Here is a 144179-nt window from a genome sequence, read left to right as displayed (position 1 = left end):
TTACTAGCGCTGCCTTACATATGGTTCGAGAATGCGGGCAACTGCAGCCCGGTTGCTAGCGGCAATGACAACCCGGTTGCTAGGGGCAACTGCAGCCCGGTTGCTAGGGGCAACGGCACAGGATGACGAGTGTAGATTAAAGCATCTGGCTGCCACTCGATGGGGTTGCGAAGATTGTCGTCGCACTCAAACCTGGTTTGCTGTGGCTCGGCGGGGCTCACGAAGTTTAAAGCATCTGGCTTCAACTCGGCGGGGTTGCGCGAAGGTTGTCGTCGCACTCAAATCTGGTTTTGCTGTGGCTCGGCGGGGCCACGAAAATTTTTCCGGGGAGAGCGATGTGTGAATAATGTGTACCGTGATGGCCATGAATGGTGCAGTATCTCCAGACGGAATGGAGAAGGAGTTAGATGACCGTGTGCAATCGCTCTTCGGCATAATAGAGTTTCCTGAAGAAATGCAGGAGCAGATAATGATGGCTGTGAAGGGAGCAGCAGATGAGTCTGAAGCTGTTGAGCGATTGAAATGCCTGTTGGAGTCGCAGCAGCAGGTATTGGAGAAACAACAGCAGGACTCGCAGCAGGCATTTCAGAAACAACAGCAGGTATGGGAGAAACGACAAGAGGTCGTGGTGCAGGAAGGGCAGGAGCTGTTGGCCCGTTACAGAGAGGCGGCAGCGGACCATTCCTTGAACTCTCTGGGGGCGCCCTTGTTGTCTCAGAGTGCCCGGGGAGGTGGTAAGAGCTGTTGTAAACTGAGTCCTAAGACTATTGTTGATTTTTCTTGTAAAAATTCCCCTGCCGGTGTGGTTGTTAAAAAGGGGGCGGAGTCAAAACATCGTGGAGGATAGAAAATAAAAAAAAATTACTGGTGGTGGGTTGATACCTCCTAAAAATTACAATGTGACCGTTGATAACGGGGTAGCTCCAGTAGAAGGGGGTGACGTCAAAGTGGGAGGTGACCTGTTAGTCCACAACACCATGGGGAGTGACACAGACCCCGTAGCTGACGGTGACACTACAAAAGTAGAAGGAGAGGTCAGTCAGGAGGGGCTAGACGAGGTGAGAAAGTCCCCATCTCGTAGACGGCGCAAGGGCCACAAAAAGGTTGCTCCTGTAGACTTGGCTGATCGTGAAAATAAGGAAAATGTAGTACTGTGTGCCTTTGTTTCAAGGGTGGATCCTCCTTCCGAGGCAGAAGAGGAGGTGACGTTGCCAGTAGCAACCTCCGGTACGGTACCGAGTCAGAAGGATCTGACAGCCCTGAAATAGGAGGTGGCCAGTCGTGACCAAGAGCTGGAGCCTATCAGCCAGCAGTGTCAGAGTGACGTGCAGCAACTATGTGGAAACCTGGAGATCGTGTCCTCAGACCAGCAGAACCTGGAGTCTGAAAGGCAGAAAATAAACCAGGTTGTGAGGAACTTGCAGTGAGAACTGGAGGAAAACAGCAAGGAAGTCAACAATTAGAAGGAAAAGTTCCAGAGAAAAAAAGAAGAGGTTTTTCAGTTGGGGCTTGACAAAGCGGAGTTTGAAGATGAGCTGTGCGAGTTGAATGATAGGTTCTCCCTGGTACACGTAGAGCTGATACAAGGGAAGCAAAAGCTGGATGAGGGACTACACCAGAGGGATAGAGAGCTGTCTGCCTTAAAAGAGCCGCTGCAGGTTGAAGTTTCCGGACGTGACCAAAACCTAAAACGACTGGACGAACAGTTCAACCGGGAGCTATGTGACTCCAAGAAGGAATATGGTGAACTCATGAGGGAACTGCAACAAATCAAGAGAGACTATGAGGATCTCCTCAGGGTTAAAGGAAAACTAGGGGATGTTAAGGTGGATGCTGAGCACATGCGCCAAGTGGTTGAGACCACTCTGCAGGACACCCGTAATGAAAATGGTGATCTCCGCAGAAGGACCTTAGGTCTGGAAGCTCAGGTGAAGGAGCTGCAGACGTTCTGTGTTAATCTCCAGAGGGCAGAGACGTGCCTTAAGGAAAGTCTCAGCAAGATGGAGGCTGAGCAGAAGCAGATGGAGGAGTCTATCGGAGAAGCCGCAGACCAGGGCCAGGAGTTGGCCACTGGTGATGGGAGGTATGAAGCAGATACCTCCTCGAGTGATGCGAGCTCGGATGATTCGGTGGATGTAGGAGCCGAGATCAAGGAGCTCAAGGAGTCGCTACAAACCCATTGGAAGCAAGAGGAGCTTCAGAGACGAGCCACTGAGAGGCGAGTGGCGGAGCTAGAGGAAGAAGTTTCCGGGCTCAAAAGTCGCCTGACAAAGTATCACTCAGTGAACGAGGCCTTCTTGGAGAAGGAAAAGGGTGAACACGTTGCACTCACTCCCTTATACCAAGAGAGGGTGGACCTGAGGAGAGCTAAGAGAGTGTTAACCACAGATAAATATGAGATGGAAGTGGTCAAGACGGAAATTCAGGAAGTTGTAGCTGTGAGTCAGCTCAGGGAAAGCATACAGGGTGAAGAAGCTGGAGGTCAGTTGTCCCTGAAACCTGAGCTGGTTGATCGTCTGGAAACCACTGGTGAGACCGAAACGTCTCGGTACAAGTGCCTCGTAGATGTACCCGAGGATTTGAGGGAAGAATGCACCAGTGAGTCCGTGCATGAGGAGTTTAAGAAGGCCGTGGGAGCCTGTAAGGTGTACTTGACCTCAGAAGCTAAACAGCTGGTGGTCCTGTCCACGACTGAAGTCACAGTGAAAAGGGTGGCTATCCTAAGTGACATGCACTAGCGATGTATTCGCACGAAGCGGTTTCTCCGGTTGAAGACGGAACAAGCCTGTTCCGTTTTCTGGTGAGGAAGCTCGTTGGGAGAAATGGTCGAGCCATGCAGATGATGGTCAAGAAGTCTGGTGTGGTGAAAGTAAGCAGTCCACGTGATCGTCAGGACTGGATACCAGACGAAGACGGCATGATATCATTCTCCGCTGTAGGAACAGAAGAAAGCCTGGGATATATGCACATGCTGTTGGAGTACCGAGTGACCTACCTGTGAGAGGTAGAACAGTTGAATCTCGCTAGACTGCGAGTGGATAGACAGCATCATCTGAGTAGCAGAAGATGGCAGCCGTCTAGAAATTATGAGACCAGACAGAGAAAGGGCCCCCTAAATAACAGAAGAGATATAGCTGGAGTTAGGGACCTTTCAAGATGTCCTGAGAGTAGTGGGCGTGGGTTTAGAGGTAGTGAGACCTCCAGTAACTCAGGTTTAAGAAGCCCATACAAACGACCCAATAGAGGACGGGACAGTACGGAGTCGAACCGGACCTTAGATACCAGGGCATGTGAGTCACACCGCTGTACGACTGACCGCTGGGAGCGGGGGAGATCTCATAAGATTATGACTGACCGCTGGGAGCGGGGGAGACCTGATAAGGTTACGACTGACCGCTGGGAGCGGGGGAGACCAGACAAGGTTACAACTGACCGCTGGGAGCGGGGGAGCTCTGACAAGGTTATGACCCGGAAAGGTGACCTGACGAAGTCAGTGACAGTGACAAATGGTAGGTCCCTAAGGAATGGGCTAATGTCGTTGACTAATGTTCCAGGGGCTGAGTAGCACAATTGTAAAGTACATGGTCTCTATGTGAACTGGGGGTTATAATGTCATTGTGTATATTATGTGTTCAACCCCACAAGTTTGAACAGAGCTGGGGGTTATAGTGATTGTGTATATTATGTGTTCAACCCCACAAGTTTGAACAGAGGGGGGGATATGTAATGCAGCGACTTGCTGGCATTACAGTAATGGTCCAGGATGTGTTTTACCTGACCATGTACCTTCCCCCTCAGGTGACTGGTCACATGACTGTGACATAGCACAGGTCCTGCGCGCACAGAATGTCTGTCTGATCACATGACTGTGACATCAGCAAGGTCTTGTCTGTGTGTGTGTGTGTGCACGGGATGGATATATAAACCCTGCTTGATGGGAGACAGGTGTGTTCGGTGTGTTGGGCGTGAGGCCTGTTCCCCGTGTGTGTGGGACACCGTGATACAGTGAAGCCTGGCAGCCTGAAAGGTCGAGGCTGGATCTTGTGTAGATGCCAGTGGCCTTGGAAGGCAGCGGCTTGGTGAAGTGTCCGGAAAGGCGCAGACTGGATTTGTGTGAGTGAAACATTCCAGTAGCCTTAGACGGGACGACGGCTAGAGACCCCCACCTGGGAAAGCCTTAAAGCCACAGTGGTGGCGGATTAAATGGACTGCAGCAGCTAAAACCCGGCAAAGGTAATACACTTTGTTATATGGACACTTGTATGGACATTGCTAAAGTATTACCTTGCTGAAGGCTGTAACCTGGGCCAAGTGGGCCGGTCTGCCACTTGGGCTCGTGGACATTATGTGTGTGAACAGCGGTTTATGATAATAATAAACGGCTGCATTGTGAAATACCGGAAGGACATTGCACGTGTGCTTAATTTACTCGGTGCAGCGAGTATCCCCCATTATGATGACTAGCGCTGCCTTACAATAGTAAGAGAAAAACTTCGGCACTCCAGTTCAGATACAAGAGAAATAGTTTATTTGTGTAACTAGAAGCCCCTCTGCGGCAAAAATTCATACGTATATTTATGTCAAAACTTGGTTAACATAGACCTTTGTGATCATAAACCACTTCGTTATCAATAACCTTTGTGATCATAAACCGACGTTTCGACCTATTTTGGTCTTTATCAAGGTTTGTTCTAAAAGAGAAAAACAGGGGCATCAAAATCCAAGAGATTCAACATCACAACACAAATATATGGGGCTGTCAAAGTGAAAACAGACTTTTAGTGTAATATTGTATATACAACAAGAATGGCTACGTGTAGAAATTCAATTAATTCATGTGGAAAAGAAGACATCTATAGTAGCATTATTGTGACATACAAATTAAAGTGAGAAAAAATAAACATAAAAATAGGAAGGATTTATAATAAATGTAAAACTCACTGGATGAAGGTTTGAGTTGAAATGTGGTTACACATCAGATGCAGACAGGGAATAAGACTCTATGTGCAAAAGAAAAAAGCCATATAGAGAGGACCTAGATTTCACAAGTTTATATAAATAATCTCTGGTAGTAGCCAATAGTGTGTGAGCTATGGAACTCATATACATATCTGCTCATTGGGGAGAATGCCCTCAAGGTAAGTGCCGGCAATGGGGGTTTGTGCGGGGTAACGGGACATATCTGCCTGTTTATATAGCCGATATCTGTGTGTTAATTGTTTAACCTGCGTTTGATCCAGGGCGCCGGTCATGCGCAATGCGTGAAATCCGTGATTGGGTGACCAGTGACATCCGGACGCGCGCCTCCCGCCTGCGGCCGGAACGTGCATCAGTGTGTCCGAGACTTCCGGTCATGCGCAATAGCTGAACTGCATGTTTGAACTGCATCCAACATCCGGGTACGTACTTCCTGTGTGCTGTTACAATGTAAATCAGTGCGTTGAACGCAAAAGGACTTCCGGGCATTCGCAATGAATGGAACGCATGGCTGGACCGCATAGGACATCCAGGTGCGCACCATCCGTTCGACACTGGGGCGTGCATCAGAACGCATTGGGTCTCTGAACATGTGCACTCACGTATACTAAACATATCCAAACACGCAAAAGGGGGTACTACCAGTATGCCCCAACTATAAAAATAGATGGGGGTATCAAAGTGAGTCATTTAAGAAAAGCTCCCCAAACAAAGGAAGAGAAGAGGAAGAAAACCTGCAGCCCCACAAATCGGACAATCTCGGACATTTTAGCCTTTACCAGCACTTTTTTTCTCCATTTCCCATTCAGAGTCCCAACTGAGATTCCAGGTGATCGATCATATTCCACCCAACAGAAGAGGGGGTAATCGGATACTGAGACTTAAAGAACGCGAATCGTATTGGATCCATACATTACAAACTCTGACACCAAAGGGGCTAAATCGAGAGTATGAACTACAACATTAATTCATGATTGGCCATTCTAATATATATTACATCATACTAATGGTGTAAACAGTGAGAGAGCTGAATTTGTCCCTATTTTTTACATATTTAAATCACCTAGTGATAATCCAGTATACTCTAAGAGCGGCTACTCTAACATATATCATATCATACTAATGGTGTAAACAGTTAAAGAGTTGAATTTGTCCCTATTTTTTACATGTTTGATCATCTAGTGAGAGTCTTATACATCCCTTTTCAAACAGTGTTGTGATTGTCCGTATATTGAAGTAGACTCTATTATATCCTGATTGTTTTCCTTTTCTATCTTTCATAGGTCACCAATTAATACCTGTGTACATTGTGTTCCAAATTATTATGCAAATAATATTTTCTCAGATTTTCCCAAATTACCTATATGAATTGCAGTCATTGTAATTTTCCAGTCAAATAACTATTAGAGTACAATTGAAAGGTTTTTGTACAAATTGCCTATGATAACATTATATTTTTAAAAAAATAAAACACTCAAACTGCACTCAAAATGCATGTTCCAAATTATTATGCACAGCAGAGTTTTCAACCTTTTCATTTTAATAAAGAACAAAAAAATGGTAATTTTTTAAATTATAAGCATTAGCAGGTTATTACAAACTGAAATCAAACAGTTTTCAACTCAAAACTTTATTCTAGGTGATGTTACATTTGCACATAGGACCCCTTGTTCGAAAGGAGCTTCTGAACTCTCTCATTCATTGAATTTGTCAGGTTTTGGATGGTTTCTGCTTCAATTGTTTTGCATGAGGACAGAATACCCTCCCAGAGCTGTTGCTTAGATGTGAACTGCCTCCCGCCATCATAGACACTCCTTTTGATGATGCTCCAGAGGTTCTCAATGGGGTTGAGGTCAGGGGAGCATGGGTGCCACACCATAAGTTTGTCCCCTTTTATGCCCACAGCAGCCAGAGATGCAGATGTGTTATGTGCAGCATGAGACGGGGCATTATCATGCATGAAAATGATCTTGCTGCGGAATGCACGGTTCTTCTTCTTGAACCATGGCAGGAAGTGCTGTTTGAGAAACTCAACATACATTATGGAGTTCATCTTTACCCCTTCAGGGATCCTAAAAGGGCTGACAATCTCTCTCCCCATGATTCCAGCCCAAAACATTACTCCACCTCCTCCTTGCTGGCGCCGTTGCCATGTTTGCATGGGGTGTCCATCAACCAGCCATCCACTCAATCCATCTGGACCATCGAGATCATTTCATGCATGATAATGCCCCGTCTCATGCTGCACATAACACATCTGCATCTCTGGCTGCTGTGGGCATAAAAGGGGACAAACTTATGGTGTGGCCCCCATGCTCCCCTGACCTCAACCCCATTGAGAACCTGTGGAGCATCATCAAAAGGAGTGTCTATGATGGCGGGAGGCAGTTCACATCTAAGCAACAGCTCTGGGAGGGTATTCTATCCTCATGCAAAACAATTGAAGCAGAAACCATCCAAAACCTGACAAATTCAATGAATGAGAGAGTTCAGAAGCTCCTTTCGAACAAGGGGTCCTATGTGCAAATGTTACATCACCTAGAATAAAGTTTTGAGTTGAAAACTGTTTGATTTCAGTTTGTAATAACCTGCTAATGCTTATAATTTCAAAAATGACCATTTTTTTGTTCTTTATTAAAATGAAAAGGTTGAAAACTCTGCTGTGCATAATAATTTGGAACATGCATTTTGAGTGCAGTTTGAGTTTTTTATTTTTAAAAAATATACTGTTATCATAGGCAGGTTGTACAAAAACCTTTCAATTGTACTCTAATAGTTATTTGACTGGAAAATTACAGTGACTGCAATTCATATAGGTAATTTGGGAAAATCTGAGAAAATATTATTTGTATAGTAATTTGGAACACAGTGTATATAATTACAGTGATTTTGTGGGGCTGCAGGTTTTCTTCTTCTTCTCCTCCTTTGTTTGGGGAACTTTTCTTGAGTGACTCACTTTGATACCCCCATCTATTTTTATATTTGGGGCTTACTGGTAGTACCCCCTTTTGCGTGTTTGGATATGTTCAGTATACGTGAGTGCACATGTTCAGAGACCCAATGCGTTCTGATGCACGCCCCAGTGTCGAACGGATGGTGCGCACTTGGATGTCCTATGCGGTCCAGCCATGCGTTCCATTCATTGCGCATGCCCGGAAGTCCTTTTGCGTTCAACGCACTGATTTCATAGAATCATAGAATCATAGAATGGTAGAGTTGGAAGGGACCTCCTGGGTCATCTGGTCCAACCCCCTGCTCAAAGCAGGATTCACTAGATCATCTCAGACAGATGTCTGTCCAGCCTCTGTTTGAAGACGTCCATTGAAGGGGAACTCACCACCTCTCGTGGCAGCCTGTTCCACTCATTAATCACCCTAACTGTCAAAAAGTTTTTTCTAATATCTAATCTGTGTCTCCTCCCATTTAGTTTCATCCCATTGCTTCTAGTCTTTCCTTGTGCAAATGAGAATAAAGATGATCCTTCTACAATGTGACAGCCCTTGACATATTTGTAGACATTGTAACATTGTTACAATGTAACATTGTTACATTGTAACAGCACACAGGAAGTACATACACGGATGTTGCATGCGGTTCAAACATGCGGTTCAGCTATTGCGCATGACCGGAAGTCTCGGACACACTGATGCACGTTCCGGCCGCAGGCGGGAGGCGCGCGTCCGGATGTCACTGGTCACCCAATCACGGATTTCACGCATTGCGCATGACCAGCGCCCTTGATCAAACGCAGGTTAAACAATTAACACACAGATATCGGCTATATAATCAGACAGATATGTCCCGTTACCCCGCACAAACCCCCATTGCCGGCACTTACCCTGAGGGCATTCTCCCCAATGAGCAGGTATGTATATGAGTTCCATAGCTCGCACACTATTGGCTACTACCAGAGATTATTTATATAAACTTGTGAAATCTAGGTCCTCTCTATATGGCTTTTTTCTTTTGCACATAGAGTCTTATTCCCTGTCAGCATCTGATGTGTAACCATATTTCAACTCAAACCTTCATCCAGTGAGTTTTACATTTATTATAAATCCTTCCTATTTTTATGTTTATTTTTTCTCACTTTAATTTGTATGTCACAATAATGCTACTATAGATGTCTTCTTTTCCACATGAATTAATTGAATTTCTACACGTAGCCATTCTTGTTGTATATACAATATTACACTAAAAGTCTGTTTTCACTTTGACAGCCCCATATATTTGTGTTGTGATGTTGAATCTCTTGGATTTTGATGCCCCTGTTTTTCTCTTTTAGAACAAACCTTGATAAAGACCAAAATAGGTCGAAACGTCGGTTTATGATCACAAAGGTTATTGATAACGAAGTGGTTTATGATCACAAAGGTCTATGTTAACCAAGTTTTGACATAAATATACGTATGAATTTTTGCCGCAGAGGGGCTTCTAGTTACACAAATAAACTATTTCTCTTGTATCTGAACTGGAGTGCCGAAGTTTTTCTCTTACTATATATCAGAATTAGAAGCTAGCCACATAGAACAGGAATCCTGGGCTGGGAAAAGCTTATAATCACTGCGCATGTTCAGCCAACCATCCCAGACAGCAGTGGTGGCCTGACTCCTTGGCAATGAGCAATGATCTAAAAAAAAAACAACTAAGAAAGTAGCCATAGGAAGAGAATGGAAGTAAATAGAAATAGCAAAACTTCATTTTTACTGTCTACCATTCTTTTACGATATTTTAACATGAGAATATCCCTTTAAGTGTGGTCATCAGATTCTTTCTTGGTTTCAGACAGCTTTTTCTGAACATGACAATGTAGAAATAGCTTCTCGGACAGCCTTGCTTTTAGCTTTGTCTGTTATGCACAATGCAATAGACAAACAATTGAGAACTTCATGAAAAGTTGCCAAAATAATTTTGGTCTGCGGTCCTCGAGGAAATAAGAGTTTTGGAATATGGGAAGAACAAATTTCATGCAGATAGTATCTGATATCAAAGTGGAAACTTGGATCGTATTGTAAGAAACCTTTGACAGATACTACTGCCTTAATGGAAAAATATTAAGATTTGAGAGTCCTCAGTGGTTGATACCTGTTAATGGCTAACTGAAAAGATGGTAACAAATTGCAAGCTTTCCAGACTACTCAGGCCTCTTCATCAGGCATAGATGAATCTGAGGACTCTCAAATCTTAATATTTTTCTATCTACTGGCTAACACGGTACAAAGATATATTTTTTTCCTGTACTGCCTTAATGAACATTAACTTTAATGTAAAGGGGTTTCCACTATGTGACCAGATGTATACAGTGTGCGGAGCCAGCACAGCACAGCTACATACAATGCATACTGGCTGTTCTCAGGTGTGCAGCTCCGATCCCACTCACTTCAATAGGAGCTGAGCTGTAATACGCAGGAACGGCCAACACACAGGGTACGGAGACATGTTTTTCCAGCTTTGTGTCCTTCCAGCCACATCAGAAGCTGCAAACAGGCTTAGGATTCCGCCGATCTGATAATGATGACCTAGCTGAAAGATAGATCATCAGTATATAAGTCCCCTGTAATACAGATTTTAGGTTGTATTTCAAAATTAATTTACAAGTTTCAGTTCTTGGGTGTGTGTAATTTTATATATTTAGAATAATTATAGATTTTATTTTTTCATTTTCTTGTAAATCTGAGTGTTCTTGCCCTATAATATATAATTGATTTAGGATTTAATACATTTTGTAGATGTGCTATAATGATTTCTAGCTTAGGACCCTTGTGTTGAATCATGCCCTTTAAGTTATATTTTTGCACAATGCATAAAAAAAAGACCCAATGTGCCTCTTGTGAAGCTGACAGACACTTAATAATACGTGACACAGTTCGGGGGGGGAGGGGAGACGTGATATAAGAAGCCTGTGTTTGATATGTAGCCCATAATAACTGGAACTTGTTGACAATGCTGTGACACTTGTCAATTACCAGCTGGCAGAAAATGCAGATGACATGCATAATTCATCAAAACTGTACCCTTTGTTGTCACGCTGTCTGATTTAGATTCACAGTGTAATCGAGTGTGTTTTTCTTTTTTTTCAAATAAGGAGACATATTTTAATTAAACCACAGACTTTTCTCAATGTCAAGTTTAAACTTAGATGTTCAATTTAATGCAATTGCTCAGCTCGCACTGTCGGCTTCATCTATATGCAGATTTATCGGGCCTGCTTTAAATGTATAGAAGAAGTATAATATTTACTGCCCTTTAGATCGCAAGTGTTTAAAGCAGGATTCTCATTTATATAGAAAAACTAAAACAACCTGGTGGTCCAAAATTAGGAGAATGGAACATAAAGAAAAACTGGGGACGTATAGAAAAGGTGGAGAATGCAATAATAAAAATGGACCCTCTATAATCTGCCATCCAGTACAAAACTATTTGTTTTCCCCTTCGTACCCTATTCAATAACCAGGGGGGCAAGTTCCCCGAAGCATTTAGCATCTATTTCTTCTAGGCTATGTAGGTCTTTGCTGAAAGGTTTCATCAAGGTAGAATTTAAAGGGGTTGTCTGAGACTCTTTAGTAGTGTTGAGCCACCCCCGTAGTGTTCGAGTTCGGTTCGGTTCGTCGAACACCCGTGTGTTCGCCGAACTGTTCGTCGAACTGTTCGTCGAACACCTTCGAACACCGTTAAAACCAATGGCAGGCAAACAAAAACACATAGAAACACATAGAAAACACCTTCAAAGGTGTCCAAAAGCTGACAAACTGCTCAGAAGACACAACTAACACATGGAAAAGTGACAAGTACATATAGTCATGCGAAAAGAAAAGAGGTGGAGGAGTAAAAGGAGGGGGAGACACAGATATAGGCATGTCATGCCCTTCTAAAATCCAAAAAGTGAGAAGCCGACACGTTCAGTCCGCTCCTGCCCGTGCCACCTCCGTGTCGCCGGGTTTGTGCCAGAGCCGCGGTGAACCCTGACGGCCAGCCCCCCTCTTCCAATACTGGTGCCTGTCCGCTGGTGGGTCGAGCGAGCCCCCCTGTGGTGGAGGCAGCTCTAAGCTTTTTAATTTAAATTGTCTCTCTAATTTGAATAAATACACTTTAAATCCATTTACAAGGATCTATTGGAGGGCAAGTCTCATGCCAGCAGCCGCGTAATTCCAGCTCCAGTAGCGTCCACTAAAGCTGCTGCAGTTAAAAAGCTTTTATAAGGATGGAGCTCGGCTGTCCACCGCAAGGCATCCTACTGCCAGTCCGAGCCCCTATGCCTTGGGGTGCCTCCTGATGCTCTTCACTGAGTATCCCGTGGTCCCGAAGCATTTCCTTTGAAAAAATGAAGTGTCCAAACTACAGGTGGTGTAGCTTGCTTAACAGCCGGGATAATCCGCTGACTAGCAGACCCTGCTACTAGGCACAAAGTATTTCCTGGGCTAGATGCAGTTAAAAATTTGTAATTAGATACTCTCGTTGGATGCTGAGAAAGCATTCCATAGAGTCTCCTGGCACGCCATATATGATTCTCTTAAAAAGCTTGGGGTAGGGGTCTAGGGGACCCTTTTATAGCCAAAATCACGGCCCTGTATCGCAATACGTCACCTAGGCTGAAGATAAATGGAACTGTAGCACCCTGAGGGCTCGGTTGCTACAGAGGTATTGCACCTCACCCAGAGGTGTGATATCTCACTCTCAGGTAAGGATGTAGTGTGGATCAGGACCCGACACCTGCATGCATTACACCACATTGCCGTGGGGCAGGGCGACCAATATGCCCCTGAGATGGGCACGACAGTCCCTGTCCCTGGCTGGAGTGGGGGGAGGGAACACTGAGGAAGGGGAACCCTGTAGTGCAGGAGCAGGGAGGAAGCAGTTCCTGGGTGCATTGAGAAGGGAGTATAAAAGGTGGGCACCATCTTAGTTCAGTGCAGAGAAGTCTGAGCAGAAGTGGCAGGGAGCAGGGGCTCTGCATGAGCTCTGCTCCGGAGGCGGGCCTAGTAACAGAGGCCCAGGCCTGGAAGAGGGAGAAGGAAGGAAGAGGAGCGGAGAAGGCTTCAGGAACGAGGAACGAAGGGATCTCAGGGGTGCGGACGGGCGAGTCGCCACCGCACGCCCGAATCCACCTGCGTGGAGGGGTCAGGCCAAATGGGGAGACCGGTCCCCGAAACTAGTGGAGGCAGGAAACGACCCTCAGCTAGAAACAGGAGGCTGTGACATTTTATGTGGCGCAGCCCCTCGCTACACCCGCTAGGAAGGCACCACATAGGGTCAGGGAAACTGGCACCAAGTTTACCAAGAGGAGGCCCGAGGCAGCCGGACAGAAGGGTTGGTAAGAAAGGCCAGACAAAGGACACACAAAGGGGGTCCTGTGAAGCACTCCAAAGTTATCTGGGAGTTGTCTGAGCCCCTCACCTGGTGAGCACAGTACGACGTGGGCAGCCGTTACCTGCAGACGTGGTCTGGATAATAAGAACTGTGAGTAAAGGCCCTGGACTGCATCACTGACTCCGTGTCATTACTGCTGCTGCCCTGCACCATCACCCCCATCCTCCGCATACACTGCCCTGAGGCTATACTCCTCCCGTGGGGAGTTATGCTACGCTCTGCTGCACCCACAACACCAGCCTCAGCGGTCTGCCCTGGAGCGGCGGTTCACTCTGACCGCAATCCACGGGTGGCGTAGTCGGACATTTAAACATCAAAACCACATAAATAGTTCCACCACTGGTTTGACCGCCCTGAGCCACGGAACCGGGTTGCCGCCACGGAGACTACATCCACCAGCATCCACCAAAAAGGGTCCGGCTCCGGGTGTCCCAAGGCCCAGGGGGCGCGTCAGAACATTTTCATCACCTTTCACAATCACCAATGGGACAAGGCAGGGATGTTCTCTGTCCCCTCTCTTATACATCATAGTGACGGAGCACCTGCTCTCATCAATTCGCCATAACCCCAATATTAGGTGGATTGAGGTGGGAGGCACCGAGTACAAGTGCTCTCTATTTGCTGATGATGTCCTAGTATATATCACTCAATCACATATATCCATCCATGCTGTTATGGCTGAAATAGATCACTTTGTTACATGGTCAAATTTTAAAATCAATGCAGCGAAGTCTGAGGCCCTCGATGTCTCCCTCCCCAAATCCATATAGGATTCCATCCAGTCCAACTTTCCCTTTGCCTGGCCCTCACAGGGTATCAAATACTTAGGAATTCCTATTCATAGAGACCTCTCCCATCTATGTTATCTTAATTTTGGGCCCTTTATTGAACAACTCCATACAGACCACGGTTGGCAAGTTAGAACTGTAAGATTCACTACGTGAACCACTGGTGTTTTGTGGAAAAGCACATGTACACTGTGTTCCAAATTATTATGCAAAAAGTGTTTAGGAGTGATAAGGGAAGAATTTGTTTGTTTGTCAGTTAAACTCATTGATGGTGATGTGTGTCAGGGCTCTTTATATCACTGTAAGCAATTGCAGACACCTGTGCTAATTAGTTTGGCAGGTGTGTCCAATGAAAGGCAAGACTACTTAAGAAGGCTGTCTCACATTATTAAGCAGCCTACATTTTCTGCCAAAATGGGAAAGAAAAAGGATGTGTCGGCTGCTGAGAAGCAACAAATTGTGGAGTGTTTAGGTCAAGGCATGACTACAATCAACATTGTGCGATGATCAGGATGAAGTGTCTTGGCAATCAAGAAGTATGTAGCTGATTCACAGTACACACGTGTGCGTGCTGATAAGGGCAAATTGAGGACTCTTTCCTACAGGCAATTACGTCAGGTTGAAACAGCAGCGGCAAAAAAGCCTTGTCATAGCAGCAGACAAGTTTTTGAAGCTGCTTGTGCCTCCAACGTCCCCCGAACAACAAGATGCAGGGTCCTTCAGAGGTTTGCAGCTGTGGATACGCCATCCTGTCGACCTCCTCTATCCACTTCACACAAGCAGAAACGGCTCCAGTGGGCCAAACATTACATGAAGACTGATTTCAAAACTGTTTTGTTCACGGATGAGTGCCGTGCAGCGCTCGATGGTCCAGATGGATGGAGTGGAGGATGGCTGGTTGATGGACACCCCACGCAAACACGGCTACAGCGCCAACAAGGAGGAGGTGGAGTAATGTTTTGGGCTGGAATCATGGGGAGAGAGATTGTCGGCCCCTTTAGGATCCCTGAAGGCGCTAAAGATGAACTCCATAATGTATGTGGATTTTCTCAAACAGCATTTCCTGCCATGGTTCAAGAAGAAGAACCGTGTATTTCACAGCAAGATCATTTTTCTGCATGATAATGCACCATCTCATGCTGCACATAAAACATCTGCATCTCTGGCTGATATGGGCATAAAAGGGGACAAACTTATGGTGTGACCCCCATGCTCCCCTGACCTCTACCCCATTCAGAACCTTTGGAGCATCATTAAAAGGAGTGTCTATGATGGCGGGAGGCAGTTCACATCTAAGCAACAGCTCTGGGAGGGTATTCTGTCCTCATGCAAAACAATTGAAGCAGAAACCATCCAAAACCTGACAAATTCAATGGACGAGAGAGTTCAGAAGCTCCTTTCGAACAAGGGGTCCTATGTGAAAATGTAACATCACCTAGAATAAAGTTTTGAGTTGAAAACTGTTTGATTTCAGTTTCTAACAACCTGCTAATGCTTATAATTTCAAAAATGACCATTTTTTTGGTCTTTATTAAAATGAAAAGGTTGATCGAAAAGTTTGGGGGATCTAAGAGTGTGGCAACCCAGTAGTCATGATTACTTCGAATTCTGACAATATGAGGGTCATGCTGCAGGTAGTGCAGCAAGAAGGCACTTATGTGTCTTGCGCATCTCGGAGCCCCAAAATTATTTTCCGGGCTAGATGCAGCTAAAAATTATTATTAATTTTAAATCTGGTGAAGCTTTAGTATAGATGGCCTAATAGGATCAGTGCTGCACACTGCTACAAAGCCCAAATTATTTTCCAGTCAAGATACAGATAAACATGATTAGTAATTTTAAATCTGGTGGAGCTTATTATAGATGGCCTAATAGAATCAGTGCTGCACACTGCTACAAAGCCCAAATTATTTTCCAGCCAAGATACAGATAAACATGATTAGTAATTTGAAAGCTTAAAACGGTTGGTAGGGTGATTTTAACCAATCATCAAGCTTTTACTCTCCCCAGGATGACACAGGGGTAGAAAAGTCGTTTCGGATCCATGATTTGTTCATCTTTATGAACGTGAGTCTGTCTACATTATCAGTGGAGAGCCGCGTGCGCTTATCTGTCAGCACACCACCAGCAGCGCTGAACACACGTTCAGACAGAACGCTGGCTGCGGGGCATGACAAGATCTCCAAGGCGTAAGTGGCTAGCTCCGGCCATTTATCCAGATTGGAAGCCCAAAAAGAGCAAGGGTCCAGTGACACAGTCGTGGCTTCAATGTTTACTTGGAGATACTCCTGTACCATCGTCTCTAGGCGTTGACTATGTGTCAGACTTCTTGTCTCCTGTGGCCTTGCAAAGGATGGGCTAAAAAAGTGGTGAAATGATTCCGCAAAATTGATGTTACCAGCAGATACTGTGGTTCTGTTACGGTTTGAGTGCTGAACACTTGACGGTCCCACGGTTGGCAAGTTGGAACTGTGAGATTCACTACGTGCACCACTGGTATTTTGTGGAAAAGCACATGTAAGATTCTGCAACAGTCTCTGCTGATACTCCTGCATGCGTGCATCCCTTTCTATGGCAGGAATAATTTCTGCAAATTTACTTTTGGACCGGGGATCTAACAGTGTGGCAACCCAGTAGTCAGGATTATTTCTAATTCTCACAATTCGAGGGTCATGTTGCAGGTAGTGCAGCAAGAAGGCACTCATGTGTGTTGCGCATCCAGGAGCACCAAGTCCCTGTTGTGTTGGTGGCGAGGTAACAATCAGGCTTCCTTCCTCTGTCCTCTCCCCCCAACCTCGCACAACAGAAATGTGATCAAGGTCTCCCTCATCTGATGAGTCTTCCATCAGTTCGTCCTCCACTTCTTCCTGGGCTCCTGCACCTTCCTCACTAGTTTGGCTGCTACCATGCGCCCTGGTAAAACCATCTCCCCCACCCTCACATGCCTGCCGCCTTGGTGCTGCCGACCGTCTGGACCTTGCAGATGTTAGCCCTTCCGCATACAACTCCTCCTCCTCTACTTCCTCCACCTCCTCTTGTGCCACCACCTGACTCCGAATTCTGTTTAACATGTGCTCCAGCATGTAAATCACCGGAATAGTCATGCTGATAATGGCGGCATCGTCAGCACTAAACATCTTCGTCGCCATTTCAAAACTGTGCAGAAGGGTGCATAGGTCCCTGATCTGAGACCACTCCTCCAGTGTGATTTGCCCCACCTCTGGATCTCGTTGGCCCAGGCTATACGTCAGAACGTATTGCACCAGGGCTTGTCGGTGCTGCCACAGTCGCTGCAACATGTGCAGAGTTGAATTCCACTGGGTAGGCACATCGCATTTTAGCCGGTGAAGTGGCAGGCCCAACGACTTCTGTAGAGATGTAAGTCGCTGAGCTGCGGGATGCGAACGGCGAAAGTGAGCACACAGCGACCGTGCCCTCTGCAGAAGGCCATCTAGTCTGGGATAGTGGGCTAAAAATTGCTGGACAACCAGGTTCAACACGTGAGCCATACAAGGCACGTGTGTGACATTGCCCCGGCGAAGGGCCGCACCCAGGTTTGCAGCATTGTCGCACACGGCCTTCCCTGGTTTCAGGTCCAGTGGAGACAACCATTCATGAAATTGGTTCTCCAGAGCTGACCACAACTCCTCAGCTGTGTGACTCACATTTCCCAGACATTTCAATGTAAAAACCGCCTGATGACGTTGAGCCCTACTGCCAGCATAGTAAGGAGGTGTGCAGGATCCCTTCTGCGCAGTTAGAAAGCTTGTGGCATGACCAGACAGGCTTTGGGTGCAGGTGGAAGACCGAGAGGAGGTTGAGGAGGCAGAAGCAGTGGAGGAACTTTGACATAAAGAGGATTGACGCACAACTCGTGGGGACGGCAAGACTTGGACAGCAGCCCCTTGTCCTGCTGTCACCATAGTTACCCAGTGCCCAGTCAGCGACATGTAACGCCCCTGTCCATGCCTACTCGTCCAAGTGTCTGTGGTGAAATGCACCCTGTCACACACAGAGTTTCTCAAAGAAGCGGTGATGTTGTGTGCGACATGCTGGTGGAGCGCAGGCACACCTTTCTTTGAGAAGTAGTGCCGACTGGGCATCTGGTACTGGGGCACTGCGACGGACATAAGGTCTCGAAAATCCTCTGTGTCCACCAGGCGGAAAGGCAGCATTTCTGTAGCCAAGAACTTGCAGATGGTGAAATTCAACCTCTTAGCTTTCTCATGGCTAGGAGGAAATGGTCTTTTACTTGTCCACATCTGAGGGACCGAGGGCTGGCTATTGTGCTTAGACGGGGTTGATAAGGGTGTCCCCGGCAAACTGCCGGTCTGTGAGGAAGATGCAGGCGGACATGTTAGGTTGCCTTGATCCAAAGGTGGTGCTATCGATGTCGGACAGCGCTCAACACCAGCTGGTGTTACCACCTCCAAAGAAAATGATGACCTGCCAATCACGCTGGCTGTTGCGGGTAAAGAGGTGGCAGGTCTGCGCCCCAAAACAGGTGTGACTGCTGTCCCCCCAGTCACAGAGGATGAAGAGGCCGCGGATGCACAAGATATGGCAGACGGTGGTTGGCCCGGCCGGCTAGGCCGCATTGTAGCACACTGAGCTTCCCACTGCAACTTATGCTTCATGTCCATGTGCCGATTCATGCATGAAGTACTCAAACTATGTATTTTTTGGCCTCTACTTAGCTTTTGCTGACAAATGTTACAGATAACACGAGTTGGGTCATCTTTATCGATCTGAAAAAATGCCCAGGCTATGCAAGGCTTAGCACCCATGCGACCTGAAGAGCCACCACGACTTGTGGTGAGAGGCAGAGTTGTGTTTGAGGATGCAGTTGTTGACGTGCTTCCAGTACTATGTCTCTGTCCAGGAAGGCGCAACCTGACCTCGTCGTCACTAGCATCTTCCTCCACCTCCTCTGCTGACCTCATCTCTTGGCTGACTGTGGGTTGACAGTAAGTGGGATCTCCAACCTCATCATCATCACCCTGTGCGTTATCACACCCGTCGTCCTCAGAGCCAACCTGTTCCTGCCCTGACAAAAAACTAAAGTTGTCGCTCCAATCAGGTATTTGAGTCTTATCATCGTCTTCCTCATTGTCTCCACCAACAGGAGTTACAGTTTGGGAATGAGGGTCTACATTATGGTCAGAACCTTCTGCGTCTGGTCCTGGATCCGACTCATAAAGATTCTGGGCATCAGTGCAGATCATTTCCTCATCTGGATTCACAGAAGCGCTGGAGTCGACCTCTGATTCCCAGGCTATAGTATGAGTAAACAGCTCTGCAGACTCAACCATCTGTTCTACCTCATACTCAGACGGGCAGCTGGAGATTTGGGAGCTGTGAGGAAGCAAGTGCGATTGGGGTGACACCTTTGAGGACTGGAGTATTTGTGATGTTGAAGTTGATGTGGAGGAGAGCCCACTTAAAGGAGCACTTGATATCCGTTGAAGCACCTGCTGTTTTTGTGCCTCATCTGGAATTTGTAGCGATTGGCGTGGCCGTAAGAAAGGGATCTTATCACATTGTCCGCTAAAAGAAGTAGACATTTTAGTTTGGCTGGAAGATGGTCTTTCTTCTGCAGATGTTACTGTTGCTTTAACACCTACCCCACGGACACAACCTTTTTTCCCCTTCCCAACACGCCTATTCCCCTTTCCACCAGCAGCAGGCCTTTTTCCACTCATTTTGGTGGTTAACTAATTAACAACTCTGGAGTTGTTTGCACAAAAAAACAATGGATGGGAACCGAGCAGAGCTGAGTGGCCAAACTGTGGTATTAGGCCAAAACTATTGGCTGGGTTAGATGCAGAAAAAAATTATATTCAATTTGCAACCTGATGGAGGTCAGTATAGATGGACTAATAGAGAAAGTCCCACACACTGCTAGAAGGCCAAATATTTTTTCAGAGCTAGATGCAGAAAAAAATATATTCAGTTTGCAACCTGATGGAGGTCTGTATAGATGGATTAATAGAACAAGTCCCACACACAGCTAGAAGCCCAATATTTTTTCAGAGGTAGATGCAGAAAAAAATATATTCAGTTTGCAACCTGATGGAGGTCAGTATAGATGGACTAATACAACAAGTCCCACACACAGCTAGAAGCCCAATATTTTTTCAGAGGTAGATGCAGAAAAAAATATATTCAGTTTGCAACCTGATGGAGGTCTGTATAGATGGATTAATAGAACAAGTCCCACACACAGCTAGAAGCCCAATATTTTTTCAGAGGTAGATGCAGAAAAAAATATATTCAGTTTGCAACCTGATGGAGGTCAGTATAGATGGACTAATACAACAAGTCCCACACACAGCTAGAAGCCCAATATTTTTTCAGAGGTAGATGCAGAAAAAAATATATTCAGTTTGCAACCTGATGGAGGTCTGTATAGATGGATTAATAGAACAAGTCCCACACACAGCTAGAAGCCCAATATTTTTTCAGAGGTAGATGCAGAAAAAATATATTCAGTTTGCAACCTGATGGAGGTCTGTATAGATGGATTAATAGAACAAGTCCCACACACAGCTAGAAGCCCAATATTTTTTCAGAGGTAGATGCATAAAAAAATATATTCAGTTTGCAACCTGATGGAGGTCTGTATAGATGGACTAATACAACAAGTCCCACACACAGCTAGAATCCCAATATTTTTTCAGAGGTAGATGCAGAAAAAAATATATTCAGTTTGCAACCTGATGGAGGTCAGTATAGATGGACTAATACAACAAGTCCGACACACAGCTAGAAGCCCAATATTTTTTCAGAGGTAGATGCAGAAAAAAATATATTCAGTTTGCAACCTGATGGAGGTCTGTATAGATGGATTAATAGAACAAGTCCCACACACAGCTAGAAGCCCAATATTTTTTCAGAGGTAGATGAAGAAAAAAATATATGCAGTTTGCAACCTGATGGAGGTCAGTATAGATGGACTAATACAACAAGTCCCACACACAGCTAGAAGCCCAATATTTTTTCAGAGCTAGATGCAGAAAAAAATTATATTCAATTTGCAACCTGATGGAGGTCAGTATAGATGGACTAATAGAATGATGCTATGCCCAAAAGATTTTACTTCACTAGGTGCAGTAAAAAAATTGGTATTCTATACACAGGTGGTATATCTTGCAACACAGATAGGCTACTCCACTGACTAACACACTCTGCAATAGGCCAAAAAGGATTAGCTTTGCTAGATTCAGCCAAATGCTGTGAAAAAAACTTGCACAGCACTGGCACAGCACTGGCACAGACCTGCCTGGCAAAAACTGATAGGAACTGATGTAACCTAGTCCTGAAAAGGACTCCAATTACAATTAGTCTTTACTCCCACAATCTATCTATTTAAGAGCACAGACCTGCCTGATAAAAGTCGTAGGAAATGCTGTAACCTAGTCCTTAAAAGGACTGCAATCACAACTATTCCCTACACCCAAGCTATCTGTAGATTTGTGCGAAAATTGGCTTGAAATTAACAAGGTATAGCGCACACAGCAACAGCGGTGCCGTCTAACACGCAGCTGCAGCAGTGAGAAAATGGTGGCGACGGGGAAAATGGCTTGGTCTTATAGGGCAAGGACATGTGACATACACTGCCAATGACACATGCCCTTGCTTGTGTGAAAAAAAGCACTTCGCTCCGTGTGTGCGCTGCTGATAGGCTGACAGATTGCACCTCCCCACTGTAAATGCGGGAAAGAGAAAAAAAAAATGGAGATCTTCATTGTTCCTGCAGAGATCCATCCCCTGCCCCTCCCCCCGCCCCGCTGTACACTCAAACTGCGTATTAACATTAATTTTCATCATTACTGAGAAAAAATCCAGTTATAATTTTGGTGCACGAACAGTTATCGAACATAACCTCGAACAGCCGAATTTTTCTCAAATTGTTCGTGTTCGCCGAACGGCTCGAACACCGCCCAAAACAGCTCGAATTTGAGATTGGCGAACAGTTCGAGTAGAACAACGCTCATCTCTACTCTTTAGGATAGGTCATCAATCTCTGATTAGTGGGGTTACGCATCTCCGCCGATCAGCTGTTCCCGGAGTCGGCTGACACTGCTTAGTTACGGAGCTGCACAGATCTGTTGACTGTATCGGGGCCGTGGCTGGGTACGGCACATCCATCCTTTACTCAAATCAATAGTGGTCCGCTGTGTAGTACCTGGTCGCAGCCACTATTCCATTGACTGAGCTGTGCTGTGCAGCTCTGTAACTGACAAAGGCCAAGATAAAAAGATAACATGCAAATACTCTACAGTAAATAAATAAATAGCATTAGTGCATGAAAATAATATAGGGTGCTTAGTTCACATAATTCTGATAAAAAAAATTTAAAAGCAATCCCACCACGTCACGGTGACCCTAACCTCTACAGTTTAAAACCTTACCATTTGTCAAATGACGCACATGATTTTTTAATTAAAATGATGTTAACGAAGCACCCTATATTATTCTCATGCACTATTGCTATTTATTTACTGCAGGGTATTTGCTTATTATGTTTTTATCTTGGGTATTGTCTGTTTCTTAGTGGCCAGTGTGAACATCCGCCAACATGCTGCATGCATACTAACTTATATTCCAGTTCATCTCTTTAGGTTTTGTTTAGTTTTTTTTTGCACTTTGTGCAAATAAGAGTGTAGCCACCCTTTTCTTTGAGCAGGACATTACATTCATGTAGTTCCCCATGCCTGGGTGTCCATTAGCTGGGTTTCAGTCCTTCTCAGCCCTTATTCACATTATGTCACTTGACATATAGTAAGGGTTTAACACTAGAGGTAAAGACCATCCCGAATAGGGTCACCGTGACGTAGTGGGATGGCTTTTACTTTTTTTTAACAAAATTATGTTAACTGAGCACCCTATATTATTTTCATGCACTATTGCTGTTTATTTATTTACTGCAGGGTATTTGATTATTATGTTTTCATCTTGAGTTTTGTCTGTTTAGTGGCCAGTGTGAACATGCCCACAAACTTATATAACAGTTTATCTCTTTAAGTTTTTGTTTTAGCTCTGTAACTGAGCAGTGCCGGCCGACACCGGGAACAGCGGATCGACGGAGGTGCCGGATATCGCACCCCCCACTGATCAGAGATTGATGACCTATCCTATGGATAGGCCATCAATGTTAAAGTCCTGGACAACCCCTTTATGAAGTTTGGCCACTTTTGCAATTTGAATGTTACAAAATGTTTTGGTGCCTTACGGAGAGGAGAAATTTATGATTCACGCCGCCGAGCAATGGTAAGGACAGAATGATTGCCAATACGATCGCTTTGCCCCAATATACAGTACATGTTACCTGTTCATAAGAGGGCAATCTGCTGCCGATAATGATGGTTTTTAAGCATGCATTAAAAATATCAAATCATCCAACAAACAAGTGCTTTTCTCAATTGTCAAGTGATTACTGGCACGATTCATAGAAACGTTCATATGCCAATTATATGGCTCACGCAAAAGGACCATTACAGTGTCCAAGACTTTCTTACAGGGACATATTCATGGTCAATGATGGACTCTTCCAGTAATGAACTTTATCAGGAGAGATCAGCACAGGAAGGTGTCAGGACTGGAGCAGTGTATAACTAATATGCAGGAAGCTGCCGGCTCTGCCAGGAATTGGGGAAGACCTTTAATGATTTGAATCATGATTTGGACACAGTGTGGCTATGACAAGGCTGAAAGGTCTGAGATCATGCAGGAAATGCTGTAATGGCGCACGGGATTAGAGAAGCTAGTAAACCCACCCTGTGTATAACAGTTAATAATAATTAATGTGATGTAAGTCTGGGTGCACACTAATTCTGCGCTTTTCTATATAGTCACTGAAAAAGAAACATATCGTGCTATAAATGTTTTTTTACAATAGGTCCCATTGGTGGACGAATGCCTTGACATCCATCCTGACCGTGGCCACTGTCAGTAGCATATACTCAGGAGGTATGCACCCAAAACTGGCCAAATACCTAGTTTGGGCTCAGCCTAATTTGGAGGGAAAGGGGAATGGGTGTGCTTATCATTAGAGAGTTGTCTAGTCCCATCAAAATCAGTGGGTTTGGTCAACTTAAATCTAATTTTACTAATCTGTAAAATGGAGAGCCCATTTCTATGGGTCTTTCTATGGGACCTTCACAAGCTTTAGTCCTTTTTAAAGCAGTATTAACAAAAATAGTACAGAAGGGCAATACCATCCCTAACTGACAAGTGGTGGGGCTGGAGAGGGTAACCAACACCAGGACAAATGGGTGAGACATGACTATATGAATAATAATAATAAGCATGAGGGGCATCTTAAAGGTGGTTTTGGAAAGCCCCTGTCCCGGAGCAGCAGCTTGTTTAAAAAACCCAACAATTTTGATTTACTCACCCTCCTCAGGTTCAGCGTTGAGTTTCCACCGCTGCTCCCACTGTCTGTTTTTATCTGTAGCTTTGATGTCATGTTGACAGCGATGCAGTTAAAACTGAGCTCAGTGGCGCTAAGCAGCTCATGCCGTCAACTTGAGCTCAGTTATTGGCTGCAGGCAGCAATGTGATATCAGCGCTGCAGACAATAAGAGACACAGAGAGCAGTGGCGGAGACTCAGCGATGGATCTGGGGATGATGAGTAAAGAAATTGTAACCAGGGAACAGGGGCTTTCCAAAACTGGAGAACCCCTTTAAATCTTGCTATATAGCTCTCTTTGCTGTATGTATGCACTGACTTGGGCAACTGTATTCAACAAAGGCCCATATACACATTTAGATGAGCGCTCCTGTGTTTTGTATGAGAAAGCCACTGTCAGACTCCTATGGCAGCAGCTCATCTTCCAAAGAACAAAAGGAGCAGCAGCTAAAAGTCATCAGGACGGTCCTTCTCTCTATCATGTTCATCTGTTGGTGGAGAGTCAGGAGCCAGCCTCCATACACACTAGATTGTCGGTCAATCCCGCACATTTACTCTAATGTGTATGGGGACTATAAGGGGTTTAAAAAACTGACTTCACAAACTATAAAGCTTGTTTTGTGACTTTTCAGCTCACTGGTTAGCCTCTGCATAGCCATGTTCGCACAACAATCTTCACTACACTGTATTACAGGTTCTCTGAGGTGTAATATTCCCATGAATGAAGGTGTTTGAAGATTGAGGTAGAAATTACTTCAGCTTCCCTGTTACATCTGCCTGACATAAGACTGTGCATTGTAATTCAAGTGTTTCTTTTAGATGTTGCCCTTAGGACTGAGCTTCCAAGGCCATTTAGTATTGATTTAGTAGTTAGGTAGATTTACTACAGGATATATTTCAGTTGAGATACTATTTCTAAGATAAGAGAGTTTAAAGAAAATCTTTAATGAAACTAGAGCCGCCTCACAAAGATCTGGAATTTTTGTTAGCACGTAGCCCATCTGCAGGTTCCCATAGATAAGACCTGTGTAAGGAGCCCCGGTGAGGTAGTAGTGGGTGGGCTGTAGCCCCCTCTCGCTCTGGCACCCTACAGAAAATTTGTGTCCTCCCTCTGATATGTGGCTGTGTATGTGGGACTCTCAAACCATCCGATCGCGGCTGTCTCCAGGCACTTCTCTTCTGGGACCAGGGCAGCAATAAATTCAGAAGACACGAGATTCTCAACCATAACTTGGACTTTACTTGGGGAAGAGGAATATGTACAATATTTACAGGCAGATATAATGGATAAGGCCCGACAGGTTATTATCTCCCTCACAGGCGCTGGCAACATCTTCAGCCCTGGCTCCCTCTTTAGGTGAAGCATCTCTGTGACTCTAATCTCTAGCCCAAGAGACTCTTCTGCAATACCGGCAGTGTTCCGGATCCAATATCTCCCCCACGTCTTAGCCTGGAGTCCTATTTATCTGCTACCTGCAGACTAGAAGTGCCCCGGGTTCTCAATACCTCCGTTGAGCTTCTCCGGCCGGCTAACAGGACTCTTGCGCAGGGAGATCTTTACACTGATGATCCCACTATCTGAGGGTATGGAGGGTATCTGAGGGTATCTGAGGGTATGGATATTCAATTGCATTTGTGTTTCTCAGACGCATAGGCGGATTATAATGAGGGCAATCTGGGCTACCGCCAGGGGCCCGACCCTCCAGGGGGCCCATGGTCAGATTGCCCTCATTATAATATGTGCGCCGGCGCCAATGCGGCACACACCGGCAGGCAGAGGTGGGGGGGCCCCCGGACCGCTCCCCAAGCAGCTGCACAGTGCTCCTGCTTCTTCTTCGGCTGGGCCAGCACTGCACCTGTTAAGTTCCCTGTGTGCTGGCCTAGTCGCGTCACAGCTAGGAGACATGGCCCTGTGCCCGGCCGTGTCTGCTAGTGTGACGTCACACAGTGTGCGCCCTGCACTGCTACTTACCACCAGAGAGGAGCTGGACGACTGGACCTGAGCCGGGGGATGGTGAATGTGTGAGTGTGTGAGTGAGTGAGTGTGTGTGTGTCACAGTGTGTCTGTGTGTGCAGATATCATTGTGTGATGTCTGTTTATATGTATTTTTGTGTTTCAAATGTGTTTATGCGTGTATGTCTGTATATGTTTGTGTGTGTGTGCGTGACTGCTTGCGGCCTCCCGCTGTATCTGGTGGGCGCCATGCGGCCTCCTCCTGCTGTATCTGGGGGGCGCCGTGTGGCCTCCTCCTGCTGTATCTGGGGGGTGCCGTGTGGCCTCCTCCCGCTGTATCTGGGGGGCGCCGTGTGGCCTCCTCCCGCTGTATCTGGGGGGCGCCGTGCGGCCTCCTGCTGTGCATAGATGGCTACGTGCGGCCTCCTGCTGTGAATAGATTTGTACGTGTGGCCTCCCGCTGTGTATAGATGGCTACATGCGGCCTCCTGCTGTGTATAGATGGCTACGTGCGACCTCCCGCTGTGTATAGATGGCTACGTGCGACCTCCTGATGTGTATAGATGGCTACGTGCGGCCTCCTGCTGTGTATAGATTACTACGTGCGGCCTCCTCCTGTGTATAGATGGCTACGTGCGCCTCCTCCTGTGTATAGATGGCTACGTGCGGCCTCCTCCTGTGTATAGATGGCTACGTGCGGCCTCCTTCTGTGTATAGGAGGATTATGTGGCAGCTTATATTTTATGTAGGGTCTCATACTGTATATAGGGGATGTCAGCATACTTAATTGTGCTCAATATTAAGTCATACAATTAATGTAAAAAAATTATTATAATATATTAATATTATGCCAAATTAATTTCACGTGAACTATCACATGATCTATTATGTGATACATCAGGTGTGTGTGTGGGGGGGGGCCAAGCCTTCTAAACTGCCCGGAGCCCTTGCTACTCTTAATCCACCCCAGCTCAGACGTGAATACCTTTCAATAGAAGAAAATATTGTAGGCACTCAACATGAACACATTTCAAGACATGAATGCTGGGACAGGAGCAAAAGAGCGCTCCTGCGCTCCCTGCCCTGACACGCAGCCATGTGATGAGGTCATCCCACTGCTGAAATCATCATATTGCTGCCGTCACTCTTGGGCTAAAGAGTCAGTGAAGACGGAGGGGAGGTAAGCACTCTATGGAGCCTAAGATTGTAGGGACTTTTATTGTACATGGAGAGATGTGGATTTGGAGGAGGCAGGACGATGGCTGCATTGTGCAGAGGGTGGAAATGTGTGAGGGGGCACAGTGGAGAAAGGTGCCAGCATGGGGGACAGTATGGAGAGATGCAGTGTAGCATGGGAAATATTTTTATTTATAGGGCATTATACCATGTCACTTATGTTTAAGGACACAGTGTCTGTATGTACTGAAGAAGGATGGATGAGAGCTGAAATCTCATCATGACATCTGTACTACATGGAAACTAAAAGGGATGATAAAGACTGCAATCAGAGAAGATGTCATCTGTATGTTACCTGAATGTAAAACTTTGTTTGTGATACTGACTACATGTAGAAAGTACTGTGGTTTCTGTATGGTCCACAGTCTGACGATGACTGGCAATAAGTCCAAGTATCTCCTTACCATTGTTAAGGACATACTGGGAATTGTAGGTTCATGCAATACAAGTGTATATGGTGGAGGCTCTTCTGATATTGCAACTGATCGCTATGCAATATTAGTGCTGCATTCATGTACTAATAATGGTTCTGTGATCTAATCATGCATTGATGGTTTTCCGGTGATGTATTAATCTACTGACAATGGTTCTGGTGATGTATTCATGTACTGATGATGGTTCTGGTGATGTAGTCATGTACTGATGGTGTTTCTGGTGAAGTATTCAAATACTGATGATGGTTCTGCTGATGTGTTCATATATTGATGGTGCTTCTGGCGATGAATTAATGTACTGATGATGATTCTAGTGATGTGTTTATGCACTTATGGTAAATCTGGGGATATATTCAAGTAAGTAACCCTTTCATTTTTGCAGCTCTTGGAATGGGTTTAGTATGGCCTTTGCACCAAAAAGTTTGTGCACCCATGCCATAGATAATAAATTAAATGTTAAAATTTGTACGTGTGTATCAAGTACCACCCATCCACTGGTGGAGCAACTTTGAGTAGGCAGTAGCAAGCAGAAAGGATGGCTATCTCTAAAGTCAAGGAAGTGCTACGCCAATAGAAGTGCTAAAGTTGGAAAAGTACGACATCGCAGATGTGTCCAGCCTACGTGATTGACAGCAATTATGTGCAAGCTACATAAGGTACACACATTCCTTAGCTTCTGTAGTAGGTAAAGAAAAGTGGCCTGCATGAAGGTGTCACCTTCTCCAAAGGCACTCAGTAATCGATGGGCTAATCACCATAGCAGACTGGAATGCGGCCATGAATTTGACAGAAGTAGTTTGTGCTGGGGTTGTTCTATAGTATAGACCTGGAACGCCTGGGGGCTGCAAGGTGGACCCTGGCTTTTAGTGTATTATTCCCAAGATAGTAACTTATCCCTCATCCCCCAGTGATCTCCATTTTGAGTGGAGTGGAGGGTCGCATGTCTGATCTCTGCTCCATTTATTGTCTATGGGACTGGCAAAAAATGCCCAGAACAGCAAGTCACTATTTCTGGCAGTCCCTTGGAGCCTAACTTCTTTGACTTATCTCTCTATGTGCCTAACCAGACCTCACATGAACAGAAGAGATAAAATACAGCTTTTTTTGCATTGTGCATTGGGGGGTGGGGGAATGGTACGATCATGGGTGTGTGAGATGTGACAGACAGTCACTCTGTAGTTGGCTGCAGAAGATCTCTTCATTTGGCATTGCAGACACCTTCTTAAATTTGTCTTACTTTAGGACCCAGCGGCTACTGCCCTCCTGCTCTGATTGACACCCTGGCCTGGGTGTTTAAATACTTTCAGTTTGCTACAGGGAGGCGCCGGTGATATTCACATGTTCCCTTATGAAGGTTTGGAGCTATTGCAGTCTGCTAACATCCTCTTTGGTGCTTGGAGGACGTTTGGTGTAATCTCTCTGAAGTCGGCTCAAGCTAAGTTGCTTTCCCCCGTTTTTGTCTCCCTTGTTGTCTTTAGTTGTTAGTGGGGACTGACTAGTTCTCACATCCCCCCTTCCCTATCCAGGGCCTAGCTCTGAGGAGGTACAGGGCTTAGATTTCCTGTTCGGCGATTGGTGAGGAACCAATATAGGGACGGTAAGGAAGACAGGGTGATATTAAATCAGCCTAGGAGGTCTCCACCACCACTTTCCCTAACTAACTCGTGCTAGACCCAGGCGTATAGTAAGGAGGAAGCAAGTATTAAAATGTTGGAATTTTATTGGTTGTATCAAATTTTAAATAAGGTAAAACAGGGGGTATATATTAAAAGTGATACAATAAGAATAGAGTCCGTAGTGGTGTGGATTCAAGGTTCCTTAGGCTGATTGGTTGGGTCCTGTATCCTGGAAATGGTGAATTAACTGGTGGGAGGGAAAAAAGGTGAATCTGAAGTGGAACTGTAATGGAGGATGTACTTGTAAGTAGGACAGGACAGGTGTTTACCTGGTTGATGTAGGGTGTGATCTTGGAACCGTCTCTGGTTAGGTGCAGTCCAGCGGTTTGGGGGGTAGCCGGGAGGCTATCTCACATGGGTCCTGGTGTGGGACTACCTGGCCTCCTCCTTACTATACGCCTGGGTCTAGCACGAGTTAGCTATTTCCTATTAGGTTTCTATTAGTGCTAAGCTTGATCTTATACCTTCCCCAGTTCATTTGAGACATACAGTTATATGAAAAAGTTTGGGCACCCCTATTAATCTTAAGTTTATTGTTTTATAAAAATTTGTGTTTTTGCAACAGCTATTTCAGTTTGATATATGTAATAACTGTTGGACACAGTAATGTTTCTGCCTTGAAATGAGGTTTATTGTACTAACAGAAAATGTGCAATCTGCATTCAAACAAAATTTGACAGGTGCATAAGTATGGGCACCTCACCAGAAAAGTGACATTAATATTTAGTAGATCCTCCTTTTGCAAAAATAACAGCCTCTAGTCGCTTCCTGTAGCTTTTAATGAGTTCCTGGATCCTGGATGAAGGTATTTTTGACCATTCCTCTTTACAAAACAATTCCAGTTCAGTTAAGTTTGATGGTCGCCGAGCATGGACAGCCCTCTTCAAATGATCCCACAGATGTTCAATGATATTCAGGTCTGGGGACTGGGATGGCCATTCCAGAACATTGTAATTGTTCCTCTGCATGAATGCCTGAGTAGATTTGGAGCTGTGTTTTGGATCATTGTCTTGCTGAAAGATCCATCCCCTGCGTAACTTCAACTTTATCACTGATTCTTGAACATTATTGTCAAGAATCTGCTGATACTGAGTGGAATCCATGCGTCCCTCAACTTTAACAAGATTCCCGGTGCCGGCATTGGCCACAAAGCCCCAAAGCATGATGGAACCTCCACCAAATTTTACTGTGGGTAGCAAGTGTTTTTCTTGGAATGCTGTGTTTTTTTGCCGCCATGCATAACGCCTTTTTGTATGACCAAACAACTCAATCTTGGTTTCATCAGTCCACAGGACCTTCTTCCAAAAAGAAATTGGCTTCTCCAAATGTGCTTTTGCATACCTCAGCCGACTCTGTTTGCAGAAACGGCTTCTTTCGCATCACTCTCCCATACAGTTTCTCCTTGTGCAAAGTGCGTTGTAGAGTTGACCGATGCACAGTGACACCATCTGCAGCAAGTTGATGCTGCAGCTCTCTGGAGGTGGTCTGAGAATTGTCCTTGACTGATCTCACCATTCTTCTTCTCTGCCTTTCTGATGTTTTTCTTGGCCTGCCACTTCTAGCCTTAACAAGAACTGTCCCTGTGTTCTTCCATTTCCTTACTATGTTCCTCACAGTGGAAACTGACAGGTTAAATCTCTGAGACAGCTTTTTGTATCCTTCCCCTGAACAACTATGTTGAATAATCTTTGTTTTCAGATCATTTGACAGTTGTTTTGAGGAGCCCATGATGCCACTCTTCAGAGGAGATTCAAACAGGAGAACAACTTGCAAGTGGCCACTTTAAGTAGCTTTTCTCATGATTGCATATACCTGGCTATGAAGTTCAAAGCTCAATGAGGTTACAAAACCAAAAAAAAGTTCTTTAGTAAGTCAGTAAAAAGTAGGTAGGAGTATTTAAAACAAGAAAATGATAAGGGTGCCCATACTTATGCACCTGTCAAATTTTGTTTGAATGCAGATTGCACATTTTCTGTTAGTACAGTAAACCTCATTTCAAGGCAGAAACATTACTGTGTCCAACAGTTGTTACATATATCAAACTGAAATAGCTGTTGCAAAAACACCAATTTTTATAAAACAATAAACTTAAGATTAATAGGGGTGCCCAAACTTTTTCATATAACTGTAGTTAGGCACATACAGAGATGAATCAAAGGAATTAGGGTCCACCAAATATACAAGTACCCAAGAATTAAGCAACTATTATTTATCGTACTCTTCATATAGAACAGAATGAATCTCTTGCACCCTTCTCAGAAAAACCTCTGCACCTCTTACACTTAAAGGGGTTGTTAACTACTGGACTACCCCTGCTTAATCAATTCAGGGCCCCAGAGAAAATAAAAACCATGTATACTTTTCAGCAGCGCCATTTCTGCGGGGTGATGTGACATTGTTCCTTCACATGGCCCTGCAGGCAATCATTGTTCAATAATTGTCTGCAGCTGATCAGTATTTTGTTAAAGTGAATGTCTGCTGTGACAAAATAGTGAAGGCTGCAGCCATTCAGCAGCTGATTGGTTGCAACGGTCACGTAACAGAACAATGTCACATCATCCATCACTGCTGTGGGAGGTGACAATTAATTGTTTTAATTTTTTAGGGATCCCTGAATTGTTTTATGCAGGGGTTGCCCAGTTGTAGACAAGCCCGTTAAATTTTTGTGTTTTATATTTGGTGCATATATGATTATTGGACAATACCTATTTTAATTCCAACGTTGTGTGGATTATCACATTTTTTAGCTTTACTTTTTATATGTTTCCTAGAGGAAACAAAAAAGGTGAAGCAGGTAATATACAGGAGGATCCAGTATGAGCTATGGAAATACAATATACCATTGAGCTTCCAATTTAAGGATAAGCATAGAAAATTTGCATTTTAGTGACAGATATTCTTAGAGATTACTAGTGATGAGCGAACGCGCTCGCCACTACTCGGTACTCGCCCGAGCATCATGGTGCTCGACAAGCTCGGCGAATATTTCCGGGTTGCTCGGGCGGGAACTCGGGTCCTCTCCCTGCATGTTTGGTGCTCTTTAGAGAGCCAATGAACATGCAGGGATTGCCTGCCATGCACTGTAATGCCGTAGCCATGTTGGTTGTGGGCATTACAGTGATTGGCTGGCTGCACAGCGTCATCAGGTCTATATAAGACCTGGCGCTGCCATGCTCGTCACAGTCACTCCGGATCAGACAGTGTAGGGAGAACTGCTGCTGCTGTGTCAGGGAGAGATTTGATCGTGTATTAGGTAGTATAGGGAGAAAAACTGTACATTACACATATCCATCTTAACAAACAGTCCTTTTGAAGACTAACTAATCCATCTGCAAAGATATCAGGCAGGCAGGGTGTATAGGCAGGCAGTGTATATAGGCAGGCAGGCAGACAGGGTATATAACACATTACAGTGCACATAAGACAAGAGGCTCCATTCCAGTTCTGCCTTCTGCTGCTGTTATATTTCTAGAAATAGGCCCAGGTCTCAGGGCCCAGGAATAATTTTTTTTGCATCTTAATCCTCATAATTTGCTTAAAAAGCAATCCAGAGAACACCGTTTCTCTGCGCCATTTGCTTGTTGGCACTGCAGAATACAGCCAGGTCCTTTCCATATTACAACGCTAAAAATCCAGCTATTTAAAACTGTGTTTTCTCCGTCACACGGATCACATATACGTTTTCAGAAAATACTGCCATTTCTGGCCTCCATTAAAAAAAATTTTCAGTGTATCAGTGAAGCAATTGACACCAGATTGCTGTACAAAATTGTTACCTACAGGCCAGGTATTTAAAACTGTGTTTTCTCCGTCACGCGGCTCACATATACGTTGTCAGAAAATACTGCCATTTCTGGCCTCCATTAAAAAAAAATTTCAGAGTGTCAGTGAAGTAATTCACAGCAGTTTGCTGTTCAAACTACTTAACTACAGGCCAGGTATTTAAAACTGTGTTTTCTCCGTCACACGGATCACATATAAGTTTGCTCCAAACTCAGTAATTTGTAGTGAGCATGGAAGATTCTGTCCTCCATTTAAAATGGGCAAGGCACGTGGCAAGGGACGGGGAACTGGACGTGATGGTAATGGTGCATGCAGAGGGCGAGGACAAGGCAAGCCGAAATTGTGCCACAACAAACACCCACATCTTCTCGCCTGACCTTCCTGTCTCAATTTCTAGGAGACCGCAGCACACCACTATTGAACCCAGAGCAGTGTCAAAAGGTTGTTGGTTGGATAGCGGATAATGCTTCCAGTCACTTAGCCACCACCAACACCACCCTGTCTTCCACACGGTCAAGTCTCAGTAGCCGTGAGTCTGGACCGCATATTCCTCACCCTGATCCTCCTTCCTCCCACCATGCCGAGTACCCAGAGACAACTGATCCCACACTTGGACACTCTGAAGAGCTGTTCACTTTTCTATTTATAGATTCGGGCCTCTCGCCCAGTCCACTTCAAGCGAGGCAAGAGGAGATCGCGTGTAGCAGCCACGGTCACACGAAGGTGACGGTGGGATAGTGTCACAAGAGGTGGACGATGATGAGACACAATTGGCAGAAAGTCAGGAGGAGGATCAGGGTGCGGAAGTGGAAGACGAGGTGGTGGACGATATAGTAACTGACCTAAGCTGGCAGGAGGACATGCAGAGTGAGGACAGCAGCACACAGGAGGAGGGAGGCAGAGCACCCCAACAGGCAGGAAGAAACAGTGTGGTGGCCGCAGACAGAAGGCAGGCAACCGTTCTCCGTAACACCAACACGAAGGAAGTTGCCAGTACAACTATTAGATCTTCCCGAGTCTGGTTGTTTTTTAAAGACTCTGCCGAAAACCCCAAAAAGGCCATTTGCACCACCTGCCAGGCCAGCATCAGCAGGGGTGGCAAAACGACCAGCCTGACCACCACCAGCATGATCAGGCACATGGCAGCAAAGCACCTGACTTTGTGGGCCGAACCCCAGGGTCCAGGAACATTGTCTGCAGGTGGCACCATTGCTTCTTCCGCTGTTGTGGATGCAAGCCAATCCCCTGTCCATGGTGCATGCAAAGATGCCTCCTGCCCTGCACCTGTCGTTGCACACTCTCAAGTAGCAGCATCAGGAAGCATGTCCATGTCCTTGTCCCAGCACAGCGATCAGTTGTCCATATCCCAGTCCTTGGGACGCAAGCGCAAATATGCAGCCAACGCCCCACAGGCCACACTACTAAATTCTGACATTTCACGACTGCTTGCGCTCGAAATGTTGCCTTTTGGGCTCGTGGAGACGGAAGCATTCCGCAACCTGATGGCGGCGGCCGTCCCTTGGTACTCGGTCCCCAGCCACCACTATTTCTTCCTGTGTTCCGTCCCCGCATTACACAAGCACGTGTCCCAAACCATTAGCCGTGCTCTCAACAATGCAGTTACCGGTAAAGTCCACCCAACCACGGACACGTGGACAAGTGCTTGTGGGCAGGGACGGTACATCTCGCTGACGGCACACTGGGTTAACATAGTGGAAGCCGGGACGCAGTCGAACCTTGGGACGGAACACGTCCTCCCTACGCCAAGGATTGCGGGCCCTAGGTCAATCAGGGTTGCCCCCACGGTCTACATCTCCTGAACCTCATCCTCCACAGCCTACTCCTCCTCTTCAGTCTCCATCTCCGAAATGACCACATCAGTCACAAGCTGGAAGCACTGCAGCACTGCCTCGGCCAAGCGGCAAAAGGCTGTGCTGAAGCTAATATGCTTAGGTAAAAAAACGCACAATGCTGAAGAGTTATGGACAGCTCTGAAAGAGCAAGAAGATCTGTGGCTCACACCACTGAACCTACAGCCAGGCATGGTCGTGTGTGACAATGGTCGGAACCTGGTGGCGGCTCTGAGGCGAGGCGAGCTCACACACGTACCATGCCTGGCACATGTGCTTAACCTCGTGGTTCAGCGGTTTCTCAAATCCTACCCGGAGCTGCCGGATCTGCTTGCTAAAGTACGCCGTCTGTGTGCCCATTTTAGAAAGTCAGCTACAGCTTCCGACGCCCTTGCAGTGTTTCAGCAGCGTTTGCAGCTTCCGGCTCACAGACTGGTGTGTGATGTCCACACGCGTTGGAACTCTACACTGCAGATGTTGGGAAGGATTTGTGAGCAGAAGAGGGCAGTTGTTGAGTACCAGCATCAACAAGGCCATCGGTATTCAGTTCAGACTCCACACATAAGACCTCAGGAGTGGACATGGATGTCAGACATATGTACCATCCTCCAAAACTTTGAGGACTCCACCAAGATGGTGAGCGGCGATGACACCATAATTAGCGTCACCATCCCATTTCTCTGTCTTCTGAAGCGCTCTCTGCTCACAATAAAAGAGGATGCATTGCAGGTGGAGCACGATGAGATGGTGCAAAGAACCATACAGGGTGATTACACACAGCCAAGCCTCATCTCATCCCAATGTGGATTGGGTGACAATGAGGAAGAGGAGGAGGAGGAGGAAGGACAGGAGCTAGTTTCATGCACTATAGACGGTACTACCTCCACATCTGTCATACCGTCTGTTCAGCGTGGATGGCCAGAGGACAGAGAGAAGCAGGAGGAGAGCATGGTCAGTCATCCTCTTGGTGAGGACACGGAAGTCTTGCCTGTTAGCAGTCTGGCACGCATGGCTGAGTTTATGTTACGCTGCCTTACCCATGACCCTTGCGTTCTCAAAATTTTGTGTGACAGCCATTACTGGTTGATGACACTTCTAGACCCACGCTACAAGGAGAACTTTAAATCTCTTATTCCTGAGGCGGACAAGTCTACAAAAATGGGGCGGTACCGGAATGCCCTTGTTGCGGAACTATTAAAAAAATTCCCATCTGAAAACGCTGGCGGCAGAGGGCACACTTTGTTGAACAACCAAGGAGTACAGGCGAGAGAGACACAACTGAAATCCAGCAGAGGCAGGGGAACACTGTCAAAGTTCTGGGAGAGTTTTCTCAGACCCTCCCATCAGACAGGCCTTGAGGTGCGGGGTACTCTCACAAGGAGTGCAAAGTTTGGGAAGATGCTGAGGGAGTACCTTGCCGACAATACCAACGCCCTCCGTGATTCCGCTGTGCCTTATAATTATTGGGTATCCAAGCTGGATACGTGGAATGAACTGGTTCTTTACACCTTGGAGGTCCTGGCCTGCCCTGCCTCCAGTGTTTTATCAGAGCGGGTTTTTAGTGCCGCTGGTGGAATTATAACTGATAAGCGCATCCGCCTGTCAACTGAAAATGTTGACAGGCTGACTCTTATAAAAATGAACAAGGGCTGGATTGGGCCAGACTTCTCAACACCACCGAATGATAGCAGCGTAACATAAACTCCAATCCAGTGTCTTTTCTTGAGGTGTATTCCCATGCACCTTTTCACACCCACACATGGGTATACGCTTCCTGATTTTGGCTATTTGCTCCTGTCCTCCTCCTTCTCCTCATCCTCCACCACCATAACACCAGGGTGACCGTGGTCCGTGATGCAACACCCACCTAATTTTTTTAAAGGGTGTTTATGATGCCCGTAAAAAAAATTTTTGATACAGTATGTTCATGTATACCCACCAGGGGTAAATGTTTGTGAGCCCATACACTTAGTGCATGGGCATTACAAGTATAGGAGGCCCGCTCCTTTCTAATGGGAACATTTTTTTATGAGGCTCTCCTTCATGTCTCTTCCAAGGGGCATTGAAGTGCCTCCAAATTTTTGGCAGCCCTTGCATTCACTGCATAGGCCAACACTATGGGAGACTCTCTCCTTTCGAATGGGAATTTGTCGTTCCTTGTTACTGTGGCCCTGCTCTATGTGTCTTTAAATTCTTACTGGGGTTTTTCCTAAAATTGTCTGCCGTTGGAATCACTGCATACCCTATAACTGTATAGCAGACTCTCTCCTTTCTAATGGGAACATGTCGTACCCTTTTACTGTGGCCCTGCTCTATGTGTCTTTAAATTTTTAGTGGGGTTTTTCCCAAATTTTGGCAGCCCTTTCAGTCACAGCATGGGCATTACCACTTATAGGAGACCCGCTCCTTTATAATGGGAACATTTTTTTTACTGAGACCCTCCTCTATGTCTCTTCAAAGGGGTATTGGGTTGCGTCCAAATTTTTGGCAGCCCTTGTAGTCACTGGATATGCAATAACAGTATAGGAGACCCACTTGTTAATAATGGTAACAACAAAGCATAGCCGGCTGATGGCTCTCTAACAATAGCTAGGGCCGACAGCTGGCCTTTTAAGAATAGTAAGGTGATGTCCCTATAAAAATAGGCTTTATGACTTTCAGAGCCCCTCCATCATAAATAAAACAGGAAGTGTCTGATGATGTGTCACACACCACATTGCCAGGTAAGGTTGTAAAATGTTAAAATGACATTTCCCGGTGAATGCATTTGTCTTAAAAAAAAACTTAAAAAAAACAAAACAATAGGATATTTCTTTAGTATAAAAAACAGCGTCACCAATTTAACAACAATGTAATCACATTGTTCAGCTCATGCACCTCCTTCTCCATCTCCGAAATGACCACATCAGTCACAAGCTGACAGCACTGCAGCACTGCCTTGGTCAAGCGGCAACAGGCTGAAGATAACATGCTTAATGCTTAATTGACAAACCGCCCAGCGCTGCAGAGTTGTTGAAAGCTGTAACACAGCTGCCTGATCTGTGGCTGTGAACGCTGAACATATAGCCAGGCATGGTCGTGTGTGACAATGGGCGGAACCTGGTGACGGAGGAATGACTGCCGGGGTAGATACGGTTTCCCTCTATGCCAGTCCTTTCACCGAGCTAAAGAATATGGCTGTGGTGAAATACAACTCCCACTGAGAAGTTGTTTCAGATTGAAAAACATTTTGCCTACCAGACGATTTGATTCTGAGGGCTCACCTTTCTCCCCTGCTCAAGAGCCACATAGCAGCTGCAAAGTTAGCACTATCATGAACTTTCCTGAGGTAGAAGCCAAGGCACACCAGAGGATTCTCTGGTGGGACCGTCCAACCCTGCCGAGAAGCAATCCTGGCTAAGAAAAGTGTGGGGAAAGGTTCCCGGACACTCTATGGCTGCTTTTTTAATGTGGATAGGCCATGTTTATGCATGTTATTTCTAAAACCGCATTACAGATCTGGCCATTGTCCAACTCTGTATTCAAGATATTAAATGCGCAAAGAAAGATGTGTGTGTGTGTGTGTGTCAAAGCACCACCGACAAGGGTGAGTTGATGTTGGACGGGCTGCCATTGCTTCTGCAACAAGCTGCATTACAGGACTTCCTGTGAGAAATGATATGCAGGGTAGTTAGGGTTTCCCTCTATGCCAGTCCTTTCACCGAGCTAAATACAACTGTCAGCAAAAAAAAAGTTGTGGACTGGCTCCGTACCGTCCCTGGCCACATTTACCTGTCCACGTGTTTGTGGTTAGGCGGTCCTTCCCAGTAAGTGCACTGGGGAGAGCACGGGTAATGTTGTGAGACCTGTGCTTGTGGAAGGCGGAGGCGATACCGGGAAATATAGTGGCGGCTGGGGACCGAGTATGGACACCCAGCATGAGGTTGTAAAAAGCTTCCGCTTCCACGAGCTTAATAGGCCACATTTCAAGAGCAAGCAGCTGTCAAAAATTTGGCAGTATAGTATTGCAGCCTGTGGGTGGGTGGGTGGCTGGCTGCCTGCATACTTGCGCTTACATTCCAAGGAATGGCGTAAGGACAACTGAACGCTGCAGTGGGACAAGGACGTGGACGGTGATTGTTGCAAGTCTGCAACGACAGGTGCATGGCGGGAGGCATCTTCGCATGCGCCAAGGATCACTTATGATGGGCACACTTTTAGGCAGTGACCTGGAAGTCAGAGATTCTCCCAGAGGTCTTCCCCATGCTGTTCCCATGTCTTTTCAGCACTGTATGCATATGTCTGATGATGTGTCACATGCCACATGGCCAGATAAGGTTGTAAAATGTTTAAATTACATTTCCTGGTGAATGCATTTGTCTTGGTTGAAAGCAATGCAAAAGTGCAAAAACGCCTCAAAAACGCAACGTGTGAACATAACCAAATATACTCCTCCACACCTTGGGCTATTTATTTTGCCTTCTATACAAGTCATTACCCTGGAAAGGATGTTCCTTAAAATATTTCCCAGGAAAATCCATTTTGGTTTCGTTTTTGTATGTTTTATTGTGAGTCCGTAAAAGTGGCGTAATACCTCTGACAACGTTGTTAACAGCAGTGACCTGGGAGTCAGAAATGCTTCCAGGGGTCTTCCCCATGCAGTCCCCATGTCATTTGAGCACTGTTCCCATTGATTTGGGCAATTTTTAGGCCCTCTGCAGACCGCAGATGGGAGCAGTCTGAAAAATGTTCGAGTTTCCCATAGACTTACATTGGGCTCGTTGCTCGGGTCGAGCACCCGAGTATTTCAATTTGCTCGACCCAAGCAACGAGTACCCGAGCATTTTAGTGCTCGCTCATCACTAGAGATTACTAATTACTTTAATGTGAACTTCAGAAGCACGAATTGCGTGATTACTAGGATATGTGTCGCACAAGGACATGGTCAGTTTACTGACATTCAGCAGGATGTGCTGGTGCATCGCGCTCAATAAGATTTTTTGCTTTCCTAACAAAAGCTAATTTATCTTTCAACATCCTCTTTGTGTTGGCCCTCCTATGGACATGGGCATTTCAAAAGACAAACACAATATTCAATGGAGCATACAAAAATATTGTGATTTGTATGATTTTCCTGTCTATGGGTGTGAAAAGGCTTCTTAGCTAATAATAGAATTTCAGACATTCCAGGAAAAGCAGAAGTGAGATTTTTTTAAGGTGACAGAGTTTATCTTTACATAATGAGTCAGCACAAGCTAAATAGTATATTAATTTATAGTTCTATATATTTATTGGCACAACTCTATCATGTGTTTGTATCCCAATAATTGATAACAAGCTAATAGCGACTGCAATTTTAAAATCTTCTAACATTTGTATTAATTTTTTAGTAGTAAGGACATCACATTATCTTTTATAATACATACCTCAGCTGCTGCAGGTTCTAGTTCTTTAGAGTAAATGTGATGGGTAGAAACTGTATGGGTGTCTTCAAAAGCATCCAGCATCTAGAGGGGTTAACAAGTGTCATGGGTGTGTCAGGTGTGACAGAAAGTCGTTCTGGATCCGGCTGTAGAAGGTCACTGCGCTTGGCATTGCAGATACCTTCTTGATCCTCTCATCTCTGTAGTATAGTTATATCCTCCTTCCTTTAGGACCCAGCAGCTACCACCAACTTCTGCTGCTGATTGACACACCCTTGCTTGGTAGTTAGACACTCTCAGTTTCTCCAGAGAGTCGTCGGTGATAGTCCTATGTACCTTTGCACAGACTTGGAGTACTGGCAGTCGGCTAGTCTCATCTTTGGAGCCCTTGGAGGACAGTTGGCGTTATCTCTCTGGTGTCTGCTCAAGTTAAGTGTATCCCCTTTGTTTGTTTACCTTGTTGCCTTTAGTTTGTAGTGGGGCCTGACTAGTGCTCACCCCGTCACTTCCCTATCCAGGGCCAAGCTCTAGGGACATTCAGGGCTTAGGTTCCTGCTTGGCAATTGGTGCAGAACCAATATAGGGACTATAGGGTAGTCAGGGTGATATTAGATCTGCCTAGGAGTCTCCACTCCCCCTTTCCCTAGTTGTTGGGCTGACTTCTCCTTCTTCCCATTGTAGTACACTTATTCCTTCCCTCACCTTGTGTGACAAGTTGCAGTTAGGGGGAGAGGTCAGACATGCCCCAAAAGGATTGGTAAAAGTTAGTCTTGTTCTGGAAAGTGAGCTGGATGGATGCAAACCTCTACCCCGGGCTAAAGGGGGTGCTGAGCTGCTCAAGCTGTAAATACCAGTTAGTTACTAACAGTGACTGTGTGCTGTACTGGAACTTGAATTAAGCAACTGTGATTAACTGCATTCTGGGATCCTGTCATCGCTGTGTGTGCCTGAAAGCTGTTGCACCTCATGATTGTGGAAGCACTGATTAATGGTCACCATGAGCAACATTTCCCCCAGGATCTCAAAGAATTCATGTTTCTTTGTATTGCCTCTATATACCTTGTGGCGTGCATGCAACATAAAGGTACCTTTATACGGGATAATTGGCCAAATTGTTATGGGCACGTTTGGTGAGGTGGAGTTTCCAAGCCACAGGTCAGATTGCACATTTTCTGTTAGTACAATAAACCTCATTTCAAGGCAGAAACATTACTGTGTCCAACAGTTATTACATATATCAAACTGAAATAGCTGTTGCAAAAACACAAATTTTTATAAAACATTAAGCTTAAGATTAATAGGGGTGCCCAAACTTTTTCATATAACTGTATATTAGGCAGCACTCCCTCCACACCTTTACTTCCCTCCTGACCTCGGCTTAGTATTATGAACCTGTGCTGTCTGCCCTGACCCCAGGCCATCTGACTACACTTCTGCTCACCCCTACTGTACCTCGAATACCTGCTCTGACCCCAGGAGTAGTACCTGGTGTTTACCTATGGCTAAGCCTATCCTCACCATTAGAGGCTCTAGTGAATACCCAGTAGACACTTAGTCACGCCCCTCCAAGGTAAGCCCAGACCATAGCGCACTGGGTCCACACCCATCAGCTTTACAGGCAGCACATAGTTGTCTGAGTTTGCCTTAAAAGGCTTTGGGTGATGGTTTAATAGGAATTTGCTGGTTTACTTAAAAAGCTCATAGTAGACTACAGCAAAGGAATGTAGCCATAAGAGAAGGTAGTTGAGAATACTTACTATTGATTATTGCCTCGTTTGCATAGGGCAAAGATTGGTTGGATCATTAAATTGTTAATCAGGGCTGACTGATCATATTAATAATCAATCATTCATTCCTATGCCGTTGACATTGGCCCATTTAAAAGGGAATTAATTGAGAGCAGTTTGACTTATCATGAGAGACTGAGGTATGCCTGTGTAAACTCAGGTTTAGGCCAGCTTCATGCGTTAATGATACACGGACTGTGCTCAAATCGGAATACTGAATTCAATTTCAAGGTCTCTTAACGTGAGTTAATTGTGGCAGTTAGCTCAGGTCAGGAGAACTTGCGATAGAGTTGAGTATTCCAATCAGAACATAGTTTCACCCTTCATTGATTAATATGGAAACCCATCTTGGTATGTATCATAGTGTTCTGCAAAAGCTAAGGTACAGAACTGCAAGCTGCTAAAGAGCCTCTTTAAAAAGAGAATAAGTGTAGAGCGAGCGGGGTGGTAGTCGCAGGCGAGGCACTCGTATTCCTTAATGCCCGGCACATTACATGTGGGTCCTGGCTGGGGGTGTGGACTTGTGCTATGAGGGTGACTCGCCCCCAGGGCCGTGGGGTACTCGGCAGCCGGACCTTATGGCTGCTTTTGGGGAGAGATCACGGTGGCTGGTCCGGTCCGTGACCCAGGGCGGTCAGTGCAAAAAGGGGATATTTATAGGGGATTTGTCGTGACGCCACCTGTGGTGTCTGGTGAGGATCACCAGCGCTATGACAGTCCTCTGAGGCAGATGATAGGGCAGCTTGAGATGGAACGGCTCCCCACAGGTGGAGCAGGCCTCAGGGCAGTGTAGATAAATGGAGGTGCGCTGGGCGTTGTAGTGCAGGGAGGGAAATGGCGCCGGTGAAAGAAAGGAACGGAGTGCAAGCCTCCCGCGTCGCACTGCGTTCACCGGGCAGGGGTTCAGTCCTTCCTCAGGCAGCTTGGGTGTACCTGGCAAAACCCCACTTTCTTATGTGCCTCTCTAGACCGACTTCACGCTGGGTCTTACGCCCTCCTGCCCTGCGCTTCCCACTGTGAATCCTGTTCGGGTGCTGCGAGGTCCCCCCTGTCCGTCGGAGTTGCACAGACCTGCTTGACCTTACTTGGATTGAAGTGGGGGTTTGGCTTCTGGCTATAGAAGCCAGAAGCCTCCGGTTTTTGCAGGCGAGGCCTGAAGCTGCACGACTGGGCCAGGGGCCGGTCCCCTTCTTGCAGCCTAGATCCTCCTGACACTTGGCAGGTTTGGGGTGTACGGGTGCCGCCTGCACTCGCCGTACCCCCCTAGGATCCCTTCTGCAGAACGGAACTTACTCCCTGCTCCCCTCCTGGGCCTCAGTCCTAGGCCCTTGTAGTGGAGCAGAGCTCCTACAGAGACTCTGCTCCCAGACTGTTCCTCTGAACAGTCCCTACTCAACACTCAACTCCTTTTAAGAGGTCTACCTTTTTATATGTCTACTGTATGAGTGCTCCCCTAAACTACTCCCTCCACCCTCACCCACTACTGGTTCCCCCTACCTTTGGGTTCCCCCAACCCCAGCCAGGGACAGGGCTCAGCAGAAAACTACATTGCCCCTCCTGCTGGCCTGGGGTAGTGTAGTGTTGAATGTAGGTGTTGGGGTCCCGTGCAGCACTCCTTCCTTACCTGAGAGAAGGGAGACACTACACCTCTGGGTGAGATGCAGTACCTCTGTGGCCAGGGTCGGACTGGGGTGTCTGGGGCCCACAGGGAGAACTGACTCTAGGGGCCCACCTACAGCCATATGCAAATATCTGTTATCCGCTATCCCTGTTATAGTGGAGCATTGACTGGCGGCTCCTGCACATCTACTGTGCGACACTAACTGGGATGTACAATTACGGTAGTTTGCATTAAAGGGCTTCTTTGGTTAAATCAAGTTATCATCGATCCATGGGCTCTACAGGATAGGTGATAACTTATTGATCGTTTGGGTCCGAACATTGGAAAACGCACCTATCGGATGAATGGGGGAGTTTTATCCCTGACAGGACACTTATCCCTATTTTAAAATGCAGCGACCGCTGGGACCTCTGACCGCAGCTCCATTCATTCTCTTGGGGGCTTCCAAAAAAGAGCAGCGCTCACAGCCACTGAAGGAATGAATGGATCAGTGGTCGTATCTCACATGCCGCTCCAGTCTAATGGGGAGAAAAGCTCCACATTCTGCCAATTGTGTCCCAGCAGTCAGACCCCCACCAATCAATATTATCACTGATCCTGTGGAGAGGTGATTACTTGTTTTCACCGGAGAACCCCTGTAAGTGCATCTCTGCTGCTCTGGTCCAAGTATTTAATCTCTAAAGCCACGGCCCCACTATCAGTATTTGGTCAGTATCCGGTCAGTATTTTTTTTCAGGAGTGGGAGCCAAAACCAGGTGAGGAACAATCAGAGAAAAGGTAGAATAGAAACAAGTCTCCAATTCTGCATTTATCACCCACTACTTGTTTTGGCAGCGACTCCTGAGAAAAAATACTAACCAAATACTAATGGTGGGGCTGTGGCCTAATGGAAAAAAATCTTTTCCTAGTTAATATCAGCAAGAACAAAATGACCACCATACACAACACAGTTCACTATATCAACACCAATAATACCACATACAAAAGGGACAAATATCGCCACACCATGACTAGATCACATATTACCACCACATAGTGACCGAATAATACCACATACAAGGAACAAATACGGCCACACCATGACCAGACCACATATTACCACCCCAAAGTGACCAAATACTATAATACTGATCATGAATACAAACCACAATACTAACAACACTGTTATTACCACCAGCGACATTATACACAGGAGCTCTGTATATAGTGTCAGTGTACAGGTAACACAGTGATCACCATTGACATTATACACAGGAGCTCTGTATATAGTGTCATTGTACAGGTAATACAGTGATCACCAGTGATATTATACACAGGAGCTCTGTATATAGTGTCAGTGTACAGGTAACACAGTGATCACCAGTGACATTATACACAGAAGCTCTGTATATAGTGTATACATAATACAGTGATCACGAGTGATATACACAGGAGCTCTGTATATACTATACACACACGTTGTTGGTACCCCTCGTTTAATGAAAGAAAAACCCACAATGGTCACAGAAATAACTTGAATCTGACAAAAGTAATAATAAATTAAAAATCTATGAAAATGAAGAAATGAAAGTCAGACATTGCTTTTCTGCTTCCACAGAATTTAAAAAAAATTAAACTCATGAAATAGGCCTGGAAAGAAATTATGGTACCCCTGAAAATAATGTAACAAAAGGGACATGTTAAATCAAGTTGTGTCCACTAATTAGCATCACAGGTGTCTATAATCTTGTAATCAGTCAGTGGGCCTGTATATAGGGCTACAGATACTCACTGTGCTGTTTGGTGACATGGTGTGTACCACACTTAACATGGACCAGAGGAAGCAAAGGAAAGAGCTGTCTCAGGAGATTAGAAAGAAAATTATAGAAAAACATGTTAAAGGTTATAAGACCATCTCCAAGCAGCTTTATGTTCCTTAGACTACAGAGTCACATATTATTCAGAAACTTAAGATCCATGGGACTGTAGCCAACCTCCCTGGACGTGGCCCCAGGAGGTAAATTGATGACAAATCAAAGAGACGGATAATATGAATGGTAACAGAAGAGTCCAGGAAAACTTCTAAAGAGATTAAAGGTGAACTTCAAGCTCAAGGAACATCAGTGTCAGATCTTACTATCCATCGTTGTTTGATCCAAAGTGGACTTCATGGGAGACGACCAAGGAGAACACCATTGTTGAAAAAAAAAATAAAACAGCCAGACTGGAATTTGCCAAACTACATGTTGACAAGCCACAAAGCTTCTGGGAGAATGTACTATGGACAGATGAGACAAAAATGGAAGTTTTTGGCAAGGCACATCAGCTCTATGTTCACAGACGGAAAAATGAAGCATATCAAGAAAAGAACACTGTCCCTACTGTGAAACATGGAGGAGGCTCTGTTATGTTCTGGGGCTGCTCTGCTGCATCTGGCACAAGGTGTCTTGAATCTGTGCAGGGTACAATGAAATCTCAAGACTATCAAGGGATTCTAGTGAGAAATGTGCTGCCCAGAGTCAGAAAGCTTGGTCTCAGTCGCAGGTCATGGGTCTTGCAACAGGATAATGACCCAAGAATGGCTAAGAGGAAAACATTGGACTATTCTGAAGTGGCCTTCTATGAGCCCTGACCTAAATCCTATTGAGCATCTTTGGAAAGAGCTGAAACATGACGTCTGGAAAAGGCAACCTTCAAACACGAGACAACTGGAGCAGTTTGCTCATGAGGAGTGGGCCAAAATACCTGTTGAGAGGTGCAGAAGTCTCACTGACAGTTACAGGAATCATTTGATTGCAGTGATCGCCTCAAAAGGTTGTTCAACAAAATATTAAGTTAAGAAGAACCATCATTTCTGTCCAGGCCTATTTCATGAGGTTAATTTTTTTTTAAATTCTGTGGAAGCAGAAAAGCAATGTCTGACTTTCATTTGTTCATTTTCAAAAATTTGTAATTTATCAGATTCAAGTTATTTCTGTGACCATTGTGGGTTTTTCTTTCATGAAACAAGGGGTACCAACAATTTTGACCACGTGTGTAGTGTAAGTGTACATGTAATACACTGACTCTTTTGTCCCATCCCATGGAAAACAGTTTCCTAAAAAGTAAATTATATTACAGAAGTAATAATGTAATAATAATAATTGGAATCTAAAGTAATAATGTTCCCCACTGGCCACCATAAACTAATAAAGTATGTTCCTCAATCTGGCCCCCAAACAGTAATTAAGTCCCTTGTCCAGCCAGGCATCCCCATATGTCTTTTCTGGCCCCCATATGTCCAGGGTGGCCTCTCCATATATTTATCCTAGCCCACATGTATCGAGCCTGCCCTCCCCCCATATATCCATCCTAGCCCCCCATGTGGCCATCCTGCCCCCCCCCACATATCCATCCTTGCCTCCATGTTTCAAGCCTGCCCCCCCATATATCCATCCTGGACTCCATGTATCCATCCTGACACCCCCCTGCATATATCCCTTCTGGCCCCCATTTGTCTAGTGTGACCCCTCCATATATTTATCCTAGCCCACATGTATCGAGCCTGCCCCCTCCCATATACCCATCCTAGCCCCCCATGTGGCCAGCCTGCCCCCCCCACATATCCATCCTTACCTCCATGTTTCCAGCCTGCCCCCCCATATATCCATCCTGCCCCCCCATATATCCATCATGGACTCCATGTGTCCAGCCTGCCCCACCCATATATCCATCCTGGCCTCCATGTGTCCAGCCTGCTCCCCCTACATATCCATCCTGACCTCGATGTGTCCAGTCTGCCCCCCCATATATCCATCCTGGCCTCCATGTGTCCAGCCTGCTCCCCCTACATATCCATCCTGGCCTCCATGTGTCCAGCCTGCCTCCTCATATATCCATCCTGCCCTTACCCCCTGCATATATCCATCCTGACACCCCCCATATATCCAGCGTGCCCCTCCATATATTTATGTTAGCCCACGTGTATCGAGCCTACCCCTCCACATATCCATCCTAGCCCCCCATGTGTCCAGCCTGCCCCCCCCATATATCCATCCTGGCCTCCATGTGTTCAGCCTGCCCCCCCCCATATATCCATCCTGGTCTCCATGTGTTCAGCCTGCCCCCCCATAGATCCATCCTGGCCTCCATGTGTCCAGCCTGCCCCCTCCCATATATCCATCCTGGCCTCCATGAGTCCAGCCTGCCCCCCCATATATCCATCCTGTCCTCCATATGTCCATCCTGCCCCCCATATATCCATCCTGGCCTCCATGAGTCCAGCCTGCCCCCCCATATATCCATCCTGGCCTCCATGAGTCCAGCCTGCCCCCCCATATATCCATCCTGGCCTCGATGTGTCCAGCCTGCCCCCCCATATATCCGTCCTGGCCTCCATGTGTCCAGCATGCCCCCCCATATATCCATCCTGACCTCCATGTGTCCATCCTGCCACCCCCCATATATCCATCCTGGCCTCCATGTGTCCAGCCTGCCCCCCATATATCCATCCTGGCCTCCATGTGTCCATCCTGCCCCCCATATACCCATCCTGCCCACCCCCCTTTGCCTGGGTCCAGCCAGGCCCCCCCCTTGTGTTTCCAGTCAGGGCCCCCCCTTGTGTGTCCAGCCAAGGCCCCCCCCTTGTGTGTCCAGCCAGGCCCCCCTTGTGTGTCCATCCAGGGTTCCCCCTTGCGTGTCCAGCCAGGGCCTTCCTTGTGTATCCAGCCAGGGCTCTCCCCTCGTGTGTCCAGCTTGGCCCCCCCCTCGTGTGTCCAGCTTGGCCCCCCTCATGTGTCCAGCTTGGCCCCCCCTCGTGTGTCAAGCCAGGGTTCCCCCTCGTGTGTCCAGCCGGGGTTCCTCCTCGTGTGTCCAGCTGGGCCCCCCTTGTGTGTCCAGCCAGGGTTCCCCCTTGTGTGTCCAGACAGGACCCCCCCTTTTGTGTCCTGTGGCTCCCCCTTGTGTGTCCAGCCAGGCTACCCCCTTGTGTGTCCAGCCAGGGTTCCCCCTTGTGTGTCCAGCCAGGGTTCCCCCCCTGTGTGTCCAGCCAGGGTTCCCCCCTGTGTGTCCAGCCAGGGTTCCCCCCTGTGTGTCCAGCCAGGACCCCCCCTTTTGTGTCCAGTCAGCTAACCCCTTGTGTGTCCAGCCAGGCTACCCCTTGTGTGTCTGTCCAGCTGGGCCCCCCCTTGTGTGTCCAGCTGGGCTTCCCCTTGTGTGTCCAACTGGGCCCCCCCTTGTGTGTCCAGCCAGGACCCCCCCTTTTGTGTCCAGCCAGGGTTCCCCCCTTGTGTGTCCAGCCAGGGTTCCCCCTCGTGTGTCCAGCTGGGCTTCCCCTTGTGTGTCCAACTGGGCCCCCCCTTGTGTGTCCAGCCAGGGGCCCAGACCATTACACACACACACACACCTCTTACCTTCCTGTGCTCCCGTGCGGTGTCCTCCTCCTGAGTTGCGCGCCTCCTTCACAGCAGGCGCATGACGATGATGTCATACGCCGGCCGGCGAAGGGAGACGCGCAGCTTCAGCTGCTTCACTGGGACGTGCGCCGCGGTGGTTCAGGTAATGAACGCCGCGTGCGCGCGTCCCTGCATAAACTGTGCCTGCGCTTTTAAAGGGCCCGTGCCCCTTAAAACCGCAGGATTTTTTTTTTGCTCTCTTCTCCCCCCTCTCCTCTGCAGCAGGGGGCGGGGCCCACCGGGAAAATTCCCGGTATCCCGCCAGCCCAGACCGACCCTGTCTGTGGCGACCGAACCCTCAGGGGCGCCACAAGGGCATCACGCCCGTGCATGCTACATGTAGCCGGTGGTGTGGGCTGGCCAGGACCATAGGTTCCCCAGTTCAATAAAGGAGACCATCGTTCAACCACAGAGTCTTTACTGAATGATAATTTGGCAAAAGGTTATGCACAAGGGATAGCGGGTACAAAGTCTTATGGACGTTTCCTCTGCGGTATAAAGAATTTTCCTTTTACACCATATCATTCCTCTGTAGTTCTACTCCAGGGCTCTGTAGACACACTGTTTCATCCTACGTCACCACAACCCAGCCTGAATGCAACAGTCCTGATCAGCAAGTCTCTCTACTTGCTCAGCAGTTCCGCGTCCTATTTGTTCCACTACTGGCTCCCTAGATCTACTTCTCGGAACCTCCACCAGTCCCACAAACTCAGTCCTGTTTAGGTCCCTTACCTTTGGCATTGTAAGCTCAGGGTTTTTCATGAGACATTGTCCTATCCATGGATCCATTGTTTGGAAGGCCCCTATGTCTCATTGGTCACTTCAGGATCTTGCTATTCCCTTGTCACTTAGTCTCCTTTTCCTGTAGTTCACCCAAACTGATCTGTGACAGACTTCTCCAGGAAGAGATAAGTAGGGACTATGTGCCACTGCTCTTCTCTGTACTGTATAATCATCAGGTTTTGACATCAGATAGTGATGTTTAGTGTATGTCCACAAGGGTTGGATGTGCTGCAGATTTTCCACGGCAGAAATCACACAATAAAATCTGCAGCAAAAAAATTCACACCAAATAGGGCATAATTTATGAAAATTATGAGGATTTACCGCCCACATATATTACAATTGGTAAAATCACTGATAACTAGAACAAGGGTCACGAGACTCCTTTTATTCCTCACTATACTCTCTGAAGTGTGGAGACAATTATATGGAGCAGTAGTCTGGTGTGTTCTGTATCACTCCATGTAAAAGCATGGAACTGATGGAGACAACCAAGCAGAGCACTTAAAGGGGTTATCCAGGACTATTTAATTTTTTTTTACTAGAGGCCTGAGAACTCTTGTGCTCGGTGCTGATCTCTGCTGGCACAGAGAGGTCACAGACTGCTCCCGACGGCAATTTAGCAATTTCTGCTGATGTCATGTCAACAGAGCAGCGACTACTCTTCTGGCCTGCACATTGACATGGCGTGACTGCCAGCGTCATGATGATTGACAGCTGGCTTCCTGCTGCCCAATTGCGGAAAGCTGGTTGAATGTCTATCCGCATGACATCAGCAGTCACGTCCCATCAACAAAGCAACCTGGAAGAAGAAGAGCTTCTCTGCTGATGTGACGCAGCTGAACTGCGGACAGGAGCAGTCGGTGACCATTCTGAGCCAGCGCCGAGTACAACAGGCAGGTAGTTGCCTCAGTTAGCAACTACTTGCCTGTTGTACTCGGCGCTGGCTCAGAATAGTCCTAGGCAACCCTTTCAACCTCCATTGCATTCATGCACTTCGTCACTCTGGGGGTAAAGTGAGGAGTTACAGGAGTATTTGAGTCTACATTAGAGTTGTAGATGCAAAATGAATTTTGGATTTAGACTTTTTGCAAAAATGCTTCATTTTTTAGGAGAAGAATAAAATATTTAATTGCCGTTGAACAATTCTTTTCCCCATTTTCTCGACCATCACTCAATGTGGATCATAGGCTTTGGACTTCTGGTGTGAATGAAACCCTTCTGTTGTTGAATTCAGTATTTTATTTGGAGCGTTGCTTTATGAAGAAAACATCAGAAAATGCTTCAATTAGACAACTTCCCTACAAAGAGCTTGATAAAATCAAAACTTGTGATACCACCGCAGGCTACAAGCTGTAAAAAGAAGTTAACAAAATTGAGGGGGATTGAGTTACAGACAAGAAGTTTTCATAATCCCTTCCGTCTGTTATTAGCTGAGAAAATATTGGCAGACTGTTTAATTAATAGCTCAGTTTCCACTTACAATCTATTATCAATTGTGAGAGCTCCCTGTGCTGTTCTGCCCATATGCTCCAACACATTATCCAACACCAGATCTAATCTGTACAGTAACTTGTCAGGTTAGTAGATAATTGGGCACAATCTCTATTACCTTTTGAAATTCACAACGACATGTGAACAAGAGATTGGCATCACTTGCCACAGTTTCTTCCAATAGGGCTTTCTTAAGCCATTAACGTTCGACTGTTTCTGCTTTTTGCTATAATCAAGAAGTGTCAATGGCTTTCACATTATTTGTATGTAATTTCTATCTTATTTTTGGTGTTGCTACAGATGTCCATCCATGGTCCAGTATTACTCACAGCCATAGAAATGCTACAGATAGAATTAGTAGCCTGGCACATCCTACCTCGCAGTGCTCTGGATGAAATAACAAATTCTGAAAAGTTCCAGTCTACTTTCTTATCTTCAGAAAATAGACTTTCCATGGTGACTTGCAGCAATGACAAATGTTAGATTGCTGGCACATCCTGCCAAAAATTGTAAGAATTTCTGACAAGGATATGTTGTATATGGAAGACTTTAACCAGAGTAAGGAATAACATTATCATTTATACTGATGTTCAGAACTTGGTGACTAGTATCAGTAATATTTGAAGACAGTGATGATATAAAAACAGATTGATTGAGAGGCTTAGAGCAAAAAAAGTTTAATCGACCCCTCCCCCCCAATTCCACTGTTAGGTTCATCTGTTGAGATGGATCCACTAAGGGTATGTGCACACGATGCAGAAATGAAGCAGAAAATTTCTGCATCATTTCTGCATCTCCCTGGCAGAAAAAACGCATGCAGATTGTGCATGCGTTTTTCCTGCGGAATACATGCGGATTCACATGCGTTTCCACATGCGTTTCCGCATGTGGATTGACAAGCGCTTTCCAGGCGATTTTAGCATCACCTGGAAAGTGATTGTGACAACTAGGTCACACTATATAAATCCATGCAGCCGGCATGGATTTATATAGTGTGACCCGAGAGAGTGTATATACTTACCTCCGATGGCCCGCGCTGTCCAGCTCAATCCATTCTCCCTCGCCGGCAACTTTGAATTGAAAGACCTGCCGACGTCAGCGTCACGTGATCCGTCACATGACTCTGACGTCAGCGCAGGTCCTTCAACTCAAGTGCCGGGAACCAAGCAGGAGCGGTGCGCGGGCCGACAGAAGGTAAATATACATTTATTTTTTATTTTATTCTTTTTTTACAGCTTTTTTAACGGTACCTGGGTGTGGATGAGACTCTCCTCCACACCCGGGTACCATCCGCACATTAGAACGCGCCAATAACGCAAGTACAAATGCAGTCTTGCGGAATTGGCGCGTTCTAATGCAAGTCAATGGTGGCAAAAACGCCGCATTTACGCAAAATTAATTGACATGCTGCGGATTTTTGAGCGCAGCGTTTACGCTGCGGAAAAATCCGCATCATGGGCACAGCACATGCGGATTTCAATTGGGGAACATTGCTGCCCTTCTACCATGCGTTTTTAATGCATTTCCGTGGCGTTTACGCAACTGCAAAAATGCCGCGGAAACGCATTAAAAACGCATCGTGTGAACTCAGCCTAAACCTCAGGTCCAGGTGGGCACATGGACCCCGGGCTTTGATGCAGCAAACAGAAAGGCACATGGGAAGCGAGGTCTTGGCCCACTCAGGAATCTCAGAAGCAGCAGGACAGATGCAGTGGAACCCAGCAGGGATGGAAGCAAGATAAAGCACAGTATGCACAGAAGGTGGAGCACACCAAACATACAAGTCTAGAGTCTCAATCCAAAGACACAGGTGTATGTCTTAATGGGCATTAAATAGGTCTACGGATATGATGTCATTGATCCATGCCAAGCAACTTGCAAAATTCCAAGGTGGAGCATTACAGAGGGCAGCGGACCCAGTGGAAGGAAGGATATCCTGGACAGCTGTGTAACACACACTCTTGGGATCCATATACAGTCTTTACTTATATCAAAGCAAAATTTAGGAGACATGGCTTTACCTATATATGTGGTCCACTCTACTGGCCATTGACTTTCTTTCTTCAAAACATTAAGCTTCACAAATGTGCAGGACACTGTTCACATGTTCGATTCGAAATGACCAAACAGCCATCAAGGAGGGTAGGTGGTGGTACCATAGCTCCCTTAGGTGTTGCTGGCCTCAAGGCACATGTCCCTCATATTATCGAACCCTGTGTGCAAGCCTGTTTTGACAGTCTTCTGCTACTGTTTGTCATAATTTAAATAGTTTTGTTCCAATTAGCCCATATAAACATAATAGCAATCATGCAATTTGTTCATTGGGTGTTTGGATCATTTATACAGGCAAAACAATTTAATTGTTGTTGGCAACAGATCACCCATATGAATAGGGGATGTGCTGCCGAAAACATGATGCCCTGGTCCAGCACCCAGTCTAGTCCTCAATGGCAGCCGATCTTTACTTTTTTTGCGCCTGGCATCTTCTGCTTGCCATCCTGGAGCCCCTGGCACTTACTAGGTGCTGAGACATCATGACTTATTGTCTTGGCCTTACACAGTGTCATGATATTGCAAGGCTTAGTAATGGCTTGAGACATGCTGGATGGCGGGACAAGAATGCCACACAAAGAAGTGAAGACTGGTTTCTGCAGAGGACCGGACTGGATACAAGATCAGGGCAGTGCAAATTTAATTGTTCTTCTCTCATTGAGACAGAACTATCAGATTAATGATCATTCAGTCCCCATCAATGTTTTTTGGCTTGTGTAAACATGCTGATTCTGAGCATCGAACAAATCATATTTGGTCAATTGGAAGGTGGTTAACGGCATGAAATTGGCCAGTGTAATTGCACCATTAGTTGGATAGACAGACCAAAAAAAAAGTTGGTAGCACTCCAACAATGTCATATGCAAAAGGATTGGTGGTTTATTGGGCCATGTGAACAGGTAGCAACATTTCGGCTCATGTATATGACCAGCTCAGGGGATGGGGACGACTCGGTACCCGGGCCTTTGCCTGACCTTGGGGATGTCGCGATGGTCGGCTCCCGGGCCCGTACCCTGGGGTCACTCTTTGAAAGGGTGGATATTTGTTAAGTTTATGAAAGTTCGTGAAGCCACCTGTGGTTTCTGGTGAGAACCACCAGCGCTGAGGCAATCCACTGAGGCCGGTGATAAGGCAGCTCGATGGAATAGCTCCCCACAGGTGGAGCTAGGCCTCAGGGCAGCGTACGGAGAGGGGGATGCAGGACAGGCGAGACCCAGCCGGGTCAGAGCAAGAACAGGAACAGACACGATAATCACTTCAGTACCTTTTACTGATGGAAATTCAGGCACGTCCCGGAGCACTGTAGGGTGAAGGGTGCATATCAGGATCCTCCCCAATGAGCGGGTGTAGGGCCTCCTGTTTCTTGCCTCTGCATAGTAAGTTTCTGACCAGCCTGGAGCTAGGCCTAACTTTATCTCTGTCCTGCACCGGCTGACGTTGTGGTAGGCCTTCTCTTGGAGTGCACGCTCCCAGTTTACGGGGCCTATGGGCCTCCTGGCTCTGTTACGTATCAGCTCTCTGGTGAACCTGGGGCCTGTAGTTCTCCAGAGATTCCGGTTATACCTTACTGGGTCGTAGAGATCCCGGTAAGCTCGGACCCGGTGTCCGTATTTGTTTCGGGGTGAGCTGGGTAAGCTCCTCTGCCCCCACTGCTACTAACTTTCCACTCGCCTTTGGCCACGCTCGGGCCCTCACTAGGCTACTCACACTAACGGCAGCTTGCCGCACTTCACCGATCTTATGGCGCCGGCACACCTTAAGCTCTAACTGTGCTCCCTGAATCTAGCTAGCAGGAGCCTCGTGCTCCACTGCTGAACTATTAGCCGAGTTCTCTAAACTAGACTGAGCTCCACTGCAGACTGACCTGTTTCTGTGTCTCACTTTGCAGGAACTCTCCACAGGAACTGAACTGCCTGGCTCCACCTTCCCCTATTTATATCCCTAACAGGCCCCCTCTGCTGGTCTGAGGTGGAAGGTGGAGATGTGTGAATGTTTATGGGGGCCTCTTGTGGAGGAATCCATCAATGCACACTTCTAGGCTCTGTGATACCAAGCGCACCTGGGCGTCACATTCCCCCCTAGCAAAGCTCAGCACTCCCGGACTGAAGTACATTTTAAAACAACAACAATAGGAAACATGAACAATCTTCCCTTTATGGGAGGCACCAAGGTTAAACGTTGCATAACAATATAAACAAATACAAATGTGTCCTCAGAGTTCAAGTCTCTTATGGTGAGGTTCCCAAACAGGATGTCCATCTCACAGGTTAGAGTACTTGGTGGTTTGAGGGACCTGTCCCAAACCCTCAACATAGGCCCTGGGGTGGCTGCAGGGCATGAAGATCCCGAGTTGGACCTCCAGTAGAGCCACTCCAGACAGGTTTTTCTTCTGAGGTCACCTAAAGGGGCACTCCAGGGAGCGCAATTATATACAAAAAACAGTTTTGGGCTGCACATAGTACTCAGCCACGAAGTTCTTAGATAAACAATAAAGGAAGTGTACGTATCACTTAAACTGTTCATCAATAAGGCAAAACACAAAGTAATATACATATGCACGAAAATACACAATAATTCAGTACAATAATACACAATACCCCAGGGGTAACTATCTACACTTGTCAGAGTTTAACTATTTTACTCAGTGTATCTGACAGGGGGTTTACCTCGCATGCTACGTGTTGATCTGCGTAGTGCGGTGGTCTGTGTGGTGACAGAGTCTGTATTGTCAGTTACCCTACCAGTTCTACGTGTGACTAAGTTGTAAAACTGCCTTAACCTCTCTCTGGGACTGGCAAGTTCACCATTAGCTGGGCCCTCTTGCTCTGCTCCTACCGGGGATCCTTCGTCCGGGGATACTTCTTGAGCTGGCTCTTCTGCAGCACTTACAGGTTCAACTTGCTGTGGAGGGTTTTCTGGCTGTTCGAAGAATTGGAGTGTTGGAATGATTACTGCTCCTCCTATTTGAGGCCAATCAGCCGGGAAGTCTCCCAAATCAGTATGTATTACTGGTTCTTCAGGTTCCTCCAGTACAGTGAGAGGCACTTCTTCTTGAGGTTTTAGTAGGTCTGGACACAACTTTAGGTGGTCCCTGGACACTGTTGCAGACGTTCTTCCTCCATCTTGACTAATTATGCAGGTCTTCTTATTATCAAATCTTGACTGTAACACAGTGTAGGGTTCTCTCTCCCACTGGTCATCAAGTTTGTGGTTTCGTCTTTTCCTTTTCAATACTACTTCACCAGGTGTGAAGGGTTCTGCGGGCGCGTTTTTGTTGTATTGCGCCTCCTGCTTATCTCTCACCTGATTGAGACTGTCCTCGACACAAGCCTGTACCCTTCTGTACTGCTCCTGTTTGGTCGTGTCCCAGTCCCCAGTGGTCATATCAGCTTCAGGTTCAACAACACCAAGCTCCAGATCCATGGGCAGCTTTCCTAGCCTTGCTCACATGAGATATGCCGGAGTACAGTTGGTGGAACTTACTGGTATGTGATTGTACAGATCTACTAGGTCAGGTAGTAGGTCTGGCCACTGGTTTCTCTCCTCAAGTAGTATGGTCTTTAGCAGGTCGATGATGATGTTATTCATCTTCTCACAGAGACCATTGGTTTGTGGGTGGTACGGTGTAGTTCTTATCTTCTTACACCCGTATAGATGGCAGAACTCCTTGAACAACTCAGCTCCAAAGGCCGGGCCTTGGTCCATCAGCACCTTCTCAGGATAACCATGGGGTCTACAGAAATACGCTTGGAACATCTTTGCTGCTGTCTCTGCCGTCAGGTCTTTGACGGGGGCGACCACCAGGAAACGTGAATAGTGATCCACCATGGTCAGAGCATAAGAGTACCCTGACCTGCTAGGTGACAGCTTGACATGGTCTAGGGCCACGATCTCCAGGGGTCGAGTCGTCTTGATGGGTTGCAGGGGTGCCTTCTGGCTGCTGTAGTCTTTTCTTCTAAGGCCACAGGGTCCCCAGTCCCGGCACCACCGCTCAATGGAACTGCGCATTCCTACCCAGTAGATTCGACACTTCAGCAGGGTCTCTAGCTTTTTCCAGCCAAAGTGCCCCACCTGATCGTGGTAGGCCTCCAACACCATTTGGATGTCTGTCTTGGGGACCACTATCTGCCATACCATCTCATGGGTTTTTGGATTGACGTACCTCCGGCACAGCTTCTCACGGTAGATAAACAGCAGGCTTCTCTTGTTCCACAGCTGCTTTGCTTGCGGAGACGCTTCTTTTTCCAGGGAGGAACCTTCTTGGGTTATCAGCTCCTTAATGCGGCTTACAACCGGGTCACTGTCCTGGGTCTCTTTCCAGCTGTGGTGAGTCAGGGGGTTTAACGTCTTTCCACGCTGCCTCCTGGAGACTCGTTGCTCGTGGATCATCCTATTCCGGTGAAAGGCAGGTAGCTCGATCTCTTCCAGGTCATCCACTTCTTCTTCCGTGTCTGACTGGTGAGGCATTCTGGACAGGGCATCGGCGTTGGCGTTCTTGCGGCCCGCCCGGTATTTAATTGTGAATTGATAATTTGACAGCCGAGCCATCCATCGTTGTTCCAGTGCTCCTAGCTTAGCTGTTTCAAGATGAGTCAAGAGGTTGTTATCAGTGAAGGCAGTGAACTTACTGGAGGCTAGATAGTGCTTGAACCTTTCAGTGATGGCCCAGACCAAGGCCAGGAACTCCAACTTAAAGCTGCTATAGTTCTCTGGGTTCCTCTCGGTCGGGCGGAGCTTCCTACTTGCGTATGCGATCACTTTCTCTTGCCCATTTTGCTTCTGACTTAGGACAGCTCCCAGTCCTTAGTTGCTGACATCAGTATACTGCTGGAACGGTTGGCTGTAGTCAGGGTACGCTAGGATCTCATCACCTGTCAGGATCTCCTTCATCTCCTGAAATGACTCGGCTTGCTCCTTACCCCAGTGGAATGGGGGATTTCTGCCTTTGGGGGACTGTCCTACCAGGAGGTCTTGCAAAGGAGCTGCTTTCTTGGTGTAGTCTTTTACAAACCTCCGGTAGTATCCTACTAGTCCCAAGAACTGACGCACCTCCTTGAGGTTCTTCGGCTCCGGCCACTTCTGGATGGCAGTGACTTTCTCCGGGTCTGGTGCTACCCCTTCCGGACTGACAATGTGCCCCAGGTACTGTACCTTTCTCTTGAGAAGGTGGCACTTTGAGGGCTTCAGCTTCATCCCATACCGGGAGAGTGAGTCAAATACCTCTGCCAGGTGCTTCAAGTGGTCCTCATACATTTTGGAGTACACTATCACGTCATCCAAGTATAGTAACACAGTCTCGAAGTTACGGTGTCCCAGGCAGCACTCCATCAATCTCTGGAACGTTCCAGGGGCTTTGCAGAGTCCAAACGGCATACTGTTGAACTCGCAGAGTCCCATCGGGGTAGTAAAGGCCGTCTTCTCCCGATCCTCCTCAGCCACAGCTACTTGCCAGTACCCACTAGTGAGCTCATGGGTGGAAAAGTAATTTGCAGACTTCAAGGCAGCTAGGGACTCCTCTATGCATGGTAAAGCGTATGCATCTTTATGTGTAATGTGATTTACTTGTCGGTAATCTACACACATTCTCATGCTCCCGTCCTTTTTCCTAACTAGCACTAGGGGAGCTGCCCAGGGACTACAACTATCCCTTATTACCCCTGCCTTTCTCATGTCGTGCAACATTTCCTTAGCCTTCTGGTAGTGAGCTGGTGGTATAGGCCTGTAACGTTCTTTGATTGGGGGATGGTCACCTGTGGGGATATGATGTTGAACCCCCTTAACCCTCCCGAAGTCAAGTGGATGTTTACTGAACACCTGCGAGTATTCTTGAACCACCCGGTGTACACCCTGTTTCTGATGGGCAGGAGCGGTGTCTGTCCCAACATGGAGCTGTTGACACCAATCCTCCACCTGGGTTGCAGGGTCCTTATCCTCCTCTTCATCTGGTGAGGTTAAGGACTCCACCTTGTAAATGCAGTTGTTATTTACAGCATGTAATTTGGCAACAGTGGCATAACGTGGCAGTCTGACCTCGTTTTCCCCACAATTGAGAAGACGGACGGGCACCCTCTCATTGCGTACATCTACCACTCCTCTGGCGGTTAAAAGTGTGAGTCTGTGCTCGGAGCAAAGGGGTTCTACTACCGCCTGGTAGCTCTGTCCTCTAAGACCTATAGCAGCTGTACACCAGATGAGCATTTCACTCATTCCGGGGATGACAATGGGTATGGGGTCCGTCACCCGTACATTACCAATTTCACCGTCTGTTAATCTTACTTGCTGTTGGTACATCAGGACTCGGATCTCCTTCTGCAACGCCCTCCTCTGTCCTGGTCTGGCGGTGTCAGCTATTTGTTGGAGCAAGAACACAACTTCTCCCAAACAGTTATCAACAATGTTAGTGCCTAGTACCATATACGGATTGGTATCATCAAGATTAGTCACTACTACAATTAGTCCCTGGTCCTTCAGCTCCACTCTCCCCACTTTTACTGTCACATTCTTAACCCCGACTAGGTTAAGGGGGAGTCCATTTGAGGCATAAACAGAAAGATTTGGAGCTGGCGGACAGGAAAGGTCTTCCTCCGACGAACCTGTTGTACCAGTCTGATGGGCCTGGGGAGTCTACTCCTGGGTGTCAGCCCTCGGACCCAGGGTTTTCTCATTTAAAGGACAATTCTGGGCGGTGTGTCCGGTCTTGCGGCAGCGGTAGCAGGTAGGGTCCTTCTGTGGACGGTGCTGGTCACTGATCCTCGTATAGGGTGGTGTTGTCCTCCTCCTTCTTCGCATCCAGGGGACGTCCTCAGGGCTATCGGCTAACAGGATTTTTCCTCCTTCCTCGGGCTCCGTCCGCAGCTGCAGGGCACTCAGCACAGTGGTCAGGGTTTTCTCAACTGGCGCACTTCAGAGCGCAGACTGTCCAGCTCTCTACGGGACATTGCTGGAACCTTGGCTTCAGCAGCCACTGGGGAAAAGGTGGGTGTAGCAGGCACTGGGGTAGCCCCACCCTGGTAACATTGGATGGCATTTTTTTCCAGGGGCTGCAGTACTTTTCTAGCCATGTCCTTAAGATTGTCAAAGGTGGCATCTGGATGATCTAAGGACCACCAACGCACAGTCCTGCTCTCCTCTGGAGACCTCAGTCCCCGGACAAACTGGTCCTTTATCATTTTGTTCTCATTTTCGATGCTGGTCGGACTAACCTGTTTCAGAGCCCGCAGGGCCCCTTGTAGACGCCAGGCATAGTCCCGAACATTGTCCTCCGGCTGTTGGGAACAGTTGTAGAACCTCATCCGGAGGTCCGCCTCAGTATGATCCTCAAAAACAGTCTGTAGCTTTTTAAAGATTGCGGACACTGACTCCTGGTCTGCGGCTGACCATGTTTCCACTTCCCGTTCCGCAGCACCAGTCAGTTGTCCTAATACAACAGCGGCCCTCTGCTTGCCTTGCCTTGCCATGTCCAGAATACCGCATATCTTCCGTTTGAATCCAGACAGGGTATCTGGTTTGCCGTTGTACTGGGAGAGCCACTTTGCTCCAGGAATATACGGTAGAGTTATGGGAATGACAGGGGTTACAGGCGCTGCTGGTGGAGCGGCTGCTTCGGCCTGCTCATCGTCAGGCGCGGGTTGAACTTCAGGGCCGTTAACCGGTATTCCGGCATTGTGCTGTTCGTCGGACATTCTGGCGCCCCCCTAGCTAACCATGGCCTACCTTCTAGTTTTTCTTCCGGTAGGCCACAGCTCCGCAGGTGACGGTTGTCTTCAGAACCTTGCGTCGCTTGCGTCCTACATCAGAGCGTTCAGAGACGCTCCTTCCAGGACCTGGCGCTTCTTGGTTTGACGTCGAGGCGTGGGGCGTGTCCGGGGCTTCGCGCTCTTTTACAGGTACGCCCCTCAGTTTCCCGCGGTTACGCCCTTCTTCTCGCTCAGCGGCCCAACAATGGCGATAATCTTCACCACAGTCAAATATACAGTTCACTTCAATAAAGGCGCACAGTACCCGGTGGCAATGGGCGCAACACTGCGTCATTGCAGCGGGCATGCGATCCTGTTCGTGACACCAGGGAAGATGACCAGCCCAGGGGATGGGGACTACTCGGTCCCCGAGCCTTTGCCTGGCCTTGGGGATGTCGCGGTGGTCGGCTCCCGGGCCCGTACCCTGGGGTCACTCTTTGAAAGGGTGGATATTTGTTAAGTTTATGAAAGTTCGTGACGCCACCTGTGGTTTCTGGTGAGAACCACCAGCGCTGCGGCAGTCCACTGAAGCCGGTGATAAGGCAGCTCGATGGAATAGCTCCCCACAGGTGGAGCTAGGCCTCAGGGCAGCGTACGGAGAGGGGGATGCAGGACAGGCGAGACCCAGCCGGGTCAGAGCAAGAACAGGAACAGACACGATAATCACTTCAGTACCTTTTACTGATGGAAATTCAGACACATCCCGGAGCACTGTAGGGTGAAGGGTGCATATCAGGATCCTCCCCAATGAGTGGGTGTAGGGCCTCCTGTTTCTTGCCTCTGCGTAGTAAGCTTCTGACCTGCCTGGAGCTAGGCCTAACTTTATCTCTGTCCTGCACCGGCTGACGTTGTGGTAGGGCCTTCTCTTGGAGTGCACGCTCCCAGTTTACGGGGCCTATGTGTCTCCTGGCTCTGTTACGTATCAGCTCTCTGGTGAACCTGGGACCAGTAGTTCTCCAGGGATTCCGGTTATACCTTACTGGGTCGTAGAGATCACGGTAAGCTCGGACCCGGTGTCCGGTATTTGTTTCGGGTGAGCTGGGTAAGCTCCTCTGCCCCCACTGCTACTAACTTTCCACTCGCCTTCGGCCACGCTCGGGCCCTCACTAGGCTACTTACACTAACGGCAGCTTGCCGCGCTTCACCGATCTTATGGCGCCGGCACACTTTAAGCTCTAACTGTGCTCCCTGAATCTAGCTAGCAGGAGCCTTGTGCTCCACTGCTGAACTATTAGCCGAGTTCTCTAAACTAGACTGAGCTCCACTGCAGACTGACCTGTTTCTGTGTCTCACTCTGCAGGAACTCTCCACAGGAACTGAACTGCCTGGCTCCACCTTCCCTATTTATATCCCTAACGGGCCCCCTCTGCTGGTCTGAGGTAGAAGGTGGAGATGTGTGAATGTTTATGGGGGCCTCTTGTGGAGGAATCCATCAATGCACTCTTCTAGGTTCTGTGATACCAAGCGCAGCTGGGCGTCACATATAGCTGAGCATTTGTCAAGCTCAAAGCATAACAAAGGATCTGCTATATATAAGACAAAATGTTGCTACCAGTTGACATGGGCGAATAAACCAGCCATCTTTTTGCATTTGACGTTGGAGTGCTACCTAAATTTTTTGGTATGCTTGTGGTAATAGTTGATGGGCTACAGTTTGTGGGCTAGCATCCACTACGTGGGACTTGTCCTACTTTTTTCTTTTTTTTTCATAGATAGATAATAGATCCATAAATGGACAAACACATCCATAGATAGATAAATAGATCCATTTTGATATGGCTCAGCAATTCCTCTTTATTCTTCATTTTATGCTGGCTCAGTGAACAAAGAGTATAAGGTTTCATTAGGTCCATGGACAAGGGCCTCCTCCGGGAGTTGCGTTAGGATCAAAACAATATATAGAACACCCTAGATAATGCGGTGATATGTTATTTTAAAATGGAAAATACATTATTTTGCAAAAGAAACCGTTCTGCTTGGATTACAATGACTGAGCAGAGCCGAACCTTTGCAGGGTTTCCGATTGGAATATATACAGTGACATTTCGAGGGATATAAAAGCTGAGAGTAATGGTAACATATCATTATCAGATATAGCACCTCCACAAAGAAAAATGGATCCGTTCTCCTTAAATCCAAACCCTAAATCTTCCCTATCTGCAGACTGCTAGATGGATGCATTGAATGTAACCCTGAATAACAAATGATTAACTGTTTACAGTAGTTGATCTCTTATCACATCCATGGAAATAAATCTGCAGACGTGAGAAGCACAGCTTGTTTTCAGCAGCGTTTTTACACCACAGTCCTTAGTGACATTGAAATCTAAGTCTCCGTGCAGCCCTGAACTTAGCCTGGACCTGCTTGTTTTCCTCTTTGTTTCATTATCTTGACCCTGAGGTAAAGCAGTTTCCTGAAGTATTGCTTGCAGGAACAAGTCTGTTATTATCCAGCAGCAGAACAAGAAATTCAGCAATATAGAGACCTCTTATAATAAGTCTATTCAGGCAGCCAGGAAGCAAGGAGCAGTCTGGGTTCACAATAGAAGTCTAAAGCCTGCAGCAATCACCATTGTAGAGCTCGGGATTAGCTGGGACTTTTCAGCAGCTCCAGTTAATGACATTTCATAAGGTTTTAGTCTCGATTCCAGGTCTGAATGAGCCCTGGTTATATATCCACTAGTCATTGTGTAGGTTTTTTCTCTTGCACAGCTGGGTCACCGCCAACTTCTTGTAAGAATCCGCCAAGTCCTCCTCCAGGAAGTCACAATTTGATGCTAGGACTTAGGCATGCCGTGTTTTATACTTAGTGAATAAAGTTCCTTGGCGTATTCATCGTATAGTGCGACACTAAAAGAGACTCAGTCCCGAGATATCCTATGCTTCATTTACTCATATCACTGTTTTTACCACTGCTGTGAATATATCCTATCCTTCCAGATCTCTTACCTTGCCCAATGTCTAAATACCTTACCCTTGCCAAGGTTTGGTACATTGCTCGCCTTCCAATACGGATATGCCCATTTAATCCCTCCATACACATTAGCCGTAACCGTCGATATCGATTGTGTATGGGAGCCCCGGACAGTCTATTTGTCAGCAAGTTATGGATCTGCCATGATTTCAGACACCCGATCCTTTTATTCTCCATGAAATAATGTGCCTCCAGACATGTCTGGCAGCAGCTTTCTCATAGAGAACAAAGAAGTGTGACGCCCTGCTGTGCATGGAGTCACAGACCAAAGGGGGGTGCATTTCAGGTTTTCTCCACAAGAGGCCCTCAGAGCATACACACACCTCCACCCTACCTCAGAACCACCAGAGGGAGCCCTTTAGGGAATATATAAAGGAGGGTGGAGGCAGGAAGAGAGGGAGTTCAGTCAGTTGTCTAAGGAGTGAGTCCAGTCAGGAGTCTCTGCTGAGACACAGAAGGTTAGTGACTCAGCAGGTTTCTGCTGAGAGGAGTTGTTTGGAGTCTGCTGCAAGCAGCTCAGAGAGAGACAGCTAGGAGCGTTGCCGACGCTCTAAAGAGCGGCAGAAGAGGCAGCCAGCTTACTGCCAGTGTGTATAGCCTAGTGAGGGCCCAGAGTAGGCCGAAGGCTAGTGGAACAGTAGCATCGGGGACCGAGAAGCTTCATAAGCTCACCCCAGAAATATACCGGACACCGGCTCCGAGTCTGCAGAGCAGTATACCCTCTGTGGAAAACAACCGGATCTTTCCTGGAAGACTTCAGGTCTCAGGATAGCCCAGGAGCTGACATGTAACAGGACCAGGAGGCACGGAGGCTCCGCCATACCAGGAGCGTGCTCTTCAGCAAAAGGCCCTAACACCAGGTCAGCCGGCGCAACACAAGGACTAAGTTAGGCCTAGTTTCAGACAGGCCATAAACTACACAAGCGGCAAGGATACAGGAGGCCCTATACCTGCTCACTGGGGAGAGACCTGCAGTGCACCCCTCACCCTACAGTACTCCGGGCGGTACCGCAACTCCACCAGTAAAAAGGTACTGAAGCCAAACGTGAGTGTGTCTCCCATTTTTTCCTTGGACCCGGCTGGGTCACCGCCATATAGTGCACCTTACCGAACACCGCTGCCCTGAGGCCTAGCTCCACCTGTGGGGAGCTACCCCATCATAGCTGCCGTAACACCGGCCTCAGTGGCAACAGAAGGAGTTGTGCCTGTTGCCACTGGGTACTGTGTGCCTTAAGAAACTGTAAAAAAAAAAAAAAACTCACAGTGGTGAAGCTTTTCCTGCCATTTTCTGGAGTTTCCCGCCATTGGCCGCCATCTTTCCGGTCGCCATGCGAGAAGAAGGGCGTAACCGCGGGAAAACTAGAGGGCGTAACCGCTGAAAGCGCGCAAAGTCGAGGACACGCCCCACGCACTGACGCAGCGTCAGGTCCTGGCAGGAAGCCCAAGCGAACGCTCTGACGTGGAACGTAAGCGGCGCAAGGTCCTATCAGAAGACCTCCGCCTGCGGAGCTGCGGCCTACAGAAGGAAGGTAGGCCACGGTTCACTAGGGGGGCGCCAAGATGTTGCAGCAACAGCCCGACGTCGCTGACCAGGCTGACAGCCCCGATGATGCGCCCGAAACCGCCGCCGCGCAAGACGGAGCAGCCGCACCATTACCAGGGCCTCTAGCCCCTATTGTACCATTGACTTTACCGTACATGCCTGGAGCCAAGTGGCTCCCCCAGTACAACGGCAAGCCGGACACCCTGTCCGGATTCAAGCGCAAAATATGCAGCATCCTGGACATGTATTCTATGACCGGCAAACAAAGAGCTGCAGTAGTTGTGGGACAATTGACTGGTGCTGCAGAGAGAGAAGTAGAGACTTGGTCGGCCGCAGACCAGGAATCAGTGTCCACAATTTTCAAAAAGTTACAGACTGCCTTTGAGGACCACACTGAGGCAGACCTCCGGATGAGGTTCTACCAATGCTCTCAGAAGCCGGAGGACAGCGTTCGGGACTATGCCTGCCGTTTACAGGTGGCCCTGCGAGCTCTAAAACAGGTTAGTCCAATTAGCATAACCAATGAGAGTAAAATGCTAAAAGAACAATTTGACCAGGGGCTGAGGTCCCAAGCGGAGAGCAGGACAGTGCGTTGGTGGTCCTTGGACCATCCAGATGCTACCTTCGACACCCTTAAGGACATGGCTATCAAGGGACTGCAACCCCTGGAGACAGCAGATACGTCTATCCAGCGTTACCAGGGTGGGGCCACTCCAACGCCAGCAGCACCCACCTTTTCCCCGCTGGCTGCTGAAGCCAAAGTGCAGGCAGCGCCCCCTACTGAGCTGGACTGTCTGCGCTCAGAAGTGCGCCAGCTGACCAAAAACCTGGCCACTGTGATGAGTGCCCTGCAACTACGGACTGAGCCAGAGACGGAAGGAAAGATCCTGCTAGCCGACTGCCCTGAGGATGTCCCCTGGATGAACCGGAGGAGAAGGAGGACGTCGCCACCCCGGAGGAGGACAACGCCACCCCCAGGAAGGACCAACAACCAGCGCCATCCTCACCAAGAGTTCGTCTGCCACCGCTGCCAGAAGGCAGGTCACACAGTGCACCAATGTCCTTTAAACGAGCAAACCCTGGGTCCGAGGGCCAGCACCCAGGAATAGACTCAGCAGGCCCCTCAGACTGGCACCGCAGGTTCGTGGGAGGAAGACCTTTCCTATCCATCATACTTGACGGCATTGCGATACCTGCCCTGCTGGACACCGGATCCCAGGTAACAATCATACCTGATATGCTCTATAGCAAATACTGGTCCATGGATAGTCTCCAACCCCCAAACCCAGACTTTTCAGTATATGCCTCTAACGGCCTCCCTCTTGACCTACTCGGGGTTAAGAATGTAGCAGTAAAAGTGGGGAGAGTGGAGTTAAAGGACCAGGGACTCATTGTAGTGAAGACTGTCAATGAGGAAAATGGACTGAATATGGTACTAGGCACTAACATTGTTGGTAACTGTTTGGAGGAGGTTGTGTTTTTACTCCAACAGCTCGCTGACGTTGCCAGACCAGGGCAGAGGAGAGCGATCCAGAAGGAGATCCGAGCCCTGACGTACCAGCAGCAAGCGAAGCTGACCGGCGGTGAGATTGGTAACGTGTGGGTAACTGACCCGGTACCCATTGTAATTCCCCCAATGAGTGAAATGCTTATCTGGTGTAGAGCAGCAATAGGTCTTAAAGGACAGAGCTACCAGGTGGTAGTAGAACCCCTTAGCTCAGAGCACAGACCTACACTCTTAACCGCCAGGGGGGTAGTAGATGTACGCAATGGGAGGGTGCCCGTCCGTCTTCTTAACTATGGGGATGACGAGGTTAAATTGCCACGTTATGCCACTATTGCGAAACTCTACACTGTAAATAATAACTCTATTCACAGGGCTGAGTCCTTAACCTCCCCAGACCAAGTGGAGGATAATGACCCTACAACACAGGAGGGGGATTGGTGTCAACAGCTCCACGTTGGGACAGACACCACTCCTGCCCACCAGAAACAGGGAGTACACCGGGTGGTTGAGGAATACGAGCAGGTATTCAGCAAACACCCGCTTGACTTTGGGAGGATTAAGGGGGTACAACATCACATCCCCACAGGCAACCATCCCCCCATCAAGGAACGGTACAGGCCTATACCTCCAGCACACTACCAGAAAGCCAAGGAGATGTTGCATGACATGAAGAAGGCAGGGGTAGTAAGGGATAGTTGTAGTCCCTGGGCAGCTCCCCTAGTTCTAGTCAGGAAGAAGGATGGAAGCATGAGAATGTGCGTAGATTACTGTCAAGTAAATCGCATTACACATAAAGATGCATACCCTTTACCACGTATTGAGGAATCCCTGGCTGCCTTGAAGTCTGCAAATTACTTTTCCACCCTTGACCTCACTAGTGGGTACTGGCAAGTAGCTGTGGCTGAGGAGGATCGGGAGAAGACGGCCTTCACAACCCCGATGGGACTCTGCGAGTTCAACAGTATGCCGTTTGGACTCTGCAATGCCCCCGGAACGTTCCAGAGATTGATGGAGTGCTGCCTGGGACACCGCAACTTCGAGACTGTGTTATTATACCTGGATGACGTAATTGTGTACTCCAAGACGTATGAGGACCACTTGAAGCACCTGGCGGAGGTATTTGAGTCACTGACCCAGTATGGGATGAAGTTGAAGCCCTCCAAGTGCCACCTGCTCTAGAAGAAGGTACAGTACCTGGGACACATTGTCAGTCCTGAAGGGGTAGCACCAGACCCGGAGAAGGTCACTGCCATCCAGAAATGGCCGGAGCCGAAGAACCTCAAGGAGGTGCGTCAGTTCCTGGGACTGATAGGATACTACCGGAGGTTTGTAAAAGATTACACCAAGAGAGCAGCACCTCTGCAAGACCTCCTGGTAGGACAGTCCCCCAAGGGCAGAAATCCACTGTTCCACTGGGGTAAAGAACAGGCTGAATCATTTCAAGAAATGAAGGAGATCCTGACAGGTGATGAGATCCTAGCCTACCCTGACTACAGCCAACCGTTCCTGCTGTATACTGATGCCAGCAATGAAGGATTGGGAGCTGTCCTAAGTCAGAAGCAGAATAGCCAGGAGAAAGTCATCGCATATGCAAGCAGGAAGCTCTGCCCGACCGAGAGGAACCCAGAGAACTATAGCAGCTTCAAGTTGGAGTTTCTGGCCTTGGTCTGGGCCATTACAGAAAGGTTCAAGCACTACCTAGCCTCCAGCAAGTTCACTGCCTACACTGACAATAACCCCTTAACTCATCTTGAAACAGCCAAGCTGGGAGCCATGGAACAACGATGGATGGCTCGGCTGTCAAACTACCAATTCACCATAAAGTACCGGGCGGGCCGCAAGAATGCCAACGCCGATGCCCTGTCCAGGATGCCTCACCAGTCAGACACAGAAGAAGAAGTGGATGACCTGGAAGAGGTTGAACTACCTGCCTTCCACCGGAATGGGATGACCCACGAGCTACGAGCCTCCAGGAGGCAATGTGGTAAGACGTTAAACCCCTTGCCTCACCACAGCTGGAAAGAGACCCAGGACAGCGACCCGGTTGTCAGCCGTATCAAGGAACTGATAACCCAAGAAGGTTCCTCCCTGGAGAAGGATGCGTCTCTCCAAGCAAAGTAGCTGTGGAATGAGAGAAGCCGGCTGTTTATCTACCGTGAGAAGTTGTGCCGGAGGTACGTCAATCCCAAAACCCACGAGATGGTGTGGCAGATAGTGGTCCCTAAGACGGACATCCAGATGGTGTTGGAGGCCTACCACAATCAAGCGGGGCACTTTGGCTGGAAAAAGCTAGAGACCCTGTTGAAGTGCCGATTCTACTGGGTGGGGATGCGCAGCTCCATTGAGAGGTGGTGCAGAGACTGTGGACCCTGTGGCCTCAGAAGAAGAGACTACAGCAGCCAGAAGGCACCTCTGCAACCCATCAAGACGACTCGCCCTTTGGAGATTGTGGCCCTGGACCATGTCAAGTTGTCACCTAGTCGATCAGGATACTCCTATGCCCTGACCATGGTGGATCACTACTCCAGGTTCCTGGTGGTCGTCCCTGTCAAAGACCTGACAGCAGACACAGCAGCCAAGACGTTTCAAGCGTACTTCTGCAGACCCCATGGATACCCTGAGCAGGTACTGACTGACCAAGGCCCGGCCTTTGAGGCTGAATTGTTCAAAGAGTTCTGCCATCTGTACGGGTGTAAAAAGATCAGGACTACACCGTACCACCCCCAAACTAACGGTCTCTGTGAAAAGATGAACAATATCATCATCGATCTACTGAAGACCATACCACTAGAAGAGAGAAACCAGTGGCCAGACCTGCTACCTGACTTAGTGGATCTGTATAATCACATACCAGTAAGCTCCACCAATTGCACTCTGGCATATCTAATGCGGGCAAGACCTGGGAAGTTGCCCATGGACCTGGAGCTTGGTGTGGTAGAACCTGAAGCTGATGCGACCACTGAGGACTGGGACACAGCCAGACAGGAGCAGTACAGAAGAGTACAAGCCTGTGTCGAAGACAGTCTCACTCGGGTGAGGGATAAACAAGAGGCGCAATACAACAGAAGTGCACCAGCAGAACCCTTCACACCAGGAGAAGTGGTATTGAAAAGGAAGCGGAGGAACCACAAGCTTGATGACCAGTGGGAGAGAGAACCCTACACTGTGTTGAATTCAAGGTTTGACAACAGGAAGACATGTTTGATCAGCAAAGATGGAGGGAGAACCGCTGCAACAGTATCTCGGGACCATCTAAAGTTGTGTCTGGATCTGCTAAAACCCCAAGAAGAAGTGCCCCTCATCATCCAGGAGGAACCTGAAGAAGCAGTAATCCATACTGACTTAGGTGACTTCCCGGCAGATTGGCCTCAAATAGGAGGAGCGGTAATCGTCCCAGTACTCCACTTCTTCCAGCAACCAGAAAACTCTCTACAGCAAGTTGGGCCTGTAAGTGCTGCTGAAGAGCCAGCTCAAGAAGGATCTCCGGCTGGAGCAGAGCAAGAAGGCCCAGCCAATGGTACACTTGCCAGTCCCATAGAGATGTTAAGGCAATTTTACAACTTACCCACACGAAGGGCAGACAGGGTAACTGATGATACAGACATTGATACCCCACAGACCACTGCATTACGCAGATCAGTACGCAGCACGAGAGGTAAACCCCCTGCTAGGTACATTGAATAAAATAGTACAATTTCTGAGAATGTAGATAGTTACCCCTGAGGTATTATGTATTATACTACGTATTGTATTAATGTGTGTAACTTATATGTCTTCCCTTTGAATGGACAATTCAAGTGATATGGACACTTTAACCCTAACCTGTTTATTCCTTATATATGAACTCTGAGGCTGAGGACTTTGTGCAGCCCAAAGATTTTCTTTGTAAATATTTGCGCTCCCTGGAGTGCCCCTTTGAGCAACCTCTCCGGAAGAGACTTGGACTTTCTGGTTGCTCACTGCCTACTGCTTTTGCAATGTATATATATATTTTTATTCATGTTTTGTTATGCAATGTTCAAGTGTTCTAACCTCCCATAAAGGGAAGCTTGTTATTTCTATTGTTTACAAAATGTGCTTCAGCCCGGGAGTGCTGACTTTAACTAGGGGGGAATGTGACTCCCTGCTGTGCATGGAGTCACAGACCAAAGGGGGGTGCATTTCAGGTTTTCTCCACAAGAGGCCCTCAGAGCATACACACACCTCCACCCTACCTCAGAACCACCAGAGGGAGCCCTTTAGGGAATATATAAAGGAGGGTGGAGGCAGGAAGAGAGGGAGTTCAGTCAGTTGTCTAAGGAGTGAGTCCAGTCAGGAGTCTCTGCTGAGACACAGAAGGTTAGTGACTCAGCAGGTTTCTGCTGAGAGGAGTTGTTTGGAGTCTGCTGCAAGCAGCTCAGAGAGAGACAGCTAGGAGCGTTGCCGACGCTCTAAAGAGCGGCAGAAGAGGCAGCCAGCTTACTGCCAGTGTGTATAGCCTAGTGAGGGCCCAGAGTAGGCCGAAGGCTAGTGGAACAGTAGCATCGGGTACCGAGGAGCTTCATAAGCTCACCCCAGAAATATACCGGACACCGGCTCCGAGTCTGCAGCGCAGTATACCCTCTGTGGAAAACAACCAGATCTTTCCTGGAAGACTTCAGGTCTCAGGATAGCCCAGGAGCTGACATGTAACAGGACCAGGAGGCACGGAGGCTCCGCCATACCAGGAGCGTGCTCTTCAGCAAAAGGCCCTAACACCAGGTCAGCCGGCGCAACACAAGGACTAAGTTAGGCCTAGTTTCAGACAGGCCATAAACTACACAAGCGGCAAGGATACAGGAGGCCCTATACCTGCTCACTGGGGAGAAACCTGCAGTGCACCCCTCACCCTACAGTGCTCCGGGCGGTACCGCAACTCCACCAGTAAAAAGGTACTGAAGCCAAACGTGAGTGTGTCTCCCATTTTTTCCTTGGACCCGGCTGGGTCACCGCCATATAGTGCACCTTACCGAACACCGCTGGCCTGAGGCCTAGCTCCACCTGTGGGGAGCTACCCCATCATAGCTGCCGTAACACCGGCCTCAGTGGACTGCCGCAGCGCTGGTGGTCCTCACCAGACACCACAGGTGGCGTCACGAACTTTCATTTTCCATTTAACCCCTTTTTTTAAGAGAGACCCCAGGGTACGGGCCCGGGAGCTGACCACCGCGACATCCCCCAAGGCCAGGCATTAAGGCCCGGGCGCCGAGTAGTCCCCATCCCCTGGGTGCCACAGAAGCTCTTGGCAGAGCGAGCAGTCCTGTGTATGGGGGAGATGGCCGACTTAGCTGCCCCCTGAGTGCTCTGCCAAACCTATAATCAATAATCCTTCGGCACAGAAAATGGAGAACTTGAATGATGAATTATTTATTGCGTATCCTTATTCAACCGACCAGTGTAGAACAGATTTGGTTTCCAACGTTTTGGCCTTATAGGCATTTGTGAAGGATATCTGTACATGAGGTATAACATATAAGGTATGTATTAAGGTATAAAAAAACAGTACCAATGCAGATATTCACCATTACGAAAATAACGATAAGTGTATATCACCTATAAGGCCATGTGCACACATTGAGTATTTGCCCAAACCAGGAGTGGGTGATAACTGCAGAAGTGGTGACGTGTTTCTATTACACTAGTGGCCAAAATTGAGGCAACACCTGCAGTTTTTCACTATCACCAATATTTAATGAACGTTTTCACTGACATACTTACTTGAACACACGCCCTTTTCTGCGATATGTATTCTATGTTTGTTTATAGTGACCTGGGTGTGATTTAAGACCGATATTGTGCGATTAAAAGGCGGTTTTTATATTTTAAAGGCAGTTTGTCATCAAAAGGTAAGCAATTACATTTTTATTCTGTTAGGCTGCGTGCCCACTATGCGTTTTTCAAGCATTTTTGCCGTGGAATTTCCGCAGCAAAAACGCTTAAAAACGCTTGGTAATACGTGCCCCATGGGCCCCAATGATAATCCGCATGTGCTGTGCACATGCTGCGGAAATTTCCTTCCTTTGCGGATTATCATTGCGGAAAAATACGCAGCATGTCCATTAATTTTGCGGACACGCAGCGTAATTGCCGCCATTGACTTGCATTGAATCGCTTAAGATCCGCATGACTACATGTGCACATGCGGATATTAAGCGATTCAATGTGCGGATGGTACCCGGGTCTGGAGAAGAGGAGACTCTCCTCCAGACCCAGGTACCATAGTACATGTTAAAAAAAGAATTTAAAATAAAAAATAAAGATTATACTTACCTTCCGATGGCCCCCGGTCTCCTCAGCGATGCGTCCGGTCTCTTGTATAGCTCACAATGGTCTAAAAGGACCTGCGGTGACGTCATTTAGTCATGTGACAGGTCACGCGACTGCTGACGTCGGCGGTCGCGTGACCTGACACATGACTAAATGACGTCACCGAAGGTCCTTTTAGACCACCGCGAGCCGTACAACAGACCGGACGCACCGGAGAAAAGACCGGGGGCCATCGGAAGGTAAGTATAATCTTTATTTTTTACCATTTTTATTCTTTTTTTTAACTATTAACTTGGTCACACCGGTTGCATGGATTTATATAGTGTGACCAAGTTGTCAAGCACTTTTCCAAGTGATACTAAAATCGCTTGGAAAAGCGCTTGATAACCCGCATGCAGAAATGCATGCAAAAACGTTTGACAAATGCTTCTACCAGGAAAAAAACGCATGTAAAATCCACATGCGTTTTTTCTGCAAGGGAGATGCGGAAAAAATCTGCAGCATTTCTGCATTGTGGGCACTTAGCCTTATACTGTCTCTGAAAGTGAAAGTGTGTAAGCGGTTTCAAGAGACTGGTTCGATAAAGAATGAACCAGGTAGAGGAAGGAAGGAGGCTACAACTCCTCAGACTGATAGAAGAATTGTTAGAATCGCCCTAAATAACAGGAAATCAACTGCTGTTGACATCAACAAGGAGCTTGTCAACACTGGAGTGACAGTGTTTGACAACAATTGGTAAACTCGGGGTTAAGAACAGGAAAAAGGAAAAAGCCAGTAAAAAGCCATTTTTGAATGCCTCACAGCGTCAGAAACGTCTGCAGTGGGCCAAAGAACATTCTAAATGGGCCATTGAACAATGGAGAAATGTTTTATGGAGCGATGAGACACGCATATCCATCTTTGGCAGCGACGGTGTCCGCTACGTTCGACGACGACCTGGAGAGGATTGCTTGCCAGAGTGTACAGTACCCACCATGAAGCATCCTCTGAGTGTTATGCTAGGGGGCTGCGTGTCCAGAGATGCGGTTGGTCGGCTGCAGGTAATTGAAGGAACAGTTCATGCTGAAAAGTACATCAAGGAAGTCCTTAAGCCTAAACTCATTCCTTCGGCACGTGATGTATTTGGTGAAAGGACACCGTTTATCTTTTAGCAAGATGGAGCCCCATGCCGTACAGCTAAAAAATGGCTCTCTTGGTTCAAGGACAAAAATGTCCAGCTATTGAATTGGCCAGGACACAGTCCAGATCTCCATCCTATTGAGAAAAGAGCGGTGTCAAAACAGAGGGCTTCAAACAAGCAGGAACTCATTGCAGCCATCATCAAATTATAGTTTCATATCATCACACCATCTAATTTACGCAAACTGGTAGATAGCATGCCGAGTGGATGCCAGGCAGTTATCAAGGCCAAGGACTATCCAACTAAGTATTAACATTTTAGTGTTAGATATAAAAATAGGACAAATAAATGGCTTTTCTCCCACAGTCATCTGAGTGACAATAGTGTCCAATTTGTTGACAAATGATCAAATTTCCTGCTAATATTGTGTTTCTATATGACATTTTGTTATTTATACTTAAAAACTTTACTGTGAAATCAAAAACACTCATGAAATTTGGATTTGTATTGGCAAAATGCTAAAAATTCATAAATCTTGAGGGTGTTGGCTCGATTTTGGTCACTAGTGTATACTTTTCCTCTGATTGTTCCACTCCTGGTTTTGGCTTACAAATAATGATTTAAAAACTCACCAAATACTGAACTTGTGAACGTGACTTAAGTGTTAGAGAAAACAATCCAGTCTGTGTCATGTGAATAAATGCATTTTATAATGAGGGTAAGAACTGCTGCATACAGGAACAAAATATATCAAAAGGAGGGGATAAACTAAAGTAAATACATTATCTTCTAATGAGCTGAAAGGACAGACAACGCTGTTAATAAGCTGAAAATATCATGAAAATGCAACAAAAAATATAAAGTGAGAGTTTCAAGAGGCCGATGTCCTAGTTGGGTAAATATATCTAAAAGGAATGAAGAACACTCATGTCAGGCAAGACAAAAACAAAAATACGATAAGAAGTAAAAGAATGGCATCCAAATATGTAGATAGGGTAAAAGTAGAAATGGTGCCTAATAAATTTAAAGAGGTTGTCCACTACTTTATCACTGATGACCTATCGTTAAGATAGGTCACCAATGTCTGGATTTGACACCCGGCACCCCCGCCGATCAGCTGTTCTCAGTGTCATCGTTGCCGGCCGGTAATGCTCAACTGCTATGTCTTCTGATAGTGGCCGCGGCTGGGTACTGCATATCCTTCTCCTATGCAAATTAATAGGAAGCGGATGTGCAGTACTTGGCCAGCGGCCACTATCAGAAGACCGAGCAGCTCCGCCTTTGAGCATTACTGGCCAGTGGCCGCCGATGCTGAGAACAGCTGATTGGTGGGGGTGCCGGCCGATCAGACATTGATGACCTATCCTAAGGAAAGGTCATCAATGATAAAGTGGTGGACAACCTCTTTAAGGTATGCTGGGCACATGCCGGTCACTGTCAAATTGGTGCAGGATAAAGAAAAATAAAAGTGCATAGTGCTATTCATCTACCTGTCTGGTGCATCCATCAGCGCTTGTGTAGAGATAGCGCATCAAATACGCTGCGATGTGCCCCGGATGTTGAATCCCAGGCCATTTAAGGAAGGGGTGAATACCAGCTGGTGCGCAAAAGCCGCCGGAAATAACCAGGGAAGGACGAGAAGGAAAGACGGGAATAGCTGACATGCGCAGAGGAGAAGGAGCATGAGAGAATGAGAGGGGAGTGGAAAAGGCAGAGGGGAGGAGTAAAAGTGGAAGAGACAGACACAGAGATGACAAGAACCAAGAAAGGAGGGGTATGAATGTCCGGCTGACAGTCATTTATGATAAAAGGTGGGCTCTACTGTGCTATACCAATGACATCCTATGCTATTCTGACTCCATATTTAGGCTGCAAGTGTGGGGCACTTGAGACACCATTTCTTGGCTGTCTCTGTGTACCATTACTCACATGAAGAGATTTCATCAGATAGTTTGACTCCACTGCAGAGGCACGTATGAACATTCCAGAAGAAGGTTCATTTTCAAGCTGAAGTCTTGTAGTTATGCAAAATTACACTAAGGCTATGTGCCCATGATGCAGAAATGCTCCGGATTTTTCCTGAGCGTTTCTGCATCTCCCTGGCAGAAAAAACGCATGCGGATTTTACATGCGTTTTTCCTGCCAGGGACATGCGAATGTGAAGCGTTCTTCACTTGCATTTCCACATGCAGGTTGACAAGCGCTTTCCAAGCGATTTTAGCATCACTTGGAAAGTGCTTGACAACTTGGTCTCACTATATAAATCCATGCAAACGGCATGGATTTATATAGTGTGACCGAAAGAATGGTAAAAAATAAATATTATACTTACCTTCTGATGGCCCCCAGTGTCTTTATACGATGCTTCCTGGCTTGCCGGCAGCTCGCGGTAGACTAAAAGGACCTGCCATGAGGTCATTTAGTCATGTGATGGGTCACGCGACCGCCGACGTCGGCGGTCGCATGACCCGTCACATGACTAAATGACGTCATGGCAGGTCCTTTTTAGACGATCGCGAGATGCCGGCAGGCCAGGACGCATCGCTATGGACACCGGGGGCCATCAGAAGGTAAGTATAATGTATATTTTTTATTTTATTATTTTTTTTACAGGTACTATGGTACCCGGGTCCGGAGGAGAGTCTCCTCTTCTCTAAACCCGGGTACCATCCGCACATTGAGGCACATGATATATCCGCATCTGCTGATGCAGTTATGCGGATGTCATGCGGTCCAATGCAAGTTAATGGCGGCGAAAACGCCGCGATTCCGCAAAATAATTGGTAGTGCTGCATATTTTTCCGCAATGATAATCTGCAGTGGAAATTTCAGCAGCATGTGCACAGCACATGCGGATTGTCATTGGGGGTTATGGCAGACCTTCTACCAAGCGTTTTTTAAGCGTTTCTGCAGCGGAATTGCCGCTGCAGAAACGCTTAAAAAACGCATAGTAGGCACACAGCCTAACAGTAGCTGTATCTGCTGCAGTAGGAATAAAGACTATTCTGAACCAGAGATGCAAAGACATGAGCTTCTTAACATGGCTGATACCCACAGATTGGGGAAGAAGATGTTTTTTCCTGCATTTTTTTTATTGCAGCATTTTTTATACCAATTAAAATCAGCTTTTTACAGTAACAGCAAAAGCTGTGAGATTTTAGATATCTCATGCACAGGTTTGATTGTTTTTCCTGACTGAATTGGTCGACTGCTGTGTTTTTAAATCTGCAACATGTCAGTTCTTTCAGTGTTTTTGCAACGTTTTATCACCCATTGAAAGTAATGAGAAAGTGCAAAGACTCTGCAATAACACTTAGTTGCATTTTTCGTGAACAAAAGTAAGTTCATTATAGACAAATCACACAAGTAATCCGCACCAAAAAGTGCAGCAAAAAATGCTACAAAAACACCTTCAAAAACTGCCAGGACAGCTGGTTATGGCTGCTAAAAAAATGCTGCAAAAATGCAATGTGTGAACATAGTCTTACAAAGACAAATGAAAACTATAAGGAGACAAAGAATCGTTAATATGATTGTACTCTCCCCACACATTTAGCATATTGTCGGCAGCACATCTTAGGTTTACATGAGGATATGTGCTGCTGACAGCCGCATTAAAGTTGTGTTCAGCCAAAGACTTTCCAGAATACTAATCAACAAAATGCTGAGCCAACATATGGCGTGGATCATCCAGCTGCACAGTGATTTTCTCATCATGCACACAAAAATTTGAGATCAAAAATATTTTCAAAATTTTAGATTGTGTCTATGGAAAAACAACAATAAAGAAATAAAACAAGATACTTTATCTGACAGCATACTTTGGTTTAGCACCTACTTTTTCGTTTTTCGCAGTTTTGCTTTTTCCTCTCCTTCTTCCAAGAGCCATAGCTTTCTTGTTTCTATGGGTATAACCATATAAGGCTAAGTGCCCACGATGCAGAAATGCTGTAGATTTTTTCCGCATCTCCCTGGCAGGAAAAACGCATGCGGATTTTACATGCGTTTTTCACGCCAGGGAGAAGCGTTTGTCAAGCGTTTTTGCATGCATTTCTGTATGCGGGTTATCGAGCGCTTTTCCAAGCGATTTTAGCATCACTTGGAAAAGTGCTTGACAACTTGGTTACACTATATAAATCCATGCAACCGGCATGGATTTATATAGTGTGACCAAGTTAATAGTTAAAAAAAAGAATAAAAATGGTAAAAAATAAAAAAGAAAGATTATACTTACCTTCCGATGGCCCCCGGTCTTTTCTCCTGTGCGTCCGGTCTGTTGTGCGGCTCACGGTGGTCTAAAAGGACCTGCGGTGACGTCATTGAGTCATGTGACAGGTCACGCGACTGTCGATGTCAGCGGTCGCGTGACCTGTGACATGACTAAATGACGTCACCGCAGGTCCTTTTAGACCACCGCGAGCTGTACAACAGACCAGACGCATCGTACAGGAGACCGGGGGACATTGGAGGGTAAGTATAGTGTATTTTTATATTTTAAATTCTTTTTTTTTTACAGGTACTTGGGAACCTGGGTCTGGAGGAGAGTCTCCTCTTCTCCAGACCCAGGTACCATCCGCACATTGAATCGCTTAATATCCGCATGTGTACATGTAGTCATGCGGATATTAAGCGATTCAATGCAAGTCAATGGCGGCAATTACGCTGCGTGTCGACAAAATTAATGGACATGCTGCGTATTTTTCCACAACGATAATCCGCAGCGGAAACTTCCGCAGCATGTGCACAGCACATGCGGATTATCATTGTGGACCATGGGGCACGTATTACCAAGCGGTTTTTAAGCGTTTTCGCTGCGGAAGTTCCGCCACAAAAACACTTGCAAAACGCATAGTGGGCACGCAGCCTAAGAGATTGTTTTTTGAAGTACAAGTTGTACACTATGTCACAAAAGTGAGTACACTCCTCACATTTTTGTAAATATTTTATTATATCTTTTCATGGGACAACTCTGAAGATATGACACTGATACAATGTAAAATAGTCAGTGTACAGGTAAGGGCTCGCTCCCACTTGCAATTATATTGGACGAGTGCAATCCGATAAAAAAATCGGATTGCATTCTGTCCAATGTTAATCAATGAATCTGTGTTCATATGCGATTTTTCAGCTCCGATCGGATCACGATTGGAGATTCGGATCGCACACACCTACTGTATATAAGTCTATGTGTGCGTGTGAAACATCGCACTGCATTCGGATATCAGTGCGATTCCCGCTGATCGCAGCAACAGAGGAAATGGAGAAATTAATTTCTCTGTCTCCTTCACAACTGTGCTGCGATCCTCTCATGCGAGAGTATGGGAGCACAGAGCACTGACATTCGGCTCCCGCTCACAGCAGAGCAGGAGTAAAGGGTCATTAGCCTATCACCTCCGATGATCTTGCACTGCATGCCATAATGCTAGTGCGACCCTGGCCTAACATTGTAAATTTGGTGCCCTCGCTATGGTCGACTACTGAAGTTGAGTGCAGAATAGACGTATGAATGCTGCCAGCATTGCTGCAGAGGTTACAGGGGTGGAGGGTCCGCCTGTCAGTGCTCAGATCATACACATTGCTGCAGAGGTTACAGGGGCGGGGGGGTCAGCCTGTCAATGCTCAGACCATACGCCGCACACTACATTAAATTGGTCTGCATGGCTGTCGTCCCAGAAGGATGCCTCTTCTAAAGATGATGCTCTAGAAAGCCCGCAAACACATTGCTGAAGACAAGAAGACTAAGGTCATGGATTACTGGAACCATGTCCTGTGGTCTGATGACACCAAGATAAACTTATTTGTTTCATATGGTGTCAAACGCGTGCGGCAGCAACCAGGGGTGGAATACAAAGACAAATGTGTCTTGCTTATAGTTAAGCTCAAGCATGGTAGTGGGAGTGTCATGGTTTTGGGCTGCAAGAGTGCTGCCGGTTGTGGGGTGCTACAGTTCTTTAATGCCAACATGTACATGAATGCTAACATGTACTGTGACATACTGATGCAGAATATGATCCCCTCCATTCGGAGACTGGGCTGCAGGGCAGTTTTCCATCATGATAACGAACCCAAACATACCTCCAAGACAACCACTGCCTTGCTGAAGAAACTGAGGGTAAAGGTGCTGGACTGGCCAAGCATGTCTCCAGACCTAAACCCTATTGAGCATCTGTGGGGCATCCTCAAACGGAAGGTGCAGGAGCGCAAGGTCTCTAACATCCTCCAGCTATGTGATGTTGTCATGGAGGAGTGAAGCGGATTCCAGTGGCAACCTGTGAAGCTCGAGTGAACTCCGTGCCCAAGAAAGTTAGGGCAGTGCATGAAAATAATGGTGGCCATACAAAATATTGACAGTTTGGGCCCAATTTGGCCATTTTTACTTAGGGGTGTACTCACTTTTGTTGCCAGCGGTTTAGACGCTAACGGCTGTGTGTTAAGCTATTTAAAGGGCACCAAAAGTACACTGTTATACAAGCTATACCCTGACTACTTTACATTGTATCAAAGGGTCATACCTTCAGTGTTGTCTCATGAAAAGATATACAGTGCCTACAAGTAGTATTCAACCCCTTGCAGATTTAGCTGGTTTGATAAGATGCAAATAAGTTAGAGCCTTCAAACTGCAAACGAGAGTAGGTTTTATGAACAGAATCATAAATCTTACAAACCAAAAAGTTATGTTGCTCAGTTGAATTTTATTAAATTTTAAACATAAAAGTGTGGGTCAATTATTATACAACCCCTATGTTTAATATTTTGTGGAATAACCCTTGTTTGCAATTACAGCTAATAATCGTCTTTTATAAGACCTGATCAGGCCGGCACAGGTCTGTGGAGTTATCTTGGCCCACTCCTCCATGCAGATCTTCTCCAAGTTATCTAGGTTCTTTGGGTGTCTCATGTGGACTTTATTCTTGAGCTCCTTCCACAAGTTTTCAATTGGTTTAAGGTCAGGAGACTGACTAGGCCACTCCAACACCTTGACTTTTTCCCTCTTGAACCAGGCCTTGGTTTTCTTGGCTGTGTGCTTTGAGTCGTTGTCTTGTTGGAAGATGAAATTACGACCCATCTTAAGATCCTTGATGGAGGAGCGGAGGTTCTTGGCCAAAATCTCCAGGTAGGCCTTGCTATCCATCTTCCCATGGATGTGGACCAGATGGCCAGGCCCCTTGGCAGAGAAACAGCCCCACAGCATGATGCTGCCACCACCATGCTTGACTGTAGGGATGGTATTCTTGGGGTCGTATGCAGTGCCATCCAGTCTCCAAACGTCACGTGTGTGGTTGGCACCAAAGATCTCGATCTTGGTCTCATCAGACCATAAAACCTTGAACCAGTCTGTCTCAGAGTCCTCCAAGTGATCATGAGCAAACTGTAGACGAGCCTTGACATGACGCTTTGAAAGTAAAGGTACCTTACGGGCTCGTCTGGAACGGAGACCATTGCGGTGGAGTATGTTACTTATGGTATTGACTGAAACCAATGTCCCCACTGCCATGAGATCTTCCCGGAGCTCCTTCCTTGTTGTCCTTGGGTTAGCCTTGACTCTTCGGACAAGCCTGGCCTCGGCACGGGAGGACACTTTCAAAGGCTGTCCTGGCCGTGGAAGGCTAACAGTAGTTCCATAAGCCTTCCACTTACGGATGATGCTCCCAACAGTGGAGACAGGTAGGCCCAACTCCTTGGAAAGGGTTTTGTACCCCTTGCCAGCCTTGTGACCCTCCACGATCTTGTCTCTGATGGCCTTGGAATGCTCCTTTGTCTTTCCCATGTTGACCATGTCTGAGTGCTGTTCACAAGTTTGGGGAGGGTCTTAAATAGTCAGAAAAGGCTGGCAAAAGAGATCTTTAATCCACACATGTGAAGCTCATTATTCTTGGTGCCTGAACTACTTCTTAATACTTTTGGGGGACCAAACAGAATTCTTGTGGTTTGAGGGGTTGAATAATAAATGACACTCTGAATTAACTTTTAACGTTTTTAAAAAAAAAAAAAAAAAATTTGCTGCAGTGCATTTCCCACTTCCAGGCTGATCTACAGTACAAATGTCACAATGCCAAGTTAATTCCGCATGTGTCAACCAGCTAAATCTGCAGGGGGTTGAATACTACTTGTAGGCACTGTAATAAAATATTGACAAAAATGTGAAGGGTGTACTCACTTTGGTGATATACTGTAGTTTTGAATGGCATCATTCATTTTACTCTATATAATTTACTGGAAAATTTGAAAGAAATCAAAATGCAGTGATATTCAACAAAAAGAACACAATTCTGCAATTGTTTTTTTTGTTTTTGTTTTTATGGTATTCCTTGTTTGGTATAAATGACTTGTAAACATGATTCTCCTGGTTGGAACTATTGCAGCAATACCGAACTTGCATATTTTTTGCTTTTTAAGTAATAGAGAAACATTTGGAAACTTGTTCAAAAGCCTGAACATGTTATCAAATAGTTTTTCCATAGACATGCATATGAATATGATCATTCTTTTGAACGTTTCCATATAGTCCGTTTTCGCTCAGTTTCTGCTTCAAAAACTCATATAGCCTTATATTGCAGAATAGTGGACCTTCTATTGATACAGCACAACTACTACATGTCCATATTTTCACCTTTTGGTAAATGGTGAATAGCCGGTGCTTTTATGAATAACCTTGAGGAAAAATACTGAGGAAGTGCACATAGAGATCTAGAAAATATCATGGAAAATTCTTATTTCATGAGGAATATGGAAATTTATTAACTAAAAATGTCAAGATGTCAGTTTGTTTGGTTCAGGAAACCTTTTTTAAAGATTTCATTAAAGAATTGTGGGTTATTAGAGGATGGCCTCTCATATTAGACCTTCCTCAACTAGAAGGAGCAAAGAGCAACTCCAAAGAGCGTATGTTTCTGGAGGACCTGCTGATTTCATTGGGTGTCATTGTAAGGGCTCACCAGGTGAGGTTTATCCGTTAAGCCTCTGGTCTGGGTGAGCACACAGAACCCAGTCGTTGGTCAAGCTTTCAAAGTACACATGGAATCATTGTAAGGGCTCACCAGGTGAGGTTGATCCGTTAAGCCTCTGGTCTGGGTGGGCACACACAACCCAGGCGTTGGACAAGCTTTCAGAGTAGAGTACACATGGAATCATTGTAAGGGCTCACCAGGTGAGGTTGATCCGTTAAGCCTCTGGTCTGGGTGGGCACACACAACCCAGGCTTTGGACAAGCTTTCAGAGTAGAGTACACATGGAATCATTGTAAGGGCTCACCTGGTGAGGTTTATCCGTTAAGCCTCTGGTCTGGGTGGGCACACACAACCCAGGCGTTGGTCAAGCTTTCAGAGTACACATGGAATCCTTTGGACTAAGACTAACTGGAAACTCAGGAGCAGACGGACAGATGGAATGGAACCCAGCAGGGATGGATGCAATTTGAAACACAGAAGTACAGATAATGGAGCGTACCAAAAGAGGAACACTAGAGTCTCATTCTCAAGACACAGGTGTGTGTGTCAATGGGCTTTAAATAGGTCTAGGTAGATGATGTCATTGATCTATGCCAAGTAACCTGCAAAACCTGACTTGGAGCACCACAGAGGGCAGTGGACCCAGGAGAAGGGAGCGGAGCACAGGATACCTGGGACGGTTGTGTAAAAGTTATGTAATTCTTAATTTCCCCTGTGATGCCACTCCACTTGCCCAATTTCACTACAGATCAAGATAGATCAATGGAAGGTCCATCAGCAAGTTATCGTGGGATAAATTTATCACTTAGGGTGCTACTAACAAAATTGACAGGTCGGAAATAGGAGTGAAGTTATAGAGAGTGCAAAGGTAGCAATCGTGTCTGGGTTCTGTGTTTGAATGGACGCAAAGATCCTTTTGCTTTATAAGACATCAGCATTTTAATAGGTATGTGGTAAGTTAAGGGCCATTTTACAGTTGGAAATTCAATTCATGCCTTTTATTCAGGGACCTGTGTGCTGCAAATAGGTACAGTACAGACCAAAAGTTTGGACACACCTTCTCATTTAAACATTTTTCTGTATTTTCATGACTATGAAAATTGTACATTCACACTGAAGGCATCAAAACTATGAATTAACACATGTGGAATTAGATACTTAACAAAAAAGTGTGAAACAACTGAAAATATGTCTTATATTCTAGGTTCTTCAAAGTAGCCACCTTTTGCTTTGATGATTGTTTTGCACACTCTTGGCATTCTCTTGATGAGCTTCAATAGGTAGTCACCGGAAATGGTCTTCCAACAATCTTGAAGGAGTTCCCAGAGATGCTTAGCACTTGTTGGCCCTTTTGCCTTCACTCTGCGGTCCAGCTCACCCCAAACCATCTCGATTGGGTTCAGGTCTGGTGACTGTGGAGGCCAGGTCATCTGGCGTAGCACCCCATCACTCTCCTTCTTGGTCAAATAGCCCTTACACAGCCTGGAGGTGTGTTTGGGGTCATTGTCCTGTTGAAAAATAAATGATGGTCCAACTAACCGGATGTAATAGCATGCGGCTGCAAGATGCTGTGGTAGCCATGCTGGTTGAGTATGCCTTCAATTTTGAATAAATCCCCAACAGTGTCACCAGCAAAGCACCCCCACACCATCACACCTCCTCCTCCATGCTTCACGGTGGGAACCAGGCATGTAGAGTCCATCCATTCACCTTTACTGCGTCGCACAAAGACACAGTGGTTAGAACCAAAGATCTCAAATTTGGACTCATCAGACCAAATCACAGATTTCAGGTGGTCTAATGTCCATTCCTTGTGTTCTTTAGCCCAAACAAGTCTCTTCTGCTTGTTGCCTGTCCTTAGCAGTGGTTTCCTAGCAGCTATTTTACCATGAAGGCCTGCTGCACAAAGTCTCCTCTTAACAGTTGTTGTAGAGATGTGTCTGCTGCTAGAACTCTGTGTGGCATTGACCTGGTCTCTAATCTGAGCTGCTGTTAACCTGCGATTTCTGAGGCTGGTGACTCGGATAAACTTATCCTCAGAAGCAGAGGTGACTCTTGGTCTTCCTTTCCTGGGGCGGTCCTCATGTGAGCCAGTTTCTTTGTAGCGTTTGATGGTTTTTGCAACTGCACTTGGGGACACTTTCAAAGTTTTCCCAATTTTTCGGACTAACTGACCTTCATTTCTTAAAGTAATGATATCAACTCATTTTTTTTTACTTAGCTGCTTTTTTCTTGCCATAATACAAATTCTAACAGTCTATTCAGTAGGACTATCAGCTGTATATCCACCTGACTTCTGCACAACACAACTGATGGTCCCAACCCCATTTATAAGGCAAGAAATCCCACTTATTAAACCTGACAGGGCACACCTGTGAAGTGAAAACCATTTCCAGTGACTACCTCTTGAAGCTCATCAAGAGAATGCCAAGAGTGTGCAAAGCAGTCATCAAAGCAAAAGGTGGCTACTTTGAAGAACCTAGAATATAAGACATATTTTCAGTTGTTTCACACTTTTTTGTTAAGTATATAATTCCACATGTGTTAATTCATAGTTTTGATGCCTTCAGTGTGAATGTACAATTTTCAAAGTCATGAAAATACAGAAAAATCTTTAAATGAGAAGGTGTGTCCAAACTTTTGGTCTGTACTGTATGTGCACAAGGTTTTGTTTGACTCGTTCAAAGACAATGAATTTTTCAAGCGGAAATCACTACAAGAAATGCTCCCTTTTTGTGGAGTTTTTGGACCTGTTTTTCTTTCCTAAATCATTCTTTGCAGCCTTTTTGATTGGACAGTGCCTGGTTTGGAAAAGTTTCCTTCAGGGTGTGCTTTAAAGAAGTGACATTCTTTTTTTCTACCAAGCAATTTTGAAAACCACTTCAGGAAATAAAAATGCTAAAAAAAACCTCTTCATATGAACATAAAAAGTGAATTTCCCATTGAATTGGAAGAGTTTTCCAAGAGTTTTTGAAGCAGGACCTAAAAAATGGACATAATGCAGAACAATGTTAAAACAACATTGCTGTTCACATGTACAGTCTTTTGTTACTTCTTTTAACCTCTTCAGGGTTCGGAAAACCTGGAGCAGTTAAAAGCGATTTTCATTCTTCAGGGGACTTCTGCTTGGAAGCCGCCTGCTCTTTTAATGATGATATATGGAAAAAGAAGCCGGAGGCCTCTGCAGAAAGAGGAATTTTGGAGAGGATCAGCTCCAAAAGAAAAAATCCTCAAAAATCTCTGTGAGCACCTACCCTTAGGTAGGCATGTACGATTTTGATCTTTGTCTGATTTGTGGATCAAACTTGAACATTCAAGTGAATGGGTCCCCCCAAAAACTGGACAGAGCATGGATGCCATCCAAGATGCAGCCTACGGAGTCCTTCATCAATTTTTCTTCTCATATGAGAAAAAAGGACACATATTTAATTGGACACATGAATAGTGTTGAGCGATACCTTCCGATATCTGGAAATATCGGATCGGATTGGATCGGACCGATACCGAAAAAGTATCGGATATCGCCGATTCCGATACCGGAAACCAATGCAAGTCAATGGGACATAAATATCGGAATTAAAATAAACCCTTTCTTTCCTTGTAGGTTATTTCTACATGAAGGAAAACAACTAAGAATAATGTAGAATGTATTGGGGGAGGTGGGGGAGACAATAAAGGCATAGAGGTTTAGCCCAGTCAAATGGAATAGCAGGAATTAATATTTTTTTATTATGTTCTGAGTTACGGAAATATTAACTATGTTAAGTATTTTTATATTTTGTCAGATATTTATGTTTCACTACTTCCATGCTCTTCACCTTCTTTTTTACTTCTCCCACACTTTCTCCTTCATCATCCTCAGCATCTTTTTCATCCACTTCTTCTTCACCTTCTTCTTCTTCACCTTCTTCGTATTATTCTTTTTTTTACATTCTTCATATTCTACTTCTTCATCTTCTTCATATTCTTCTTCTTCATCATATTCTTATTTGTGACAGGCATTCCTGTAGTTGTTATCTATAAAAGGTTGGACATTACACCTTTCGTTCTGCCCGTCACAAAAGATTTACAACAGGATTTGTCCGCGTTCAGTTTGGCCTGCAGCAGCAGGTCTTTTCCAGGGGCACCACGAGGAGGAACGGACTCACCCCCATACACTGCTTAGTCATCTTCTGCTTATAATTTAGATATTATCTTTTGCTCTGATTTTTAGTCTTATGCTTAATGTTCTTCCGCTTTTTGTTCTGCAGCTTCTTGTATTTCTGCTTCTTGGTTTTCTGTCTCTTGTTTTTCTGTATCTTGGTGCTTGTCTTCTCTTCTTTGTCTTCTTGGTCAACTTCTTCAGGGTCATCTTCTTGGTCTTCTTCGGGGTGGTCTTCAGGGTCGTCGTCTTCGGGGGTCCTCGTCTTCGGGGTCCTCGTCTTCTTCGGGTTGGTCTTCTGGGTCCTCGTCTTCGGGGTCCTCGTCTTCTTCGGGGTGGTCTTCAGGGTCCTCGTCTTCTTCGGGGTGGTCTTCAGGGTCCTCGTCTTCTTCGGGGTGGTCTTCAGGGTCCTCGTCTTCAGGGTCATTGTCTTCGGGGTCCTCGTCTTCTTAGGGTTGGTCTTCAGGGTCCTCGTCTTCAGGGTCCTCGTCAGGGAGATCCAGAGTGATTACCAAGAACCATTTCAAAAAGCTTGAACTTGGAAATGTAGCAGAAGGTACAAGAAAGCTGAGGAACTACCGAGGACCAGCTGACGGTACTGGAACCCGGATGGATAGCAGAAGGTACAAGAGCCAATGGAACTACCGAGGACCAGCTGATGTTACTGGAACTCGGTTACTAAGCAGGAGGTACCTGTGCCAGAAAGCACTACCAAGGACCAGCAGACGTTGGTGGAACTTGGATACCGAGAAGGAGGCACCTAATCCAAAGGCACTGCCGAGAACCAGTTGACGGTACTGGAACCCGGATGGGTAGCAGAAGGTACAAGAGCCAATGGAACTACCGAGGACCAGCTGATGTTACTGGAACCCGGATGGGTAGCAGAAGGTACAAGAGCCAATGGAACTACCGAGGACCAGCTGATGTTACTGGAACTCGGTTACTAAGCAGGAGGTACCTGTGCCAGAAAGCACTACCAAGGACCAGCAGACGTTGGTGGAACTTGGATACCGAGAAGGAGGCACCTAATCCAAAGGCACTGCCGAGAACCAGCTGACGGTACTGGAACCCGGATGGGTAGCAGAAGGTACCCATGTAAAAAAAAAGTTCAAGGCCGCGAGCCGGCCGCAGTTACCAAAACCCACAGTCCTACAGAGGGTGCTTGTCCTATTGGCACTATGGAACCAGCCTTCATTGCCAGATCCCGCAGCCCACATAGGAGTCACCTAAACTGCAGGCACCATAGAGTCGGCTAACCCGACCGCAACACGACAGGACAACGCATTGGAGGCAAAGTGACGTTGACACTACCCGGAAACAGCTGGCGTGCTGGAACCAGGCTGGGCAGGAGGGAGTACCCGTGCCAAAGACACTGCCGAGAACCAGCTGACGGTACTGGAACCCGGATGGGTAGCAGAAGATACAAGAGCAAATGGAACTACCGAGGACCAGCTGACGGTACTGGAACCCGGATGGGTAGCAGAAGGTACAAGAGCCAATGGAACTACCGAGGACCAGCTGATGTTACTGGAACTCGGTTACTAAGCAGGAGGTACCTGTGCCAGAAAGCACTACCAAGGACCAGCAGACGTTGGTGGAACTTGGATACCGAGAAGGAGGCACCTAATCCAAAGGCACTGCCGAGAACCAGCTGACGGTACTGGAACCCGGATGGGTAGCAGAAGGTACCCATGTAAAAAAAAAGTTCAAGGCCGCGAGCCGGCCGCAGTTACCAAAACCCACAGTCCTACAGAGGGTGCTTGTCCTATTGGCACTATGGAACCAGCCTTCATTGCCAGATCCCGCAGCCCACATAGGAGTCACCTAAACTGCAGGCACCATAGAGTCGGCTAACCCGACCGCAACACGACAGGACAACGCATTGGAGGCAAAGTAACGTTGACACTACCCGGAAACAGCTGGCGTGCTGGAACCAGGCTGGGCAGGAGGGAGTACCCGTGCCAAAGACACTGCCGAGAACCAGCTGACGGTACTGGAACCCGGATGGGTAGCAGAAGATACAAGAGCAAATGGAACTACCGAGGACCAGCTGACGGTACTGGAACCCGGATGGGTAGCAGAAGGTACAAGAGCCAATGGAACTACCGAGGACCAGCTGATGTTACTGGAACTCGGTTACTAAGCAGGAGGTACCTGTGCCAGAAAGCACTACCAAGGACCAGCAGACGTTGGTGGAACTTGGATACCGAGAAGGAGGCACCTAATCCAAAGGCACTGCCGAGAACCAGCTGACGGTACTGGAACCCGGATGGGTAGCAGAAGGTACCCATGTAAAAAAAAAGTTCAAGGCCGCGAGCCGGCCGCAGTTACCAAAACCCACAGTCCTACAGAGGGTGCTTGTCCTATTGGCACTATGGAACCAGCCTTCATTGCCAGATCCCGCAGCCCACATAGGAGTCACATAAACTGCAGGCACCATAGAGTCGGCTAACCCGACCGCAACACGACAGGACAACGCATTGGAGGCAAAGTGACGTTGACACTACCCGGAAACAGCTGGCGTGCTGGAACCAGGCTGGGCAGGAGGGAGTACCCGTGCCAAAGACACTGCCGAGAACCAGCTGACGGTACTGGAACCCGGATGGGTAGCAGAAGATACAAGAGCAAATGGAACTACCGAGGACCAGCTGACGGTACTGGAACCCGGATGGGTAGCAGAAGGTACAAGAGCCAATGGAACTACCGAGGACCAGCTGATGTTACTGGAACTCGGTTACTAAGCAGGAGGTACCTGTGCCAGAAAGCACTACCAAGGACCAGCAGACGTTGGTGGAACTTGGATACCGAGAAGGAGGCACCTAATCCAAAGGCACTGCCGAGAACCAGCTGACGGTACTGGAACCCGGATGGGTAGCAGAAGATACAAGAGCAAATGGAACTACCGAGGACCAGCTGACGGTACTGGAACCCGGATGGGTAGCAGAAGATACAAGAGCAAATGGAACTACCGAGGACCAGCTGACGGTACTGGAACCCGGATGGGTAGCAGAAGGTACAAGAGCCAATGGAACTACCGAGGACCAGCTGATGTTACTGGAACTCGGTTACTAAGCAGGAGGTACCTGTGCCAGAAAGCACTACCAAGGACCAGCAGACGTTGGTGGAACTTGGATACCGAGAAGGAGGCACCTAATCCAAAGGCACTGCCGAGAACCAGCTGACGGTACTGGAACCCGGATGGGTAGCAGAAGGTACAAGAGCCAATGGAACTACCGAGGACCAGCTGATGTTACTGGAACCCGGATGGGTAGCAGAAGGTACAAAAGCCAATGGAACTACCGAGGACCAGCTGATGTTACTGGAACTCGGTTACTAAGCAGGAGGTACCTGTGCCAGAAAGCACTACCAAGGACCAGCAGACGTTGGTGGAACTTGGATACCGAGAAGGAGGCACCTAATCCAAAGGCACTGCCGAGAACCAGCTGACGGTACTGGAACCCGGATGGGTAGCAGAAGGTACCCATGTAAAAAAAAAGTTCAAGGCCGCGAGCCGGCCGCAGTTACCAAAACCCACAGTCCTACAGAGGGTGCTTGTCCTATTGGCACTATGGAACCAGCCTTCATTGCCAGATCCCGCAGCCCACATAGGAGTCACCTAAACTGCAGGCACCATAGAGTCGGCTAACCCGACCGCAACACGACAGGACAACGCATTGGAGGCAAAGTGACGTTGACACTACCCGGAAACAGCTGGCGTGCTGGAACCAGGCTGGGCAGGAGGGAGTACCCGTGCCAAAGACACTGCCGAGAACCAGCTGACGGTACTGGAACCCGGATGGGTAGCAGAAGATACAAGAGCAAATGGAACTACCGAGGACCAGCTGACGGTACTGGAACCCGGATGGGTAGCAGAAGGTACAAGAGCCAATGGAACTACCGAGGACCAGCTGATGTTACTGGAACTCGGTTACTAAGCAGGAGGTACCTGTGCCAGAAAGCACTACCAAGGACCAGCAGACGTTGGTGGAACTTGGATACCGAGAAGGAGGCACCTAATCCAAAGGCACTGCCGAGAACCAGCTGACGGTACTGGAACCCGGATGGGTAGCAGAAGGTACCCATGTAAAAAAAAAGTTCAAGGCCGCGAGCCGGCCGCAGTTACCAAAACCCACAGTCCTACAGAGGGTGCTTGTCCTATTGGCACTATGGAACCAGCCTTCATTGCCAGATCCCGCAGCCCACATAGGAGTCACCTAAACTGCAGGCACCATAGAGTCGGCTAACCCGACCGCAACACGACAGGACAACGCATTGGAGGCAAAGTGACGTTGACACTACCCGGAAACAGCTGGCGTGCTGGAACCAGGCTGGGCAGGAGGGAGTACCCGTGCCAAAGACACTGCCGAGAACCAGCTGACGGTACTGGAACCCGGATGGGTAGCAGAAGGTACAAGAGCCAATGGAACTGCCGAGAACCAGCTGGCGGTGCTGGAGCCCAGGGTAAATACTAAAAACAGAAGAGCCAGAGGTGTATTTGGAGGAGGTTTTAAATCCGTACTACAGTGGATGTGGACAAAGCAGGAGAATTTGCCGGACACACAGCTGGGGATCAGCTGACGTTACTGAATCCCAATAACACTGGAGCAAGCGTTGACTGTGCAGACGGCACTTCTGAGCAGCAACTAGCGGTATTGGAGCCCAGGGTAAATACTAAAAACGGAGGAGCCAGAGGTGTAATTGGAGCAAGTTTTAAATAAGTAGCACAGTGAATATGGACAGAGCAGGAGAAATTGCCGTGAACACAGCAGGGGAACAGCTGACGTTACCGAACCCCAATAACACCGCAGCAAGTGTTGACTGTGCAGACGGCACTTCCGAGCGCCAACTGGCGGTGCTGGAGCCCAGGGATAAGAATGAAAACAGAGGAGCCAGAGGTGTAATTCGAGCAACTTTAAAATGTGTAGTACAGTGGATTTGGACAAAGCAGGAGAAATTGCCGTCCGCACAGCAGAAGAACAGCTGACGTTACTGAACCCCAATAACATGGTAGCAAGTGTTGACTGTGCAGACAGCACTTCCGAGCGCCAACTGGCGGTGCTGGAGCCCAGGGATAAGAATGAAAACAGAGGAGCCAGAGGTGTAATTCGAGCAACTTTAAAATGTGTAGTACAGTGGATGTGGACAAAGCAGGAGAAATTGCCGTCCGCACAGCAGGAGAACAGCTGACGTTACTGAACCCCAATAACACGGCAGCAAGTGTTGACTGTGCAGACAGCACTTCCGAGCGCCAACTGGCGGTGTTGGAGCCCAGGGTAAATACTAAAAACGGAGGAGCCAGAGGTGTAATTGGAGCAAGTTTTAAATAAGTAGCACAGTGAATATGGACAGAGCAGGAGAAATTGCCGTGAACACAGCAGGGGAACAGCTGACGTTACCGAACCCCAATAACACCGCAGCAAGTGTTGACTGTGCAGACGGCACTTCCGAGCGCCAACTGGCGGTGCTGGAGCCCAGGGATAAGAATGAAAACAGAGGAGCCAGAGGTGTAATTGGAGCAACTTTAAAATCTGTAGTAGTGAGAATGTGGACAGAGCAGGAGAAATTGCCGTCCGCACAGCAGGGGAACAGCTGACGTTACTGAACCCCAATAACATGGTAGCAAGTGTTGACTGTGCAGACAGCACTTCCGAGTGCCAACTGGCGGTGCTGGAGCCCAGGGATAAGAATGAAAACAGAGGAGCCAGAGGTGTAATTGGAGCAACTTTAAAATCTGTAGTAGTGAGAATGTGGACAGAGCAGGAGAAATTGCCGTCCGCACAGCAGGGGAACAGCTGACGTTACTGAACCCCAATAACACGGCAGCAAGTGTTGACTGTGCAGACAGCACTTCCGAGCGCCAACTGGCGGTGTTGGAGCCCAGGGTAAATACTAAAAACGGAGGAGCCAGAGGTGTAATTGGAGCAAGTTTTAAATAAGTAGCACAGTGAATATGGACAGAGCAGGAGAAATTGCCGTGAACACAGCAGGGGAACAGCTGACGTTACTGAACCCCAATAACATGGTAGCAAGTGTTGACTGTGCAGACGGCACTTCCGAGCGCCAACTGGCGGTGCTGGAGCCCAGGGATAAGAATGAAAACAGAGGAGCCAGAGGTGTAATTCGAGCAACTTTAAAATGTGTAGTACAGTGGATGTGGACAAAGCAGGAGAAATTGCCGTCCGCACAGCAGGAGAACAGCTGACGTTACTGAACCCCAATAACACGGCAGCAAGTGTTGACTGTGCAGACGGCACTTCCGAGCGCCAACTGGCAGTGCTGGAGCCCAGGGATAAGAATGAAAACAGAGGAGCCAGAGGTGTAATTCGAGCAACTTTAAAATGTGTAGTACAGTGGATTTGGACAAAGCAGGAGAAATTGCCGTCCGCACAGCAGGAGAACAGCTGACGTTACTGAACCCCAATAACACGGCAGCAAGTGTTGACTGTGCAGACGGCACTTCCGTGCGCCAACTGGCGGTGTTGGAGCTCAGGGATAATACTGAAAACAGAGGAGCCAGAGGTGTAATTGGAGCAACTTTAAAATCTGTAGTAGTGAGAATGTGGACAGAGCAGGAGAAATTGCCGTCCGCACAGCAGGGGAACAGCTGACGTTACTGAACCCCAATAACATGGTAGCAAGTGTTGACTGTGCAGACAGCACTTCCGAGCGCCAACTGGCGGTGCTGGAGCCCAGGGATAAGAATGAAAACAGAGGAGCCAGAGGAGTAATTGGAGCAACTTTAAAATGTGTAGTACAGTGGATGTGGACAAATCAGGAGAAATTGCCGTCCGCACAGCAGGAGAACAGCTGACGTTACTGAACCCCAATAACACGGCAGCAAGTGTTGACTGTGCAGACGGCACTTCCGAGCGCCAACTGGCGGTGTTGGAGCTCAGGGATTACAGTTCAGGTGGTAGAAACATGAACAGAACAGGAGACCTGGATACTGTTGCCAACCAATTATTTATTCTGGAAGAGGACTGGCAAATTCATGAGAGATCCAGGCCTTGTTCATTTTGAGAAAAGTAAGCCGGTCAACGTTATCGGAGGATAGTCGCATGCGACGGTCTGTTAGTACACCACCTGCGGCACTAAAGACGCGTTCCGATAATACACTAGCAGCAGGGCAAGCTAGCACCTCCAGTGCATACTGACTAAGCTCTGGCCATGTATCCAGCTTACAGACCCAAAACTTGAAGGGAGAAGAGCCGTCTGGGAGTACACTAAGAGGGCAAGACATGTAGTCTGTCACCATCTGACGGAAACGTTGCCTCCTGCTGACTGGAGCTGTCTGTGATGGTGTAGACATTTGTGGCGGCGGGGACACAAAACTTTGCCACATTTCGGCCATACTGGTCTTGCCTTGTGCTGAGGCGCTGCTTCTGCTCCCTCTTTGTGCAGAGCTTCCTCCACTGCCTCGACGCACTGAGCTGCTTTGTAAAGCACTAGCAGCACTGCTCTCGGTTGGAATGGAGAACATGATGGAATGCACCAGTGCGTCTTGGTACTCCCGCATTTTACGCTCCCGGTTCAATGGTGTTATGAGGCTTTGTAAGTTGTCCCGGTAGCGAGGATCTAGGAGGGTGGACACCCAATAATCAGCCGTGTTGAGAATGTGGGCGATGCGGCGGTCGTTTCTGAGGCACTGCAGCATGAAATCAACCATGTGCTGCAGACTGCCAACTGGCCAAGAAACGCTGTCCCCTGCTTGAGGCGTGATCTCTGCCTGCTCTGCATCACCCCACCCTCGCTCTAGATACTGACTACTAGAGCATTGTGTACCTCCCTCCTCTGGACAGATGTCTTCCTCATCCATTGACTCCTCCTCATCCTCCTCACAAAGTGTCCCCTGCCTAGGCCTTTGTGAGGAACCACGTTGCGCAGACTGTAGAGAAGCAGATGGCATTTGTGACTCCTCATCCTCCACCTCTTCCAAAACCTCGTCCCTTAGTGCTTGCAGTGTTTTTTCAAGCAGGCAGATAAGGGGGATAGTCATGCTGACTAGTGCATCATCTGCACTCGCCATCCGCGTGGAATAATCGAAGGCACGCAAAACGTGGCAAATGTCCTTCATAGAGGCCCACTCAGTGGTGGTGAAGTGTGAACGGCGCGCACTGCGACTTGTTTGCGCCTGCTGCAGCTGGTACTCCATTACTGCTGCCTGCTGCTCACACAACCTCTCCAACATATGTAACGTTGAATTCCACCTGGTGGGTAGGTCACATATGATGCGATGTTCCGGAAGACATAATCGGCGCTGCAGAGCTGCAATGCGTGATCTTGCATTGCTGGAACGCCGCAAGTGAGCGCACTCTATGCGGACCTTGTGAAGCAGTGCATCAAGATCCGGATAGTCCCTCAAAAAACTCTGCACGACCAAGTTGAGCACATGTGCCAGACATGGGATGTGAGTGAGGTTGCCTAGGCCCAGAGCTGCCACCAGATTTCGGCCATTGTCACACACTACCATGCCTGGCTGGAGATTCGCTGGCACAAACCACACGTCACTCTGCTGCTTGATGGCATTCCAGAGCTCCTGCGCTGTGTGGCTTCGATTCCCCAAAGAAATTAATTTTAATACGGCCTGTTGACGTTTGGCCATGGCTGTGCTCATATCGGTCATCATAACAGGTAACCGTTCACGGGTCGATGTGGAGGTAGACCGTGACGGCTCCTGCAGCGCTGATTCAGAGGAACTGGAGTATGAGGAGGAGTCAATGTGTACAGACTGGATTCCTGCAATCCTTGGAGTTGGCAGAACACGTACAGCGCCACTCTCAAGATCTGTACCCGGCTCCACAACATTTACCCAATGGGCAGTGAGGGAAAGGTATCGTCCCTGTCCATGCTTACTGGTCCACGCATCAGTGGTCAGGTGGACCTTGCTACTGACGGCGTTTTGTAGCGCATGTTTAATTTTTCCCTCCACATGATGTTGCAGGGCAGGGACGGCTTGCCTGCTGAAATAAAAGCGGCTGGGCACGTTGTATTGTGGGACTGCCAATGCCATAAAGTTACGGAATGTGTCAGTCTCCACCAGCCTGAATGATAGCATTTCAAGGGCCAGTAGTTTAGCAATGCCAGCATTCAGAGCCTGTGCTCGGGGGTGGTTTGCCGAGTATGGGCGCCTTTTCTCCCATGCCTGTGCTAACGATGGCTGTAGACTGGCCTGGGAGTGTGAGGATGACTGGGAAAGTGGTGCTGTGGGTGGAATTACACTGTGTCTCTGTACAACAGTGCCAGAGATTCTTCCATGGCGATCCTGTGAGGAAGCCGAACCAGCTGTGTGTGAGCTGGAGGAAGAGGCTACAACACGAGCTGAAGAGGTGGTAGGTGGCGCTGTAGGTTGGCCTAGGTCTTCAGTGTGTTTGTGTAACTCCACCACGTGCTTGGTCCGCACATGTTTCCACATATTTGTGGTATTGAGGTTGCTGACACTTTTCCCTCTTTTCACCTTCTGATTACACAGCTTGCATTTGACAAAGCAAATGTCATCTGCAACTGTGTCAAAAAAGGACCAGGCACTGCAAGTCTTGGGAGCGCCCGCTTTGGATTTTGGAAGAGCCATGCTCCTAATGGGTGCCGAAGTGGAGGCTACAGGCAACCAAGTCTGCCCCCTCCCTCTCCCTCCTTTTTGGGCCGTTCGGGGAATCTCTTCCTCAGAGCTGCTCCCACCACCTTCCTGTCCCTCACGCCATGATGGGTCAAGGACCTCATCATCTACACCACCCTCTTCAAACAACTGCTTCTCCTGGGTAGTCTCGACAGCACAGTACGCACCAGAAAGTGGCACCTGAGTCTCATCATCAGATGCGTACTGAGGTGTGCTGCTGACCATAGGCACTGGCCCACCCGCCTCTTCAGATTCAGAGAGACAAAACGGTTGCGCATCACTGCATACTACCTCTTCTTCAAATTCTCGAATTCTGCTTGGCTGGCCCCCTCTTTCCAAGCCAAGAGATTCAGAGAACAGAAGTAGAGATGGCTCCTGTCCAGGGCTCTCTGACTGCCTGGGCAATTTGGCAGGTGGTGAAGAGACAGATGGGTGCTCTTCAGTGCTCAGGACCTGAGAGGATCTGGAACTAATTGAAGTCGATGCGTTAGCTGCCATCCATCCGACAACGGCTTCAATTTGGTCCTCGCGCAGCAGTGGGGTACGGCTAGCTCCTACAAAGCTGCGCATAAAGGACTGTTCCCTGGTAAAACTGGGGGATGCTGAGTCACTGGTGCCCGCAGCAGGCACAGAATCCCCACGTCCTCTCCCTGCAGGCACAGAATCCTCACGTCCTCTCCCTGCAGAAACTCCACGCCCACGACCACGACCACATGCCTTACTCCCTGCCTTCTTCATCTTGGTAGACTGATAAAGATAGGCAGAAAAGTACTAAGGGCTTAGTGTGCTTATTCCTGAACAGCTGCTAACAGGTATAAGAAACACTAATTTTATAAAGTGTGGACTAGACTTTAATATGAGCTAATGTGGCCTACACAACTGTAAAGTGGAGTGTTTGGTGAACTTTATTTAGGTTTTTTTTGTCACAAAAAGACACTGGATGTGCCTAAAGATGTAATAACGATAGTATCACAAACTTTTTGTAGCTATTACAATGTAGGAAGGTAACCTACAATGCAATAGATGAGGCTGCAAAAAATAGGCTAATACTAATCTGGCTGGGGCTGCAGGGCCCAATGCTGCAGAAAGGCTCCTCTATCTACTCCTATATAGTGTGTTTGGAATCAATTTAGCTGAATATGGATGGAACCACCACACTAATAGGAGATATCAGGAAAAATTATGAATTGGCAATAAAGGACAATGTATGAGGCAGTGACACACACTGAGTGCACTACAACCAGACGGGGTTGAAGCACACACTACAGGGTGAGCTGCACTCACACACCAGACCTTGCAGACAGCGGTGAACAGTACAGATGCAGAGCACTGTGCACTAGTGCTGCAAGACGGAAAAAAAATTCTCTATCTACTCCTATATAGTGTGTTTGGAACCAATTTAGCTGAATACAGATGGAACCACCACACTAATAGGAGATATCAGGAAAAATTATGAATTGGCAATAAAGGACAATGTATGAGGCAGTGACACACACTGAGTGCACTACAACCAGACGGGGTTGAAGCACACACTACAGGGTGAGCTGCACTCACACACCAGACCTTGCAGACAGCGGTGAACAGTACAGATGCAGAGCACTGTGCACTAGTGCTGCAAGACGGAAAAAAATTTCTCTATCTACTCCTATATAGTGTGTTTGGAACCAATTTAGCTGAATACAGATGGAACCACCACACTAATAGGAGATATCAGGAAAAATTATGAATTGGCAATAAAGGACAATGTATGAGGCAGTGACACACACTGAGTGCACTACAACCAGACGGGGTTGAAGCACACACTACAGGGTGAGCTGCACTCACACACCAGACCTTGCAGACAGCGGTGAACAGTACAGATGCAGAGCACTGTGCACTAGTGCTGCAAGACGGAAAAAAATTTCTCTATCTACTCCTATATAGTGTGTTTGGAACCAATTTAGCTGAATACAGATGGAACCACCACACTAATAGGAGATATCAGGAAAAATTATGAATTGGCAAAAAAGGACAATGTATGAGGCAGTGACACACACTGAGTGCACTACAACCAGACTTGGCTGAAGCACACACTACAGGGTGAGCTGCACTCACACACACAGACCTTGCAGATAGCGGTGAACAGCACAGGGAACTGTGCACTAGCACTGCAAGGCACAGTGATTTAGAAAGTAGCTTGGGTAAAGCAGTATAGAGCAAATAGGTAGCTAAAACTGTCCCTCAGAACAACAGCGTCCTATCCCTAACTGAATTCACAGCAGAGTGAGCTCAAAATGGCGGCGGTGGCTTTTATAGTGCATCATGACATCATTTCAGCAGCCAATCACAGCCATGCCATTAGTTAAGATGCCTACATGCCTAACAGGATGTGCCCACACTTCTTAGGATCCTCATTGGCTGAATAAAATGAAAATGTCTCATTGCATTATGGGAACTTCCGATTCCGGTATACGATATTGCAATAGTATCGGAATTAAGTATCGGAATTCCGATACCGCGAATATCGGCCGATACCCGATATTTCAGTATCGGAATGCTCAACACTACACATGAACGAAGAACATCTGAAAATATAATCTAACATACCAATAAAACTCAAATTGTTATTATTTTTTTGCATACATGAAAAAAAAAACTGATGAGTGAATTAGGCCTAAGAGAAAAAGTGGACCAAAGTTTACAGTCAAATCTCCAAGATATATTTTCATATGCAGTAAAGTCCGTCCACTGTGACAAATTCTCTTTAATTCTGTAGCTTTCGCATACAATACAAAGCCGTTATTTCGAAAATGATACAAATAATGAACATAAAACACGTTTGCACCATTAGTTGATCAACAACATAGAAAGAGCGGTCACGATGATGTGGGAGTATAGGGTCCCAGCAATAGAAAGATTTGCATTTTTAGTGATGCGACCCCTGACCATTTGTAATGGGTAAGAGAGATGACTGGGGAGCGAGCAGTTAGATGTTGCTAATATTGTCTGTAATTAGCAGCTTACGTATAGTAATCTTCTGCAGCAAACCATAACCAATCAGGACAGCAGCATGAGACAATGGGGGAAAGCTTTGTAATTTTTCACATTATTATTCACATGCATAGAAATAAAATAGACAATTTAAGCAAATTCTAGGCTGTTTTTATTCACTGGTATAGTTGCCTGTGTATGAGCCAGAGCTGGCTGCTATGCAGCATTTACAGGACCATTGAAACTAAATCATTAGTGGGTGTGACAGATGCGGCCCATTTCTAAAGAGAAATACAATATAAAAATTAAAAAAAAAGAAACACAAAACCTCATTGTCATTTAATCGCTGTGCATACTGGAATTTCATGTGCCTCCGCATTGTGTGTCTTTGTAAACATTTTGTTTTCTTTTTAAACTGTGCTGCTCTTGAGTTACTTAAAGGGGTTTGGGCTTCATGTGACTGCAGACTTGTGAATCCTCACAGTGCTCGCTGTCAGGATTCTCCGCTGCTGGCGCTGGGAGCAAGCGGTTATGTGACCACAAGTATGTGATTTGTATACTTCCGGCCACAATCAGACTAGACGTGTCCGACCCCATTCAATACAAGTGAATTGAGTGAGGCTGGACATGTCTAGTTGGCACGTGACCGCATGTATGCAAATTGCTTATTTGTGATTACGTGCCCTCTCAATCCGGCACCTGCACCAGAGAATCCTGACAGCGCGTCCTGTGCATGCTATGAGGATTCACTAGTTTGCAGTCACATAGAATGACTGCACACTTTAACCCCAAATATGGACAACTCTTTTAAAGAGGTTGACCCGTACACAACATTTATTACCTCTCCACAGAGTCTCTTCTCATGAAACTTTCATCGATCATGAGAACAGGTAATCTAAAGTCCCTGTGTGAATGGGGCAGTAGTGAGCACATGTGACAACCACTTCTATAGACAACGAATGGAGGAAAAGTTTCACATACTCACTGACACTCCATTCTCACAGTCAACTTGGGAACAAAGATTTTGGTAATCGTGGGGGTCCCAGTTAAACCCCCAGTGATCATACATTTAGCACCTATTCTGTGAATCATTACCCTGCACAAACAAGAAAAATAATACAAAACGATAGTAAAGGCATTGAATGTTCCTAGAGGTACTGTACATTTGGAAGAAGAGTTCACAAGTTCAAAGTTTTAAAGTTGGAGGAAGTAAGCAGAGACTGACAGGGAGCACCAGAGTCAATGGATGAGTATCGATCACTTTGTTATTTTATACCATTTCTTTCTGTGAGCAGATTTCCTAAAATACTGGAAAATCTCCCTAAAGGTAGTCCGTCACCCCAAAATGTATTTTAAATTTTAAATGTGCTATGCAGTATGGAGCGGACTTTGCCCCTTTAGAAGCCATAGTAGCAGTGTTCCTGTTACTTATACAGTGCTTGTGAAAATAACTTTAAATTCAATGCATACAAGGAGCCTTTGGTGCACCCTTGGCATTGACAAGAGTTCGGTGCACTGTTCGCCTCCTCATTTGCATACTTATCACTGGTGGCAGTGGGGATAATCACCTATTCGGTGATAGAGTAAACTCATGGGTCACACGTATTTGCTCTTGCCCTCTCCTCTGAAGCTGTCATGGGTGTGTCAGAGGTGACGGACAGTCGCCCTGCAATGGTTTGCAGGAGATCTCCACGTTTGGCAATGCAGACAGCTTCCTAGATAGGAGGTTGTTTTAAGGACCCAGTGACTACCTCCCTCTGGCCTGGGTGTATATATACCTGGTCTCTCCAGGTGGGCTTCGCCGGTTATACTCATTTCTACTTGGTACTTGGCTGAAGCAGCATGACGTCCTCACTGGAGTCTTGAGGCCGTGTACCCTGTTGGAGTTTTCTTCTAAAGCTAAGTTCTTATTCCCTTGTGTTGTCTTCCCCTTTTGTCTTTAGAGTGCTAGCGGAGGTTCACTAGTGCTCATCTCCTTCCCCCCAGCTATAGCCTTACGCCAGGGATAGTAGGGCAAGGCACGTGATCGGCGACAGCTGCGGAGGCTGTATAGGGACGTTAGGGGGAGACAGGGTGACGCTAGTCCAGATTAGGAGTTCACCTCTTCCCCCTTTCCCTAGTGTCTGGACTCCCTTTCCCTTTCCTCTCTGTGTTGCACTCACACCTGGCGTGACATTATAACCAGCCGAGCAAGTTTTGTAAAAAAAAAAAAAAAAATAGAAAAAAAAAAAAACGACACAAGGTTGACATTTTTTTTTCTTTGTGTGTTTTTGAGCGTACACCTTTTTTTTTTTCCCCCTTACCCCCTTTAGTATGGGATCAGTGGCAGAGCTCGCAGAGCAGTTCCGCTGTTTGTCTCTGGAGGTGAATGAACTCCGCTGTGAGGTTCAACAGCAGTATCAGCAGTTACCGGCCGCCAATGTGGGGGTCTCTGCAGGTAGGCCTGTTCAGCTTGAACCCAAGGTTGCCCTCCCAGACAGGTTTTTAGGAGGTAGGGACAGGTTTTTTATGTTTAAGGAAGCATGCAAATTGTATTTCAAGCTTCGTCCCTACTCCTCCGGTAATGAAGAGCAACGGTTTGGTATTGTGATCTTTCTACTGCAGGGAACTCCTCAGTCGTGGGCATTTTCCTTACCGCAGGATTCAGTTTGTCTCCAATCTGTGGAGGGTTTTTTTTTGAGCTCTTGCCCTCATCTATGATGACCCTGACCGAGTCGCCTTGGCTGAGTCTAAGCTATGTTGCATTCAGCAGGGGATTCAGTCCGTGGAAATGTACAGTTTGGAATTCCGTAGATGAGCAACGGATTCCAAATGGAAAGACTCAGCCCTTAAAAGTCAATTTTGTGAGGGGCTAACGGAAAGGTTGAAAGATGCCTTGGCTGTATATGATACCCCTCAGTCCTAGGAGGCTGCCATGTCTTTGGCCATATGTCTGGATAGGCAACTTCGGGATAGACGGGTGTGTGGCGCCCCTGAGGGTTCAGTCGCCACAGAGGTACTGCACCTCACCCAGAGGTGTGGTGTCTCCTTCTCTCAGGTAAGGAGGGAGTGCTGCCCGGAACCCCAACACCTGCATCCAGCACTACACTGCTCCAGGCCGGCTGGAGGGGCAAGACGCAATGTATGTTTCTGCTGAGCCCTGACCCTGGCTGGAGTGGGGGGAACCCAAAGGTAGGGGGGAATCAGTAGTGGGTGTGGGTGGAGGAAGTTTAGCACCCCGAGGGTTCGGTTGCTACAGGGGTATTGCACCTCAACCAGAGGTGTGATATTCCACTCCCGGGAAAGGATGGAGTGTGGACCAGGGCTCAGTTAGCTGCATACACACACTCACCCCATTTCCGGGGGACAGCTCGACGGTGCTCCCATTTATGCAGGCACAACTGACCATGTCCCTGGTTGGAGTGGAGAGGGGGGGGGAGAACCCAGTGATGTAGGAGCAGAGGGGACGGTTTCTGGAGCATAGTAAGGAGCTCATTGGGTGCAGGTCACCTGAGCTCAGACACAGAGAAACAGATAAAAGGTGGGAGCCATCTTAGGAGGGAGTTCAGTTCAGTCCAGTCAGTGGGGTTCAGAAGGGAGAGAGAGCTGACAGGGAGCCGAGGCTCAGCCTGAGCTCAGCTCCACGAGGCAGGCCTAGAGAGAATAGACCAACAGAGGAAATACCGAACAAAGAAGATCAAAAGTAAACAAGTTACTAAAAAAACCTTTAATGAATCATGGTTTGGCCAAATCAATGGCACTGCATAAAGAGACGCTCACACAATAAATATATATATATATATGTTGAAGGGAATACAATGTCCTTATATGATATGAAACATAGTATATTTCTCAATACAATAGTCACATAGTACATACATTAAATATCATTTTAAATTGTAAAAAAGGTTATCAGTGAAACAACATTTATTATTGTTATTGTCCGAATTGATCTAGTCCTATATATAGTTTTATACATGGGTAATATTGGTATACATAGAAAATCTGATTATTCCTAACTTGTTACCAAGTAAAATAATTCAGGCCTAGAGAGAAGGCTGGGGCCAGAGAGGAGAAGAGAAGAAGGAGAAGGAGAAGGAAGGAGAAGAGACAGAGGAGTAGAAAGGCTCCAGAAACAAGAAGGCAGAAGGGACCCTAAGAGAGCAGAACGGACAGCAACCGTTGCAAACCCGCATTATATCGGGTGAAGGGTCAGGCTGTGGAAGGGTACCGGATTCCCAAGTTGGTGGAGGTAAATCATCCCTCAGCCAAGAACCGGAGGTCGTGATCATTTATTGGTGCGACCCCCCGCCAAACCTGCTAGGAAGGCGCCATATAGGATAGCGGGAAGCGGAGGCCAACGCTTACCCGACACGGTCCGCGGTAGCCGGACAGAAGTTTGGTCACTGGTGGGGCACGAGAGGCCAGAAAAAGGACAGAAGGGGGTCCTGTGCCATACTCCTGAATTGCCTGGGGGTTGACCGAGCCCCTCACCTGGTGGACGCAGCACGGCTTGGGCAGTCATTGCTGACAGAAGTGACTTGGATAACAACTGTGGGTAAAAGACCCTGGACTGCATCATTGGACTCTGTGTGATTTCTGCTGCGCCTGCACCATCACCCCCAGCATCCACTTACACTGCCCTGAGGCTACACTCTTCCCGTGGGGAGTTATCCTACCCCTTTGCTGCACACCAACACCAGCCTCAGCGGTCTGCCTCGCAGCGGCGGTTATCTCTGACCGCAATCCACGGGTGGCGTAGTCGGACATTCAAAACACTGATAAATAGACCGCCACAATTTGGTCTGACCACCCTGAGCCACGGGATCGGGTTGCCACTACTACACCCATCAGCACCGTACACCAGAAGGCCCGGTTCCGAGTACCCCACGGCCCAGGGGGCGAGTCAGCTTTGGCGTAGTCGGCAAGATTCTGACCAGCCCGCCACAAACGGGTATTGCGTGCCTGAAAAGAGACTGTTTCACTGTATTGAAAATGGCGCCCGCCCCGGCAGAACGGACGCCATAATGTGCGCGCCAAAAGACAACAGGAAGCCACCTCCCATCGTGGGCCAGGTCCCAGAATGGCGCCAAAGAAGGAGCCCACCCCCAACAGCCATGAGTGCGGCTGTAGAGATGTCCATCAAGGTGGGGGGGCTGCCCCTGAGAGTGATCGTCAGGAGATTGCCCCAGGACCACCTCCAACAGGGGCGGAAAGAGAAGAAAACCGAGGGTCAGGGTGTGGTTTGGATCAGTCTCGCCAGATCACACCCGGAGATGGAGAGGAGCACCAACTCCAGCACCCTGGCAAGCGGCCTGCTGCAGGCCAAGGCGACCCCGTACAGCCTCACGGAGCTGATGGCTCAGCTCCCTGCAGAAGACCCTGAGTTCCTGTGGACAGCGCTGGAGGAGTTGGACCGGAGGATGGTCCGGGCGCAGAGGGAAGTCATCGCCGGATGGAGGGAGAAGATGGCCCGGCGGGTAGCGACCCGGCAGCAAGAGACGCTGCCAGCACCCGGCAGTGCGCCTGCCCCCGAGGACAGAGAGAGGAGACCGGAGGGCGAGAACAGCGCTGCCGCGGAGGCAGGTAAGGAAGACACCCTTTCCCCGGGTCCTGACACCGAAAGCTTACCCCTGGATCCCGCCGCGGAGTCAGAAGTCCCGGGAGCCGCTGCAGCTTCCACGCTCCCGCCGCATACACCTGGGCCTCAAGCCGCGAGCACCGCCGCTGAACCATGCCCCACGTCGTGCCCCCTGACACCGGGTGCGGTCGGAAGCGGCCCGCTCCAGGCCCGGTCGCAAGGCCTGGCCTTCCCAGGCGCCCCCCAACCGCGTGCGCCCCCGGTCCCGAAGCCACCACCCCTTGGGACTGACCTGTACAGCCAGTTCGCCGGACCCGATGGAGAGCCGGTCCCTGTACCAGAGGGTTGGGTTCACCCCAGTCAGCGGAAAAAACTGTCCGCAGAGGCCGAGGCCCCGCTTGCTCTGCTCTTGCCCCGACCACAGCCAGTCGCCGTCTCTTAGCTCCCGGAGGAAGAGGTCCAGATGGGATGGGACCAGACTGGGGAGGATGTGATGGGGTTTGCACAGGAGACGCGGGCGCCGCAGTCCGCAGGCGAGAGATCTGTGAGCAGCTTGCAAAGGAGGAGCGGGCGCGGCACCGGAAGAGGGAGCGGCTGCAGGCCAGGAGCGCGGAGGAGAAGACACAGACTCGTAGAAACCCCCATGCAGCGCACGGTCCTAAAGTGGCTGGGACCGTGGTGAAGTTCCACCAGGAGAAAGGGTGGGGGTTTATCCGGGACTCTGCCACAGCCACAGACCTCCATGTTGACAGGAGGGATGTGGAGGGTCACCTGCCAGCGGGTCACCCGAAGCGGGAGTTGTTCCCGGGAGATCGGGTAATATGCACCCGACATCAAGGCCTAAAAGGGTGGTATGCCCTCAATGTCCAGAGGGTGGAAGAGGAACAGTACCAGGAGCATTGCTACCCAGAGGACCCGGACAGGTCTGAAGAATATTATGAGGAAGAAGGTGCGCAAGGAGGACACGCTACTGAGGAGCGGCAGCGTACAAATGTATATAGTTACCCGTCAGGGTAAAGAGACTGTTACATAGAGTTACCCGGCATCGGGTCAGTTAAAGCCGGCTGAGGACTGGGAGCAGCCAACTTAGTGAACTATCCGGCCGAGGACTGGGAGCGGTCAATTCTGTAAATAGTTGCACTTCCTAAAGTGCCCCCTACTGGTTTTATAAGAAACTGCAACAACTGACCTCAGAACAAAAACCCGTTAGAGGTGGCCGAAGGTGCAGCTACCCCAGGGCCTACGTTGAGGGTTTACGAACGGGTCCCTCCTGTTAAAAGTTTTGCCAAGTTTGCATTTTATGGAAAAATGGACACCTGGTCGCAAGTTGCACAGTGGCCAGTGAAGAAGAGAATTTACTTAAAAAAAAATGTTTTACCTGAAAAAGTTTTATATATAGAATTGCTATATATGCTGCTAGGAGAGTTACATGATATTGAAAATGTTTTGCATGATGAAAGTGTTTCCCATAAAGGGAATTGAATAATGTCGGCAGTTTTGTATCTTAAAAAAAAAAAAAAAACTTTAATTCTGCATGTCTTGTAAATCAATTGTTTTTACTCTTTTCCAGCCCGAGGACGTGCTGTGGTTTACCAGGGGGGAATGTAGCGCCCCGAGGGTTCGGTTGCTACAGGGGTATTGCACCTCAACCAGAGGTGTGATATTCCACTCCCGGGTAAGGATGGAGTGTGGACCAGGGCTCAGTTAGCTGCATACACACACTCACCCCATTTCCGGGGGACAGCTCGACGGTGCTCCCATTTATGCAGGCACAACTGACCATGTCCCTGGCTGTAGTGAGGAGGGGGGGAGAGAACCCAGTGATGTAGGAGCAGAGGGGACGGTTTCTGGAGCATAGTAAGGAGCTCATTGGGTGCAGGTCACCTGAGCTCAGACACAGAGAAACAGATAAAAGGTGGGAGCCATCTTAGGAGGGAGTTCAGTTCAGTCCAGTCAATGGGGTTCAGAAGGGAGAGAGAGCTGACAGGGAGCCGAGGCTCAGCCTGAGCTCAGCTCCACGAGGCAGGCCTAGAGAGAAGGCCGGGGCCAGAGAGGAGAAGAGAAGAAGGAGAAGGAGAAGGAAGGAGAAGAGACAGAGGAGTAGACAGGCTCCAGAAACAAGAAGGCAGAAGGGACCCTAAGAGAGCAGAACGGACAGCAACCGTTGCAAACCCGCGTTATATCGGGTGAAGGGTCAGGCAGTGGAAGGGTACTGGATTCCCAAGTTGGTGGAGGTAAATCATCCCTCAGCCAAGAACCGGAGGTCGTGATCATTTATTGGTGCGACCCCCCGCCAAACCTGCTAGGAAGGCGCCATATAGGATAGCGGGAAGCGGAGGCCAACGCTTACCCGACACGGTCCGCGGTAGCCGGACAGAAGTTTGGTCACTGGTGGGGCACGAGAGGCCAGAGAAATGACAGAAGGGGGTCCTGTGCCATACTCCTGAATTGCCTGGGGGTTGACCAAGCCCCTCACCTGGTGGATGCAGCGCGGCTTGGGCAGTCATTGCTGACAGAAGTGACTTGGATAACAACTGTGAGTAAAAGACCCTGGACTGCATCATTGGACTCTGTGTGATTTCTGCTGTGCCTGTGACGCGCCCCCTGGGGCGTGTGGGGAACCCGGAACCGGGCCTCTGGTGGGATGCTGGGGGTGGTAGTCTCAGTGTGGCGGCGACCCGGTCCGTGGCTCAGGGTGGTCAAACCAGTGGCAGTCTTAGTGTAATAACAAATGTCCGACTACGCCACCAGTGGATTGCGGTCAGTGGGGACCGCCGCTGTGCTGCAGACCACTGAGGCTGATGTTGTAAGAGCAGCCAAGTATGGGATAACTCCCCACGGGAGAAGTATAGCCTCAGGGCAGCTAGTATGGATGATGGGAGTGATGGTGTGAGCGTCCCAGTACTGATGGTGCTGGTGCGGCGATGAAACACAGAGACGTGGGGTTGCAGTTTCCAATGCTTTACTCACAGTTGTTATTCGTGTCAATCCTGCAGGTGATGACTGCCCAAGCCGTGCTGCGTCCACCAGGCAGGGGACTCGACCAACTCCCAGGCAATTCCAGAGCGTGGCACAGGGCTCCCTTCTTTTCCTTTCTCTGGCCGTCCCCACCAGTGACCCACCTTTGTCCAGCTTCCTCGGGCCTTCTATTGGCAAAACCTATCTCCGGTTTCCCTGACCCTATATGGTATGCTTTCCTGGTGGATGTAGTGAGGGGTCGCACCAAGATGTGGTCACAACCTCCGGTCCTTGGCTGAGGAATCTGTTGCCTCCACCAATTTGGGTTCCGGTACCCTGCTCTGCCAACCCGTCACCCGCAATCTCCTGGGTCCTTAGGGTTCCCTCTGTCTTCGTGTCTCTGGGCCTTTCTTGATGTTCTTGTTCCTTTCTTACTTTCCTTTCTGTTCCTTCTTCTCTCTCTCTCTCTCTCTCTCTCTGGCCCCGGCCTCCTGACAAGGCCTGCCTGGGGAGCAGAGCCCATGCAGCAGCTCTGCTCCTTGTCACTCCTCCTCAGACTGAACACTGTTCTAAGATGGTGCCCACCTTATATACCTCCCTCTATGTGTGAGCCCAGGTGACTAGCAAACAATGGGCTCCTACCTATGCCCAGAGACCCACCCCTATCTGCTCCTACACCACTGGGTTTTCCTTCCCCTCCCCACTCCAGCCAGAGACGGAAGCTGTCGTGCCTGCACTTCTGTGGGAGCACCGTTGAGCTGTCCCTCGGAAATGCGGTGTGTGTGGTGCATGCAGCTAAACGAGTCCTGGTCCACACTCCATCCTTACCCGGGAGTGGAATATCACACCTCTGGTTTGAGGTGCAATACCCCTGTAGCAACCAAGCCCTCGGGGTGCTACACCTGCACCATCACCCCCAGCATCCACTTACACTGCCCTGAGGCTACACTCTTCTCGTGGGAAGTTATCCTACCCCTGTGCTGCACACCAACACCAGCCTCAGCGGTCTGCCTCGCAGCGGCGGTTATCTCTGACCGCAATCCACGGGTGGCGTAGTCGGACATTCAAAACACTGATAAATAGACCGCCACAATTTGGTCTGACCACCCTGAGCCACGGGATCGTGTTGCCACTACTACCCCCATCAGCACCGTACACCAGAAGGCCCGGTTCAGGGTACCCCACGGCCCAGGGGGCTAGTCAGAAGTAGTTAGGGGGAGCACTTTGGTAGGAGTATATATAGGGAAGCCATCTTAGGGTGGCAGGTCGAGTAGAGAGAGAGATCAGTAGGAGAGCAGTTCAGAAGAACAGCTCAGGACAGTTCAGAAGAACAGTCCGGGAGCAGAGTCTCAGTAGGAGCTCTGCTCCACACGAAGGCCTAGTGACAGAGGCCCAGGAGGGGAGCAGGGAGTAGGCTCCGTTCTAAGAAAGGATCCTAGGGGGTACGGCGAGTGCAGGACGGCACCCGTACGCCCCAAATCTGTCAGAAGACAGAGGGATCGTAAGCCGCATTCTAATCCCCGTGAGGGTCAAGCAGGTCTGTGAACTCCGACGGACAGGAGGGACTTCAGAGCACCCGAGCGGGATTGAGAGTGGGCAGCGCAGGGCAGGAGGGAGAAAGACCCGGACCCAGTGTGTCTAGATAGGAACAGGTGAAAGTGGGGTTCTGCCAGGTACCCCTGATCTACCTGAGGAAGCACTGAACCCCTGCCTGGTGAATGCAGCGCTACGTGGGAGGCTGTAAGCTGACAGTGCACCCTGAGGAACTAAAGAACTGTGAGTAAAGACTCGGATGACTGCACCGCACCGCCTCTGTCCATTATTTCGTCTGCGCCATCTTTCCCCCTGCACTACAACGCCCAGCGCAACCACCATCTACCTACACTGCCCTGGAGCTAGCTCTAGCTGTGGAGAGCCACACCATCCCTGCTGCCGTAACACCAGCTCCAGAGGACTCCTCCGCAGCGGCGGCTCCCTCTAGCCGCATTCCACAGGTGGCTTCACGAACACTTTAAATCCCTTATAAGTATCCCCCCCTTTTACTGACCGCCCTGGGTCACGGACCGGGCCAGCCACCGTGATATCCCCCAGCAACCAGAGGCCCGGCTGCCGAGTACCCCACGGCCCAGGGGGCGCGTCAGGTGCGACCTCCTTCTCCGGGGCCTTCTTGTCAGGGTTGTGTACCTTTGCCAAGGGAGCGATCTGGGGGTGAAGCAGTACTGGAGAAGCTGGAGGAACCTATGCAGTTAGGGGGTGTCTCTACATCATACATCTCCCCGGAGATTCGCAAGAAAAAAGGCGTATGTTTTTTTGTGGGAAAAAAGGACACTTTGTTGGGACCTGTCCTTCAATTCCTAAACAAAAAGAGACTCGATTAACTCTCTGTAGTCTGGAGTTGGACAAACAAGGGGTGCATTTGTGGCCAAACTGCAGTTCCCGCTTTGTCCTGACTGCAGAGGTGGTGCTAGAGAGCAAAATCGAAAAAATCTCCGTGTTTGTTGAGAGTGGAGCCGGAGTCAGCATGGTTGATGCTCAGTTTGTGAAAACTCATGGTCTCGCTTGCTGTGCTTTAGCTGAACCTATTTCCATCTTTGCCATTGACTTGGCGCCACTTGCACAGAAAGCATTTACTCAGATTGTATATAATGTGAAACTGAGGGTGAGGTCAGTTCATCGTGAAATCATCCCTTGCTATGTTTTGGAGAATCTCCCTACTCCGATTGTTTTAGGTATCCCCTGGCTTGTTAAACATAATCCATTCGTGGATTGGCAAACCAGGGAAATTATTGAATGGGGAGATTACTGCCATGAGAACTGTCTGAATGTTTCCACTGCTGCTGTCTCTGCGGAGATTCTGCCTGCTTTTCTGTCTGGTTTTGAGGATGTTTTTCTGAGAAGGGGTGTCAGGATTTGCTTCCTCATAGTGCTTATCACTATCCTATTAACCTGACCCCCAGAGCTAAACTACCCAAGTCCAGATTGTATAATCTTTCTGGCAAGAAGAGACAAGCCATGAAGGATTTCATTGCGGAAAGTCTGGAGAAGGGACATATCAGACCCTCATCTTAGCCCGTGGCGGCAGGGTTCTTCTTTGTGAAGAAAAAAGATGGCGGTCTACATCCCTGTTTAGATTTCCGGGAATTAAATCAAATTACTATCCGTGATCCATACCCTCTTCCTCTGATTCCTGATATGCTCAGCCTGGTTGTGTGAGCTAAGGTATTCTTCCAAGTTGGATTTAAGGGAAGCTTACAATCTGGTTAGAATCAGAGAAGGGGACGAATGGAAGACAGCGTTCAATACCCCGGAAGGTCATTTAGAGAGTCTGATTATGCCTTTTGGCCTGACCAATGCACCTGCGGTATTCCAGCATTTCATTAATGATATTTTTCCTCATTTGGTGGGGAGGTTTGTGGTGGTCTATCTGGACGATATTTTGGTTTATTCACCTGATTTTGAGACTCATCGGGGTCATGTTAAGCAGATGCTCCCGATATTAAGGGATAAACTCTATGCCAAACTAGAGAAATGTGTTTTCGCTGTTCAGGAGGTGCAGTTTTTGAGGTACTTGTTGTCATCTTCAGGTTTTCGAATGGATCCAGAGAAGATCCGTGCAGTCCTTGACTGGGAACGTCCCGAGAACCTGAAGGCCCTACAACGTTTTCTCGGCTTTACTAATTTTTACAGGAAATTCATCCAAAATTACTCTGCTGTAGTGAAACCCCTTACTGACATGACTAAGAAGGGGTCTGATTTTTCCAAATGGTCGGATGCTTCCCTCCAGGCTTTTTCTTCTTTAAAGAATGATTTTGCCACTGCACCTATACTCAGTGAACCCGATGTTTCTCAACCCTTTATTGTGGAGGTCGATGCTTCGGATGTCGGGGTCGGTGCTGTATTGTCTCAGGGTTCGTCCTCTGGTAAATGGCGTCCATGCGCCTTCATTTCTAAAAAATTGTCTTCAGCTGAGAGAAATTATGACGTGGGTAATAGGGAACTTTTGGCGATCAAATTGGCGTTCGAGGAATGGCGACACCTGTCGGAGGGGGCTGTCCATCCTATTACTGTTATTACTGACTATAAGAACCTGTCATATCTCCAGTCAGCTAAACGTCTCAACCCTAGGCAAGCCAGATGGTTCCTGTTTTTTTACCAGGTTCAATTTTGTTGTCACTTTTCGTCCAGGGGTAAAAAACGTCAGGGCTGATGCTTTGTCCCATGATGTCCCATGATGCTTTGGTGACCATGAGAACCCTGCCCCGATATTTCAGAAAGGGGTAGTTATTTCGGCTCTTTTTCCTGAACTGGAGGGTGAGGTGCTGGAGGCTCAGGGGGACGCCCCTGCCTCCTGCCCTTCAGGAAAACTATTTGTACCACCTGATCTGCGGCGTAAAGTAATCAAGGAACATCATAACTCTGTGTTTGCTGGGCATCCAGGTGCTAAGGCAACCGCGGACCTCCTCTCTCGTCATTTTTGGTGGCCGGGGTTGCATTGGGATGTAATTGAACACGGAGCTGCTTGTAGTATTTGCGCACATTCTAAGGTTTCGCACACCCTTCCGTCTGGTACTCTTCTTCCGCCACACTTGTCCATGGATTTTATTACTGACCTACCGGTTTCTGCTGACAAAACGGTGGTTTTTGTAGTAGTAGATAGGTTCAGTAAAATGGTTCACTTTGTCGCTTTACCTGCACTTCCCAATGCTAAGACACTTGCTCAGGTGTTCATAATTGAGATTGTGAAGCTTCACGGGGTTCCCTCCGATGTGGTGTCAGTTTGTTTCCAAGTTCTGGAAGGCATTCTGTTCTCAACTGGGGGTACAGCTGTCATTTTCCTCTGCCTTCCACCCTCAGTTGAATGGTCAGACCGAGTGGGTCAATCAGAACTTGGAGACATACAGTACAGACCAAAAGTTTGGACACACCTTCTCATTTACAGATTTTTCTGTATTTTCATGCCTTTGAAAATTGTACATTCACACTGAAGGCATGAAAACTATGAATTAACACATGTGGAATTATATACTTAACAAAAAAGTGTGAAACAACTGAAAATATGTCTTATATTCTAGGTTCTTCAAAGTAGCCACCTTTTGCTTTGATGACTGCTTTGCACACTCTTGGCATTCTCTTGATGAGCTTCAAGAGGTAATCACCGAAAATGGCCTTCCAAGATTCAGAGATGCTTAGCACTTGTTGGCCCTTTTGCCTTCACTCTGCGGTCCAGCTCACCATTGATTGGGTTCAGGTCTGGTGACTGTGGAGGCCAGGTCATCTGGCGTAGCACCCCATCACTCTCCCTCTTGGTCAAATAGCCCTTACACAGCCTGGAGGTGTGTTTGGGGTCATTGTCCTGTTGAAAAATAAATGATGGTCCAACTAAACGCAAACCGGATGGAATAGCATGCCGCTGCAAGATGCTGTGGTAGCCATGCTGGTTCAGTATGCCTTCAATTTTGAATAAATCCCCAACAATGTCACCAGCAAAGCACCTGCACACCATCACACCTCCTCCTCCATGCTTCATGGTGGGAACCAGGCATGTAGAGTCCATCCGTTCACCTTTTCTGTGTTGCACAAAGACACAGTGGTTGGAACCAAAGATCTCAAATTTGGACTCATCAGACCAAAGCACAGATTTCCACTGGTCTAATGTCCATTCCTTGTGTTGTATAGCACAAACAAGTCTCTTCTGCTTGTTGCCTGTCCTTAGCAGTGGTTTCCTAGCAGCTATTTTACCATGAAGGCCTGCTGCACAAAGTCTCCTCTTAACAGTTGTAGAGATGTGTCTGCTGCTAGAACTCTGTGTGGCATTGACCTGGTCTCTAATCTGAGCTGCTGTTAACCTGCGATTTCTGAGGCTGGTGACTCGGTTAAACTTATCCTCAGAAGCAGAGGTGACTCTTGGTCTTCTTTTCCTGGGGCGGTCCTCATGTGAGCCAGTTTCTTTGTAGCGCTTGATGGTTTTTGCAACTGCACTTGGGGATACATTCAAAGTTTGCCCAATTTTTCAGACTGACTGACCTTCATTTCTTAAAGTAATGATGGCCACTCGTTTTTCTTTACTTAGCTGCTTTTTTCTTGCCATAATACAAATTCTAACAGTCTATTCAGTAGGACTATCAGCTGTGTATCTACCTGACTTCTGCACAACACAACTGATGGTCCCAACCCCATTTATAAGGCAAGAAATCCCACTTATTAAACCTGACAGGGCACACCTGTGAAGTGAAAACCATTTCCGGTGACTACCTCTTGAAGCTCATCAAGAGAATGCCAAGAGTGTGTAGAGCAGTCATCAAAGCAAAAGGTGGCTACTTTGAAGAACCTAGAATATAAGACATATTTTCAGTTGTTTCACACTTTTTTGTTAAGTATATAATTTCACATGTGTTAATTCATAGTTTTGATGCCTTCAGTGTGAATGTACAATTTTCATAGTCATGAAAATACAGAAAAATCTTTAAATGAGAAGGTGTGTCCAAACTTTTGGTCTATACTGTACCTCAGGTGTTTTGTCTCTGAAAATCAGGAGGATTGGGCATCCTACTGACCGCTGGCAGAATTTGCCATCAATAATCATTGTCAAGAATCCACTGGCAGGTCACCGTTTTTCGGTGCATACAGTTATCATCCACAGTTTGGTACTTTCAGTGGGGGAGGAACGGTTTGCTTCGTAGCTTTCCTTGGTGTGGCAGGGCGTTCTGTATAATTTGAAGACCATGGGTGACAGGTATAAATGTATGGCTAACAGAAAACGCTTGCCAGGTCCGGACCTGAATGTGAATGTCTTTGTGTAATTGTCTACCAAGAATATAAGATTGAAAGTTCCTTCTTGGAAGCTGGGACCTAGGTTTATTGGTCCCTACAAAATTACCGCCGTCATTAACCCAGCAGCATTTCGTCTTGAACTTCCTCAGGCCCTTAAGATTCACAATGTGTTCCACAGTTCCTTACTCAAAAGGTTGAGCCCTCACCTCTACCACCGCCCCCAGTGATCTTTGATGGTAATTTGGAGTTCGAGATTTCGAGGATAGTAGATTCTCGTCTCCAACGTTGTTCTCTGCAATACTTGGTGCACTGGAAAGGCTATGGTCCGGAGGAGAGGATGTGGGTTTCAGCGTCAGAGGTGAACGCTCCCAGATTGGTTCGCTTTTTTCACACCTCTTATCCTGAGAAACCCGGTCCTGAGTGTCCGGAGGCCACTCATACAGGGGGGAGTACTGTCACGGGTGTGTCAGATGTGACAGTCACCCTGCAATGGTTTGCAGGAGATCTCCACGTTTGGCAATGCAGACAGCTTCCTAGATAGGAGGTTGTTTTTAGGACCCAGCAACTACCTCCCTCTGGCCTGGGTGTATATATACCTGGTCTTTCCAGGTGGGCGTCGCCAGTTATACTCATTTCTACTTGGTACTTGGCTGAAGCAGCATCACGTCCTCTTTGGAGTTTTGAGGCCGTGTGCCTTGTTGGAGTTTTCTTCTAAAGCTAACTTCTTATTCCCTTGTGTTGTCTTCCCCTTTTGTCTTTAGAGTGCTAGCGGAGGTTGACTAGTGCTCATCTCCTCCCCCCCAGCTATAGCCTTATGCCAGGGATAGTAGGGCAAGGCACGTGATCGGCGACAGCTGCGGAGGCTGTATAGGGACGTTATGCAGGGGAGAAAGGGTGACACTAGTCCAGATTAGGAGGTCACCTCTCCCCACTTTCCCTAGTGTCTGGGCTCCCTTTCCTCTCTGTGTTGCACTCACACCTGGCGTGACAGAAGCAATTCGCTATTCTTTATTGTGTATTAGGCCACGTTCACACCTTCAGTATTTTACATCAGAATTTGTAAATCAAATCCAGGAGTGAAAAATGCAGAAGTGGTGACTTCTTTCTATTATACTTTTCTCTGATTGTTCCACTCCAGATTTTGGCTTACAAATACTGATGTAAAATACTGACCAAATACTGAACGTTTGAATGTGACTTTAGAGTAGCGAATGGCATCAGCAGAAAGAACACAATGAGAAGATCGCGCCCAGCCACTCTGGCAAAGGGAGTGTTAGTGTGCATGTGCACACACAGTGACATCACTCAGACAGTGCTCACACTGGGAAGCAAGCACTTCAGTCAGAAGTGAAAAGTTATTTTCTCAGGCACTGTACCTGTTACTGGTATGATTTTTTATGGAGGCTAAGTCCCCTACAACAGGGTTCCCCAACTCCAGTCCTCAAGGCCCACCAACAGGTCATGTTTTCAGGATTTCCTTAGTATTGCAATACTAAGGAAATCCTGAAAACATGATCCATTGGTGGGCCTTGAGGACTGGAGCTGGGGAACACTGCCCTACAACACTCTATAGGCCATTTTGGGAGTGACTGACTCCCTTTAAGTTATCTGTGATCAATGGGAGTCCAACCAATAAGATTCCCATTGGAAGTCTGTATGGAGCATTATATGGGGCCCATTATTCTGTGTGGAGCATTATATGAGATCCCTTATTCTGTATGAAGCATTATATGGGGACCATTATTCTGTATGGAACATTATATTGGGCCCATTATTCTGTATGGAGCATTATATAGGGTCCATTATTTTGTATGGAGCAATTATATGGGGTCCATTATTCTGTATGGAGAATTATATGGGGTCCATGATTCTGTATGGAGCATTATATGGGGCCCATTATTCTGTATGGAGCATTATGTGGGGCCCATTATTCTGTATGGAGCAATATATGGAGTTCTTCAGTATGGAGCAATATACAGGTCTCATTACACTTTATGGAGCACTATATGGGGATCATTATACTGTATGGAGCATTATATGGGGCCCATTACACTATATGGAGCAATATATGGGGTCCATTATACTGTATGGAGCATTATATGGGGCTCATTATTTTGTATGAAGCAATATATGGGGCTCATTATACAGTATCGCGCATTATATGGGGCTCATTATACTGTATGGAGCAATATATGGGGCTCATTATTTTGTATGGAAGACTATGTGGGGCCCATTATTCTGTATGGAGCAATATATGGGGCTCATTAATTATTGTTCAGTCTAAAATGAAAACTTTTGAGTTCCCCCAGGTCACGCACTGTGCACTGCGAGGATTCGCCGGTTTCTGAGCTATTGTAGAATTTACAATAGATATCACTCATGTTTGGCATTGCAGATGTCTTCTTGATCCTTCTCACTTTTTAATGCAGCGGCAACCTCCCTCCTGCTCTGATTGACACATCCTGGTCTGGGTGTTTATAAACTCTCAGTCTGCTGCAGGGAGTCACCGGTGAAATTCCCATTTTCCCTTGTGAAGATTTGGAGCTACAGCAGTTGGCTAGCTTCCTCTCTGGTGCCCTTGGAGGACGTTTGGTGTTATCTCTCTGGAGTCTGCTCAAGCTACGTTTTCCCCCTTTGTTTGTCTCCCTTATTGTCTTTAGTCTATTAGTGGGGATTGACCAGTGCTCACCCCCACCCTCTCTATCTAGGGCCTAGCTCTAGGGATATGTGGCGCTTCTGAGGGTTCAGTCGCCACAGAGGTACTGCACCTCACCCAGAGGTGTGGCATCTCCTTCTCTCAGGTAAGGATGGAGTACTGCCCGGGACCCCAACACCTACATTCAACACTACACTGCTCCAGTCCGGCTGGAAGGGCATTATGCACTTCTTCTGCTGCCCTGTCTCTGGCTGGAGTGGGGGGAACCAAAAGTAAGGGGGAACCATGTAGTGGGTGTGGGTGGAGGACGCAGACGAGGGAAGCACTTAGAGAATATGTATATAAAGGGAAGCCATCATGTGTAGGGGGGGGATTCAGTGAGTAAGTAAGTAAGAGGAGCAGGGGCTCTGCAAGAGCTCTGCTCGGCAGGCAGGCTCGGCCTGTCATGCCCAAGAAGGAGAGAGGAGTGGGAGCTAGGGAGGAAGGCTCCAGGAACAGAAGGGATCCCAGGGGGTACGGTGAGTGCAGGATGGCACCCGTACGCCCGAATCTGCCAAGTGTCAGAGGGATCAGGCCGCAAGAAGGGAACCGATCCCTGGACTAGCCGAGTTACTTCAGGTCTCGGCTGGAAAACCAGAGGCTTCTGCACTTTCATGGTGCAGTTGCCACAACCTCACCTAAGCCGCCGTGAAGGGCACCAAGCAAGGTCCGGGAACTTCAAGTTGCCCAGAGGGATCTCAAGGTACCCGATCGGGACTTTGTGTGGCGGGCCGCAGGGCAGGAGGGAGAAGACCCAGCACGGGAAGTCGGCTAAGAGAGGAACATACAGAAAAGGGGTTCCGTTAAGTGCTTCTGATATACTTGCGGGAGTGCTGAACCCCTGCCTGGTAAACGCAGTGCGACGTGGGAGGCTAACACCTGTACAGTGCACCCGAGGAACCTAAAGAACTGTGAGTAAACTCGGATGACTGCACCCCACTGTTTCTGTCAGTTATTTCTGCCACGCTATCGCTCCTGCACTACAACGCCCAGCATCACTATCTGCACCTACACTGCCCTGGAGCTGTGCTCTGCCTGTAGGGAGCCGAACCAACCCAGCTGCCCTAACATCTGCTCCAGATGTCTGCAGCAGCGCCGGTACCCATTACCGGGAACCACAGGTGGCGTCACGACACAAAACTGTTAACAAACCCCTTTTAAAAAGTGACCCCAGGGTACGGGCCCGGGAGCCGACTGCCGTGACATCCCAAGAAGGTAAAAGGCCGGGGTACCGAGTCCCCCATATTTCCCTGGGCGAGTCAGATATACAGAGCTTAGGTTTCCTGCACAGTGATTGGTCTGGAACCAATATATGGATGGTAGGGTAGGCAGGGTGTCATTAAATCTGTCTAGGTGTCTCCACTCCCCCTTTCCCTAGTGTCTGGGCTTCCTTCCCCTCATCTCTTCATGTTGCATTTAGTCTTTCCCACACTGTATGTGACACCAGCCCTCTTTATCTACTCAGGCTAGTAGTATAATATTGGTCCTGTGTACTACCATTACCTATCTTTTTCTAAGTAAAGGCCACATAAGAAGCGTATTATGGAGTAAGCCCGGTAGGTAATCGAAGCTATCTCTGCTTTCCCATAGTAACGGGTTATTTTGAAGCACATGTTATCACTCTGAAGCTCTTCTGCACGTGATCTTGTCAAACTGCGGAACTAATGACACAAGTTTCATTCCACAGACTGGAAAATTAACAGTAGAAGTAGATTGTGATAGAGATATAAGAAGGACTAGTCATGTGACTTGGCTTATCTATGGGTGTCTCTTATTCCCAGAGAGTATGTTTTGGGTTTAGAGGTTAGAGATAATTGGATTGGAATTTACCAAGGGGGATTGCTTATACTCTTGTGAGTGTATGTCTCATACACACGTCCCTGGTGAACATGGAGGATGAGAGCTGAAGAGGTTAATCACAGCAGGGGCAACCAGGCAATATGTCACTTCCCCTCAGGGCATAAACATAAGCGCAACCTCATCATACACACCCCAAACTCAGCCTGGAACCAGGATTATGCTCTTAGGCTAAACTATTGGAGCATGTTTTTTCTGCTTCACGTCAAACTACTTCATTAAAAGAAAAATAATTATGAAAGCGCAAACCTTCTTTTTTTTTTTTTGCCATAGAGATCAGTAGTTAATCACATGCAGTAGGGCTGTATTTGCATGTGCTTTAAATTAAAGGAAAAAAAATAAAGTAGAGGAATTAATAAAAAAAAAAAACTATCCAGTAAATGCAAGAAATAAACAGCAGTATAAAACAATATCTAGGAGCTACAAATAAATCTACAGATTAAAAGGTAAGATAATAAATCTGGTGCAGAACAGATGAGTGGCTTAAAAGAATTTCATGCCTTAAGCAAAATGGGGTTTTCTAGGATTCATTAAGAAACAAATATGTGAAAAACATCATAATATTTGCATTAGTAGAAAAAAAATATCTAGCCTGCCTATCATAGCAATGATGGTAATAAGAAGAAGATTTTTTGGGGTGAATATATTTGTATATTTATTTTAATATTATGTATTATTTTTACTATTATTATTATTGTATTATTGTTAATTGATGGACACAGGTTCAGTTTCAGTTACTGGCTGCTTCAGAGGGAATGTAGTATTCCCCTTGATGAAGATATACATGAAATGTGTGTCTGGGTATTGGGCAGTATGAGTTACATAGTCCACTAAATATGGCGTGCGGTGGGTACTATGACTTGCCTTTTTGATGTTTGATGTTTTTTGATGTTGTGGTTAACCCCTTATCTTGGGGTATTTCCATATGAGTGTGTTTAATTATTATTGTCTTTGGTGTCCTAATTTAAGGTTTTTATTTATATTAGGGATCGTGCAGACAACAGTATTATCGGTGCGAGTGCGATCCAACAAAACATCAGATCGCACTCTGACCAATGTTAGTCTATGGGGCCGTGCACATGACCGATTTTTTTTCTCGGACAGAGCCAGTCCGAGGAAAAAAAATCTCAGCATGCACTATTTGCATCCAATATTGGGATCGCACTTGTTCATGCAAGTGAATGAGCCCATGGAAAAAAATCGGACAGCACTCGGACAACATTTGAGTGCAGTCTGATTTCAATAGACTGACAGAATGGAGAAGAATGAGACAACCTTTTCAGATCAGATTTTGATAAGCGTGTGATTAGCATAATTGGCGCGATTCTCTTGGATGAGAGAAATTACGATAGTGTGACCCTATACTAATAATGATAAATTTCTAAATGGCAAAATTGACAAAAATCATGTTTTTTTTTAACTTCTATATCATATCTGCATGTATGAATTTTTTCAATCGTACCCTTACTGCTTTATTGGTTTATTAGACTAAACCAATAAAACAGTATTATATTACGCCATTGTGGGACTTATCACACTGCCTTTTTTATGGAGTATTTATAATATTTTTTCTTTAGTAATTGTATATTATTTATTTATTTTTTTTAATTCAATAAAATTTATATATTTGTATATGGTCATTGTCTAGTATATACATTTGTTTTTTTTCCTTTAGGAGAAATGTATTGGTATTTTTTATTGTTTTTTTACACTTTAAATGCTTTCTATATTTTGGAATTTATTATTGGTCTTTTTGTCCAGATTTGGTTAGTAGTATTACATGTCAGCCACACCATTACCACCATGACCATGTAATAGATATGTGTACTCTAAAGTAAGAGTCATCCTTTGTGGCTCTCCGCTAAGTAACATAGAAGGAGGTCACAAGCAAAGACCTATCTAAGTTTACTATTGTCACGTCTGTAAGAGGCCACAGGATCAAAAAAGGCTGCCTGGGACAGACTAGGCACAAGCCACTCCGTCTGGCAGATTCCAGACGTACCCCGACCTTCACCCTTGTAGAGGGATCTGGTCTAACAATAGGGTCCGGCAGATTGCTTCCATGGAAGGGCCACAATCTGGAGTAGTGAACCAGGAGCAGGTAGGGTCACCAAGCAGGGTCAGAGCCAAAAGGTAACGTCAGGAACTAAGACAAGAGGATGGTCAAGATTTACACAAAGGATCAGAAAACAGGAGGCTTTAGGAAACCAACAGAAGCAAGGACTAGAGCACTAAATGACTGCAAACTAAATGACTGGCAGTGGAAGTCAGTGACCCAGGGGTTTAACCCCTTCACCACCTTGGGTTTTCCATTTTTGCATTTTCGTTTTTTGCTCCCCTTCTTCCCTGACCCATAACGTTTTTATTTTTTCGGTCAATATGGCCATGTGAGGGCTTATTTTTTGTGGGACGAGTTGTACTTTTGAACGACACCATTGGCTTTACCATATCGTGTACTGGAAAATGGTAGAAAAATTCCAAGTGTGGTGAAATTGCAAAAAAAGTGCAATTCCACAATTGTCTTTTGTTTTTGTTTTTTTACCATGTTCAGTAAATGCTAAAACTGACCTGCCATGATGATTCTCCAGGTCATTACGAGTTTGTTGATGCTAAACATGTATAGGTTCTTTTTAATTGAAGTGGTGAAAAGAAATCCAAAGTTTGTAAAAAAAAAAATGGCTCCATTTTCTGAGCCATGTATCAGCTCCCTTTTTTGGGTTCTGGGGCTGAGTGAGGGCTGATTTTTTGCGCGCTGAGCTGTCATCTGGCACAGATGTTACGACTATATGGCATAATAAGTCATATGCAGGGTATACTCATTGATTTCCTCCACTTTTAGAAATTTCTGATTAGAAAAGTGGCAGCTGTCTTGTTGATTATTATTTTTTTAAAGGCTCCAAGAATAAACGAGAAGCAAAACTAACCTCTATGAATTTCCTGCTGCTTCTATTGCAATGCTCCCTGGGTCGCCGGCTGGTCTCTGCTTCCTCTTCCTCGTCGGACTTAGGAAATGCCAATCACTAGATAAGGCATGTCACCACTAGGTGTTGAGATTGTCATTAGGAAGCATTTATTGTAAGTTTCGGAATGGAGAGGGCAGAGTATCTTTTTTACGCAACTGTTATGCATGTACCACACTCAGACATGGGTACAGGGAGTAAGGAAGACTAACTATAGAGAGAAGCCGCACCTACACCTAACTGATCTCTGTACAGACTAGTAAATACCTAGCCACACAACTAATAACACCACCTCGGATCTGACTCCCTAAAAGACCTTCAAATGATTTCTCGTGCCTCCTGAGGGACCAGAGGGGAGGCTGCAACACACTGCCAACAATGGGAGAGTAAGGTGTGCAAGGGGTCACGAAGACCCAGGGTGAGAAATTTTAAGCACATTCATAAAAGGGAAGAGAAAGAATTGTAAGGACAACCAAAAAATCAAAGAAACTAGAATAATCCCAGAAACCTAACAGTGGGAAAAGGAAAAGGTGCTAGCAAGGTAGACAAACTGTCATGCTCCTGAATTCGATCCCTTGAGTTTGTGTTCTGTGGTTGGCTTCTCTTTGTGCCAAGCCAAAGTAGACGTACCTTTTTCTGGGTGTTTGGGTTCTGTTTTTCTGACTGCAGTCTGCTTAGCTTAACACAGGTGTTTTCATTTGTGTGCCTATCACCTTTTGGATGCAGCTTTATATTCTGTTGCCCTGCTGGCGTTTTCTGCTGGTGGTACTTTCATTTGGATGTTCTGACATCCTATTGATGTTTGGAGCCAGTCTGTGAGATTCCATCGAATGGTTTTTGTTTTGCTGTTTCTTCAATATACTTTGCATCTATCTTCTGTTTATCATTAGGAAGTATATTTGTTAACAGTACTTGCTTCATTCTTTGGTATTTCATTATTTACATTACCCACTCTTGGGTCTTTCCTTTGTTTAGCACACTTCTCTTCTTGTAGGTAATTCACATTCTGCTCAGCCCTCTGGTTCTTTAGGAGGAATATGAAGCAACTCCTCAACCTTTTAGGCAGTTTAGGTCAGAGTTGCCATCTCCTAGTCTGTTAGGTTTATCTCTGCACCCGCAGGTACCACTAGGGCCTGCGGAGTCAAGACATCTAGTCTGCACAAGAACTAGCAGGGTCAGTTGCAGATTTTAGCTTATAAGCTATTTTCCCAAATGAGTTGCTCATAGGCATAGGTATACTAGGAGCTGTTAAAAGGATTGAGGGTACGCAGCTATCGAGTGTGGGCGCCATTGCGTTATCTTAGGGTGCCAACCAACGTGGCCAGGTAGGGACAGACCAGGGTCAGAGATAAGGCTTTTACCACCCTGAACATTGATCTATCACTTTCAGGTATTTGTCCCCCTGGTTTGCACACTACCCGTGTGCATGTGCAGTCATAACACAAACAGAAAGAATATAAGCAGCGTAATTCTGGCAGGGAAAATCCAACAGCTAAAAAACTGGCACTCCTTAACAAAAATCTACCTTGAAGTATAGCCAGCAAGGAAGTGCAGTGAAGGGATAATATATAAAGACCCACTCACAACGTGATACGGCAAACCAGAATGGGAAAATGGAAAACACCTGGAAAGGAGCAAACCATGAAGGGAGAATAAAGACAAAATAACAATCAGCATTTGGACAGGGAAGGGAATGAGCAATAGCTCAACAGACAGAAGAATCAACCACAAAACAACAGGTCGCAGATCGAATCCCCAAAGTGAGCCATTACAGCAACTCTTGAGTATTTATTTTCTTTAAAAGTGATCAGCCAGACAGCATGAGTGACATGAAGCATAACTTGTTTGTTGCCCATACTCCACAAGGTAATCATGTTGATGTGAAAACATAAATTTGTAACTCAGTGGCCCAATCACTTTCCTATCATGGGTGGTGATGTCCCTTTTCTCCACCCACATTGTGTATCTCCTACTAAAATATTATGCCCCCCTGCAATTAAAAATGTATTATTAAACTTATTAAAACTTTATTATTAATTCTTTCTACTGCTGCCAGTGTCATATACCCCATGGTCACTGACTTAGGGGTCTCTGGTGGAGAAATGTTGTAAGTACCGGTTCTCCTTAATATAAAAATGAAAAAGGTAACATTTATGTTGTCCGCCCCTCTAGTGCGTCATTTCTACTAAGAATGAAGAATTAAGGTACGGCATATATTGTACGTCTTTCAGATAATTATATTCACCTACGTAAAATAAGTTTATTGTATTTTATTGTGCTGCAGTGTATTGTAAGTAATATTTTATAATGATGTACAGCTATATAATTATGAGAATAGTAATGGACGTCATTCCTATAAGAAATTATTAAAAGCAGGGGAGAACTAAAAAGGGTAGCAGGAAGGCAATTACATAACACTAGGCCACTTTTATTCTCCACATGAAAGGCCCGCACCAAGATATGGCTTAAACTATGCACACGCCAAAATATAAGTAAAAGACATTCTATGTAGGAAGTACACGGCCTTACACTGCATGCCATGGACCAGGGCAACCTGTTATGGTCTATTGGTATTAATGTATATACAAAGATGGTGCTCTGGTTCTGATGGTGATAATATCTGTAAAGCGCTGTGTAAGATGATGACGCTATACAAGTTGAATAAATGAAATAATTCAATTACTTACTGCTCTTGAACTGGTTGAAAGTCTTATTAGCATTACGGCTCGTGAACACAACCACATTTTTGGTCCGAGTACTGTCCGTTAAAAAAACGGATTGCACTCGGACCAATGTTAGTCAAATGAATGATTTTTTTAACTGGCTGAATCTGCACATGAAAAAAATGCAGCATGCACGATTTTCCTCTGTAAATCGGATGAGACTCACCCATTCAAGTCTATGTGTGCGCAAAAAAAAAATCAAATGTCATATGGAGCAACAGTATAGTATCTGATTTTTGTGAATACATTGCAATTCTGTAATATAGGACACTGTAAATGATCTTGTAAATGTTTAACTCCTTTACCCCCCGAGGGTGCTTTGCACGTTAATGACCAGGCCAATTTTCACAATTCTGACCACTGTCACTTTATGAGGTAATAACTCTGGAACTCTTCAGCGAATCCCCCTGATTCTGAGCTTATTTTTTTATGACATATTGTACTTCATGATAGTGGTAAAATTTCTTTTATATGACTTGCGTTTATTGGTGAAAATAACGAAAATTTGGAGAAAATTTTGGAATTTCGCAATTCAACCTTAGAATTTTCATGCCCTTAAATCAGAGAGATATGTCACACAAAAGAGTTAATAAATAACATTTCCCACAAAAAATATTTTTTGTTAGGGAGCTAAAAGGGTTAAAAGTTGATCAGCGATTTCTCATTTTTACAACAAAATTTACAAAATCATTTTTTTAGGGTCCACATCACATTTGAAGTCACTTTCAGGGGCCTTTATGACAGAAAATACCAAAAAGTGACACCATTCTAAAAACGCCACCCCTCAAGGTGCTCAAATCCACATTCAAGAAGTTTACTAATCCTTCACGTGCGTCACAGCAATTAATTGAACGTGAAAGGAAAAAATGAACATTTAACGTTTTTTCACTAAATTTTTTTTATTTTCACAAGAGTAACAGGACAAATTGGACTCCAAAAGTTGTTGTGCAATTTCTCGTGAGTACGCTGATACCCCATATGTGGGAGAAAGCCATTGTTTGGGCGCACGGTAGGGCTCAGAAGGGAAGGAGCACCCTTTAACGTTTTCAATGCAAAACTCACTGGAATTGACAGCGGACGCCATGTTGCGTTTGGAGAGCCTCTGATGTGCTTAAACAGTGGAAAAATCCCACAAGTGACCCCATTTTAGAAACTACACCCCTTAAGAAACTTATTTAGATGTGTGGTGAGGACTTTGAACCCCCAAGTGTTTCGCAAAAGTTTATAACGTAGAGCTGTGAAAATAAAAATAATTCATTTCCCACAAAAATTAACTTTTAGCTGCAATTTTTTTATTTTCACGAGGGTACCAGGAGAAATTGGACCCCAAAAGTTGTTGTTCAATTTCTCCCGAGTACGCTGATGCCCCATATGTGGGGGAAAGCCATTGTTTGGGCGCACGGCAGGACTCGGAAGGGAAGGAGTGACGCTTTGGAATGCAGACTTTGATGGAATGGTCCGTGGACGTCATGTCACGTCTTCAGAGCCCCTGATGTGTCTAAACAGTGGAAATGCCCAACAAGTGCCCTCTTTTTGGAAACTAGACCCCCCATTGAATTTATCTAGATGTGTTGTGAGCACCTTGAACCCCCAGGTGCTTCACAGAAAATTATAACGTTGACTTGTGAAAATAAAAAACACATTTTTTCCACAAAAATGTTAAAAAAAATATTTTCACAAGGGTAACAGGAGAAAGTGGACCTCAAAATCTTTTGTCCAATTTCTCCTGAGTACGCTGGTACCCCATGTGTTGGAGAAAACTACTGTTTGGGCGCATGTCAGGGCTCGGAAGGGAAGGAGTGACGCTTTGGAATGCAGACTTTGATGGAATGGTCTGTGAGTGTCATGTCATGTTTTCAGAGCCCCTGATGTGCCTAAACAGTGGAAATGCCCCAAAAGTGCCCCCTTTTTGGAACTGATACCTGATTTGTGAATTTTATAATGTAGTGTCATACGTCAGTTGTGTAGGACAACCTGACAAACAATACACAACTGACATAGGACAACCTGACGAACACTATGTCAATTGTGTGGTGTTCGTCAGGTTGTTATACGGCAGAAATTAATTTAGTAGTGCATAGAAGTATGGTACCTTCTGAAGCATTCTATCATTCACAGGCTAGGTTTATCGGGGAAGGGATCACATTGATAAGTGGTGTCCTTGCGTATTCCCCTTTTGGAACACACTCGGCACATCTTTTGTGACTTACCTTTTTTTCCTGTTTGAGGGACTTCCCCTGGGAAATGCTGGTCTGGTACAATTCGAGGTCCTTCAGTTCTGGAAGTACTGGGGCCCGCTCCGTCACCACTGCCAAATATAAGGGCCTTGATCACTATCTCCTGGAACTGAAGGTACGACGTAGAAGTCTGGCCTGCGCATCATGATATAAGGAAAGCATTGTGCATTGCCATCTGTACGATGTGCACGGCCAGCTTCTTGTACCACACCTGGCCTTTCTCAAACTCTACCGCTGGAGGAGTTGATCAGTGAGATCAACTCCCCCATGTACTTGTTGTACCCCACTACACAGTCTGGTTTGATGACCTGTGTAGAGGAACCTCGTACAGTGCTGAGGGTGCTGCCATCACCATGTATGGTGGTCAAGAAAAGGACATCCCTCTTGTCCTTGTACTTTACCACCAGAAGGTGGTCGCTACATTGGGCTCTGCTCTCACCCCTTCTGAGCATCTGCCCAATTAGCGCCTTCGGAAGGCCTCTCTGATTTTTGTGGACAGTACTGCAGGCTGCGGTACGTCGCGCAGATAGGGACTTCAAGAGCGGGACACTGGTATAAAAGTTATCCACGTGGAGGTGATAACTTTTATCCAGCACCAAACCCACACAATTTTCCCACTCACTCCCAGAACAGGGGGTTCAATCCGGGAGTCCTTCCCTTCATAAACTCTAAACTTGTGAGTGTACCCTGAGGTACTCTCACACAGTTTATACAGCTTGATTCCGTATTGGGCCCTCTTACTCGGTACTGCCGGAATCCAAGCCTCCCCTTAAAATGGATTAAGGACTCATCCATGCAGATGTCCCTTTGGGGCATGTACACTTCAGCAAACTTGTTGTTGAAGTGCTCGATGACCGGCCGAACTTTGAAAAGACGATCAAAGTTTGGGTCATCGCGTGCAGGACACCTTGCATTATCGTTGTAATGCAAGAACTTGTGGATGGCCTCAAAACGTGTCCGGGTCATGACCATTATACAAAATGTCAACACTCCAGTATTGTCGAATTTCTGGCTTCTTCAGGATCCCCATATGAAGGACCAGGCCCCAAAACTTCACAATTTCTACTGCGTCTACAGGAGACCAGTTAAAAAATAATGAAGAGGGGTTTTGTTCCAAAAATTGATGAGCGTACAAAATAGTTTGACCGACCATGAGGTTTACAAAATCCTCAGAGATAAAGACTTTGAAAAGTTCTGTGAGGCCGGTGGAGTCAAACTTGATTCCTGATTCCGCCCCGAAATCAGGAATCCATGGCTCATAATTTTCAGGGGGTGAGGTCCATACGGGGTCAGTGAGGGGCGCTGGTTCATCTTCTCTACTGGGACGACTGCACGGTGGTTCAGCAGCACCTGAGGAGGAAGAGGAGGACGACTACGAGGAGTCCGAAAAATAAAGAAAGGTGGGATCCTCACCCTCGCTGTCAGTGTCGGAGGCAAGGAAAGCGTATGCCTCCTCGGCTAAATAGTTTTGGATGAGCGGGACATTTTTTTCTTATGTATGTGGTGCGTGTGTGTCAGTACTTTATTTAGAGTGTGTGTGTATGTGTGTCAGTGTGCTTGGTGTAAACTTTTTTTTTCTGAAAAAAAAAAAAGGAACAACCATAGGTGGTGCAAACAGCGAGCACGAGTGCGGATCAGTGAACTATGTCATCGATCAACGCTCAGCGGCTGCTGGATGTGCACACGGATGAGGTGGGAAAGTGTAAAACAGCGAGCACGAGTGTGGATCAGTGATCTATGGTCACTGATCAGCGCTCGGCCGCTGCATAAAGCACGAAAAAATAAACTGACAAAAGTCGAGCGATCAATTACTGATTAGCACTTGGTGGCAGAAAGGCGGATGGGTAAGGGGAAAAGGAAGAGGTGGATGGGGGTGGATGAGGAGGAATCAAAAAATCCTACTTACCGTTGTCTTTTGTCAGATGTCTTCTGTAGCAGCAGTAGGAGTGGCAATTGTGGTGTCACAGGCTTCTGTGGCACTGTAAGGCCCAGCACAGCGCACAATAGGACAGCGCGACCGCCCTCTACAAAAGAAAAAAGATTAGTGGGAAAAAAGTGTAAAGTATCGAGCATGAGTGCTGATTGGTGTTTTGTCTCACCGATCAACGCTCAGCGGCTGCTAGTTGCACGCACTCACAAAGTGAGAGGGGGGGAGAAAAAATGGACAGGGACAAAAAAAGTCCTGGAAAACAGAGAGCACGGACGCTGATCAGTAACGTAGTCACTGGTCAACGCTCGGCCACTGCAGGACGCGCGGAAAAAAAAACTGCCAAAAGACGAGCAATCAAGTACTGATCAGCACTCGATGGCAGAAAAGGGGGATGGAGAGGGCGGAACAAAGAGAGGGGGGTTAAAAGATAGGGGGGATTGGGGTGGATGAGGGGAGATCAGAGATGGATTTACCAAAGTCTTCTCTGTTCTTCTTTCAGGATCAGCAGCGGCAGCAGGAGCAGACCCCAGCAGGAGACCGAAGACCGAAGCAGGAGATCCAGAGCAGGAGACCCAGGAGACCAAAGACCGGAGCAGGTAGTAGAAAGGTCTTGTGGTGTCACAGAGGCTTCTGTGGCACTACAAGACTCAGCACAGAGAGATTAGCAGTGTGACCACCCTGTAGAAATCTTCACCAACTGTGAGGAGCTGCAGGGTGGTCACAGGGGGGTGATAGGGCTGTGACAGCCAGGTCACAGGCCGGTCACCACCCGGTCACCTCTCGGTCAGGCACTCTGATTGGTGCGATCGATGTCATCATCTATCGCTCCAATCAGAGCCTGCTGGGGCCTTGGCTGACAATACAGGGAGTCACAAGGCGGTGACAGGCAGGTCACAGGTTGGTCACTGCCGCTATGGTCAGACACTCTGATTAGAGAGATCGATGTCATCATCGATCGCTTCAATCATAGCCGTCTGGAGCCTGTACACACATCACAGGGGGTCATGGGGCGGTGACAGGCAGGCCACAGGCCGGTCACCGCCCGGTCTCCGCACGGTCGTGCTCTGATTGGTGCAATTGATGTAATCGGCGATCACACCAATCAGAGCGAGTTTGGGCCATGGCTGGGGTTACTAGGCAAAAGCCTAGGATCGGTGCTCATAGGAGCGCCGATCCTAGGCTGCACATCACTGTTTCCGGCAATCTGGTGGGATTGCCGGAAACAGTGAGAAATGCTGTGAGTGGTTGTTCAGAATTGAACAGCCAATCACAGCGATTGTGGTTGGAGGGGGACGGCGACACACCCCAGGATGACAACGCAATCTACCCTAAGGTAATATGGCGCCGGAAATTTAATGTGATCACCACGACTTCAGCCGCGGGACCGCATTAAAGATCACGTATGTAGCTGGTCCATAAAGCCCAGTGCGCAGCTGCGTACTATTACTGACCTCGTTGTAAAGGGGTTAATAGCTGCTGAGTAAAAAATGGATTGCATACGGACTGCACTTGAATGACCAGAGAGAATAAAATCATCCCACTTTCCTGAATGAAAATCTGACCAATTTTTTCATATTGTCAAGTGACCCTAGCCTTAGAATAGGCAATAAAACTATAATTAGATGGTATATAATGTTACGCACCTGTCCCGGAACCGTGTCTTGCTTCCCTCTCCCCGGTCCACTGGACTCTGCTGTGCTCCATCTTGGGCTTTGCAGATGGCCCGGGGTGAACCCATGTGAGCATTAGAGATGAGCGTTGTTCTACTCGAACTGTTCGCCAATCTCAAATTCGAGCTGTTTTGGGCGGTGTTCGAGCCGTTCGGCGAACACGAACAATTTGAGAAAAATTCGGCTGTTCGAGGTTATGTTCGATAACTGTTCGTGCACCAAAATCATATCTGGATTTTTTCTCAGTAATGATGAAAATTAATGTTAATACGCAGTTTGAGTGTACAGCGGGGTGGGGGGAGGGGCAGGGGATGGATCTCTGCAGGAACAATGAAGATCTCCATTTTTTTTTCTCTTTCCCGCATTTGCAGTGGGGAGGTGCAATCTGTCAGCCTATCAGCAGCGCACACACGGAGCGAAGTGCTTTTTTTCACACAAGCAAGGGCATGTGTCATTGGCAGTGTATGTCACATGTCCTTGCCCTATAAGACCAAGCCATTTTCCCCGTCGCCACCATTTTCTCACTGCTGCAGCTGCGTGTTAGACGGCACCGCTGTTGCTGTGTGCGCTATACCTTGTTAATTTCAAGCCAATTTTCGCACAAATCTACAGATAGCTTGGGAGTAGGGAATAGTTGTGATTGCAGTCCTTTTAAGGACTAGGTTACAGCATTTCCTACGACTTTTATCAGGGAGGTCTGTGCTCTTAAATAGATAGGTTGTGGGAGTAAAGACTAATTGTAATTGGAGTCCTTTTCAGGACTAGGTTACATGAGTTCCTATCAGTTTTTGCCAGGCAGGTCTGTGCCAGTGCTGTGCAAGTTTTTTTCACAGCATTTGGCTGAATCTAGCAAAGCTAATCCTTTTTGGCCTATTGCAGAGTGTTTTAGTCAGTGGAGTAGCCTATCTGTGTTGCAAGATATAACACCTGTGTATAGAATACCAATTTTTTTACTGCACCTAGTGAAGTAAAATCTTTTGGGCATAGCATCATTCTATTAGTCCATCTATACTGACCTCCATCAGGTTGCAAACTGAATATAATTTTTTTCTGCATCTAGCTCTGAAAAAATATTTGGGCTTCTAGCTGTGTGTGGGACTTGTTCTATTAATCCATCTATACAGACCTCCATCAGGTTGCAAATTAAAAATAATTTTTTTCTTCATTTAGCTCTGAAAAAATATTTGGGCTTCTAGCAGTGTGTGGGACTTGTTCTATTAGTCCTTCTATACTGACCTCCAGCAGGTTGCAAATTGAATATAATTTTTTTCTGCATCTAGCTCTGAAAAAATAGTTGGGCTTCTAGCGGTGTGTGGGACTTGGTCTATTAGTCCATCTATACTGACCTCCATCAGGTTGCAAATTAAAAATATTTTTTTTCTGCATCTAGCTCTGAAAAAATATTTGGGCTTCTAGCAGTGTGTGGGACTTGGTCTATTAGTCCATCTATACTGACCTCCATCAGGTTGCAAATTAAAAATAATTTTTTTCTGCATCTAGCTCTGAAAAAATATTTGGGCTTCTAGCGGTGTGTGGGACTTGGTCTATTAGTCCATCTATACTGACCTCCATCAGGTTGCAAATTAAAAATAATTTTTTTCTGCATCTAGCTCTGAAAAAATATTTGGGCTTCTAGCAGTGTGTGGGACTTGGTCTATTAGTCCATCTATACTGACCTCCATCAGGTTGCAAATTAAAAATAATTTTTTTCTGCATCTAGCTCTGAAAAAATATTTGGGCTTCTAGCGGTGTGTGGGACTTGGTCTATTAGTCCATCTATACTGACCTCCATCAGGTTGCAAATTAAAAATAATTTTTTTCTGCATCTAGCTCTGAAAAAATATTTGGGCTTCTAGCAGTGTGTGGGACTTGGTCTATTAGTCCATCTATACTGACCTCCATCAGGTTGCAAATTAAAAATAATTTTTTTCTTCATTTAGCTCTGAAAAAATATTTGGGCTTCTAGCAGTGTGTGGGACTTGTTCTATTAGTCCTTCTATACTGACCTCCAGCAGGTTGCAAATTGAATATAATTTTTTTCTGCATCTAGCTCTGAAAAAATAGTTGGGCTTCTAGCGGTGTGTGGGACTTGGTCTATTAGTCCATCTATACTGACCTCCATCAGGTTGCAAATTAAAAATAATTTTTTTCTGCATCTAGCGCTGAAAAAATATTTGGGCTTCTAGCAGTGTGTGGGACTTGGTCTATTAGTCCATCTATACTGACCTCCATCAGGTTGCAAATTAAAAATAATTTTTATCTGCATCTACAGTACCTCTGAAAAAAAAATTTGGGCTTCTAGCAGTGTGTGGGACTATTTGTATTAGTCCATCTATACTGACCTCCATCAGGTTGCAAATTCAAAATAATTTTTTTCTGCATCTAACCCAGCCAATAGTTTTGGCCTAATACCACAGTTTGGCCACTCAGCTCTGCTCGGTTACCATCCATTGTTTTTTTGTGCAAACAACTCCAGAGTTGTGAATTAGTTAACCACCAAAATGAGTGGAAAAAGGCCTGCTGCTGGTGGAAAGGGGAATAGGCGTGTTGGGAAGGGGAAAAAAGGTTGTGTCCGTGGGGTAGGTGTTAAAGCAACAGTAACATCTGCAGAAGAAAGACCATCTTCCAGCCAAACTAAAATGTCTACTTCTTTTAGCGGACAATGTGATAAGATCCCTTTCTTACGGCCATGCCAATCGCTACAAATTCCAGATGAGGCACAAAAACAGCAGGTGCTTCAACGGATATCAAGTGCTCCTTTAAGTGGGCTCTCCTCCACATCAACTTCAACATCACAAATACTCCAGTCCTCAAAGGTGTCACCCAAATCGCACTTGCTTCCTCACAGCTCCCAAATCTCCAGCTGCCCGTCTGAGTATGAGGTAGAACAGATGGTTGAGTCTGCAGAGCTGTTTACTCATACTATAGCCTGGGAATCAGAGGTCGACTCCAGCGCTTCTGTGAATCCAGACGAGGAAATGATCTGCACTGATGCCCAGAATCTTTATGAGTCGGATCCAGGACCAGACGCAGAAGGTTCTGACCATAATGTAGACCCTCATTCCCAAACTGTAACTCCTGTTGGTGGAGACAATGAGGAAGACGATGATAAGACTCAAATACCTGATTGGAGCGACAACTTTAGTTTTTTGTCAGGGCAGGAACAGGTTGGCTCTGAGGACGACGGGTGTGATAACGCACAGGGTGATGATGATGAGGTCGGAGATCCCACTTACTGTCAACCCACAGTCAGCCAAGAGATGAGGTCAGCAGAGGAGGTGGAGGAAGATGCTAGTGACGACGAGGTCAGGTTGCGCCTTCCTGGACAGAGACGTAGTACTGAAAGCACGTCAACAACTGCATCCTCAAACACAACTCTGCCTCTCACCACAAGTCGTGGTGGCTCTTCAGGTCGCATGGGTGCTAAGCCTTGCATAGCCTGGGCATTTTTTCAGATCGATAAAGATGACCCAACTCGTGTTATCTGTAACATTTGTCAGCAAAAGCTAAGTAGAGGCCAAAAAATACATAGTTTGAGTACTTCATGCATGAACCGGCACATGGACATGAAGCATAAGTTGCAGTGGGAAGCTCAGTGTGCTACAATGCGGCCTAGCCGGCCGGGCCAATCACCGTCTGCCATATCTTGTGCATCCGCGGCCTCTTCATCCTCTGTGACTGGGGGGACAGCAGTCACACCTGTTTTGGGGCGCAGACCTGCCACCTCTTTACCCGCAACAGCCAGCGTGATTGGCAGGTCATCGTTTTCTTTGGAGGTGGTAACACCAGCTGGTGTTGAGCGCTGTCCGACATCGATAGCACCACCTTTGGATCAAGGCAACCTAACATGTCCGCCTGCATCTTCCTCACAGACCGGCAGTTTGCCGGGGACACCCTTATCAACCCCGTCTAAGCACAATAGCCAGCCCTCGGTCCCTCAGATGTGGACAAGTAAAAGACCATTTCCTCCTAGCCATGAGAAAGCTAAGAGGTTGAATTTCACCATCTGCAAGCTCTTGGCTACAGAAATGCTGCCTTTCCGCCTGGTGGACACAGAGGATTTTCGAGACCTTATGTCCGTCGCAGTGCCCCAGTACCAGATGCCCAGTCGGCACTACTTCTCAAAGAAAGGTGTGCCTGCGCTCCACCAGCATGTCGCACACAACATCACCGCTTCTTTGAGAAACTCTGTGTGTGACAGGGTGCATTTCACCACAGACACTTGGACGAGTAGGCATGGACAGGGGCGTTACATGTCGCTGACTGGGCACTGGGTAACTATGGTGACAGCAGGACAAGGGGCTGCTGTCCAAGTCTTGCCGTCCCCACGAGTTGTGCGTCAATCCTCTTTATGTCAAAGTTCCTCCACTGCTTCTGCCTCCTCAACCTCCTCTCGGTCTTCCACCTGCACCCAAAGCCTGTCTGGTCATGCCACAAGCTTTCTAACTGCGCAGAAGGGATCCTGCACACCTCCTTACTATGCTGGCAGTAGGGCTCAACGTCATCAGGCGGTTTTTACATTGAAATGTCTGGGAAATGTGAGTCACACAGCTGAGGAGTTGTGGTCAGCTCTGGAGAACCAATTTCATGAATGGTTGTCTCCACTGGACCTGAAACCAGGGAAGGCCGTGTGCGACAATGCTGCAAACCTGGGTGCGGCCCTTCGCCGGGGCAATGTCACACACGTGCCTTGTATGGCTCACGTGTTGAACCTGGTTGTCCAGCAATTTTTAGCCCACTATCCCAGACTAGATGGCCTTCTGCAGAGGGCACGGTCGCTGTGTGCTCACTTCCGCCGTTCGCATCCCGCAGCTCAGCGACTTACATCTCTACAGAAGTCGTTGGGCCTGCCACTTCACCGGCTAAAATGCGATGTGCCTACCCGGTGGAATTCAACTCTGCACATGTTGCAGCGACTGTGGCAGCACCGACAAGCCCTGGTGCAATACGTTCTGACGTATAGCCTGGGCCAACGAGATTCAGAGGTGGGGCAAATCACGCTGGAGGAGTGGTCTCAGATCAGGGACCTATGCACCCTTCTGCACAGTTTTGAAATGGCGACGAAGATGTTTAGTGCTGACGATGCCATTATCAGCATGACTATTCCGGTGATTTACATGCTGGAGCACATGTTAAACAGAATTCGGAGTCAGGTGGTGGCACAAGAGGAGGTGGAGGAAGTAGAGGAGGAGGAGTTGTATGCGGAAGGGCTAACATCTGCAAGGTCCAGACGGTCGGCAGCACCAAGGCGGCAGGCATGTGAGGGTGGGGGAGATGGTTTTACCAGGGCGCATGGTAGCAGCCAAACTAGTGAGGAAGGTGCAGGAGCCCAGGAAGAAGTGGAGGATGAACTGATGGAAGACTCATCAGATGAGGGAGACCTTGATCACATTTCTGTTGTGCGAGGTTGGGGGGAGAGGACAGAGGAAGGAAGCATGATTGTTACCTCGCCACCATCACAACAGGGACTTGGTGCTCCTGGATGCGCAACACACATGAGTGCCTTCTTGCTGCACTACCTGCAACATGACCCTCGAATTGTGAGAATTAGAAATAATCCTGACTACTGGGTTGCCACACTGTTAGATCCCCGGTACAAAAGTAAATTTGCAGAAATTATTCCTGCCATAGAAAGGGATGCACGCATGCAGGAGTATCAGCAGAGACTGTTGCAGAATCTTACATGTGCTTTTCCACAAAATACCAGTGGTGCACGTAGTGAATCTCACAGTTCCAACTTGCCAACCGTGGGACCGTCAAGTGTTCAGCACTCAAACCGTAACAGAACCACAGTATCTGCTGGTAACATCAATTTTGCGTAATCATTTCACCACTTTTTTAGCCCATCCTTTGCAAGGCCACAGGAGACAAGAAGTCTGACACATAGTCAACGCCTAGAGACGATGGTACAGGAGTATCTCCAAGTAAACATTGAAGCCACGACTGTGTCACTGGACCCTTGCTCTTTTTGGGCTTCCAATCTGGATAAATGGCCGGAGCTAGCCACTTACGCCTTGGAGATCTTGTCATGCCCCGCAGCCAGCGTTCTGTCTGAACGTGTGTTCAGCGCTGCTGGTGGTGTGCTGACAGATAAGCGCACGCGGCTCTCCACTGATAATGTAGACAGACTCACGTTCATAAAGATGAACAAATCATGGATCCGAAACGACTTTTCTACCCCTGTGTCATCCTGGGGAGAGTAAAAGCTTGATGATTGGTTAAAATCACCCTACCAACCGTTTTAAGCTTTCAAATTACTAATCATGTTTATCTGTATCTTGACTGGAAAATAATTTGGGCTTTGTAGCAGTGTGCAGCACTGATCCTATTAGGCCATCTATACTAAAGCTTCACCAGATTTAAAATTAAAAATAATTTTTAGCTGCATCTAGCCCGGAAAATAATTTTGGGGCTCCGAGATGCGCAAGGCACATAAGTGCCTTCTTGCTGCACTACCTGCAGCATGACCCTCATATTGTCAGAATTCGAAGTAATCATGACTACTGGGTTGCCACACTCTTAGATCCCCCAAACTTTTCGATCAACCTTTTCATTTTAATAAAGACCAAAAAAATGGTCATTTTTGAAATTATAAGCATTAGCAGGTTGTTAGAAACTGAAATCAAACAGTTTTCAACTCAAAACTTTATTCTAGGTGATGTTACATTTTCACATAGGACCCCTTGTTCGAAAGGAGCTTCTGAACTCTCTCGTCCATTGAATTTGTCAGGTTTTGGATGGTTTCTGCTTCAATTGTTTTGCATGAGGACAGAATACCCTCCCAGAGCTGTTGCTTAGATGTGAACTGCCTCCCGCCATCATAGACACTCCTTTTAATGATGCTCCAAAGGTTCTGAATGGGGTAGAGGTCAGGGGAGCATGGGGGTCACACCATAAGTTTGTCCCCTTTTATGCCCATATCAGCCAGAGATGCAGATGTTTTATGTGCAGCATGAGATGGTGCATTATCATGCAGAAAAATGATCTTGCTGTGAAATACACGGTTCTTCTTCTTGAACCATGGCAGGAAGTGCTGTTTGAGAAAATCCACATACATTATGGAGTTCATCTTTAGCGCCTTCAGGGATCCTAAAGGGGCCGACAATCTCTCTCCCCATGATTCCAGCCCAAAACATTACTCCACCTCCTCCTTGTTGGCGCTGTAGCCGTGTTTGCGTGGGGTGTCCATCAACCAGCCATCCTCCACTCCATCCATCTGGACCATCGAGCGCTGCACGGCACTCATCCGTGAACAAAACAGTTTTGAAATCAGTCTTCATGTAATGTTTGGCCCACTGGAGCCGTTTCTGCTTGTGTGAAGTGGATAGAGGAGGTCGACAGGATGGCGCATGCACAGCTGCAAACCTCTGAAGGACCCTGCATCTTGTTGTTCGGGGGACGTTGGAGGCACAAGCAGCTTCAAAAACTTGTCTGCTGCTATGACAAGGCTTTTTTGCCGCTGCTCTTTCAACCTGACGTAATTGCCTGTAGGAAAGAGTCCTCAATTTGCCCTTATCAGCACGCACACGTGTGTACTGTGAATCAGCTACATACTTCTTGATTGCCAAGACACTTCATCCTGATCATCGCACAATGTTGATTGTAGTCATGCCTTAACCTAAACACTCCACAATTTGTTGCTTCTCAGCAGCCGACACATCCTTTTTCTTTCCCATTTTGGCAGAAATTGTAGGCTGCTTAATAATGTGAGAGAGCCTTCTTAAGTAGTCTTGCCTTTCATTGGACACACCTGCCAAACTAATTAGCACAGGTGTCTGCAATTGCTTACAGTGATATAAAGAGCCCTGACACACATCACCATCAATGAGTTTAACTGACAAACAAACAAATTCTTCCCTTATCACTCCTAAACACTTTTTGTATAATAATTTGGAACGCAGTGTACATGTGCTTTTCCACAAAACACCAGTGGTTCACGTAGTGAATCTTACAGTTCTAACTTGCCAACCGTGGTCTGTATGGAGTTGTTCAATAAAGGGCCCAAAATTAAGATAACATAGATGGGAGAGGTCTCTATGAATAGGAATTCCTAAGTATTTGATACCCTGTGAGGGCCAGGCAAAGGGAAAGTTGGACTGGATGGAATCCTATATGGATTTGGGGAGGGAGACATCGAGGGCCTCAGACTTCGCTGCATTGATTTTAAAATTTTACCATGTAACAAAGTGATCTATTTCAGCCATAACAGCATGGATGGATATATGTGATTGAGTGATATATACTAGGACATCATCAGCAAATAGAGAGCACTTGTACTCGGTGCCTCCCACCTCAATCCACCTAATATTGGGGTTATGGCGAATTGATGAGAGCAGGTGCTCCGTCACTAGGATGTATAAGAGAGGGGACAGAGGACATCACTGCCTTGTCCCATTGGTGATTGTGAAAGGTGATGAAAATGTTCTGACGCACCCCCTGGGCCTTGGGACACCCGGAGCCGGACCCTTTTTGGTGGATGCTGGTGGTTGTAGTCTTCGTGGCGGCGACCCAGTTCCGTGGCTCAGGGCGGTCAAACCAGTGGCGGAACTATTTATGTGGTTTTCATGTTTAAATGTCCGACTACGCCACCCGTGGATTGCGGTCAGAGTGAACCGCCGCTACAGGGCAGACCACTGAGGCTGGTGTTGTGGGTGCAGCAGAGCGTAGCATAACTCCCCACGGGAGGAGTATAGCCTCAGGGCAGTGTATGCGGAGGATGGGGGTGATGGTGCAGGGCAGCAGCAGTAACGACACGGAGTCAGTGATGCAGTTCAGGGCCTTTACTCACAGTTCTTATTATCCAGACCACGTCTGCAGGTAACGGCTGCCCACGTCATACTGTGCTCACCAGGTGAGGGGCTCAGACAACTCCCAGATAACTTTGGAGCACTTCACAGGACCCCCTTTGTGTGTCCTTTGTCTGGCCTTTCTTACCAACACTTCTGTCCGGCTGCCTCGGGCCTCCTCTTGGTAAACTTGGCGCCAGTTTCCCTGACCCTATGTGGTGCCTTCCTAGCGGGTGTAGCGAGGGGCTGCGCCACATAAAATGTCAGAGCCTCCGGTTTCTAGCTGAGGGTCGTTTCCTGCCTCCACTAGTTCGGGGACCGGTCTCCCCCTTTGGCCTGACCCCTCCACGCAGGTGGATTCGGGCGTGCGGTGGCGACTCGCCCGTCCGCACCCCTGGGATCCCTTCATTCCTCGTTCCTGGAGCCTTCTCCGCTCCTCTTCCTTCCTTCTCCCTCTTCCAGGCCTGGGCCTCTGTTACTAGGCCCGCCTCCGGAGCAGAGCTCATGCAGAGCCCCTGCTCCCTGCCACTTCTGCTCAGACTTCTCTGCACTGAACTAAGATGGTGCCCACCTTTTATACTCCCTTCTCAATGCACCCAGGAACTGCTTCCTCCCTGCTCCTGCACTACAGGGTTCCCCTTCCTCAGTGTTCCCTCCCCCCACTCCAGCCAGGGACAGGGACTGTCGTGCCCATCTCAGGGGCATATTGGTCGCCCTGCCCCACGGCAATGTGGTGTAATGCATGCAGGTGTCGGGTCCTGATCCACACTCCATCCTTACCTGAGAGTGAGATATCACACCTCTGGGTGAGGTGCAGGGGCGGAACTACCGCCCGTGCAGCCGGTTCATTGAACGGGGGCCCCGAGGGAGAGGGGGCCCCTCCAGCAGGGCCGCCATCAGGGCATGACTGCCCTGACTCCAGTATGGGGCCCAGCCGGTAGGGGCCCCCCTCTTGTGTGTCTCTCTCCTCATGGGGCCCCCGGCCCCATGCTAAGCGCCGGGTCCGGGACATCTCAGCGCTGCGCTGCTGCGGCAGCGCTTTCATGATTCCCCTGACTTCCGGTCATGTGACGGCGCCGTCACATGACCGGAAGTCAGGAGAACCTGGTGTCAGCGATTTGGACGAGCGCCAGGATTCTGCAGGGATCGCATGGGGGTAAGTATAACAAGTTTTTTTTTTTTTTTTAAATACAATTTACTAGGAGTGGGGGGAATGGGAGATGCACATGTGGGGGAGGGGGATGAGAGAGGTGCACATGGGGGGGATGAGAGAGGGGCACATGTGGTGGAGGGGGATGAGAGAGGTGCACATGTGGGGGAGGGGGATGAGAGAGGTGCACATGTGGGGGAGGGGGATGAGAGAGGTGCACATGTGGGGGAGGGGGATGAGAGAGGTGCACATGTGGGGGAGGGGGATGAGAGAGGTGCACATGTGGGGGAGGGGAATGAGAGGTGCACATGTGGGGGAGGGGAATGAGAGAGGTGCACATGTGGGGGAGGGGGATGAGAGAGGTGCACATGGGGGGGATGAGAGAGGGGCACATGTGGTGGAGGGGGATGAGAGAGGTGCACATGTGGTGGAGGGGGATGAGAGAGGTGCACTTGTGGGGGAGGGGAATGAGAGAGGTGCACATGTGGGGGAGGGGAATGAGAGAGGTGCACTTGTGGGGGAGGGGAATGAGAGAGGTGCACATGTGGGGGAGGGGAATGAGAGAGGTGCACATGTGGGGGAGGGGAATGAGAGAGGTGCACATGTGGGGGAGGGGGATGAGAGAGGTGCACATGTGGGGGAGGGGGATGAGAGAGGTGCACATGTGGGGGAGGGGGATGAGAGAGGTGCACATGGAGGGATGAGAGCTGCACATGGGGGAATTGGGAGAAAATGAGCTGCACATGGGGGAATTGGGAGTAGGGGGATAACGAGCTGCACATAATGAATGTGGGGTGGGGGACAGTAAATGATAAATGATGATGGGGTGGGGAGAGCACGGACATGATATAATGAATTGGGGCAGGGGGTGCATGTAAATAATGAATGCGGGGAGCAGGAAGTATAGAGTAGGGGGCGTTGCGGATGCAGGAGTGTAACTGGTAACAAATTGGCGGAAAGAGTAGAGGTTCTAATTAAATGATATATTAAGTGCCTATTTACAGTTAATGGGGGCACCGTGGTGGATTACAATTTATATTTGGAATGGTAGGTTGCATAATAACTAACCATATATTGATGGTGGATGCACGTCTGTATTCAGCTGCGTAATGTAGAAGTTGGGGAATGTGCTCTAGATAACTGTGTTATTTTATGCAGAGACGAGTCCTGCCTGGAAGACGTGATGGCGGTCTGTGCTGGATGAAGGAGAAAAGCGTAGCTGAAGGACTTCACCTAGAGACGTCACCAGTGAGTCAGTGTATTACATGTACACTTACACTATATACTATGTACCGGGCTCCTGTGTATAATGTCACTGGTGATCACTGTATTACCTGTACACTGACACTATATACAGAGCTCCTGTGTATAATGTCACTGGTGATCACTAGATTACCTGGACACTTACATTATACATACCATGTATAGAGCTCCCGTGTATAATGACACTTATGGTAATATTAGTAATGTGGTGGTAATATTAGTAATGTGGTGGTAATATGTGGTCTGGTCATGGTGTGGCAGTTTTTTCCCCTTCTGTGTGGTATTATTCGGTCACTATGTTGTGGTAATATGTGGTCTGGTCATGGTGTGGCGGTATTCCCTGTGTGTGGTATTATTGGTCATTTTAAAAAAAAAATGTATATGACACATTCCCTTAGAGAAAACTAAATAAAAATATATCTAAAAAGAGTATTGGATATTTTAAGAAAATTTTAATAGGTTAGAGTAGGGCCCGGCCAGAAGAGTCTACCTTATCGTGGTGGCGGCTGTAAAAATCTTTTGGCCAAAACAAAAGCTGATGGCTATGTATGTGGCACCGTCACATGGCCGAACGTCAGGAGGATTCTGCAGGGATCGCATGGGGGTAAGTATAACAAGTTTTATTTGTTTTAAATACAATTAATTAACTAGGAATGGGGGGGATGAGAGATGCACATGGGGGGGGTAAGAGATGCACATGGGGGGGGTGAGAGATGCACATGGGGGGGATGGGAGATGCACGGGGAGGTGAGC

The sequence above is a fragment of the Phyllobates terribilis genome, unplaced genomic scaffold (genome assembly GCF_046119375.1).
Source record: "Phyllobates terribilis strain yellow unplaced genomic scaffold, ASM4611937v1 Scaffold_1__5_contigs__length_1240528914, whole genome shotgun sequence".
Taxonomy (NCBI): Eukaryota; Metazoa; Chordata; class Amphibia; order Anura; family Dendrobatidae; genus Phyllobates; species Phyllobates terribilis.
The sequence above is the reverse complement of the archived record's forward strand: the minus strand, read 5'-3'. Positions refer to the sequence as shown.